General features: G+C 34.4%; 12 protein-coding genes and 1 long non-coding RNA gene across 23 annotated transcripts; 4 read left to right on the plus strand and 9 right to left on the minus strand.

Annotated features, from left to right (window-relative positions):
* Window positions 1-19731: 19731 nt before the first annotated feature.
* Window positions 19732-23243, minus strand: LOC108202105 (nudix hydrolase 25). Its single transcript, XM_017370484.2, has 6 exons — window positions 23090-23243; window positions 21603-21653; window positions 21051-21143; window positions 20393-20490; window positions 20106-20217; window positions 19732-20022 (listed from the first exon to the last, which is right to left on the minus strand). Exons 1-6 carry the CDS (start codon window positions 23153-23155, stop codon window positions 19918-19920), a joined length of 525 nt encoding a protein of 174 aa, XP_017225973.1. The 5' UTR covers window positions 23156-23243; the 3' UTR covers window positions 19732-19917.
* Window positions 23244-27393: 4150 nt separating this feature from the next.
* LOC108200196 (uncharacterized) lies at window positions 27394-32852 on the plus strand. Of its 9 annotated transcripts, XM_064084772.1 has the most exons (14): window positions 27394-27629; window positions 27773-27860; window positions 28834-29029; window positions 29468-29539; window positions 30208-30278; window positions 30379-30405; window positions 30489-30581; window positions 30792-30875; window positions 31369-31417; window positions 31839-31855; window positions 31984-32124; window positions 32212-32307; window positions 32371-32427; window positions 32554-32852. In XM_064084772.1, the coding sequence occupies exons 8-14, from the start codon at window positions 30824-30826 to the stop codon at window positions 32721-32723; spliced, it is 582 nt and encodes a 193-aa protein (XP_063940842.1). In that variant the 5' UTR covers window positions 27394-27629; window positions 27773-27860; window positions 28834-29029; window positions 29468-29539; window positions 30208-30278; window positions 30379-30405; window positions 30489-30581; window positions 30792-30823; the 3' UTR covers window positions 32724-32852. The 9 variants fall into 9 exon arrangements, with proteins under 9 accessions (XP_063940842.1, XP_063940841.1, XP_063940839.1 ...); XM_064084771.1 differs by having other exon boundaries at window positions 27394-27901; XM_064084769.1 differs by having other exon boundaries at window positions 27394-27860; window positions 29427-29539.
* Window positions 32853-34564: 1712 nt separating this feature from the next.
* On the plus strand, window positions 34565-48693 carry LOC108202775 (uncharacterized). 3 transcript variants are annotated; one of them, XM_017371311.2, is made up of 26 exons: window positions 34565-34954; window positions 36903-37015; window positions 37113-37239; window positions 37346-37444; window positions 37875-37943; window positions 38081-38215; window positions 38288-38356; window positions 39123-39178; window positions 39302-39461; window positions 39877-40041; window positions 41095-41179; window positions 41452-41685; window positions 41806-41897; window positions 42049-42091; window positions 43289-43446; window positions 43703-43813; window positions 43907-43975; window positions 44094-44237; window positions 44497-44571; window positions 44652-44828; window positions 44949-45034; window positions 45233-45287; window positions 47010-47135; window positions 47247-47360; window positions 48131-48247; window positions 48388-48693. In XM_017371311.2, the coding sequence occupies exons 1-26, from the start codon at window positions 34841-34843 to the stop codon at window positions 48451-48453; spliced, it is 2859 nt and encodes a 952-aa protein (XP_017226800.1). In that variant the 5' UTR covers window positions 34565-34840; the 3' UTR covers window positions 48454-48693. The 3 variants fall into 3 exon arrangements, with proteins under 3 accessions (XP_017226800.1, XP_017226799.1, XP_017226801.1); XM_017371310.2 differs by having other exon boundaries at window positions 34692-34954; window positions 39120-39178; XM_017371312.2 differs by lacking the exons at window positions 47247-47360; window positions 48131-48247; window positions 48388-48693 and having other exon boundaries at window positions 34692-34954; window positions 39120-39178; window positions 45233-45313; window positions 47010-47134.
* A 584-nt stretch (window positions 48694-49277) lies between these two features.
* Window positions 49278-54843, minus strand: LOC108201920 (SEC12-like protein 2). Its single transcript, XM_017370262.2, has 10 exons — window positions 54364-54843; window positions 53114-53208; window positions 52765-52915; window positions 52453-52544; window positions 52252-52351; window positions 51805-51883; window positions 50932-51067; window positions 50172-50288; window positions 49974-50068; window positions 49278-49511 (listed from the first exon to the last, which is right to left on the minus strand). Exons 1-10 carry the CDS (start codon window positions 54790-54792, stop codon window positions 49408-49410), a joined length of 1398 nt encoding a protein of 465 aa, XP_017225751.1. The 5' UTR covers window positions 54793-54843; the 3' UTR covers window positions 49278-49407.
* Window positions 54844-55660: 817 nt separating this feature from the next.
* LOC108201875 (10 kDa chaperonin, mitochondrial) lies at window positions 55661-57444 on the plus strand. The gene is made up of 3 exons (XM_017370210.2): window positions 55661-55883; window positions 56213-56352; window positions 57170-57444. The coding sequence occupies exons 1-3, from the start codon at window positions 55779-55781 to the stop codon at window positions 57216-57218; spliced, it is 294 nt and encodes a 97-aa protein (XP_017225699.1). The 5' UTR covers window positions 55661-55778; the 3' UTR covers window positions 57219-57444.
* Window positions 57445-60421: 2977 nt separating this feature from the next.
* LOC108202117 (uncharacterized) lies at window positions 60422-62620 on the minus strand. Its single transcript, XM_017370499.2, has 7 exons — window positions 62464-62620; window positions 61855-62111; window positions 61668-61726; window positions 61458-61536; window positions 61221-61359; window positions 60923-61036; window positions 60422-60772 (listed from the first exon to the last, which is right to left on the minus strand). The coding sequence occupies exons 2-7, from the start codon at window positions 62022-62024 to the stop codon at window positions 60581-60583; spliced, it is 753 nt and encodes a 250-aa protein (XP_017225988.1). The 5' UTR covers window positions 62025-62111; window positions 62464-62620; the 3' UTR covers window positions 60422-60580.
* A 4703-nt stretch (window positions 62621-67323) lies between these two features.
* On the minus strand, window positions 67324-76322 carry LOC108200866 (heat shock cognate 70 kDa protein). Its single transcript, XM_017369132.2, has 3 exons — window positions 76097-76322; window positions 74864-75530; window positions 67324-68343 (listed from the first exon to the last, which is right to left on the minus strand). Exons 1-3 carry the CDS (start codon window positions 76302-76304, stop codon window positions 67338-67340), a joined length of 1881 nt encoding a protein of 626 aa, XP_017224621.2. The 5' UTR covers window positions 76305-76322; the 3' UTR covers window positions 67324-67337.
* On the minus strand, window positions 72962-73602 carry LOC135149363 (uncharacterized). The gene is made up of 3 exons (XR_010287802.1): window positions 73464-73602; window positions 73120-73347; window positions 72962-73021 (listed from the first exon to the last, which is right to left on the minus strand). It is a non-coding gene; the product is annotated as an uncharacterized LOC135149363 (long non-coding RNA).
* A 668-nt stretch (window positions 76323-76990) lies between the features above and the next one.
* Window positions 76991-79404, minus strand: LOC108201472 (heat shock cognate 70 kDa protein-like). The gene is made up of 2 exons (XM_064084962.1): window positions 79180-79404; window positions 76991-78773 (listed from the first exon to the last, which is right to left on the minus strand). The coding sequence occupies exons 1-2, from the start codon at window positions 79397-79399 to the stop codon at window positions 77116-77118; spliced, it is 1878 nt and encodes a 625-aa protein (XP_063941032.1). The 5' UTR covers window positions 79400-79404; the 3' UTR covers window positions 76991-77115.
* Window positions 79405-83682: 4278 nt separating this feature from the next.
* On the minus strand, window positions 83683-86033 carry LOC108202013 (heat shock cognate 70 kDa protein). The gene is made up of 2 exons (XM_017370372.2): window positions 85660-86033; window positions 83683-85237 (listed from the first exon to the last, which is right to left on the minus strand). Exons 1-2 carry the CDS (start codon window positions 85877-85879, stop codon window positions 83697-83699), a joined length of 1761 nt encoding a protein of 586 aa, XP_017225861.2. The 5' UTR covers window positions 85880-86033; the 3' UTR covers window positions 83683-83696.
* A 2664-nt stretch (window positions 86034-88697) lies between these two features.
* On the minus strand, window positions 88698-91404 carry LOC108200880 (heat shock cognate 70 kDa protein). The gene is made up of 2 exons (XM_017369145.2): window positions 91031-91404; window positions 88698-90480 (listed from the first exon to the last, which is right to left on the minus strand). Exons 1-2 carry the CDS (start codon window positions 91236-91238, stop codon window positions 88823-88825), a joined length of 1866 nt encoding a protein of 621 aa, XP_017224634.2. The 5' UTR covers window positions 91239-91404; the 3' UTR covers window positions 88698-88822.
* A 4699-nt stretch (window positions 91405-96103) lies between these two features.
* Window positions 96104-97899, plus strand: LOC108201879 (uncharacterized protein At4g22758). Its single transcript, XM_017370214.2, has 2 exons — window positions 96104-96830; window positions 97491-97899. Exons 1-2 carry the CDS (start codon window positions 96602-96604, stop codon window positions 97667-97669), a joined length of 408 nt encoding a protein of 135 aa, XP_017225703.1. The 5' UTR covers window positions 96104-96601; the 3' UTR covers window positions 97670-97899.
* Window positions 97900-112607: 14708 nt separating this feature from the next.
* On the minus strand, window positions 112608-114816 carry LOC108202727 (DELLA protein GAI1). The gene has a single exon (XM_017371253.2). The coding sequence runs from the start codon at window positions 114582-114584 to the stop codon at window positions 112872-112874; it is 1713 nt and encodes a 570-aa protein (XP_017226742.1). The 5' UTR covers window positions 114585-114816; the 3' UTR covers window positions 112608-112871.
* Window positions 114817-130222: the final 15406 nt, after the last annotated feature.

Here is a 130222-nt window from a genome sequence, read left to right on the forward strand (position 1 = left end):
ATATATATATAGGCTTATGATCAAATAGAAACCACTCTTAAAATAAAAACTAGAAACCAGTTTCCCTACCACTATTTATAACTACGGGTATCACTAATTTATACTGCACTAATCACTGTTTTTATACATTATGTAAAAAGCGATTTTTATTATCAAAATTGAGAAAATCTACTTATCTTAATTATTGATAATCGATTATAAATGATTAATTTCATCTGTCGGAAGGTTCTTGGTGGTAGGAAGCCGCAAGAGAAGTAGGATGATGATAGTAAGTAGTCGTTAGTTTTGTAAGTTATGATGGAAAGTGTATGTGACTATTGGTGATGATAGACAATGGTGGCAAGTCATGGAAACGTTTGGTAATTGTGCTAAGAGGTCCATTATTACGATTTGGGTGAAGATGATGGTCATATACGTTGCATATATGTATGTATATATATTTATATTCGTGAGATATGCTATATATAAATTAGTGATATGTTATGTACAAATTAGTGATTTCTGTAGTTAAAAATAGTGATAAAAAACTGTCCAGAAACAGGTTTTTAGTTTTTAGGCTAATTTGGTTTCTATTGGAGTAGGACTCTATATATATATATATATATATATACATAAAGAAGAATATATATACCACAAACCCAGCAGCTTCGAAAACCCAGCAGCTCCAAAATCCAGCAGCTTCGAAGAACCCTAATCTCCAAGCTCCACTCCACCCACCCTAATTAAGCTTCAAAGAACCCTAATCTCCAAGCTCCACTCGACCCAAAGCTTGAAGATCGAACCTTAAGAGCTTGAACACAGCAGCTTCGAATCGTGCACAAATCGCACCTAGGGTTTGACCTAAATCAGTTAATCGAACATTTGAAAGAAAGAAAATAAGTAATTAAATCAAGTACGAGGATGGAACAAGGATTGAAGGATTGAAGAAAATCGCACCTAGGGTTTAGCTGTCGAGAGAAAGGGGGCAAACAGCGCTGTCTGAAAATAATGTCCCGATTGTTTTTGTTTTGAATGCTTTTGTTTTAATTTTGTTTTAATTTTGATTTATTTTTAATGGTTTTTTATTGTTTTATCCTGAGGCGGGAGTCAGTGTATATGTAGTGTATATGTTAAAGGGGGGGAAAACAGAGGGGGGAACTTAAAAAATTGACTAAGGGCGGGGAGCGGCTGGGGCGCGGGCTTTAATATTTTTAAAATTGAGATTAGACATCGCTTCATAAACAATGTGATGTGAAAAAATTTTAAAATGAGAGCCTAGACATCACTTATGTTAAGGACTGATGTAAAGATACCCGAAAGACATCACATATTAAACGAGCGATGTAAAAAAGGCATTTTACATCGGGGACATTTCTGACTGATGTCTAATGTGCGATGTCTATTGACGAATTTCTAGTAGTGGATGATCATGTGCATATTGCATGCGAGCATAGAGTTGGAGACCATTCCTAGAACCATTAGATCTAAACTAAAATGTACGGCAGAGATGGGTGACAGGTGGATTTTTTATTTAAATTAAGAACTAGCATATTGATTTGTAAAACATACGATACCATATACGAGAGTATGTCCCGCACTAATAGGCGTTCAAGTGCAGTTACCTCTATCTTATTCCCCTAAGATCGCTCCTCTGAATCAAAACCGAAGATTTCAGAAGATAAGCATTGACGAGAAGCACGATTCTAGACAACAAAGGAACCCTCTTCATAAGCAGCTACAACTCGAAGATTTTTGAAAATCCTAGGAATGAGTTCAGGTCAGTGACAAGCAACTTGAGTTGGGAAACAAGTAAATTTGCTTTTTTTTTCCTTTATATTACTGTTATCGTGCTCTGTCGTTGCTAAAATTGTAATGCATGCCAGTTTATATTGAGAAATCGGTGTTTAATAGAGTTTCTGAGACACATGGTTCTTGTAGTATAAATCATCATTGTCTCTTTGTTTGTGGATAATGTATAATCAGTCTAATTTGACAGACATTTTTCCTTAATAGTATAATTGGAATGTGCTTCTTGTGTAGGTATGCCCTTAGCCTTTGTATACTCCTGCTGGGTCGATTTTAGGAGACTGAGGAATTGGGGGACCGAGTAATTGAATTAGCTAATTGATTTTCGGGTGTTAAATCAAGTACTAGATGTGTTCCTGTGAGTCATTAGACTAATTTAGCTTAGTAATTTGGGGGACAACTTGGATCAGCCCGGGTTGAGTTTCAGGTACAGTTTTTGATTTTACCCAGCTCAATTTGGTGTATACTTTTTTTCTTGATTTTGTGTGTGTGTGATGATTTATTAAGTGTTTGTGTTAGTATAATTTGTGGATTGTGTTGTGGCCGTGTGGGTTTTTTGGTTTGTGTGGTTTTGTTGATTGCAATTTGGGGAACAACCACAAGGTTCGAAATTACAATTATTTACAAATTGTACCATAACTATTGTGCGTTGTTTGGGTAGTCATCATGAAAGATGCCTTGTAGTAATAGAGTACTCACTTGGTATGCCTTGTAGAAATTTGGATTCCTCCACTGTATTACCACAATAGGATAATGTATATCCTGATATGTTACTTACCAACAAGTCTCTACAGTTGAATCATTAGGACTAAGTTAAATCTCAGCATTAGTCAAGCAAATAATTAGGACTAAGCATTACAAGTTTACTTGTCCAAGTCATGAGAAACTTACAAATCATTAGGACTAAGTTGAATCTCAACATTAGTCAAGCAAATAATTGTAACTTTAGATTCTGAAACATCACTAGTGTGATAATTAGTGGTGTAATTCAAGGGACAAACCTCTAGAAACCCAATGTGACAGATTGGAAAAAGCCTCTTTAAATGTGTCTGCCCTATCCTATACACAAACCAGAAACTTAACACTAATTAACTATACACCAACCAACGTAATTGTGTAACAATTTAGCTAACAGCCTGAGAACTCACAAGTTCAGTAACAACTAAAATAATCAATGATAAATGGACCAACTTGGCAGTTAGCAGCTTCAAGCTAGCAGTACATATACTTTGGCAAACTTTAATGGATCAGTTATATTAGTAATTAGGAACGAAATCATAACAAATAAAATGGAAAACCTTGTAGCAAAACTTCTCGATATAAATGGTTGGAATCATCCACTGTATTACCCCTTAATATGATGATTGCGGTTTACTATGTAAATTTAGTTTGAAATTCATGCAAAGTTCAACAACTATATTTAGTTTAATTATTTGCGCTCTCTCTGTTTTGTGATTTTCAGCACTGTGCCTTCGTGAAGTGCTCCTCTATGAAAATGTGCTCTGCTTTTCCATGTGTTATAAAGGGATTTTTATATTATTTGATATGTGAGGGAAACAATTGAACATAAGAGAAAATAATGCATCACTTTATGTGTTGTTTGGCACTTGCTTGTAAAAATCTATTTGTGCCCAAATTTGGTATTGGTGAAGTGTGATGTGCTTTTTTATCTAAAGTGTACTGTGTAGTTTGGTATATGTCATCTTAGTCCATCTTTGTTGCTATCTAAATGTGTAGAGCGAAGAAGGAGTGCTAGACTCATTGAGAGTCCCTGGGTGTACAACTGGCCCAAGAGACCACCGGTTTATATTGCCCTAGACGACGATAGCGCAGGACCAGTACATAAAAGGCGAAACTTTGAGAACAAAACCGGAGTTGAACAAGGGAAAAAAATGCATTCTGGAGTAGTTGTAACTGGGGTTAATGGTAGTTTAAAGCGTGCAAGTGTATATACCAGGTCAGAACGGAGCATTGGGAAAGTGAGCCTTGGCACAAAACTAACTAATGATGATGATGTTTGAAACGCCAGCCGAGCATTTCGGGAAGACGAAGAGTATCAGAATGCAGAAGAAATCCAAGAATGATGAAAGGGGATAAGATCAGCAAAAAAAGGAAAAGAGCAACCGAGGTAATTGTTAGGAATCAATAATTTTTGATGATAACATAAACATTTTTGTAACATGTCTTACTTAGAATCTTTATCAAATTTCAGTTGTAATTGTTACATTTCTTGTCTTTGGGAATTATCAACGGATGGGTAGAATAGGATGGCTAATTGTAAATATCCAATGCCATGTAATTTTATCTAAGTGAAGGATATTCAACTGATGAGATGTAACTGTTCAACTGATAAAGACTGGATGATGTTTCAACTGATGAAAATCAAGCATTCAACTGAAGACAAAGTATTCAACGGATAATGCTGAGGAATTCAACTGATGAGACTGGAACAGCATTTAACTGATGGAGTTTGTAATTCATTCAACTGATGAGCCAGGCATTCAACTGATAAAGTCAATAGCAGTTGAAAGCAACCAGAACCTTCAACTGATGAAGCAAAGAGCAGTTGAAAGTGACTAGAGCTTAAGTCTGACAAATCACATGGATCGAATTACACTAAAATAGACATGGAAGCCTAATTAGGAAAATAAAGAAGAAGCAGAAACATACTTATCTCATGCAGTGCAATCTGGATCAAATCAAGATGATGGTCAAAGATGAAGACATCTCAGAAAGCATGCATAAGACAAAGTTGTGCAGCATTGTTTTTAGATTAGAGTGCATTTTGTAATCTAGCTAAAAGCATTGTAAAACTTGGAGTATATAACCAAGTTAGTAGCATCAGTTGAACTTGTTCAAATTACTTGAGAGAAAAATCTGAGAGTTAGAACTTGTTTTGAGTGATGAACCAGCAGCTGTGCGAATTGTAAAACAATCCACAGATTCTTCTATATAAAATCTCACGGGTGGATCATTCAATCCACCCGTATTTTTAATACTTGGTGTTTTTCTGTTTATTGTGTTCTTAGTGTATTGTTCTTGAATCATTTAAATTTGTAAAAGATTGTATTCAACCCCCCCCTTCTACAATCTTTCTCATAGTTGGTGTAAAATAACAATTGGTATCAGAGCCAGGTTCCCAACAAACAGGGAAAAAGATCAACACTGCTAGAGAAAGATGGGAAAGAAGGATGCTGGAGTGAAGATTCCTGTTCTTGACAAAGACAACTATTTTCACTGGAAAGTGAGAATGCATCTGCATCTGTTGTCCATTGATGAAAGCTATGTGAACTGCATTGAAAAAGGACCTCATGTCCCCATGAAGGTCTGCACAAGTATGGGAGCTGATGGTGAAGACATGGTAGGTAAGATGATTCCAAAACCTATCCATGAATATTCTCAAGAAGATACTGAAGAAGTGCACAAGGACAAGAAAACCATGAACCTTCTGTTCAATGGTTTGGATCAAGAAATGATTGATAGTGTTATTAGCTGCACAAGTGCCAAAGAAGTTTGGGACACCATCAGGACCATCTGTGAAGGGAATGAGCAAGTGAGAGAGAACAAAATGCAGCTTCTGATTCAACAATATGAGTCATTCCATTTCAAGGCTGGTGAAAGTTTGAGTGATACATTTAACAGATTTCAAAAACTGTTAAATGGCCTAAAGCTCTTTGGAAGAGTATATCAAGTTAAAGATTCAAACTTGAAATTCTTGAGAGCTCTTCCTAAAGAATGGAAGCCCATGACAGTCTCTCTCAGAAATACACAAGAGTTTAAAGACTATACTCTAGAGAGACTGTATGGAACCTTAAAAACTTATGAGCTTGAAATGGAGCAAGATGAAGAAATTGAGAAAAGCCAAAGGAAAGGACATTCATCTGTGGCTCTAGTTGCATCTCTGGAGGATACTGTCAAGGACAAGGGAAAGTCTCAAGTTGAAGAAACTGAGAAGTTGGTCAAAGAGGAGAACTCAGAGTCAAGCAAAGGAAGAAGAAAGGAGAAAGAAGTAGCTGATTCTGGTGAAGAAAGTGATGGAATTGATGAACATCTAGCCTTCCTGTCAAGAAGATTCTCCAAACTGAAATTCAAAAAGAATTTTAATTCTGCAAAATCTTTTAAAGGCAATCCCAAGTCTGATAGAAGCATGGTAGACAGATCAAAATTCAAGTGCTTCAACTGTGGGAATGCAGGTCACTTTGCAAATGAGTGCAGAAAGCCTAAAGTTGAGAAGAAGTCAAGTGAAAACATTGACTACAAAAAGAAATATTATGAACTTCTCAAACAAAAGGAAAGAGCTTTCATCACAAAGGATGATTGGGCAGCTGGAGATGATTCTGATGAAGAGGAGGAGTTTGTCAATCTAGCTCTAATGGCCAACTCCACAGATCAAGAAGAAAACACTGGAAGCAGTAGTCAGGTATTCACTACAAACCTAGTTGAGTTAACTAAAGATGAATGCAATGCTACCATTAATGAAATGTCTACAGAATTGTATCATTTGCATGTTTCTTTAAAATCTCTCACTAAGGAAAATAGTAGAATTAAGGAAGCTAACACTTTTCTTAGTGATAGAAACAGTGTTTTAGAAGCTCAATTTATTGAGTTTGAGAAGCTGAAAATTGAGTGTCAGACAGCCAAGGATGATCTCTTGGTTGTTCTGAAAAGAGAAGAGATCATAAGAAAGCAGCTTGATAAGGAACAAGAGATTATTGCCAAATGGAAATCTGGTAGGGATGTTTCCACCAACATCATCAAAATGCAAGGTAGAGAGACCTTTGTAGAGAATGAGTGGAAGAGGAGTAAGAAAGTGCTTGAGATATCTGAGAACAGTTCAGGTGATGAGAATACTGATGATGATCATCAGTTGAAAGGCAAAGTCTCAACTGATGAGAGTCATCAGTTGAACAAAAACTCATCAGTTGACAAGAGTGTTCTCAAGAAGCTTAACAAGAAATATGGACCTGTTAAAAAGAATTTTGTTAAAGGTGAGAATAGTTCTTCTGAGACCAATGATAGTATTAATAACACTCTTAATTCCAGTAACAAGAACAAGAAGAAGTTGGATACTAGTGAGCATAAATCTGAGGAGACTAAAAAGAAGAAAGGAAATAGAAATGGCAAAATAGGAGTTAACAAGCACACCAATTACACTCCCAATGCTAGTGCTCTTAGGAAAACCTGCAGCAAGTGTGGTAGTGTAAATCATTTATCTGCCAATTGTAAAACTGCGATTGCTCCTAATTTGTCTTTGCCTATTCCTATGACATCTGTTCCTCACATGAATTTATCTGCTATGAATATGTTGCCTGGTTTATTGCCTCACAATCCTTATTCTCAGCCTAACATGCCATATATGATCAATCCTTATTTCAATGCCTTTAACATGCCTCAATTTCATTCAAACTTGCATGGAATGAACAATTTATGCATGTCTCAAAGGTCTGTGTTTGAAAACAGAGTTGATATTCCAGTTTCTCAACCAAAACCAAAGATTGAACCTATTCAATCCAAGGAAAAGGTTGAGAAAGTGGAAAAGGCTGCTAAAACTAACAAATCTGGACCCAAAGCAATTTGGGTACCAAAATCAACTTGATCTGTTTGTGAAATGTGTGCAGGGAAACCACAAGAAGAATTTGTGGTACCTGGATAGTGGATGCTCCAGGCACATGACTGGTGATTCCTCCCTGCTCACAAAGTTTGTGGAGAAAGCTGGCCCTAGCATTACCTTTGGAGATGACAGCAAAGGATATACTATGGGATATGGCTTGATTGCAAAAGAGAATGTCATCATTGATGAAGTTGCATTGGTGTCTGGTCTCAAGCACAACTTGCTTAGCATCAGTCAGCTCTGTGACAAAGGTTACAAAGTCAGTTTCACTCCTGCAGCCTGTGTTGTCACCAAAGGAGATGACAACAATGTGGTTTTGATTGGACAAAGAAAAGGAAATGTGTATGTAGCTGACTTCAATTCTGTCAAGTCTGAATCTATCACTTGCCTTCTCAGCAAAGCAAGCTCAGATGACAGTTGGCTATGGCATAAGAGATTATCTCATCTAAATTTCAAAACCTTGAATGAGTTAGTAAAGAAGGACTTGGTAAGAGGTCTACCAAAGCTGGAATTCTCAAAAGATGGACTTTGTGGAGCCTGTCAGCTAGGAAAGCAAAAGAGAAGCTCTTTCAAAAGCAAGATTCTTTCATCAATTGTGAAACCCCTTCAGCTCTTGCATATGGATTTGTTTGGACCAGTCAACATCATGACTATTTCAAAGAAGAAATATTGCCTAGTGATTGTTGATGATTTTTCAAAATTCACTTGGACCTTCTTCTTGCATTCTAAGGATGAAGCTGGGAAAATCATCATCAATCATATCAAGGCATTAAACAACAATCCAGATGTCAAAATTGGAAGGATAAGAAGTGATAATGGGACAGAATTCAAGAACTCTGTGATGAAAGAATTTTGTGAAGAAGAGGGAATTATTCATGAGTTCTCTGCACCAAGAACTCCACAACAAAATGGTGTTGTTGAAAGGAAGAATAGAACTCTTATTGAGGCTGCAAGAACCATGATTAATGAAGCTCAACTTCCAACCTATTTTTGGGCTGAAGCTGTGAACACTGCTTGCTTCACTCAAAACATTTCACTAATTACCAAACCTCATAATCTAACTCCCTTTCAACTCTTCAAAGGAAAGAAGCCAACAATTAGCTTTCTTCATGTGTTTGGATGCAAGTGTTATGTTCTAAGAAATCAAGGTGAAAATCTTGGAAAATTTGAAGCCAAGGCAGATGAAGCTATCTTTGTTGGATACTCTGATGGAAAATCATTTAGAGTATATAATCTGAGAACCAACATTGTTATGGAATCAATCCATGTGGTTTTTGATGATAAGAAAATTCAAGGATTCTCAGATGAAGGATTTCATGATAATCTCAGATTTGAAAATGAAGGTGAAGGTGATCTGTATGACAGTGATGATGATGATGACATTATTCAAAATGTTGGAATTAATCCTGGAATTAATATTCCAACTGATGACTCTCTGGTGCAAGAAACAACGGCAATTGGAAATTCAACTGAAGCATCAGTTGAAACTACATTGGAGGGATCAGTTGAAACACCTCAAGGATCATCAGTTGAAAGAATGTCTCAAAGTTTCAATCAGTCTAGAAATAATGAGATGTCAAATTTAGGGGGAGCTTTCCAACATGGAAACCTGAACTTCAATAATGAAGCCACATCATCAAGACAATCACTTCCACCACAAAGAAAGTGGACAAGGGATCACCCTTTTGAGCTAATTATTGGAGATGCAAATGCATCTGTACAAACAAGAAGAGCAACTCAAGATGAGTGTTTGTACAGTGCATTTCTTTCACAGGATGAACCTAAAGTCATAGAAGATGCTCTCAAAGATGCTGATTGGGTTCTTGCTATGCAAGAAGAATTAAATCAATTTGAGAGAAACAATGTATGGAAGCTGGTACCCAAACCTAAAAACAGAACCATTGTAGGAACAAGGTGGGTATTCAGAAACAAGGTGGATGAGAATGGAGTTGTCACCAGAAACAAGGCAAGGCTTGTTGCTAAGGGATATTCTCAATCTGAAGGAATTGATTTTGATGAGACCTTTGCACCAGTTGCAAGACTAGAAGCAATAAGAATCTTCCTGGCCTATGCTGCTCATGCAAATTTTAAAGTTTATCAAATGGATGTCAAGAGTGCTTTTCTAAATGGTGAACTGGAAGAGGAGGTATATGTCAGTCAGCCTCCTGGTTTTGAAGATCCAGAATTTCCAGAGTATGTTTACCTTTTATTAAAAGCACTCTATGGACTAAAGCAAGCACCAAGGGCATGGTATGACACTCTGTCTCAATTCTTGTTAGACAATCATTTTTCCAGAGGAACTGTGGATAAAACACTATTTTACAGAAATGTAAATGGTGCCTTTATTCTGGTTCAAATTTATGTAGATGATATAATCTTTGGTTCTACAGATGAGAAACTTTGCAAGAAGTTTGCTAATCTAATGAAAAGTCAGTATGAAATGAGCATGATGGGAGAGCTCACCTACTTTCTTGGTTTACAAGTTAAACAAGTAAAGGAAGGTATATTCATAAATCAAACTAAGTACATTTATGATCTACTTAAAAAGTTTGATTTATTGGACTGCAAAGAAGCTAAGACTCCCATGCCAACAGCCACTAAATTAGAATTAAGCCCTAATGAGAAATCTGTGGACATCTCTAATTATAGAGGCATGGTTGGTTCTCTTTTATATTTGACAGCTAGTAGACCAGATATTATGTTTTCTACATGTCTCTGTGCTAGATTTCAATCTGATCCTAAAGAATCACATCTTATTGCTATAAAAAGAATATTCAGATATCTTAAGGGAACACCAAATCTTGGTATTTGGTACCCTAAAGACTCTGGATTTGATCTAATTGGATATTCAGATGCTGATTTTGCAGGATGCAAAATTGATAGAAAAAGTACAACAGGCACCTGTCAATTTCTTGGTGACAGATTGATTTCTTGGTTTAGCAAAAAGCAAAATTCTGTATCAACCTCTACAGCTGAGGCTGAGTACATTGCAGCTGGAAGCTGTTGTGCACAATTATTGTGGATGAGAAATCAATTACTTGATTATGGATTAAATCTCTCAAAAATCCCAATATTTTGTGACAACACCAGTGCTATTGCTATAACTGAAAATCCAGTACAACACTCAAGAACCAAGCACATTGACATCAAATACCACTTCATAAGAGAACATGTGATGGCTGGTACTGTTGAAATGCATTTTGTTCCAAGTGAAGAACAGATTGCAGATATTTTCACAAAGCCTCTTGATGAATCCACATTCACAAGGTTGGTAAGTAAATTAGGTATGTTAAATTTCTCCTAATTTAGAGTGAATTTTTCTGTAATTTGGCAGCCAGAATTTGATTAATTTTGATTTATCAAAATTGAATTAATTATAATTCTGGATAAAGTCTATAATATTTCAACTGATGAACTAGTGAAATTGTTTCAACTGATGCTTGAAACAATATCCTCTTGCATTGTTTTTCATTCAACTGATGACACCAGTTGAGGACGCCTTCAACTGATCTTCATCAGTTGAATAAGAAGTTTAAAGGGGCGCTTATTTCATCCGTTGAAAGTATTATCAGATCTGAGCCGTTGAAACCTCTTTTGTCTCTCACCTACTTTATACACACGATCGTGTGTGTAATTTTTGTAGAGATAAATAAGAGTAATTTCTTCTCAACGGTAATTTCTCAGCCAATCACAGCAATTTTCTGAGAAAGTATTTAAGTGTTTTAATTCATTTTCATTTCTTTTCATCTCACTCTTTCGAATTCTCAAAGCTCTCTTCTCTCTCTGTGCAAAAACAAGTTCTAATTTCTCTTCAAGCTTTCTCTGTAACTGCAATGGCACCAATGAAGAAGTATACTGCACCAAGTGGGTTTATCTATGAGAAGAACAACTTTGCGTCATTTGTGGATACCAAGGCCGTGGAGGAGAAGGAGTATCACAGGATGATGGAGTTCATCAAGTCAAGCCAGCTCTCTTATGCTATGACTGAAGCTCCCATCATTTACCATGAAATAGTGGAGGAGATGTGGACCTCTGCAGAGTTTAATAGTGAGAATGAAACTCTAACTTTCTCTATTAAAAATGAAACTCATTCTGTTAATGCTGATATTATGAAAGCATGCTTTAAGATTCCTGAAGATACTGTTTTATCTTTGCCTAGTGATGTTCAGTTGGTTAATTTACTTTATGCTATGAATTATGTTTTACCAACTGATGCCTTAGGTAAAATAGAAAGGAGGGGTCTTAGGAGAGAATGGAGTTATTTATGTGATGCTTTTATTAAGGCATTTTCTGGTAAAATCAGTAATTTTAATGCTCTTACTTCTCAGATTTTACAAATGCTTTACATGTACCTGACTAATGAATATTTCAGCTTTGGTGGTTTGATGATCCAAGAAATTGGGGAGAAACTAGGTGATAAAACTGATAGACCTAGGAATATTTATTATGTCAGATTTCTTATGATGCTAGCTAATCATCTCAATGATAAGCTAGTTATTACTAACAAGGAAGCCAAGCTTCCCAGTTTTGTGCAGGAAAAGAGAGTCTTTAAAGACCTCTTTAGGATGAATTTATATCCTTCCTTGGAGGTGGTGTACCTGCCAACAATGGAGGCTGGAAAGCACAAAGAGGTACATGGCTTTCCTACTACTCTTTCTCAACCCTCACCTTCTTTGCTTTCTGCCATCAGGGCTGTTGAAGAGGCCCATCAACAGTCCACACAAGTGGCAAAACCTTCTAAGAACAAGTCTTCTAAACCAACCTCAGATGCCTCCCAAAAGACATCTGTTGTAAAATCCAAGAAACACAAACCTGAGGGGAGTGTGATTGGAGGTTGTGAGGGGGAGGGAAAGGGTGAACATAAAAGAAGCCCTAAGAATAAGGATGGAGAGATGTGTGTTAACCAGCCAAGCCACTCTGCAGTCTCCCAAAAGACTGTAGATGTTAATATGGAATTAAACTCATCCCTAGCAACATCCTCCCAAAAGGATGTTGCTATTGAAAATAGTCCTCAACCAGGGACACAGTCAAAAAGGGGGAGGGACACCACTTCTTCACCAATAAAAGCTTATGGGAGAAAGAAGCTGAGAAGTGAAAAACTGAAGCACTCTGCACACACACAGGCATCCATTCTGGATTTTATGCCTTTAACTTCTCAAAGTCAGATTGATGTGACTCCAATAAATGTGGAGTCACAGCCCCTCTCTTCATCTCAACCAATCACCCATATTTGTGATCTTACCATTTCTACTCCTCAAACACAATCCCCAACCTCTTCTGTGGATGTGGAATTAATTCACACCACACTTGTAAATTCTCCATCTTTGGATTTCATGGAGAAGCCCCCATCTGAGATTGATCATCATCATTTTGATGATTTGTTGGATCTTTCTCTTCCATTTCCTTCTTCTGTGACAGTGTGTTCTGTGGATTTTCCCTTAAAATCAATCACCACAGACTCAACTATCACAGCCTCTAAACCTATTTATTCATTTTCTTCAACTGATCTCCCTCATCAGTTGACAAGTGTTTGTCCTTCAACTGATCTGCTTAACAGCTCTCATCAGTTGAATGCCTCTTCTACTCATGTTTCAACTGATGTCTCTCATCAGTTGACAACTGCTGATACTTCGATTAATTTACCTCTTTCTACAGCAGTTGATCACATGGTAGCACAAACACTTTTAGGATTGAGTGGAGTGAGCTATAGAGTGGAGAGGCAGCCTAGTGAGCTGGCAAAAGGAGAGGGTGTGGAGAGTCTGGCATTTTCTTCTAGCCAGGAAAAAGGAGAGGATAAGAGTGACCCTTTAGTAAGGGTAAGTGAGGGAGAGGTGAGTTGTGTGGTGAGCCAAGGGGAGCCCTTGATGCAAGAAAAGAGAGAAATTGAGAGAAATGCAGGTGTCAATGAAGGGTTTAGTGAACAAGAGTTTCAAGCTGAATACAGATCCATATTGGATGGTGTTTCACTAGATCCTGAGACTTTTACTCATGGGATGTCCTCCATTCAAGACTTTGCCAGATTGGACAATCAAGCAGCTGAGAGGCACCTCAATCTGATTCACACTACATCTTCAATGCTTAGAGCAAAGGAGGCACTCACAGCTCTGCCTGCCAATGCTGGAGATGATTTTAATTATGATGATAGTGATGAAGACCTCACTGATGCTCTTGAGGAATCTCTTGGTGAACAACCTACAACTTCTCTACCTTCATGGCTCTCCATGCAATCTGCAAATGCAATTGTTGTTAGCATGGAGCTGGAAAGGCAAGCCTCCACTCTTCTTCAATCACAACCTGGAAGCTCATCTTCCTCTCAAGCCATCTCTGCCACCATTGCCAGTCAAGCTCTAGAAAACCTCAAGCTTCACAAATATCAATCTCTCCACTTTCAGAAAGAGATAGAGCATCTCAATTCTCTCATTGCCTCTGTTAAGACTGATCTGACCAGACAAATTGATGAAAAGCTTCCAGCTCAGGTCAAATCAGCTCTTTCTGGTTCTGAGCAAAAACAACTGCAATTGGAAAAGCAAGTAGAAGCTCTGGAAGGCAATGTCTATATCTTAAACTCTAGAATGGATGAGATGTTGCAGCATCAAAGAATTCAGACTGGACTCCTTCAACATCTTCTTCTTGCCTCTGGTGCTTCTCTTCCCAGTCAATCCCTTACACTTGCTGCTAACAAAAAGGGGGAGAAAGAATTACCAACTCCTGCAGAATTAATCAGTCAAATTCCTCCTCCTTTCCACACTGAAAGGGAAAAGCAAAAGATTGAAAGGATGAAAGAATTGGACTCCATTGCAAAGAGAGTGGCTCAACTGGGCAAGAAATCATCTACATCTTCTACAGCAACCACAGCTCAAATCTCTTTTCCAACCACAACCACAATTCTCAGGGTAATTACACCTGAGATTGTTATTCCCTCCAAGACAGAAAAGGGTGAGACATCATTTTTGAATGAGTTCAAGCCAATTCTGTTTCCAAACAATTGTGGTTACTCCAGGCCTGGAAAAGACTCAAGCTCAATCTACTTTCCACTAGCCAGGCCTGACAAAAATGAATACAAGCTTTTGGGCCAAGAAATCAAAAGTTATAAAGATTGTGCAGATGTGGCCTTAAAGGCTCATTTTGCCATCATCCACAGAGAAGGCCAGAAGCTGTTTATTGGAACTGGCCATCCTCACTACTCATTTGCAAAAGCTGAAGAGGTGGCCAGAGAATGTGAAAAAGAGGAGTTTGAATCCCAACTCTCTTTGAACCAAATAGAGGTGGATGAAAGGTATGCTATTGAGCTGGAAGAGGAGTTGGCAGCTGAGTTTTTAAATGAGAAAGGATTGCCTCTTGAATCTTCTCCAAAGAAAAAGAGAGTCAAATCTAAGACTAAGATGCCTGAGGCAGCCAAGAGAAGAGAAGAAGTGCCAGAAAAGCCTATCTCAAAGCCTTCTTCTCCAATCAAGGATACCACAGTAGTACATCCAGATGTCAACTTCCATGATGAGCCAATAATGCCAAAGGAGGAGCCAATTGACTTGGAAGATATCCCAATTCCAGCTTTTCTTGTTCAAGAATCTTCCAAGCCAAAGAAGAAAGTCAAGTCTGTGGCTAAGAGGATGGCCAACCCTCCTAAACCTCCAAAAGAACCTGAAAATCCTGATGACTATCTGATCATTGCTAACATTGAAGAAATTTCTGAGTTAGAGCTGGAGCTGGATGATCTTCAAGAAGTGAGAGGAATAGAAGCAACTTCAAAGTTACCTGAAAGATTGGTATTCTCTTACAAAAACAAGGGTGATGTCATCTGGCCTCTTCACAGAGTTCTGAATTCTGAGGGATTCAGTTCTCTAACAAAAATATATGGATCTATGAAGAGGACTGGAGGATTTACACCACCTGCCAAGCAAATGGTACTAAAGAGAATCCTTGAGATCAGGAAGGAATGGAACTCAGATGCTAGTCTACAAAGAAGGCTGAAAATTCCCTACACTGGAAAGAAAATTCATCATGAACCTACTCCAGTCATGGAATTCAGGGACAATCAAGGTGTTAGGAGATTTTTCAGACCTAAAGATCAACTCAAGGTTGCTAGCTTGAATACTCTGAAGACTCTTCAATCCAAGCTCAACAGACAAGATAGTGATGAAGAATGGTTCTACAGGATCTTTCAGAAACAGATCAATATTCTTGAAGAAAAACTTAAGTCCAGAAGAAGAAGATCTTCTAGGAACAAGTAACTGCTCAGTCTAGAGGAGCATAATCATCTGTAATCTTTTCTAACTCCAGTATTTAAATTCTGCATTTTATTTTATTAATGTTTTGTTATCATCAAGTGTAGAATTTATGTCTGCATCTTCTCCAGTCATAAATTGGGGGAGATTGTTAGGAATTAATAATTTTTGATGATAACATAAACATTTTTGTAACATGTCTTACTTAGAATCTTTATCAAATTTCAGTTGTAATTGTTACATTTCTTGTCTTTGGGAATTATCAACGGATGGGTAGAATAGGATGGCTAATTGTAAATATCCAATGCCATGTAATTTTATCTAAGTGAAGGATATTCAACTGATGAGATGTAACTGTTCAACTGATAAAGACTGGATGATGTTTCAACTGATGAAAATCAAGCATTCAACTGAAGACAAAGTATTCAACGGATAATGCTGAGGAATTCAACTGATGAGACTGGAACAGCATTCAACTGATGGAGTTTGTAATTCATTCAACTGATGAGCCAGGCATTCAACTGATAAAGTCAATAGCAGTTGAAAGCAACCAGAACCTTCAACTGATGAAGCAAAGAGCAGTTGAAAGTGACTAGAGCTTAAGTCTGACAAATCACATGGATCGAATTACACTAAAATAGACATGGAAGCCTAATTAGGAAAATAAAGAAGAAGCAGAAACATACTTATCTCATGCAGTGCAATCTGGATCAAATCAAGATGATGGTCAAAGATGAAGACATCTCAGAAAGCATGCATAAGACAAAGTTGTGCAGCATTGTTTTTAGATTAGAGTGCATTTTGTAATCTAGCTAAAAGCATTGTAAAACTTGGAGTATATAACCAAGTTAGTAGCATCAGTTGAACTTGTTCAAATTACTTGAGAGAAAAATCTGAGAGTTAGAACTTGTTTTGAGTGATGAACCAGCAGCTGTGCGAATTGTAAAACAATCCACAGATTCTTCTATATAAAATCTCACGGGTGGATCATTCAATCCACCCGTATTTTTAATACTTGGTGTTTTTCTGTTTATTGTGTTCTTAGTGTATTGTTCTTGAATCATTTAAATTTGTAAAAGATTGTATTCAACCCCCCCCTTCTACAATCTTTCTCATAGTTGGTGTAAAATAACAGTAATATAAGTACTGGATCATGATTTCTAGTTTTGTTGTAATAAAGCATTTGATCTATTTCCCATATAGTATCATGATGAATTTGTTGTTGCTGATAAAATCCTCTAAAAGTAGTTCTTAAACTCAGACTATGAATGTAGAGAAAAACAGGAACTTGTACTTAGTTTGTAATGAATGTCCACCAATGTACTTTTTCTGAGAAACTATATTAAATTTGTTTCTCTCAGGTGACAATAATTTCTGCGGTTGATACACTTGCTGAGGGAAGCCGGAGAAGATGTGTGGACAAGGGCATAGGTCAAAAAGGGAAACATGTTGCCGTTGTGGACGGTCGGAAGATTGTAACTTCTAAATATCCCTACAAAGATAGGGATGATGGGAATGAGGCTCCACCTATTATAGAAACATAAGAACAAGAAATCACGGATTTATGTCCTAATTTCAGTATTCAATCATGCAGTGAAAATGTTCCTCAAACATCTTCTTCTAATTGGGATGATGAAAACTGAAAATAAACTGCTAATTACATCTTAACAGTAATCAATTCTTAATCGAAACCAAACCAACCAAATAGGGTCATCACAATAATATTCTGAAAGCATAAATTTAGTATAAAACAACGGAACAACTAGCCAGCGCATTCACATACATAAAAAAACAGAACATTATAACCATACCTGATTGCTTGTCTCCTCGAACCATTTGAAGATGAAGCACAATATGAAATATAGGATTGAAAAATTTTAGGGAACAATCTAACACTGGACAGCATAACAACGACCTGGGTAAGAGGGGAATGAAGTGTTGATGTAGTTTTTACAGGGGAGATTGTTAAGGGAGACAAGACCATCCGAAAATGGCGCCCCTCCATTAACGGGTGGCAGTTACTAGAGATATACATAAACTAAAATCAACATACGGTTGCTGTACATATACGGTCTATTAAACATGTATTTAAAAATTATAAAAAACCAGATTATGATAAGCGTTGGATTAACAAGAGATTAACGGTCAGGATGGAGTACTCCAGTACTCCAAGAATTTACAGTACTCCACTGAACCTAAACCTGCAAGCATAATAGTAATATTGAACCACAAGTTCTATTCTGTAATTTTCAATAATTTTATAAAATAATAATAATAATAATAAAAGAAATTAAAATTGGATTGATATTAAGATTTATAAGTGAATTTGTATGATGGGTTTGTAGAATTGGAGTTTTAAATTGTTATATATTGATTATATTTTTTTGGTAAAATTAGAGCTTATTTATTGATACGTCGAAAGAGACTTAATCGGTACAATAATCAACTCAAGCAACTAGGTTGAAAAACAAATAAAATAGCTAAGCAATTAACCGCTTTATTTTTGAATTGTTTTAACTATCTGAATACAAATATTCTGAAAATTAAAAATAAAAATAATGACTTCATAATTCAATCCGGATATGTCCTAAAAACTATAACTTCACACTTGACTCTTCCGGTAATTTCAATGAATATTGCAATATTCATACACATACACACACACACACACACACACACACACACACATATATATATATATTTGTGTGTGTGCGCATATTGATTATGTTAATTATTTATAAAATATATTAATTTAAAATTTTAACCTCGAAACAGAGCTTTTATGACTTAAGTTTGTGGGGAGAAGTCGATAGAATGAAACATTTGACCGGATCAAACGGGATTTTCCGATTTGGATTTTTGTGGTTATGCACAAGTCCAACTCCGAAACTTAAAATGGCTTGAGGTCCTTCATCGTTTCTCTCGCTTGATCTCAGACATTAATGTTGTATTTTTTGGAGTAACATTAATGTTGTGTTTAGTTAGGAAGAATTAAACAAAATAAAATGATCCAAAATAAATGATAGATGATAGAGGTCGGAGGAAAGTTAAAAAAAAATATGAATGCAGAATTTGAGAAGAAAATGAATATGAGAAGAAATGAAGCTTATTTTTTTTAATTGTGAGATATCATTAATTTGAACAAACATCACACATAAGACTCTCCAACACAAAATGTGGAGGAGAAAGAAAATCGAGCAATCAATAAGTCTCACAAGGTACCCCGTACCCTAGCTAGAAGCTCGAAAACCCAGTACAGTATGATAATTGATAACTAAGCAAGCTTCGACACTCCTGAATCACATGCCCCACCTCCAAATAATTTGTCCTATCATCTCCAATTTCATAAATTGTGAGCCAAGAATCACTTCCTATAGTCACCTGTGGAATGCCTATATATCTGCACGGTCTAGTTTAAAGCTTCCGGTACATCCTTTGTTTCTGATTCAAAAACTCCCACCTCACCTGCATGACAAATAACCAGAGCTCTGCAAAAATTTCTTATGTGATCTCGAAGAACCATTCCCAGCCCATACTCTGAAGTACCCTCCTGAATCGCTACGTCCACATTAATTTGAGTTGTCCTTCGACTGGAGATTTCCAACGCGCGAGATAGTTTGAAATGGAGCATTTTTTCATTTCATTTCATCCAAATACATAACCTTAATTCATTGACTATACATAACCTTAATTCATTGACTATCTGATTGCCTCTAATGAATCTACATTATTCCACGCAAATGGTGCAGATTCAATATTATGCTAAATCATTACTTGTGAATTGAAACCAGCCTAAATTGCATAGGCCACCAGCAAACAAATACACACAAAAAAACCCGCAATCCTAGAAAAAGCTCTCTGTTTTCCTATTACTCCTACCCAGATATAAACAGAAAAATTTTCTCACAAGCCCGCATTCCACAACTGCATATATCTACCACATATGGACATCATGACTTCTTTCACGAAGGGGGAGCAATACGATGTTGTACAACGAAACACCCACATTATACTACTTAGATGTGAGTACTGTGATCTTTAAGCTGCAACAAATGTGAAGAGTACCCTGATAGGATATAAAATATTCGACAATATCTAAATTAGTTCAATAACTGTAAAAATCTAAAGGACTGAACCATTTAGCAACGGAGAATCTACTGGTAGCATGATTAAAATTGCACATCCGGAGGCAAATATCTAAATAAGTTCAATAACTGTAAAAATCTAAAGGACGGAACCATTAAGCAGCAGAGAATCTACTGGTAACATGATTAAAATTGCACTTCCGGAGGCAACTATTCACCATTTTGTTGATTGGCATTTAGCAGGTCCTTTGTTCACATCTAAATAAGACTGGAATGCGCTCATGACTTCCTCATATGTTGGCCTCTTGTATTCCACTGCCTGTTCATATATACCCATGTTAAGCAAGCCTTCTATATTAAAGAAATCATAATTGTTGCAGATTTATTTAGCTTGGAACATACCTGCTCAATTACATCTTCCGGATTTGCCCATTTCCACTCCGAAAATTCTGGATCTACTTCACCATTTGCCAAGTTAATCTCGCTTTCATCTTTTGTTAGCCTCATAAGGAACCTATCAATTTAAAATCTTTTAGTTTTACAAATATAAATCATGGGAAGGCCAGTTTAGACTGCACAATTAGGTCTTGCATACTTTGGATATACTTGTCAAACTTGGTGATACATAATGCCCTTTCTTAGCATTCAAAAAGTTTCTAAAAGAACAGTAAGTACATGAAGGATCTTACCATTTCTGTGCCAGTCCATGCCATTCACCTCCTTCCCAGAGACGATTCACCTTAGCTTTCACAGGGGCCGGGAAGTCATAAGTTAGCCAATCTGGCACCTGTCAATCCACACTCTCATTAGGTATGCAGGGTAGATTGAAAGAACAATTATAGCATTTTCATTCTTTGGGTCTTAGTTGCCATGTTGTGGATTACGAATTAGAAAGAGTTCAGCATCAACTTGATATTTGTAAATCTAGTACATAAAATGGGCATTGTTGACTTCTTGTGAACAAATATTGAATCCTGATAATAATACTTTTTCCCCTTTAATTTCCAAGTACACTGCAGAGCACATTCTTGTAGCTACAAGGCCAACTTCATATTTGTAGCCAGTCGGTCAACTTAGAGTCATGGACTCGTGGGAATTTAATTGAAGCATCATTTATCTTTCTGATATAGTAACAGAATAGAAGCAGAAATCATTCAGCTATAAATTTCAAGGTTGACAGTCATGGACCTTAAAAGAGATTACAGAGATGTTAACGAGTGATTAAGAGGGTCAACATCTACAAGTCGCACATATGAGCAGGGTAGGTAGCATAACGCCTTTGTAGCACGAACTAATGTGTACGTGTGTCTCGTTTAAGAGTAATACAACAGAGCATGAGATACATACCTCATCAATAAGTTCAACTGACACTATCCCAGTTTCTTCACGCAGTTTCCTGATTGCAGCAGCAATTGGCATCTCTCCATCTTCAATTCCACCCTGCATGAGAAGTTGAAAGATGAGAAGCTCCAAAAAATTACAGATTTTTTGTATGCATGACATAAGCTTCAATCAATAATTTATATATATTTATTTTGATTTGTCGCGAGTCCTAAATTTCTTTTAGTCGCATGGGGTTTTCTGTGTAAAGGGAAATTACAACAAAGGTCATAGTCTGACGAATGATAGATGATTTTAGAATGTTACTTAACATGCTCGGTTAAAACTTCCAACTAATAGACTTCAATAGTTCAATCAGTACTTGCTTAAACGCAACATAAAACTGTAAAAGGTATAACAAAAAAATTACTCAAGTGCAGTGTGATGAAAGCTTTTACAGATCCTACTTATTCTGAACATTCGATGTTTTCCTATATATTTTTTCACATATTGCGACAATCAACTATACGCCAAGAACAGAGAAATAGCATTAACATATATTTAACTTGTGCATCATACCTGAGGCATCTGCCATGCTCCCGGAACATTCAATCTAGAAGCGACAAATACCTGCAATGGTGTTGAAGAACGGACATGATATATTAATTCCTTGCCAATAAAAAAATATAAAAAATAACTAAAAACCAAACACTGTCATCTTGTAATTCTTATTATTTGACATCTACATTGCTAAAATAAACCATGATTCTCAACCTCGCCTAAACATGAACGAAAAATCAGATTTACGACATTTATTAGATGGAGAGACCATGTGTTTCTCTGACTGAAGATGTCAAGAGCCGGTCCACAGTTCATTACAAGAGTCAGGGCATAATCAGGATAATTAGCTGGGACATATAATTCAGAACATTTTTATAAATTAATTAGAATTTAATAATTTAAGCGAAGTTGTTATAAGTGAATATTTGACGTTTAAATCATAATTCAGATATAGATAATATCTATATAAACTTAAATATATTCGGTGGGGTAAATTTTCGGCACACGCTTTAATACAGCTACACCGCTAAACCAACTATAGTCTATAGTTAATATTTTTTTTTTGTTGTCAGAACTATAGTTAATATTAGTTAGTAATTAGTTAAGTTTCCAAGCCTCTTTTTACCGCATTCAATTACGAGAGTTCGGCCAATTATCGTCACGTGATTTAATCGATTTAATGCAGCTACATCGCTAAACCACAGATAGTAATTAGTTAAGTTTCCGATGATCTTTTCATCATATACAACTATAATATCAGTTGGATTAATTGTCGCTGCATGATTTAATCGATTTAATGTAACTACACTGCTAAACCATAATTAATCATAGTTAGTAATCAGTTAAGCGTTCAATACTTTTTTCGTCGTATGCAATCATGATATTAGTTGTACAATTATAATATTAGCTGGCCAATTGTCGTCACATGATTTAATCGATTTAATGCAGATATATCGCTAAATCATAATCAATATTAGTTGAGCTTCCAACCTTCTATCAACATTAATAATACGTATGAAACTAATTTCCGGTCTCATTTCACCGGAGTAGTGTAATTGCAGTAACACACAAAACTGCTGAAAATGAAAATAATTCTGTTCTTCTTTCCTATGCAAGGATAAAACTTCAAGGCATTTTGCAATCAGAATTTTTGCATCAGTCCTCCGAATCAAAAACTATTACCGAAGATACCAGAACCTTTAATTATATACCAACACAACCAGATAACACAGAAAATGTAATCAAAAAAATACAAAATCCTCCCCTGTTTTAATTTTACATGTAAATACTTATTAAAATAAACTCTCGAGGTAAGGTTCACGTATATGTTATCCAGACCGCTTGCATAGCGGATATGTTTGGTTTGGTTTACGGTTTACGCAAATATTTCCGATGCATAAAAACATTCACCACCTTGAAAGCTTAACATGTCGCAAGACAATTAATCATCAAACAAAACAACTGTGCATATAAAACAGATACAGAGTGATAAAAAAGAATGTTACCTGATAATCGGAGTTGACGAGACAGACACCGACGCTGGGGCGGTAACCAGCAGGCAAATTCTCCATTGAAACTCGAGCACTTGTTTTATGAAAGTCAAATATAAGTGATGGATAGTGAGGGCTTGAGTTTTTTAAGAATGTTATTAAAAGTCAATCTCAGTAGTGTCAAGTACTCAAGTGTCTGTGTGTCTATATTTATAGAGAGACATGAGATGTATCACAGTATCAGAGCAGTGAGCAGTTGGTAATTGGTTGCTAAAATATTAATTATTGAGTCCGTCCTTTTTTTTCTTTTTTCTTTTTTCATCTTACAAAATTGTTCATATTAAATTAATATAATTAATATATGTTAAATTTGTTAATTTCTTAAAAATTAATACAATTTTTTGTTAGCATATAATTTGCTCTTTCTGTTGTAAGATATAGATCGCTTTTTGATACACATTAACAAGTCTTTTAATTGTTTCTCAAAAAAAAAACAAGTCCTTTAGTTGGATTATATTTCCAACTCTTTTCTTTTTTTGTGAATTATAATATTAACTAAATATTTTTAATTAAAAATAAAAAATTTAGAATAATGATTGTAACCCCGTGATGGAGTATAAAAGGTGAGTTTTAACCAGAGACGAGAAAAGAAAAACAGGACAGAGGTAATATATAAAATTTGTTAAACATACTTGAATGTGCTCTAACTCTACGACATATAATGATGGAACAATATCTTATTAATATTTTAAATTATTTTAAATAAAATATATAATTTTATTATAAATAACGATGATGTGTAATGAGACTTCCAAAAATTAATGTGAGAGCCGAAATTATAATTTTAAAAATTTGTACTCATTTTACATATCCTTCTAATTAAAAAAAATAAATTAATTGTCCACTGTTACTTTTAATATAGTGTAGTTTATTATTAGTATTGAGAAGAACAATTTTATTCGAGCCATTCATGATTTGGGATTTTCATATATACCCATACATAAAAAAATTTATGCAAAAATATATTTTTCAAAACAAATTATGAAAATATTATCTTTCAAAAATATTATATAATCATAAATCCGTTCTGATTTAATCTGTTTTTTAATATTTTGATTTTAATGATATAATATAATTTGTCATATTAAAAGTGGGATGACTTAAATTATTAAATATATTTTGTATATGAATGTAATTTGTCACCGTCACTATTGGTTGGAGTATTTTAAGAGGTCCATGTCATAATCACCTGTCAAGTTCTACTTTACATAAATCGAAAAGAATTGTGGAGAATCTAACGAAGAGAACCAGCTCATACTATATTTGTTTTCTTTAGGAAGCCTTTTAATAGTCGGATGAATGAATAAATAAATAAAATAATATTTAAATTATTTTTTAAATAATAATTTATAAATTTTAGTTTGATTCTTTTACCATGCTAGACTGTAAAATTTCGTATTTAATTATATTATTATTATTATCTCATTTTAGTTTTTTAAATTTGAATTTACACAGATTATATAATATCTTTTAATGATAAAGTTAGTTATTTTAATAATATACTAGATAATAATTTTAAATTATATTTAATTTTGAAATCTATTACAGAGAAAGAAATACAATATCTTTCTTTTTAAAAAAAGAAATTTTTATAAATAAGTTACAAACTACTTCCTTTATTATTTTATTAGTTGGCTATAATGTTTTCTGAATATTTTTGATTTTATAAGTTTTCTTAAATTATTAAAATTTATAATATTTATTAAATATTTTTATTTAAAAAGTTAAAAATAATGACAGTGAAGCGTCAGCTAGTCAAAGAGTGCACGGGTGGGGAACAGAGAGACTATAAAGACAGAAGAAGCAGTGAGTTGTGAGTACCTAATGGAGAGGAAAGTTGACTTTGCTGAAAAATTTAAAGATAAAAGAGTGGAAGCGTCAAGCATCCGAATGATTAACTTCAATCATCACACTTCATCCCCACCATTTTCTATTGTCAATTGCCAAAGCCATTATCAAAAAATTATTACATTAATGTTCAAAAATTTTATGTTTCTTATATGAATAAAATAGGAAAAAAGGTGTAAGAAATTGCTCACTTGAATGACTAAAATTTTAACCAATCTTATCGTATTAAGGGGATGTTTGGCTCGACTTAAAAGAAGTTAAAGTTGAGAAGTGGATTATAAATGATAAGTGGTGATGATTTATAAGTTTTTAAAGTGTTTGAATAATTTGACTTATAAGTTAGTAGAGTGTTTAATAATTTAAATTATAAAATGACATTTTTAAATAAAATTTAATTTATATAAGTATAAACTTAATATATAAAATTTAAATCACACTAATTTATTTAAATATAAATTTAATACATCAGATAAAAGTTGAATTACAAGACAGTATAGACTTTAAAGAAAAAAGTTGGCTGAGAAGTTAGACTTGCTAGCTTCCAAATTCTCAACTTTAATTGCTAGAAAAGTATTGTGAGTTTCTGCATCCAAACATACAACAAAAAGCAGGAGCAAGCTTATATGAAAAAGAAGCGCTTAACTTTTTTAACCAAACACCCACTAATTAACTTTGTCGACAGATATAATGAAATTCTAAATCATTTATTAATATATTTAATTATATATAATCAACTTACATTATAAATTGGTATTTAAGATTTGAAAAAAATGAAAATATTAAATTTATTGATATTTATAAATTAGGTCAGATATCATTCAAGTGACCTTATTATTTATGTGTGATTATAAACTATATTAGAACTCCTCTCAGAAACGGATAAATTTATCATTTTTAACAAGTTATTATCATATAAGATATAAGAGAGATGTATATGTTTTTAATAAAAAATTATAATTATCTTTACATACGAAAACTTATCATATGCGTTATTTTCAACTTACATTTACGTGTATTAATATTTTTGGGGTCAAAATAACAAATATAAATACTATAATGTGTCCAAATTGATAAAATTTTGCCACGAATCTAGTATAAAAGATATTACGAAGATGAATTATAAAATACACGATAATACATGATCAAAGCTAGTTGACGAAAAAAACTGCACAAATCGACATTAAAAATAGTTTTCATCTTCATAAAATGTAATGTATACAAAAAATGTATATACTCGAAATTATCATCTTTGAAATTATCATCTCTTATGAAAATCAGGACGTGGGGGAAGGGGGAGATTGAAATATACATGGGCTAATCAACTAATTAACTCAATCATGATCATGAATAGCACCACTCGTCAATGGCATATTAAAATGATTGAGTCTAATTCTTAAAAATATACCATGGATTAACTTATATGAATATACACTTTTAGTATATCTCTTTAGTCTTTATAAGCGTGGTGTCCGCAAAAAGCAAGGATAACGGCCAATTGTTTCGAGAAAATAAAAATTGCTTTGCCTTCTGCTTTTTTTATCCATTTGTACAAATAAGTAAAAATATTTTGAACAGTTTGAATAAGTTGAGAATGCTGCTTTTTTTTTTTATTTTTTATTTATCTCTCACAACTTCTACTTCTTATCCAAAAACTTTATTAACTTATTTATTTTTTACTTTTAATCCACTTCTTTAATTTGAATAAGAAACCACCTTTTTTAAGTTTGCACAAACGACCTCTGTTCATTTAGACTCGTTCTACACCGGATATATATAACCGGATATATATATCTATGTCTTGATTTAATTTATTTTTCTTCCATTTATTCTCTTGTTTCTCGACGGTCTTCTCAGCATTTCAACCCGTCAATTTCCCTAGATTATAAATGAAAAATATAATACGAATCATATGCACGGAAAAGAATTTGGAGCTTCCGAAAGTCTAATATTGGTAAAGAGGAAGTTTTAAAGAACATATTAGTAAATAAATCTTTGGAAAGTAAATCACTAAATTCATATTGATTTTATTTACTAATAAAATCCTTTATATAATAATAATAATAATAATAATAATAATAATAATAATAATAATAAATATTAGTAAGCATATCAAAAAATACATTAAGCATCATCATATTTCCTACAAACATTTTAAAAATTCAAATAAAATATATGTCCAAACTTTTAAATTCAAATAAAATTTTAAATTTTTATGTAAAATATCTATCTATATCTATCTATGTATATAATCCTAATTTGTGAATACAAACAGGATGCCAAATTACACTTTCTACCCCTACTTCCTTTTTTTCCCAGTACTACCCAGGGGTTTAAAAGTAATCTGCCAGGCTCCTTGGATCATCCAAGTTCTAACGGGTACTGACCCGTTGCAGAATAGAACTAAGACCTGCTTCAATTCGCGTTGGATCCGACAGAGAAGCGGGCGCTCCACATTATTTTTTGAAATCCCCGGTCGGTTATTTTTTCCCGTCATTTCAGGAGCTGTTAACTCCACCACTTTCCATCCATGATTTCAGCAGCCAGATACCCCTGCAATTTGAAAACTCAACGTGCCTATGACGACTCTTTCTACCGACGCAGAGTTTCAGATTCCGGTACACACTCATCTCTCAGACAATGGAATCAGGTAAGTGTCGATCTTCGCTAGGTGTACTCGAGATTAAGGTAATTGATCTTTGATGCATAGTTCAGTCGTTTTCTTTGTCCTTCAAGCAACTTCTATAGTCGGTGTTAATTTTCTCAATTGAATTATCTCTCGGGATTTTGCAGATTTCCGTGCTTCTAATTGTGACTCAGGTTTTTTTTTTCGTTTTGCGAGTGATGCCTAATTCAATCATGGGTGATTGCATATATTATTGTCAGTTGACTTCATTGAATATACCTTCATTTCTTATATAGGTTTGCAATTTGAGTTCATATTTGGCAATTGTTTTGCAACTTTTAAATTTAAGAAGTAATAGTGGACTATTCTTCTTAAGCCATGTACATTGAGTATCTTCAGTATAGAGCGTACCATTCAGTAATGACCATCAAAGCTGATTTATTCAAGTTGAAAGTTTGTACTTTAATGGGTATTGCAGGTTCTTACTCGGTTAATATTCAACATTGAACTTTATGGTGGTTTAAACTCCTTTGTTTACTTAAAATTGTGGAGTTACGTCCCTGTGCATTGTGATTTTTGTACAGCTTTTTTACACACACACACACACCATATATTGAGGTCTAGAAGAGATATTTGATGTGATAATGCATCATATATAGTCCTGCTGAATTTGTTAAAGTTGGTAACGCCTCTCGACAAAAAAGGGCCAAGCTGATGAAAGAATTCAGTTAGTATGATAATCATGACCTCCTTACAGTGGATTCGATCAAGATGATGCATAAAGTCTTAAATTTATTTTCAAATTTTTTCTTATAAATATATCTAATCTAGAACGGAAGTTAACCAACAATGTCTGTGTTTTTGCCATTGAAAAGAAATTAAATCTTAAATAGATATTATAAGATTTTCTGATTATTTCTTTACATTATCAGATATGTGATTAGTTTTTATTTTATCAGTTTCTTCTTTTGTCAGTACAGTGGTTTTTGGTTATTTCTTTACATTTCATTTATGTGATGGGCTTTCAATTTTACAATCTTCACTTCCAATACTATAAGTCTTTGCTCACTTTAAAGATCCGCCGATAGTTCTTTGTGTAACCCTTGAACAGTTAAATATATGCTTTTACTTCAAAATGTAACCGTTGTTTTCTCATGTTACTGCACAATGTTATTTCAAGGGTGATAAGTGTTTGATAACATTCTATGCATTTCTGGAAATTTCGCAGGGAAAAGGTAATAATCCCGGCATCGAAGCCGTATATCTCCTTGATTGGAAATCAGAATGCAGCAAATCAAACAGTGATAACTTGGGGTGACAAAGCTTTTGATATAGCCAAGGATGACACTGTTCTTGGCACCTACAGATCAGCTTCTGTCACTGTCCTATCCGATTACCTTTGCGCGGCTGGGATCACTTTCGAGGTACTTATCAGGCCCCTTAGTAACTGAATTATACTTTAGTTTGCTAAGGCCCTTTGACCATTAGCAGCTGCTTGCTTATCTTTCTTGGTGAAACAACCTCCCATTTAGTGCAGTTCAAAAATACCCTGATCAAGATTAATGTTTACACATAATCCAAATTCAAGAATTGACTAAACCCAGTAAACTAAAGTATCTGAAATCAAGAAAAGGGTAAGAAGATTGAATAATTAACACAAAACCCCAAGAAGCATATAAATTTTTGATTCATAGTGAATTTGAGTAAACTTGGTCTTAAATAATGAATCAATCAGCTTTATATTACTTATCTGTACCATTTTAATTTAGATATTTAGGCTCTTGATATATTTTTACTTCTTTTTTTTTTTCAAATTCCAAGTGCGGAGTTATGACATGTATACTATCTACCTCTTTGGAAAGGATTCTGCACTTCCTGTTGGTGAAGTTTCGGGCAATACACCATAGAAGATTTATCAAATTAGTAATTTTCAGGTGCTGTTTTTACTTTATTATGGATCAATCAGCCTTGGATTATTTTCTTTAACATTTTAATTTAGAATTATGTACATTAATTGGCTATTTGAAATTCTTCAATTTTCTTGAGTTGGTTGCAGACAGAATATTCTGTATATAATACATTGCGTCTCTATGCATAGTTTGGTCTAACATAGTGCATTAATTCAGACCGCGTCCCAATTCATGGGCTGGAATGGTATGAATCTGAGGCACTAAATGTCTGTATTCTTCATCAAGGATCTAATGTGCTCAATTTTGTTATTGTCCATTTTTGTTAGTGTCAGTTGTTCTAAGAATTCAAGTGTCGGACTACAACCGAATAGGTAGAGTAATGTAGACGGGAACTGTATATCTGCAACACAGAACTAGAGTAACGTAGTTGGTCATTGATACAATATGCAATACTTTAATTTATTTATATAATAGAAATATTAGAACTGTTAATTCTCTGATTGCACTTGCTCTCGAGTTATTAAGACTGCAGGTTCTGTCCGGAGCAATGTAATCAGTGTAGATTATTACTTTCCATGCCTTATACTCTCATTGAAGATTATCCTACGTGTACAATGTCTATCCAAGTTTATACGGTTTGTGTGTTTGCGAAGCAATGGTTCGCAATATTTTACCTCATGTTTTTTGTCCAGGTACACGGATTTGTGCTTCATCTCTGGCTGGTAAAACAACAAAAAGGCTTACTACCCTACCCAAAGTTCAGGTTCAAATATCATACTCATCCAAACTAACTTTACATGTACCAAGAGTAGTTCCTTAATTTGACATTCTCATCCTTATTTTGATAAATCCATTTTGTTCAGGACAACAATAAATATTAGACAAAGATGGTACAATACATGGTTTGATTGGTACATCATAGTCTTTTCTTCGTCAAGTATGGTTCAGAAACAATGAATTTTGTTACTTGCAGCATCTAACAGGACAGTGCCAGTTTCGTGTTTTGAAACTCCAACTCGTGCTGATAAGATTTGCCAACAACTCTCTCACTCCACACAAGGTTCAGGTACATATATTAACAGCTCTGTACATTTCCTCGCTTTTACATTCTTTGCATATTACTGTGATGTCGGGTTCTGCAATTAGACATGGTACACCAAGAATACCCTTTCATCAGAGTGATGGATTGGTACATAGTCATGTGATAATGTCGTCATGTATCGCTCTCAAATATACAAAATTAACAAGTTCCTACTATTTATGAATTGTAATCCAGGTTCTCATTCATCTGCTAATGAGGCTTCTTTGATGTGCGAAAATGCTTATCTGAATACAGCAGCCAGGATACAGCAACATATTGGTACATAATCACACGATATTGTACTCACGTGTCGCTCTCAAATATAGAAATTTAACATATACCTACTGTTAATTCTTTGTACTCCAGGTTCACGTTTAGAACCACCAACTATTGCTGCCAAGACTTATCCTGTTATTAATTAACTACATATTTTTCAGGGTACACCACATATGTGAATTACTATATGCAGAGTGTAAATTACTATTTATACCTATTGTGAATTAAATTAAAATGCATGTGTTAATATATGCAGGGTCTTAAATTTAATGTTATTTCATTCACACTCTGAATTACTAATAAATTTAAGACCCTGTAATGCATATGTTTATTTAACATACCTTCGTTTCCCTGAATTATACTCTTTCTCCTGTGAGGAGCTATGCATATGTTTATTGACATACCTTGTACCCTACCAACACTCTGAAGCTGCAGGTTAAAAAAATGTACTGACCACAATATGATTTTGTGAGCTATGCATTATTTTATAATCCAGGTTCACGTGTAGCAACTCCAACTACTGCTGGCAAGGATTACCCTGCAACCTGCCGCATAGAGCTGTAATTCGAGTCGGGCGGCTCGCGAGCTCGCCCGGCTCGAACTCGTTTAAGTGGGCTCGGCTCGGCTCGACTCGTTAAACGAGCCGAGTTCGGGTAAAGGTTTCGGCTCGTTTAATTAAACGAGCCGGCTCGACTCGACTCGTGAAATTAAACGAGCCGAGTTCGGGTAGAGGTTTGGGCTCGATTAAGTGTAAAATTATACGAGCTGGCTCGCTCGGCTCGTTAAAACCGGCTCGTTTAGCTAAACGAGCCGGCTCGACTCGACTCGTGAAATTAACCGAGTCGAGTTCGGGCAAAGATTTAGGCTCGATTAGTTAATCGAGCCGGCTCGGCTCGGCTCGATTAAAGTTGGCTCGAATTAGGCTCGGCTCGAAACTCGCCCGGCTCGGCTCGAATTACAGCCCTACTGCCGCACCTCCCAAGGTAAAAAACAACAGTACTGCCAACGCTCACATTCATGTTGTAATAAGGTGTTACAAGCCTTCTTTCTGTTACACTATGTTGCGTCATCCTGCATTCACATGCTTAATTTACTCGGTTAAAATTTGTAGCAGGTCAACAAATTAATAATACCAGGCGCGTCAATCTATTGAACCATTATACCCCGGCAAATACTACAACTCAGACTAGCCCTGATACGGAGATCACTGTCCCGGTTCCTGAGTTGGACAAAATTGGTGTTCGTCGTACAGGTAACATATCCTTTCCACGTGATTATTCACCCTTATTGTCATAAAAGCGAAGTTTTCACCTGACAACCACAAGTCTTCCCACTGTAGTTTGGTATTCTGATGAGGCAAGTCATGGTCCAAGGAATTTGTTGAATTCCTTCAACAAAGTTGGGGAAAACAGTGGTTCAGGAAGGACAGATATAGGTAAAAAAAACATTGATACATGCGATATGAAATGCCATGCACCTGACACAATTGTGCGTGCAGGTCTTTCGGAGGATTGTCATGGCCCTGAATTTGAATCGACCTCGACTAACAACAACGGTACGTGAAAAACCAGAAGACTGATGCTCAGAACGAGTCTCAGACATCTGATATTCAGTTTAATTGGTATCAAAAATTAAACTTGCAAAGTATTTAGACATTTAAATTTTTTGAATAAACATAAAGTTGGTGGGCATGAAAGGTTGCAAAATGCATGTGGGAGTTCTTCTGAAGTGTCCAAAGCAGGCCGATCAAGGATAACAATAGTAAAACAGGTCTTTAGTGAAAGTTGTGAGAATTATCTTTGTATCTTTGCTCTGGTAGTATGCACTAAGAAGTCTTTTTATGTAGATTGAATTGTACTTTCATATTGGGGTTAATTTAATGTAAGGTGATTATAAAGAAAAAAATTATCCGTGGCTGTTAAGTGAGGGAATGAAAATATGTATGTTTTTTCTAACTAAATAGAGTGAATACTTTTTGCATTACACTGTATACAATATGCGGCGACTGAATAGGAATTTATGTGACTTGATTTATCTTTGATATTTTTTATCATTTTTTATCATATTATTTTTTATAGATAGGCATGTTATTTTCAATAAATTCAAGAGAAAAGCAAGTAATAAAAAATTATATATTCTTAAACCAACCAAGACCAAAGTGTCTCACTTATATTCTTCTAATACCTTCCTCTGGAAAAAAAATTACAAATTTCAGAGACAAGTCACTAGATTATATTATGATAAATATTAAATATTTGACTTCTATTTTTATCATCTTAAGCATACACAAATATTTGAAGCATGTGATTGTTGAGGTGTGCCCTTCATTTTCCGCAATTTTTATGAATTTTTAATGTCTAATAAGTCGATTATGCTTCAACATTGTTAATCTTGATTAAGATTATTTTTCATTTTTTTTTGACGAAATCTTGATTAAGATTATTAGTTTTATCGCGCACATGTTTGATGGTCGATATATTTATATTAATTTAACAATGACTGTTATACAATTTTTTTGAAATTTGCAGCAGGTCTTTTAGAAAAAAATGTTATTGAAATATAAAAAAATATTTGATATTGATAAAAATCAAATCTAAATTTATGAATATTAATATTTAAATATAAATAGATATAATGTGTTCAATACACCGTACTAGATTTTGACATAATTTTAGAACTTACTCGGAAAACACCAATTATTAAAAAAGATGGAGAATTATATATAATGATTTATACAAATAAAATTACATGACACAATTTTTAATATTATTCATGGTTTGTAATTAATAATTAAAATTTGATAGTAGATAACATTTTTCCCACATAGTTATATATTCAGATTAAATATAGTTGTTAATATAAATGTTAACTGGCGATAAACATAAAATAAAATAGTAAAAAATATAAAATATTGCGTTATCACAATAAAATGATGTTAAAATTAATTAGAAAAACATAATAAAAGTACCGTGTGCTAAGCACAGGCACTATTATTTAAGCTTATAAACTTATAGATCCATGAACTACTTCTGTCATCAGAAGTATTAATTCTTTCATTTTGTCTTAGAGCATATTCTCCAATGTTCAGGCAGTGGTTTCTTTCATTTTGTCTCGAAGCTTATTCACCAATGTTCAGGCAATAGTTTCGTGTAGTTCATTAAACTCAAGTTCTGTTCAAAATTCAAACCTTTTTTAGCATACATGTGGAAGTAATCTTGCCCTCTATCTGCAGGCACTTTACTATATTTATTGCCCTAAAGTTTTAAGAATAATGCTCCTACCGTGTAAAGCAAACTTTACTATATTTATTGCTCTAAAGTTTCAAGAATAATGCTCCTACCATGTAAAGTATCTGATATTCAATTCCGTCTAATGAATTAAACTTAACTTCGTTAAATTTCAAATCACTCAAAGATTAATATTATATTGTGTTTCAGAGAATAACAATTATAATTCGTAATACTATGAGAGCCTATTATATTTTTATTAGTCAATGTTATAATTAAAAACACATTACAATTAATTATTTAAAATTAAAAATTCAAGCGTTACCCGCGAAGCACGGGCCAAATTGCTAGTTTTAATATACACACGAATCTGAATCAGTCCGGTTTCGGGTCGCGGATTTGGTTGGGTTCGATTTCGGACTGGAATTCACCGCATAGAGAAGACCACAGCTAAGCTCGCACGCCACAACCAGGCCCAAGCAAAAGCCCCACACTGATTCATCCCGCAACTCAAACCTTCCCACGCCACGTCCCAAACTCGCTCAATCACCCCCATCTCATTTCTCGAGACCCTCAAACCAAATAACTAACTAGCGGGAATCCGTTACTGTATTCCCCACCCACCTATACACACACCCCCAAGCAATCTTATTATTCTCGATTCTCTCAACACTTTTGGACACACACAGTTTCGTTCTCTACAAGAAACGCAGCTTCGAGCTGCGATCATCAATCTCATCAATGGATGATGATGTGTTGAAGCGAGTTTTACAGGAAGGCGGGAGAGATTACTACGAGCAACAGCCGTCCACGTCGTCGTCCTCGTCGATTCTTCAATCGCTGCCTCTTCATGTGGTTTGTGCTTTTTCGTCGCTGTTTAGTCGTTGTCGTTGCGCCTAATTTGGTCGCGTGTTTGATAGTTTGATGAATTGCTCGATTGCGTGCCTAATCGCTCACTTTTATTGATAATTCTATTAATTATCCGATTACTTTAAATTTTATGAATAATGAAATACTTGATTGCGTTTGGTTCTTGTTCACTTTTACAGTTCCTGATTAGCTTAGGGTGGATGATAATTAGATGGATTACTTGATTACGTTAAGCTGCATATGTGTTTTTGTCTGCGTATGCAAGAAATGCACATTGAGTTCACTGTTTACGCTTTTGTTTGTGGATTGTTGTGCATCTAATTTCGCCTGTACTGTGCCTGGTTTGAGTGCATGTCTTGATAATTTGATGAATAACTTGATTATGTTTATTTTTAACTTACTTTTGCTGTGTCTGATTCGCGTACTTGTACTAATGATTTGATGAATTACTCGATTGCATTTGAAAAGTTTATATGTAAACTTGTTCTCGTTGGTGTTAAAGACACATTGAGCTCTAAATTTAATTTGATTATTTGAGGAATAGTTGCATAGTATATATGTATATCTGTGACGATATTTTCTCGTATCTTGTAAGTAACACACATCGAGTCACCTGTCTACTCTTTATATGTTTATTGACTGTTATTTTGCAAATCATTTTTTATAAGGTTTATAAGTGATGCCCAGTTCTCTTAGTTTAGCTTTTGATGCTTTTTGTGAACATGTGTAATCCTGTTACATGTATAGATAATTTGATGAATTACTAGTAGATGGCATACATGGTGTTTGTTAAGTCATGTATGAATATATCTTTGCATCTAAGTAACACACATCCAGTTATCTCATCATGTCTTTACTTGTTGATTGACTGTGAATATGCAAATTGCTGCTTCATTGTAGTTTTGCCGTTCTCATAGTTTGTATTGTATGTGTACTTTTGTGGTCTTGTTTAATTCACTTAGATGTATAAGTTTTTGATTATATGTTTAATTGTGTTGATAAGACGGGCAACTTGTGTGTGCATAACTATCTGTTTGCCTTGGGAAGTAGCACATGATGAGTTGTCTATATATGATATAAATTATTAATATGTAAATTACATTTGTTGTGGTTTAGAGTTTAGACCACTCTTACGTAGGCCTTCTCCGAGGACGTGAACCTTAAAGATGCAGGATTAAAGCTTTCTTTTAAAAATTTAGTGCCACCACGAATAAGATGCTATGGGTGTAATAAGGGTATAGGATTGAAAGGGGAAGAGTCAGGAAGCTGTCATAGATAATGTGCTATCAGGATAAACAGCGGGGAGGGGGTAAAAAGAGAGCTAGTATATTTCTTGTCATACTTGCATTTTACTGCATTGTTTATTATGTTCTTTTATGCTATTTCAAGGTATACCTTTACTGCTTAACTTCTTCTCTTTTTTTCGTTCGCACTCCCTTCTGCCTTTCTTACAATTTCTAATTCAAAAAAAGATAAATTTCAACATCTTACCAAACATTTTACATGTTTTCTTGAAAGCTGCAAGTCTTTTACTTCTCTAGAACATGGGTTAAATAAGCCTACATTTAACACCCTTGGACTAAAAGAAAATGGCCGTCTTGGTATGGTTAGGCATGCTTCTTGTGAAGTTGTATGATGCTCATACTTGTACTGTAATTTGATGATTCATCGATACACAGTACATTGTATATCTGTTTGCCTCTGTAAGCTAAGTACTGCACACAAAAATCTCTATGTATGATGTTATATAGAAGTGATCTTCAAAATGTTCCTTAGTCGTGGTTTAGCATTAAGGTTTATAATGTTGTACGGCTATGCTAGTTCAGATCGGGTTTGCTTCTAGTAAACTTGTATTGTTAATGCTTATAAGATTCTGGTGAATTGTGTTCGATAAGAAATATCATCTCACTTTGTTGTGGCTTGAATTCTGCAGCCGTTTGACCGTGGAAACTATTTGTTAGTAAAATCAATACAAGAATTAAGATCAAAGAAAGATGGTCTTGTGACTGTTGGCATAGGCGGCCCTAGTGGGTCAGGTAAAACAAGGTATTGTTCTCATTGTTGTTTAGTGCACCCTACCGTCAATTATTGTTTCCTTGTATTGCTGTACACATAAAGATAATCAATTTCTTGGTAATTGAAGCTTAGCGGAGAAAGTGGCATCAGTTATTCGTTGTACAGTTATATCAATGGAGCACTATCGCATTGTAGTTGATGATGGAAACGACTTGAATCCAATAGACTTTGACCTTCTTGTGCAGAATCTTGAGGTGGGCAGCGCAAATGCATATATCTTTCCACTTGTGTTGTATATGTTTAGATGATTGGTTGATCCTGATAGAGATATGGCATAGCTAAACTATCATGTTGATTTAGGATCTGATAAGAGGCAAAGATGCCCTGACTCCAGTGTTTGATTTCCAAGAAAAAAGGAGAATTGGATCTAAAGTCATAAAGAATGCTTCTGCTGGAGTGGTGAGTTGTATACCCATCTCATCCACTCTTAGGGCAAGTCCAACATTGTCCTAGTCCAAATTTATGGCATTTGGAACAAATGAGTGCTCCAACAATGTCCTAGCCGTGCCTTAAAACACTAGGACATCTAACAAGTGCCTTATTTTTAAGGAACCACTATGCATGTATCAATAAGAAATTAGCTTCCCTCTATTTCAAAATATATATCTTCTTTCATCTTTTCCCTTCCCTCCAATAGTATTTCAATTTTATTATTATTATAATAATAAGGCACAATTATAAGGCATATTGTTGGAGTTCATGTACCAAAATAGTGTCCTGAATCAGTAAGACACAATTTTTTTAATATATATGTAAGGCACTTGTCAGGACATTGTTGGACTTGCTCAAATTTATTCAATATTTTAAGCTCTGAATTAAATTGTTTTAGGTGATAGTTGATGGTACATATGCTTTGCATGCGAGATTGCGTTCTCTGCTTGATATACGAGTTGCAGTGGTAAAGCTTTCTTCTCCTTTTGTGTTATGATCCATTAATTCTTCATTGTGTAGTGTAGTCATTCAGGTTTACATTTTCTAGTTATGACAACATTTGTAAACCTATGAAAGTGCATCTTGTTTATTTGCGGAAATTAGGTTGGCGGTGTACACTTTAGTCTGCTTTCGAAGGTAAAATATGATATCGGGGAATCTTGTTCATTAGACTACCTGATTGATAGCATCTTCCCATTGTTTAGAAAACACATCGAGCCAGATCTTCATCATGCACAGGTAGGCCATTAATTTCCTATTGTCCTGATCCATTATATAATTTGTTGGAGCTTACAATATTTCACTTTGCAGATCAGGATTAATAACAGTTTTGTTTCTTCGTTTAGAGAGCCAATCTACAAGCTGAAGTGTAAAAGCGAGGTCTGTAAGCGTTTATTTTATTTTATTGTTATGATTGCAAGACAAGATAAATATGTCGTTTCATGCTTATGGGTTGCATGAAACTGCTTTCTACTTGGTTTCTTAATAAGGTGTAACAGGGAAGTTCTGGACTTATGGTGACACATTCAACTGTTTGCTTCACTGCATATTTTTTTCGAAGTGACTGAGATTAATACGAAGGAAATGCATGTGTGTTTGCTTTGCACTTCTGTTGTAAAGAACGCACAATATAGTTTTCCATCCATGCATCATATAAGTTTTGCCCTTTCTGCGCCCTGGAAAAATAATCTTAAACCTGCTTCATATCTCTTTTTTGGATATCAAAAGGAGGCATATCATATAGTTAGGCCATAAATTTAAGCGTGTAGTATCTTAGAATGAAGCGTGTAGTATCTTAGAATGAAGCATCAGAGAGAGAACTTGGAGGCTACATAGTTACAACGAACCCACCTTGGGTTGTGTTTCGATGTGAAACACCTAGTTGCACAATGATGTTGACAAAATTAACTCAAAGCACAAGAAAGAAATAGATAGGAATGGCCTATTCGTAAATGTATGAACGAGGTTGATGACTAAATGCTTTTATAAGAAACAATACTGTGATAAATGACCCCTGTGTAAGAGTTTCAACAAGCAAGTCTATCATGTCTTCTTTGTGTCCTTCATTTCATCCACTGGCTTGTTGTAAGATAGATTTTGTTAATTATGTGCCTCTCTAAGCTAAAATGTTGTCTGTTTCTAGCAGTCAAAAAGTGGACTTTCAGCTTATGCATTTCATGGAAAGGAACCAATACCTGAGAAGTGAGTTTCTAAATGGGGTTGTGTTCTTATTTATCATTCTTGCATTGTGGGTCATGTGATTTTTCTTTATTTCTCTATAAATATATATGGTTATGATATATTATGGTGCAAAATTTGCTTCAGTTTTATCGAGATGTACCTAAGGCCTCCATCTGCAAGTGAGGAAGCACATATAAATGATTGGATTAAAGTCCGACAATCTGGTATTAAGTACTATCTTTCACTGGGTGATCAAAGGATAGTTGACAAAAATTATATCATCCGGCCCAAAGCTGAATTCGAGGTTAGGCATTTTCTTTGCAGCCAACTCTTCAAAATCATCTTACACACACACACACATATGCAGTGATTCAGGAGAGAATATTTTGTTTGTGAGAACAGCGAGAACAGTTGTTCTGCACTTCTTAGAAAGTGCAGAACAATTGTTTTGGAAAATTTTCACTTTTGAATGTTGTATTGCTCTGTCGCAGAACAATAGTGTTCTCATGCTAAAAACTGTTCTCCACTAAGTGCGACCCTATATATATAATATATGATATAAACATTGCCAACATAGTGAACTATAAATCTTCAGACCCTTTTCGCTCATCTTTAACAGAGTTATAATTTTATGCAATTGTTATTGGTGCAAAATTTGGTGTTAAATTAAACGTCCTGAATAGTTTGTTTCTTTTTATTCTTTTTTGCTGTTGTACCAGGTTGGACGGATGACTCTTGGTGGATTATTGGCTTTGGGCTACACTGTTGTAGTTAGTTATAAGCGGTCATCCACATCAGTTAGTGATGGAAACCTTTCAATGTCACTTGAAAGTATTGATACTCTTGGTGAGACATATATGGTGCTTCGTGGTACAAATAGGAAAGTATGAATTTTCTTCCCTTAATAATTCTACCAAACTTGAATTTCATTACACACTTTTGCCCTCTATTTTAGGATTTTGGTGTCAAAATTGCACACTTCGAATTTGTGTTAGGATTACAGGAAGATGATTTAGTTCTCGGTAGAAGCAGGACAGATATGTTATTATAGTTCTTTGAATATCCCTCTAGAGACAGTTCCTTATGTTGACTCTAATTGCACTATATGTCATACTTAGATAATGTATTTTCTTGCTACACTGTGTGATACACAAGGAGGTAGTTTGTCTAGGCACTAATCAAAGAGAGAAATGAAGCAACTTAGATTATTTGTTATCCTGTTATTGTTACAAATACTTAAAGCTCCTGTGCATTTTAATTTGACAAGAAGTTGTTAAAAAGGACGTGTCGGAACTTGCTAAATAAACTAGTACAATAATTGAATTGCACGAATTAATAAGGTGGGAAAACGCTGCCTTGTTTTAAAATAAGCTGAAACTTGAAAGTATCTTGTTTTAAGAAGTTATGCAATAGTTGGGTCACTTCTGGCTTATTGAAACAGTTTTCTTGGTGAACTAATTACAAGAGAATTGGAAGTGAGTTTTGACTAGTACAGTTAAGTTGGGTCACCTCTGGCTTATTGGTTTATTGAAACAGTTAACTTGGTGAACTAATTACAAGAGAATTGGAATTGAGTTTTGACTAGTACAAGTTTGGAGTGGAAATCATAGTGTGCACACTGTACTAGCAAAGAAGCAGTTTACACGCATTTAGGCTTGTGCTACTGGTGTCCTTCTGTAGCAGAAGCATCCTAATATTAATATGTTTCTTTTTTATGGGCTGACCAAGGCTATCGCTCTGGGAGAATAATCCTAGAGATGCACCCTTTTGGGTTTGGATGTGATTCTATTTTAAATTTATTAATATTGTTTTCTTTCATTCTGTCAAGTTGTTGAAAATTAAATTATATAATTTCCGCATGTAAATATTTTTATCGTAATTGACAATGGACTTGTTTTTAACAATTGTAAACTTTTCTTTATGTTGTCTTCGTGTAGACGGTTGGAGCTGAGGCATCAAGGATGGGTATCAATGGACCATGGATCACAAAATCTTATCTTGAAATGATCCTTGAAAGAAAAGGTTATGAGATGGAAATTCTTGATGGTTCTTCTAAATTAACGCATGTTAATATGTATGAGTAGGCATGAACTGGAGAATTATGAAATCAGTAAAAAATTGAATGACTCGATGACTACAATAAAATCCAAGTAAAAAGACCGTAAAAGAAAATTTTGTGAAGAATGAAGTCTTTATTGAGATTTATCAAGTCTTGTTATAAATGATATTTTCCACCAAAGAGATTAATGTTTCTTAATATAATACTTCTATTAGTTAACCTATTCGGCCTGCAGGTGTACCACGTGTTAATACACCACCACCATTATCTAGTAGATCTGTGACCACGACTGAAGGAGGCTTGATTGCTGCACCAAAGCCTCTCCGCATTCCACCAAACATTGTCAATCCTCTTGATGAAATGTCGCAGCCATGGACTCGTTCTCCTACCAAGTCAAAAATGGAACCTGTACTAGCCACTTGGCAGTTTATTTCATCGGATCATCCAGTTTCTGGTGGACCTGCAATTGGTATATATTTTTACTAATTGGAGGCGAAACAAGTTTCCTTTTTGGTATTCTGTTATGTAATTGTTCTTTTCTTATGTTTACGACTTGTATGCACATATTCCTGTCTTGAAAAAATCACAGATCCTTCTTCCAGGGATACCCTGCAGCTCGCACCAATGCCTGATTCATATGATCTGGATAGGGGATTGCTTCTTGCTGTTCAAGCGATACAAGTATATGATATATGTTATGAAATTTGTTGGAATAGATATTAGTATATTAAGAATTTTACATTATGATAATATATTCAATTTTGAGGGACTTGTAACTCTAAAATTGTCAAGCAGTTCTCACAGGTGTCTAACAGTATTTGTGTACTTTTAGGCTTTGTTGGAGACCAAAGGTCACCCTGTCATAGTTGGTATTGGTAATTCTACTTACCTTTCTGTTGTGTACTCTCTTTATTGTCTTTCATATGTGTTTGTTGTCATTAATATGGATATCTTAAAAAAATTTCTGATTGCCTTCTAGTCCCTAGCAAGTCAAATAGCATGATTAAGTAAAGACCAGACGCTGGAGAAAAAAGAAAAACCTGAGTTTTGTTACCTTGTTATCTACCAAATGAGCAAGTTAACAAATAGGGATATGTTATTTTATTTAGGGGGTGGCTAGATCGTTTGTAAGTTCCCACAAGTAACAAGTAATGTCTTTTGGTCCTCTAGGTGGCCGATGTTGAACTGTTCATATTTTGACTTGCCAACCTATACTACAAAAGTTAAAGATTTGATCAAGTGTTGTTTGCAAACTTTGTTTCTACTGTTCTACTAACTATATGTTATGCTGATGCAGTTGAATATTTTTATTTTCTATATTGGTTTTCTCAAAAATTATGCTACCTACTCCTTGATTAAATTTAAGAAGTGAGCTTTCTTGGATATGACACTGAACTGAAAATGATGTATGACTTTAAAATCTCAGATTGTTATGCCTTATCTTAAGGAAATTGTCATCATAATACTTTCTTAAATGAATAAAATGTCTGAAATCATCTTCAAATTTGGATCTTCATCATCTTATTTTTCTTGATGATGATTTTTGTGAGTCAGTTGGCTGGGAGGAAAGGTACGAAGTAGCAACTTGGTTGATTTTTAACCATGATTTAGTTTCTTTATTGACAGTATTTGACAAAATCATAGATTTTGCAATAAGTTGTTCCATCCTTCTTACACTTGTTTTGGGATTCTCTATTCCATATCGTTTGCAAATGCAATATTCTACTTCCTACATTCCATTTACAGCCTGATCTCATGTCTCTTTTCTTTCAGTACACCTATGTTTTCCTTTACAACCTCCCATACTTTTTCATCTCATTTCCATTTATGCCAACCAGACACACCATAATCTGGAGGTGATATATGTTTCTTGATTTGTGGCAACATGTTCTTACGGTTTAATCTTCTCATCTAATCTGGCGGTAGTGCAAACTATCGTAACGATACATATATAGTGGATCAGATCCATCTTTGGATGTTTGTTGATATGGCATGTAAGTTGTTTCATGTTTGGTGTTTACCTATGAGGCCTTAATGTCCTAAAGTTTTTTCTGCTGTTGTGTTTCCGATAGGAGGTCCAAGTGGGTCTGGGAAAACTAGTCTGGCTCGTAAGATGGCGAATATTGTTGGTTGTGAAGTTGTTTCTCTGGAAAGCTATCATAGATCTGAACAAGTGAAGGACTTTAAAAATGATGATTTTAGCTCACTTGATCTTGCTTTGCTGTCTAAGGTATTGTAGTGTTTTCGGTTGGTGTGTAGATTGTGATAAACACCTTATCTTTATAAGTCATAAGCTTAGTCCAGGATTATTAAACCTTGTCTTTTGAAAATCAGCTGGTTGCTGCAATATTGTTATCTGGTTTAAGAAAGCTCTTATATGTTTGAGATGTTCAATGCAACACTTGCCCAAATAGATGAAGATGCAGTCATATTCCTTTCCCAAAGTCCTTTGTATTAATGTTTTTTCACTTTTATCCCTTCTGCAGAATATTGACGACATGAGAAATTTTCGGAAAACAAAAGTACCTGTCTTTGATTTGGAGACTGGTGCTCGCAGTGGCTTAAAAGAGCTTGAAGTTTCAGAAGATTGTGGAGTGGTACAATAACGATGCTTTGTTTGCTTATTTCCATAAATAAAATCATTCAAATTTTTTGACTCTTTATACGCATTTTTCTACAATGATGACCAGGTGATATTTGAAGGTGTTTATGCATTGCACCCAGATATCCGAGAATCGCTAGACTTATGGATTGCTGTTGTAAGGATGACCTCTAACATACTAGAAAGGCTTAGTGATGCTTAATGTTCATTTGGTCCATCTCTTCAAGTTTATTGTTGTGCGAGATGTGTATAAATTAATTGCTTTTCTTACACAGGTTGGAGGTGTTCATTCACATCTTATCTCTCGAGTTCAAAGAGACAAAAGTAGGGCCGGAAGCTTTATGTCACAGACTGAAATCATGACAACAGTGTTTCCCATGTTCCAGCAGCACATTGAACCACATCTGGTTCATGCACATGTTAGTTTATTTACAGTTGTTAAGAGTTCCGCTTGCTAATATAAACTGCTAAAGAATCTATATGATACTGCAGGACACTTAAACGTATTTAGTGTTTAACCTTAACTGTTGCAATTTCTTGAATGTCAAGCGTGAAAAGAAGAATACTTGATTTTTGTTTAAACCAAATCTGTAAATATGTTCAGCAAGAATGTTGTACTGGAATTATTGTACACTCTTTTGTGTCTTGGAGTTGATAAGTCTTTTGATCTCATTGCAGCTCAAAATAAGGAATGACTTTGATCCTGTGCTATCTCCTGAGAGCTCATTATTTGTATTGAAAAGTAACAAGGAAGTAAGGCAGCTAACTACATTAGTACATATTTCTTCGTTGCATAAGCTGGTATTTCCTTGATAGTCTGCTGACATTTATAGGTGGCTTATCAAGATATATTAAAGATCCTTGATCCTACAAAGATTTGCAGTTCCGTTCAAAATTTCATTGATATATATTTGAGGCTTTCCGGAATACCTTCTAATAGCCAATTAGCCGAGAGTGATTGCATTCGGGTTAGAATTTGCGAGGGAAGATTTGCATTGCTGATACGCGAGGTATCGATATATGTATCTAAATTTCTTTGTCTGAGGTCCTTAAGATATTTTTGTAGACGATGCCATCATGGTATACATTATTATAAATTTGGGTTCCTTACTATGTGTTTTTATTGTTAGCCTATTAGAGAAGGGAATTTCATTATTCAGCCAAAAGTGGATTTTGATATTAGCACCAGTACAGTTGCTGGCCTTCTTAATCTTGGGTATGCTGCACTTTTATGGGATAAGCTATATGATTGATCCTTCGAGCACTAAAGTTTATTTTTTGGTTTTGCTCTGCAACTTATTCTTTCAAAAGCACCAGAGATTCTTAAACCCCTCGAAGAGAAAATTTGTATGTTCAATTATTTCTTCATCTATTTCATCCTCTTCCCGCTGTCATGTTTATCTATTTGTTTCAGGTATCAAGCTGTAGCATATATTGAAGCATCAGCATACATCTATCAAGATGGAAAGGTTGTAAATTAAATTGTCAAGGACAAGTATGAACCAGTGGAATTCTCATAATTGAATTAGATGACTTATACTACTGCTTCTTTCTTTTAAGATCGTTTTGATATTATCCCTTGTTAATAATCATCTAGGATCGTATTTGTACCATCTGGTATTGTGTATTTTCTAAGCCTCCGACCCATTGTTCATAAATGCTGTATTGTTAGCAGGAAAGTGTTGTTACTGAAATCAGATAATTGTTTGGTAATATTTTTGATATTTACATTAGTTTAGATATAATATAAAAATATAATTTTACATTAGTTTAGATTTAATATAAAAAAAATAATGTTTTCGGTGAGGTTTGATAATGAGACCTATAATTGCTTTTCGCAAAGCTGAAAAACAACTTTTTCTAAAAGCATGGGGTACCTCCTTATTCTGCTTTTGGCTCAGAAAGACTGCTTTTTAAGTTTACGTGCTTTTCACTGAAAAGCTGATTTTGCAAGCTCCAGACAGGGCCCAAGTCTATTTAGGTAATGTTTGGCATTGCTGTTGGAGACAACGGCAGCAACAGTTTTTTGCTGAAAAGAGGTGAAAAAACTGTTTGCTAAATCTAAAAAAAACTTTTTTGAACAGCAGCTCAAAGCTGCTTTTAGGAAAAGTAGGTCCTCCCATGCTTTTACAAATATTTGCTTTTCAGCTTTTGTCGGAAGCAGTCATAGATTTCACTATCAAATCTCATCAAAAACATTTTTTTTAATATTATAACTAAAAATATACAAATATAAAAAAAAATACCAAACAACTATTTGATTTCTACAACAGTACTTTTTTTTACCAGCACTAGGGTCCTATTCTAATACAAACCACTAAAATACAAACTAAATACAAACTAATGCAATTAAGTAGAATGGGAAGGATTTTGGGGTCGGGGATGGGCCCCGAGGGCCTAAATAGGATCGGGGTGGGGCCTAATAGGACCCGCGGTGGATCGAGTGGGGGTGGGCCCTAGGTGGTTTATATCTATGTTACCCGGACTCGGCTAAAAGTGTCCAATATGGATACGGGTCCGAGTGTCGGACTTGGCAATAATTTGAAAATTTTACATGTTGTTGAGTGTCCATACCCATGTCCGAGTGTCCGACACGGGTACTCGAGGCAAAATGAAGAGTCGGGGTAACATAGATTTATATAGGGAGAAGGTGATGTCAATTAGGGGTGGTTTCTCTTGGTATGTATTATAGTGATTCTATTTGAGCAATTGCCTATATAATATATACATATGCAAGGTGCTCAATTATTTCATCTATATATTTGTTTATCGACATGGATATAGTGGGATCAGAGTTTGGGCAAGAAATGTAGGCTGTCACTTTTTAATATAGTCTCCACATACTACAGATACAGATTCTACTACGAATCTATGAAAGATGATATTAGTCTTCACAGAAGGGCATGTTTTAATACTTAATCTTGGAGCTTACATTTGAAATGTTTGTACATTTTTGACAACTGAAGAATTCTTTATCATTTATGGTGGGCGGAGTTTGGGGGGTAGATTGTATGGTGTTCTTTGGGCAAACTATGATTCTTCTATTTATTACTTAGCAGTTGCTCCATTTTTGGTCATTTTGATTCTCTTTCTTCCCTGAACTAATGTATGACCACTATTTGTGAACACTAAATTATTTGTGAGCCTTGTGCGCGTGAAATGTTCTTACTGAAAAACTATTTTATTTGTAGATTCTTATTGAGGTCGATCACCTGCAAGATGTCCCGAGTCCCTACCTGCAGATCAAAGGGGTTAATAGAGAGATTGTGGTAGCTGCTGGTTTAAAACTAAAGCTGGAGGGTTCATATACCACAAAGGTTGTGCTTAGTGTCATACTCATGTTGCCAGTATTGTCTTTTAACGTTGTTTGGATGCTGTATGCTAGTGCAGCCTACATTTTGTTAAGCAACAATTAACCCTTTGCACAGAGTTATCTGCAAATTATTATGGAGAGATTACCGGTACTTGAAAGAAGTGCAAGTGGCATCCGTAGCCAGCAGGCCGGAAGGTTGCAAGAATTAGTTGATTTTATACAAACTCAGGTATTACTTTATTGTCATGTACAAGTAATTATTCAGTTAAAACATGCAAACAAGCAAAAACTACACAGTAACGTGAACCTCCGATATTGTTTTATGTTTAGAATAGAATGGAGCTTTGCAGAATTGTTTCTTTGTTAAGTTCTAGGTAAAATAGTGCATGTCTAAGAGGTTTTCCCTATCTTTTTGTGTTGGGGAAAATGGGCTAAATTGCGGGTGCTATATTACATTTGTGTCTACCATTATACGAAAGCTTTTTGAGGAGCCCTGCTTGATGCAACGTGAATCTTATTAGATTGTTTATATGAGGCTAGATACCAATTTTGACCTGGGTTATACTGACATCCGACTCGCTTAAGGTTCAAAAGGTAAATATCAAAACCAAAGTTGATGAAATAGACAAATTGAACACTGACTGGAACTCTGCAGAATTCTTATGTATACATTTTTAAACTTTTCTGGTTTAAGGATAAACATTAAATTTTTGTAATCTAGCTTAAGTCTAATAGAGAACAACCTAGGAGGTGACAGTAAACTTGTGAAGAGGTATGAGGTCGGTTTTTCTAGGCGCCTCTTGTCTAACAGTAGCTGAATTTATAGAAACTCACATCAAAACTGATGCTATCTTATTATAATCTTCCCTATGGCATTTGACCTATGGCACCATGTTTGAATAGCTACTGTAGTCTATTTCTTATGTAGAAGATTTAGCATGATTTATTGTTTGCCATCATTTCCTGATATTCCACTGTGATATTGTGATGGACCAACAGGGAAGCAGTACAGCTTCAGAATCTTCACCGAGTCGGGAAGCTTCCCCATTGGAAGGCATTATTGATGACATGCAGACAAGAATCAAAAGATTGGAGCGGTGGCAAGCAATTAATACGGCAAATACCATAACTTCTATCTTAAATTTGTTTCGTGTTATATAATTAGCCATCTGCATGTATATAGTTAAACCTCTCCTCTTTCTAGCCAAACAGAAAATATTCATCTTATTTTAATCAATTAACTATCCATTCTGCAGGTGCTTTGGACTTTTCTAATGTCAGCATTCGTTGGCTATTCTCTCTATCAGCGAAGGCATCAGTGATTTCTGTTTACAGTTAGCTAAAGAAATTTTTTAACACGATGACGACGACTTTTTCTTTTACATTGACAACGTTTGCCACAGGAAGCCTCGGCGGAATCTGACAACCCTATACAGTTAGTTGACACTAAAGTTGCAGAAATTAAAAATTAGTGCTTCTCTGTAATTTTTTGCCACATGTTCACGTGTTCCGCACAGATATTTGGACATGAAATTATATTAGAATTTCCATATTCACATTCATTTCCCTTTATTTGTTATAGTTGATAATAACTGAGAAATGTTCGAGTTATCGAGTGTACTATATAGAGACCTATTGTAGTAACGTATTTCCCGGTAATACAAACACTTACTCGCTTACTATTCCAACTAGTAGTTAATCTTTAAATGAACTAAACTCAGAAAGGACCATGGCCACTACTATTATTTCCTGTGTTCAAATGATGAGCAAAATGGTTTGCCTATATGAATGACTGATTATCAGTTACCCTTCCATTTATACGTGAATATATGTATACGGCAGCAGGGAATCATTTTGGACGTGAAAAATCATGGAATAAAAATCCCGGGATAGGCAATTTAACACTGAATGACATTATAACACCTTCTGTATATAAATAAAAATTTTAGGGTTAAGCTGTTTGACATTTTCTTTTCGCTGAACCTATGCTATTAACATTATGCTAAAACTCCGCTTAACTTGCAAGCAAGCAATAACAATACAGGTCCAAGATTACAGAGCCTACAATTTCATTTTCATCATTTTGCTTAAAGGCTTGTAACAAAATGGGATATAGGCATGTCCATTAACTAACAGTACAAACTGATCAGTCGCAACTTTATACATATAAGCAATTCTACGCTACAAAAGTCAGATATTTCGTAATTAGAAATTTAAAAGATTGCTTTTACAAACAAGAGAAGTGTCTTGAACTCTTGATCCACTTGGGAAACATTCTACATATCTTCAAGCAGTACTAGGAATTCTAATAGTCTTACATAATACACAGCAATTGCGAGAAATAGTATGAACAGAATGATCCAGAAGTTCCATCCTGCATCTGAATTAAATTAGGTGGATTAAGAATCTTTCAAAAGAATCCAGTGGAATATATACATGTAAAAATAAATCCTAGACAAATATTACTCAACACACAAAAGCAAATTGACAGGTTTCCCTTGGAGCTTGGCTCTTTGGTAACTAATTTTTCAGGAAAGAAAAGTGAGAAGATAATGGCTTTTGCATAGAAGCAGGTTCAAGATGTAAGGACCAGTCGATGCTTTGGAGGGCTTGAAATCTCGAACCTACCATGTAATCAGTGACATTGATCGTGACCTACAAGGCTAAATTTCCTGAACTCTGATTCAATGATGGCCAAGTTCCAAGGAAAGTGACACTTAGGTGTGCATACAATATGTTTCTTCGACAGATACTTGTAAATGCTTGCATTGCTATGGCAATTACAGTTTCATATACTTGCAACTGTTATGCTACAGCTATTACGTAGTTAAGGAGTACATACCTTTTATCTTCTGATCATTAATTATTGTGACCATCTTCTCATCATCAATTAATGTGACTCTTGCACTTGAATCGAAAGATGTGGATAAAAGAGCCCTGTAAATTGACCCATTCATTTTTGGCAATCAAGTTCTTAAGGTGTAGTGAATAATACTTTAAAATGTTCTTTCTGTAGAGGGCAATAAAATCATATAAGAACCTCGAATCTTCTGAAAACATCAGGGACGTAAGTATGCCTAGATGAGCTTTCTTAATTACACTGTGTACCAGCATACTGCTGGAATTTAAAACTAAAATGTCGCCTTCCATTGTGCCCCTGAAGTTGAACAATCAGAACACAGTAAATTATAAAATGAAATGAACTACTAACCATGTCTCATCAAGTGGTATAAAAATTCAAAAAGGATGTATATCTGAGTTTTATTGTTTGATCAGGCCAGTTTCTTTACCATTATATCTAATAGATAATCTTAAAATATAACCCCCACGTCTGTCCTGAAAAGAAGAACTTTATAGTCTGTATTTGTCCTTCAATCCAATTTCTTTGAATAATGATTACTAGAGAAGGAAATAAACAAGAAAGAGGAGGGAAATTAATCTTTGTTCTTTGGTTCTAGAGTTTAAGACCTATCCAATAGTAACATATGGCGATTCTATATACTGTAATAGAACCAATCTAAAGCCATGGTCTGTAAATCAGGTAGTTTGAAGTATAGGTTATATCCTCAGAGGCTCAGACAGACATCAAATTGATAGGAATATATAGCCTTGTCAGCGTTTCAGACTATCTTATTTTTTATTTTTTTAAATAATAATGATATCAGCTGTATTCACCAGATTCTTTATATATCAGATCTAACATAAAGACAGCCAAAACAGGCCCTTTATCTGACAGCCACATTAAGAGATCGTCATCAAGTTATCAACATGTAATTCAAGGGAGAACAAAGAACTCTTACACAGCAAGATATTTTCCATCAGCTGAAACACTAAAGGCAGTTATGGAGTCACGAGTGACAAGCTTAGAGCTGATCCGCTTCCATGATTTAGGCTTCCACGATTTAGCCTTCCACTTCACAATACTTCCACCTTTACCTAAGCAAGAGAAGAAAAAACCAGTGAACTACGTAATGTTATATGTATTTCCACAGATGTTTTTTGTTTCCCTTTCAAGAGTAAACAAGTAGAGAAAGGACAAACGTGTACACTTTACCCACCCTTTGAAATTAAAAATAAATAGAATAAAGGTTACACATTCCCACGAAACTGTAGGGTTAATATCAGGAAGAAACTTTTTTTTTTAGTACAAAAAGCCACAGGAAAACAGAGTAGAAACAGTGATGTGTTCAAATACAGATTACCTAAGTCAATTTAGGAAATCCATAAGAGGCTACACAAAATCTACCTAAGTTAATTTGTAACTTGTCTGTTATGATAAGTGTTGTTCACAATTAACGACTGAAAATTACTTCAGAGCATATAGCAATCGTGTACATATGAATTATAATCTAGAGTTGTATAAATCAGAGGCTAGTGGCCAAAACATATTTTATTTCTAAGTTAAATCACAATGCAGATGACGAGTCTAGGGTGCTAACTTATCAGTAAAAACATGTAGGGCAATCATCTATTATAAAGATAGCCTTTAGATATTTGTTTGTAGTATCTAAGAAGGAATTTTACTGTGTAGTCATGTGTGTGTACAAAAAACCCAACAGACTGGCAATAATGAATTTAAAAAAAAAAAATGACTCGCAATAATATAATCTCAATGACAAGAAAAAGCCTGATCTACTGGACAAAAGGAAGAAGTCTGCCAAAGTGATATTTACCTTGCATTGCTGTAACATACAGAATTTGATGGTTATTATCAAGACTCTGTGAGAATTTGCAGAGAACAAACTGCTCATCCTGGTGCAACAAATAAGATATATCACGTATTTGAAACTGAGCTAAAGAGAAAAGGTTGAAGGGAAAGGTAAGATTACAAAAAGAAATCGTAACTATAATATACTCAGTGTAAAGTCTTAATACACATATGTTATGTAATTGTATGAATCCAGCGATTCTTAATTCATCCTGAGGTGCTACCAGTCAATTCATTGACCAGAATAATGTTGCCAATATATTTCAATAAAAGCACACATAAGTTTTAATAGATCTGATAAATTCTTTATGTAAATTGTAAGCCATCAGACACGTAAGACAGCAATCCTGGTTCTAAGAGTCGTATACTTTATCTTTTCCCATTTGAAAAGACTATGTAAATATTGCCAAACCTTTTTTGTCTTCAAAGATGCTATAGGAGCTGATGATGCAATATCCCAAACCCTACCAGGGCCACTACTTCCAACAGAAGCGAGAAATCTTCCATCGGGGCTGCAAGATGACAAAATGATATCAATTTTTTTTCAACTGAATTATATTTCCAAGATTCAAGATATCAGAATCAAACAATTTAAGTTGAAATAACTGTTAACCTGAAAGCCAAATCCTTCACTGAGGCATGAGCACCAGACTCGTCTAGAATGCTATCCATAGTAGGCCACTTGAAAACCCTCAATTTTCCATCCTGTACTGTAACAAGATTAAATCATGAACACATATAGTTTTCCTAAATAAAGAGGTTAGCTTGCTTCCGCTGTTCAATTTTATTGTCTTAAAATAACATCATAATGCAGTAAATTACACTTTGCCTTTTCCAACATTTCACAGTCCCCCATATGTATTTTTCAATGTTAGCAACTAACGCAGCAGGTGAGTGCAAACATAACAGGAACAACGAATCCTACCTCACCACCAGTTGCAAGTACAGATCCTTCCTCATTAAAGGTAAGTGCCAACTGTCGTCCAACATCTTCTAGTTGTTTAAAAATTTTCTCAGATGATTTCGGACTCCACCCGTGAACACCGTCTCGCTCTATGGCTTCCCATTCATACCATCTATACAAGTAAATAGTAATAATCAATGTTACTCTGAAATATATGTGCACTTTAAGAAATTTGGGTAGATTAAACCACAGAAAATTAATTTTAAGGTTTAAAATGACATGATTATTTTTGTACATAAAATTACTACACAGAAAAGACATAAATTGTAAATGATCAAGGGGATGTTGCAAAATTAATACAGATACTTACCTACAGCTTTTCGGCATTGAGCACATAACGCCTTCTCCCTTAGGGTGTACAGCCATTCTAGAAGGCAAATCAGCCCCAGTACCAAGCTCTGCCACCTTAGAAGCAAACAGTTCATACTTAGTCCCGTAAAACCAGAGTCTGATGTACTCTTATTATCAACGATGACTAGTCAGTGTCAAAAATCAATATATTTAAGTATATAAATATAGTTATCAAACAAAGGGAGACTCATGCTAAAAGTAAAGAAGCAGCTTGTGGCCTTAATTTGCTTATTTTGCAGAAAACAGCATTTTATAGATTGTAATACTCCATGTTTCATAAGGGAACATGAAGAAAATTTCAGAAACAGAAGCTAAGGTTTACAAATACATGCACGGACATCTTATATGGGTAATCCCCTGGTGATCTAGCAGCATCTTATGACAACAATGATTGTCTTTGCTCTTTTTATAATGGTCATAACATAGTTTTCTTCCAATAAGATCATGCCTTATTTGCACATTACAAGGTTGAATCTAAAAATTCAAACTCAGGATTTGTAAAGCCCTTTAGTGTATTGAGCATCTCCAACCCTGCAAAACCCTTACTTAATAATTTACTTGGTATGCCAAAAACAAAATTTATAGATAATATGTAAAAATTTCAACACTCCAATGTACAAAACCCTTGTCTATAATTATAGTCAACCCCTTACTGTTAGACTATATTTGTCGAACGTATATAGACCTATAGTGAAATGTCACGTCATCTGTATTATATTAAAATAATATATTATATTAATAACAACTTGAAAAATAAACAACATACCATTTTTTTTTGTCATAATAACATACTATATTTAAAACATAACAAATCATTATAACTTATTCCATTGAAGCGCAATGTCTTACAAATTCAGCAAATTTTACAAAATTATTATTATATATTATTTTAGCCAACTAATTTAGCTAAAACAGTGGGAGATGCTCATAACTTGCACAATCCCATGTTCAAAACTAATTAACATTATTAATTAGTTAGCTTTATCGCAAATTCTAAAGATAAATTTATATACAATCCACCCTTTTGAATTAAACAGTATCCTACAAAAACATTGTAACAAGAAAGTTCATTCAATTTACCTACTCTTGTTTAAGAACTTTTCCTCAATTTACATGCATATTACGAAACAGATCAATCTGCATGCAACAATTATTCTCAATGTACTCGCAATATATGAATATAGACAATAATGTCATAGGAACACATACAGGGTGATCAGAGAGGGATTTAGTGTTGGGATCAAACTGTGATATTAAAAGGGCATTGGGGATGCCGATTCTGCCCTCGCCACCACCGCCGGAGAGAACCACGTGCCTGGTGGGTTTTATGGACGGCGGAGATTCCTCGACGGCAACATCATCATGATCACGATCATCTCGAGAGTTGGTATGATCATGGTGAGACTTGGTTTGAGGATCATCATTATTATCATGCTGAGACTTGATTAGAGGATCATCATCATGATCATGTTGAGGCTTGGTTAGAGGATCATTATCATTAATATCATCATCATGTTGAGATTTGGATGGAGAACCATGATCATGATCATGATCGTGATCATCTGCAGAATTGATTAGATTGAGGGGGAGCCAAGAAGATCCGTACAAAGGGACGCCATAAACCTTGTTGTAGACCATTATCTTGTTCTACGGATTCGGACACACAGATTCATGCGTGATTGTTTGAAATGTATGTATGTACTTGTGTTTCAGGGTGAACACATCCATTAAAAAAAAATTATTTCATCAAATCATATCTGTACCGGAAATCCTTTTTTAAACACCAGACACTATTATTTTATTCAAATATAAATCAATTTCTGATATAGAATTATAGATATAGTCGTCTTTTTCAAATCTAGTTGACAATATATAATTAATTCCATTCATATTAATAATAATAAATTATTTATTAAAATTAATCATATGTTTGTCATGTTATTTGAGAAAAAAATTGACACGAAATTTAGAATACACGTAAAATTAATTACTAAAATACGAAAAAAACGACATGTGACAAGTGACAATCTACACGCGATTAAATATCACAGAAAATAATAATCTTAGATGTCTAAACCGTGGACGGATCTGATACATCATACAAAATATAGTACAATTTTTTCCGTTATAAAATAACACAATAGTTCCCGGAATAAAATGTTATTGTTTTACGTGGACTATATGTGTAAATTTAGCGTAATACTAAAAATAAGATAATCATATTAAAAAAATTAAATATCTGATGTATAAATAAGAAAAATTAATCATATTTTATATACAATGTATCTTTCAAGGTTTAAACTTTTTCTATCAAAAAAAAAGTTTAAACTTATGTTGCACAGGATTAAAATGAAAATTTTGTGGTAGCATATTATTTATCTACCAAAAAAACAATTGGACATCAGCCCAGAGATAACTCCAAACCAGCCCATCTTCTCCCCCATGCAACCACATAAAAGACTCATCCCAGCCCATAAACCCACATAAACCCTGCAAAAACCCTCAAGTCTAGAACCTTCTCCCCTCTCCACAACCCCAGAGTTAAAACATTTGGCTTGAAAAGAAAAAAGACATTTGGCTCATTTTTAGCACACAATTGAGGGCTATTCTCTACAACAGCAGCAATGGCTAAGCGTTTGATCCCAACTCTCAACAGAGTCCTCATCGAAAAAATCGTCCCCCCCTCCAAAACCACCGCTGGGATTCTCCTCCCTGAGAAATCTTCCAAGGTAAATTATATGCTCGGTGAATTAATTCAGGATTATATGAGATTTTTCTTATATATTGGAGATTTTTAATTAAAATTATTAAAATATTTTTAATTATTAATGGGAGATTTTTATAACACTAATCTCTACTCGGTTCCGATATAAGAGTGACTGTGTGTTTTATTTCTTGATTAATCAATATTTTTCAACAGTATTGTATTGATAGTGTATTTCTAATCTGGATAAGCTGAGCTGGAGTAGAGTGTGGAGTAGAGTGTCTTGTATTGTATTGTTAAGTTTGTGGGTAGGTATGTGTTTGATGATGAGATGTGGTGTGTGTGATTGTGAAGCTGAATTCGGGGAAAGTGGTGGCGGTTGGACCAGGGGCTCTTGATAAATCAGGCAATAAGATACCAGTGGCTGTGAAGGAAGGGGACACTGTTCTTTTGCCGGAGTATGGTGGTACCCAAGTCAAGCTCGGCGAGAAAGAGTATGCCATTTTACCCACATTTTGTATTACTCGTCCCCATTAATTTGTCTTGTTTGACGGTTTGTGGTTAAATTGAACAAAGTTTGATGGATAATTAGTAATTATTCTTAGTTATCATGAAAAATTGAAAAATATTAAAGTTGAACATGTGTAGATTCAACAATAATATTTTTGAGTTAATAATATATGAAAAAATTCCAACCAAAATTTGGTCAATTTGACCACAAAAAGTCAAACAAGACAAATAAATTGGGACAGAATGCATATATGTTATGACAAGAATGAATATAGTGATAATTTGATTCTTCCTCGCCGTAGTAAATAGGAGAGAAAATAGAATTTATTTCTTCTTTTTTACAAAAAAAATAAAAAAATAGGAGTAAGCTGTGACACGTTCACTAAAAAAAAACCCTTTTGTAGCAAATCGTTTATTAAGAAAAATTGATAATTGTTTAGCAAGTGAAATTTATGTTTTTATTTGAAGAGTGAGACTGTCGGGATATTTTATGTTTTTATTTACTTAAGCTGTGAGTAAGTATTAGGGATAACAATGTCTGGCACGATCCAGAACACTGGTATAATTACAATGTCAAAATATGAAAAATTGACAAATTTGGAAAGATGATATGAAAATAATGCCAATTTAATTGAAAAGGAGTCAATAATCAGAATTTTACTCCTTTAAGCTAATATTTCATTTTTATCAAATTTAGCCATGTAAATTCTCAAATTGCCACACCTAGTAATAATTTAAAGTTTAAAATGCAATTTTGTGTTGTTGAGTGCTTATTATGGTGAGGTGTTTATGTTGTTGCAGGTATCACTTGTTCAGGGATGACGATATCTTGGGCACTCTCCATGACTGATATATGACCACTTAAGGTTTTTCGACTTGAATATGTGATAAAAATTGATTATCGGAGGTTTTTAAACTATTACCAAAGCTTTAAATTTTAGTGTTTTTCGGAGATTTAGTTTTGGTTTTGGAGTTTGAATTCTCCGAGTGTATCAGTGATACAGTATTGATATGACTTTTCATATTATGCCGGAACAAAGTAATGAAAGTTAAAAGACAATCTCTTCTTGTTTTTACCTCTTCATATGGTTCAGTTCTTTACTTATGGATCTCTGACTAAAGATTTAGATTCGCCTGATACTTGCAGAATTAATGACTTAGTGTATGCAAATGTTTTGTTTATAATAGTGTTAGTTTTTGAGCAACTCGTGTGCTATTTTTGTTCTATTATGGTGCTAGGAAAAAACAAATTAAATGTTTTTGCTGATTTTGTTGAGCACTTCAGATCATTCCGCAACTCAAAGGGTAATTATTATGTCAATGTCTTCCTTGCCGTATCCCTCTATTAATTTTCATCTTCCTGATTAAACTCTTTGCTGTCTCATATCAAATTATCAATGGTCCTTAGATGCACTTTGTGGTTTTTGTTATTGCTGATGAGTCAATATGTTATTGAATTGATGTGGTATTAAATGTATCTAATTTAGGCATTTGGCGAGAAATGTAAGTCGGTTTGTGAAGTTGCATTGCTTGTGTGTACTGTATTCATTAAGACGCATGCATTAAGAAAAGGTAGTTGCTGCTGGCTCTAGTTTATTGTCGGTTTGTCTTACTGCAGGAATAATTGGTCTTTGTTGCCTTGGTAGATAATAGAACTGCCTGATAACCTTACTCCTACCTTAACTTGGACTTGTCAATTAGATTTAAAATCAGGGTTCATGTCAACCGCCCTCTCCATCCTATAACCAAAAATATTTCTTTTCCATTGATGTGAGAAGAAACCTTGTCACTTGAAGAAATTAGTTGGAATTATATTGCTGAATTTTTTTGCCAAGTAATTGCTAAATGTTTCTCAGTCTATATCTTTCTTGATTCTTAGTCTGATATCTGGTCATATAGATGTGAAGTCTACAAGTGGTGGATATAGATGGATGCGAGTGGGCGAAAAAAATTGGTCATGTACCACATTTTCGCTCTTTCGCGCCTTTATATCTTCTATCGAAACACTAATAGTTACTCTTACATGTTTGAAAGTATGCATCCGTTTGCGTCGAGGCGTCTGGAGATAAGCACGCCCTATAGGTCATAAGAAACAAAGCAAGTATTGCACGTAAGTTTCGGTAAATGGAAATGAGTTGTGTCGAAACAAAGTTGTCATTGTTTGCAATATAATATGAACTTTGAATAAGGTTAGTTTATAATCAAGATAGATTTTTATGATTATTAAGTTCTATTAGTGATAAATCTTCGCAAGCGGGAAAAAAGACTTGTCGAGGAAATTATCTTTTCAGGACTTCTATTTTTGGTCAACTGCTCTCTATGACGAGTTTTCCTGTTTTCTGGGCTCTACTCGCCCGTCTACGCTCCGACCCAAGCAAAAAATTGGAAAAACAATGTTTTCTTTGATATTCGTCTGATATGCGTCGACAAACGTTTCCACCAACAATGACATTTTTCATTGATTTAAAAATGTAATCAATCAAACCAGCATCTCTAATTCCACAATTATATCCCCCATTTGCTGCTTTGCCGCTGTAATCTCTCTTGATTGCACCCAATATTGGTGAAGACTGCAGCGTGTGTTATGTATTGAAGTACTTCCGTGGTGCTAAATCCCATTTCTTGGTCTTTTTATCTTAACTGTTCACTAACAGAAACTGTCCAAACTTTTCCGGTGTCTCATGGTCATTTAACACATCTTAGAGCATCTCTGACGATCTCTCTATTCAAACTCTTAAGTGAAAAAATAAAGAGTCATATATAAATTAGAGCTCCAAGAGACTCTTAGAGGCTTTTCAAATATTTAAGAGTTCATTCTCTCTGCTCTCTTTTAGAAATCACAACTTGGCTCTGAACTTATTTTTATCAATAAAAAATTCTTTCCCTCCAATTCATTCTCCCATTTGATTTGAATCTTTGTTATAGTAGAGCCCAACATGTATAAAATATGATATAGAGAATAAATATAGAGAGCATTTTCATACTCTTAACTTTTGTATCAGATTGCTAAGAGTCATATTTTTTATATTAAAATTTAGGAGCCAATTAGGAGGCTCTCCAAGATGCTCTTAGAGCATCTCCAAGGGGCCGTCTAAATAAGTTTTTAACTTCAAATTTAAAGAGCAAGGTAAGAATTAGATCCAATGGACTCCTAGAAACTCTTTAAAAATTTAAGAACTCATCATCTCTTCTCTCTTTTAAAGAGCATGTAAGAGCTCTTAACATTTTTTTCATGAATATAATATTACTTTCTCTCCACCTTTACCACCAACATTTCTATCTTTTTACTTTTCCCTTATATTAATATGAATAAAATATGAATATGGAGCAAGTGTAAAGAGGAGCATTGAAGTTGTCAACTTTTTCAATGTCTTAGAGCATCTCCAATAGCCTCTTTATAGTGGCTCTTAAATTGAAATTTGAAGAACATTGTAATTTTGCTTGCTCCAATAGACTCCTAGTCACTTTTAAATTCCCTAAATTTCTCTTCTCTCTCCTCAATTGTAGGAGCTACTAGTCACTCTTAATTAATATTTTATAATAAATTTGTAAGCACTCATTCTCTCTCCATCCACTTTCTTTTGTACTTTTATGCACATGACTTGCTTTTAATAATATAAAATAAAATAAGGAGTGAATATAAGAAGTGTTGTTCGAGTTGAACCTACAATAAATCACTAAGAGTCAATATTTTATATTATACTTAAGAGTGATTTAAGAGACTATTGGAGATGCTCTTAGCTCACTGGGAGCCAAATATTATATAATATTTTAAAGAGTGATCTAAGAGTCCCATTGGAGATGATATTGTAGTACTCATTTTATAAGCAGCATTTGAAATGAGGACACATGATGCCCCTAGCCACTTTATACTCTTCCCATACAATACAGAAAAGTAAGCTGTTCACTGTAAATGAAGTCTCTCCGGTGCAAATGTGCAAATAGGAAGAAAAAGCATGGCCACTGGCCAGGCCATTCCAGTTTACGTGGCCCGAGTAGCAAAAATGCCACGCATTGCAGATGCTCTCAGAAAATTTGATCGCTACAATAAACTTGACTTAAATAGAATGACTATGCAAATTTGTTTAAACGAACCAGATGTTAGTTCTCCTGGGAACTTTTGTTCCCTACAAATTCATTTATTGTTCTTCTAAAGAATGCACTAGGGTACCATAGCGACTTCGGCAAATTAGATAGTAATAACTTCAACTACTACTCTAGAAGCTTGTTGCAGGTGCTAACACCAATAGCTGCGGCAAGATGCCAGGCAGCGTGAAGGAATGGAGTCTGAGGGAAGGCATCATCTGCTATGAACAGCGCGCCGCCTAGTAGTGATGACATCTTATGTACATTGTGTGCCATCTTCAGTTTTGGATCTTTAAGGGCTCTTTTCGCAAATGCAACCTGAAATAAATAAATAAAACCAACAGTCTATAAACTGGCCTAATGGATATCAAATGATGACCCTCTTTTGTAGATCATCTGCTAGAAGTCGAAAATATAAGAAAAACTGATGCAGGAGAACAAATTGATAGGAGTATGATAGTTGTATACCTCCATCATTCCCGTGTGAACAGCTGATACCATTAGAGGCTGGATAGGTAGAACCAAAGCCGATGCTGCCATCAAAAGCTTTGGATTTTCATCCCGGAGCGCCCTTGAAAGACACTGTATCAGAAAATAACTTGTTTATGCATCTTTTAATGTTCTATATAATCCAGACAATTTAACAGTAATGCCTAGTTTTATGATGTTTTAGTAAGTGCAACGAAATATTTTGATCGATGAAAATCTACTGAGACAATGCACTCAATGGTAAGAATAGAATTCCAATGTAAACAGAAATATGTACCACAGTAGCAGTAGCAATTGTTGCATAGTCAGCCCATCTCAAATATTTTCTTAATCTGCCTCGGGAAGCATGGTACAAACTCGAAGCAACTCCTACTCCAATTAATGAATGAGCATAAAGCTTACAGTTCAGATTTTTTCTGTGCCATATCAAATAATGGAGTGAGCAAAATCGCGTCCAACCAATATACAGAGTGTGTACAATGTGACAATAATGCCAGAATATAGTAAACCATACCTAGGGGCTTTGTATCCGAGAACCACAAAAGGAATTGATGTGAGCACATTAGCAATTCTTTCTACAGAGTTCCTGTCACCTGCAGCAATGGTGAAGAACCTGTTAGCCAGCACGTAGAGCTTTTATAGGAGCTCGTAGAATCTTCAAGAGATTGCAACATCAGTAGCTTTCGGTTTAAATTTTTATGGTCTTCAGTAATGTTAATATTACCATTCAGACAGCACCCATGAATAGGCCTAAGACATGAAGGTCTTTGCTGCCATATTCTCCTGCAGAAAAGATGCAGAAATAAGGTTACTGAGACGCATCTAGCACGAGGTTGTATAAAATGGGCACACACTAGAAAAACCGTAAAAATAATATGGTACTTATAATTGGCAGGAACATGTGTACTTACTGTACTGTCATTATCTGATTAGCTCCAATAATTGCACTCTCACATCTCGACTGATGAAACTCACCCTGCGGATTCATCTCTTGCGAATCAAATGGCGAATGAGGCACGAGATGGACTCCATTCACCCCCTCCAGAGCATTGCTTGTTTTCAAAGTACTCCCGGAATTCATAAGATAAAAATGACAATCAGTTGAAACTGATTGCCCACAAGACCCTGCGTATTGGCAGTAGCAGAATGTGTGGTTGCCACACGAAACCTGCTTTAAAAATAACACAGAAATGATTACTTAATTTAACTCAATAAAAACTTATTGCAACAATGTGATTCAAACCAATGTTCAAAAAACCAGAACCAAGCACAAAACTAGCACCTCTTAAATTCAAAAGATTAACATACGTTAAGTGACCAGTTTTCCTAAAAGTACTGTCATCGTAAGCTTTGATACCATTTTAAGTGACTATTTCTCCTAAAATCTTGATGTGTTTGCCCGGAGGCCTTACCACGATAATATAATATTCTAAGATATAGAAGAGGAACAAGATCGAAACCAACACATCATGCTACTAATCCTATCTTAAATTTACAAGCTAAAGAAGTTTCAGACAAACCTGACAAAGTAGTATCGAGTAGCTTAAGTAAATCTGAGTTGAAACTGCGAGGAAGAGTTGGAGCTGCCGTACAAAAGGAGTTTAGAGCATGCAATCATGTCTGAACAAGACAAATATATAAGAGTTAGGAGAAAAGTAGGGACATAAGCGAATAAATGTTCGCATATTCTTATGATTCTGCATTTCTATTCCATGCAGACGCGAATGTTCTCAAATGGATCCTTTTATTCGATCTGCTAAGGCTTGGGCTCCATTGGGTTGGGCCCTTTAGCTAAAAGACTATGTTGCTGACCCAATTATAAGGAGGCTTTTTCTGTCTTTTTATCTTTTACATGTGGATTGTTGTTTCCTTTCTTTTTCTTTGAAAATTTAATTATTTAAATTATTGATTATGTTTGTTTGTTCTGGCTGATGCTAGTCTTATATAGACATGATATTTTTAAGCAAATCCAGGGATTTACTATCAAGTAGGGTGATTTAATCGATTTTTTTTTCTCAAATTTAATTGGTAATGTTAGGATTGATGTGATTTAGTTGAAATTTTTCTCAAAATCTAATTGACAATGTAGGATCCCTTTTACTCACACTAATAATAATGAGACTATACATAAAGCACCAACAAAAATTATTCATACCTCTGTCCTGTTATTTAAGACAAAATTGGAGATACGTAACATTATTTTTAAATATAAATCAATGTAGAAACTATTTCGGAGTACCTGACATTTCTCAATATTTTATATCCCAACAAATCTCATGCCTCAACTATAGTCCCAGAAACACAGAGTAGATACACCAGATAACAGCTAAGAAGCTGGAGCTCAATATAAAAGTTGATACCAAAATGGATCTATTAGGCCCCCTCCTAAACACATTAGTCTAGCTAGTTGACAGAGCTCAAGTCAAGCTCTGTTCTAACAACAGTAATTTTTTACCACTGGCCTAAAATTTATAATTTGTACGGACTCCGCAGACAATGGCTATTAATACTCAACAATTCTCACACTTTCCCACCTTCCTCCAAGCACACAAATACACTACTACCATAAAACACTTGCACAAAACTGTTGCAAACCTACTCCATTTGTATATAAATTTCTCAGAAATTTTGCTTGCTTAGCTAAAGTTAAAAAAGGCCCAGTCTTCAAAGATTCATAATATATATTTTAGAAGGTTCCATGTTACAAGGGGTCAAGATCATGTGATTAGACCCTTAAGATAAGGAGCAAATAATTCCCTCTCTCTTTGCTGCTTATTTGTTGGCTTTATTTGCATGGTCTTGTTTTAGATTTCTTGGCTGTTATAAATTTATCACACTCAACAAAATCAAGAAATGACAGTCTTTAGTGAAGAAGAAGGAGTTAGAAGAAGTGGAAGAAGTGGAAGAAGCTCTGCTGCACTTTCAAGAACTGCAATTTTTTACTTCTGTATCATCTTTATTTGTGTTCAAGTGTGTTTATGTTCAGCCAACCATGAGAGCATTGCTCCCTTTAGTTGGCCTTTAGCGCGGAAGCTCGGGTCTTCCAGCACTGTGCCATTTGCTGCAGCTTCACCATCTCCGTTGGCATCGGATAATTCAGATGACAAGAGGATCATTCACACAGGTCCAAACCCTCTGCATAATTAGGTAATTAGAGATATTAAGTTGTGATATGCTTGTGTTTAGTTTTGATGATATATATAATTCTAGTGAATAGTTTTAGACTTTTAGTTGTAGAAATCTTTATGTAAAGGACTATGATTATCTTCTCTTCCGTCTGAAATAGAAGTAATGTTAGTAAAGCTTTTAGCTTTTTTTGTACTGTTTTAATGAGGGCTGTGTCATTGCAAGAGCATATCAGATCCAGCTATTAGTATTTATGGTGTTCCTAGCTACTTCTCAGACTATAGCTTCTCCACTTACTGTAGAAAAAACTTCTAACATCTTTTCATCAATGAATCTATATAGTTAGTCCATCTAACCAAATTGGTCGCGAGGGTAAGATGTACGTGAATCTTACTCTTACTCCGCAGAGTAGAGAAACTGTTTCCTGTTTTCATAAAAGCTTCAGCTTATAATTTAAAAAGTATAATAATTAACAAGCTACGATTTTATTTTATTTTCTATTCCAGATAGTTCAATCTTGTATTTTGCAAGTTCTTGTTTTCTGTTAATGACAACAGTTTCAACAGGTTGCAAGACCCTAATAGGGAAAGTTAAATGAAGTAAATATATAGTAAAATTAATTGATAGAGGCTGTAGAATCATGTAGGCTAGGCTTCCAAGTTGGTCTATTTGGCTCACAGAGTGAACTATTACCCAGAATGCATATTGAGTCATTATCAAGTTTGATCTGCTTTGAGCCAGTGGATATTGTGTTACACAATTAGCAGCCATTTTCTCAGTTACACATGGTTTGCTGTACCAGAGCAATATAATATTATCACCCATCCAGAACAATATCCTTTGCCAGATCAATGTTCATTGCATTGATGTGGCAGTTGGTTTCAAAATGAATGCAAATTCAAAACAAGGTGATGAAAACATGCACCGCAAAAACACACAAGAATGAAGATTACGAAACTGTCAGGACTAAAATAATCGATTATTGAATTTTAAAGATTGGCGAGACTTGGAAATTAATTACAGTGCACACAGGTGTTCAGTGTCAATTAATTCATACAAAGCTAAAAGTGCTTTGTGTTGTTCACACTCCTATTTCATGGTGCACTCCAATTCTACATACTTTTAGCATTTGTAAACATTCTATATTTTAAATGATGAAATTGAGATAAAAGTTTTAAATATTGTACATGTTGCAAATAATATTAAACTAAGCTGACTGGGTCATATGTTTTCAATCTGTATATTTATAAAAAGTGGAACATTAATGATGAGTGGTATACAATATGTAGTGCGCTTAAAGAAAAATGTAGTGTCTTTCTCTAAATATAATAAACAAACCTTCAGTTCCCTCTTCATTCTGCAGACTGCAACACTTGCATAAGCATCAGAGAGATGGAACATTTTATACACCCACATTTTCATTTATACTTATGAATGAGATATACTATATTTAAATTAGTATGTTTATATAATGCAACATACATGGTCTTTGATTTTCTCATTACTCAACAGGGTTCTAAGAGGAACCTGGTTCTTGACAGCTTATGCAGAGTTCATGATCCATATTTTTGTAACTGCTAGCCTTTTCTCTTAAACCACGCTGCCCCATATAATAATCAATCACCCCTATGATTAAACAAAATCATGTTCTTAATGTGATATCTAGAAAAAGACTAACTAAAAGAACCTTCGTCGGAATGAGCAAATTATAAATTAAGCCCTTTAACAATTCCTAGAAATGGTTGCAGCATAGTATTGAGAGCTACTATTCTTGAAAACAGAATTCGTGTTATAAGACAAAATGTAAAGTCTAATTTAATCGTGTGGGGATATCATAATATTATTATTTCGATGGCAAATGCTGTACCATATAGGAGCAATAAACATATTTACATTTGTGGGAGCATGTATGTTAGAGCATCTAATGAATTTTTAATGCACCCAACCACCCAAGTTATTATCATATTTATTTGATGGTATCAGAATTGCCATATATGTTGATGGATACCTCGAAAATCTTCTGCATTGTCTCTGTAATGCCATTAAAACACCACCAGTCAGGAAGTTTATTTTATGATGGAATGACATATAAAGAAAGGGCCCGAGGTGATTCATAGCTTGGTTGGAAACTAAAGGACGTATTTAACAACATTAAGTTATCAACCACCAGAAAGTATATTACAAATCAATTTTTATCATCCAACTTTTGATGCAGTCTTAAATGACGAGTAGTTGGCTTAGTAATGGATGAACTGAAAGGAGGGCGTCTTTTAACTGTGTTGCATTCAACAGATATCAGTAGTTCTGGGGAATGTTTTGTTCAGATTTGAAGGGTTTTCGGTTAATTAAAGTGTTTAATAGAAGGAGAGTGATTAAGTATTAAAAAAACTCAGCAAGAATATATTTAACCAAGTTGTAATTGCTGCTATTAGTTTATAGGCATGACTGCATGGGATACATTTTAAATACCTCAAGGCCATTTTGTTCCCGGAGAAGTAGTGATCACTTAACTCAGAGAGTCGAGGGCCTCATTTTTAAGATTTGCTTAGGGCCCCAAATTTGGTTGAGACGGCCCTGCTTCTGACCAAGTGTTTTCAATTTAAGATCCTGGCAACAAGGTTTTGGAAGATTTCGTAACTTAAAACCTATATTCCCACTTATTTACTTTGTTATTACTATGTTTTATCAGCAATGATTGTTTATAGAGATCTCAACTCCTGAGCCTGTTTTGGTGAAAAGGCTCCAGAGTGTAGTTGGAATTAACTCTGTCATTTAAAATCTATATTGTTAATTATGTTTTCTGTTGAGGTCAAAAATAAAGTTCATTAATGTAAAAAAATCAGATAAACATTAACAAAATTTTCAAAATTCCTAATTTTTAGTGGGGTGCACTGGTGCAGATAAACCTTGAGCATTTTTCTTTTCTCAGGAAGTGGTGAAAATATTTAAGCCAGTAGTTAAGTTGTTCTTCATAAGGATACCTGCAGTGGGGTCAATTATCATCTGCTAGACAGAAGCTTCTAGTCTGTAATTTCTTTCGGGTTCGTCCCTCATTTTATATACATAATTTCTGTGAACAAATTTTTTTACCATGAACTAGCTATGTTTGGTAAGTTGATTGACAATTCAGCAAATACAAAAGTGAAATCAAACACACTGGAAGGAATTAGATTTTATCATCAATCGCTTGAAGATTAACAAAAATAAGATAAAATTCTGAGAATCCAAACACAATAAATAGTTCAAATCTTGCTATCAAACAATCAGGTCATTCAACTTCTTCAATCCTGATACCTCCCATGCCAGGAATGAGGTGGTTGCACATTGCTTCAAATTGCTGTTTCTTGTACTGATACTCATATTCTTCAGCATCCCGGTTTGCATCTAGCCACTCGATAGCCTCCTTGATAGAATAACTTATCATCTTCTTAACAGAAGCTTTAAGACTGTAATTTCCATCGGTATTGTCCCTCGTGTTATATACATAATCCTCAAATGCCTGCATTGCTCTAATCTTTCTCCTAAACTCCTCATCTTCAACCTTGAACCGCTCAGCATCTCTCACCATTCTTTCAATCTCTGCCGCAGTGAGTGTTCCACTTTTCTTTATTTTAATGCTCTTTCTCAGTCCAGTATCCTCATTCTCAGCAGATACACTTAGTACCCCATTAGCATCAATTGTAAATGTTACCAAAATCTTAACTTTACCCCTCGGGCCTGGAGGCAGGCCATATAGTTCAAACTCTCCAAGTAAATTGTTGTCTTCAGTTCTAGTTCTCTCACCCTCGTAAACACTGATCTTAACAGATTTTTGATCATCAAAAGCAGTACAAAATTCTTCTTGCATTGAAGTGGGAATTGTTGTGTTCCTCCGAATAATTACAGACATTAGTATGCCTTTCACTGCAATCCCAAGAGACAAAGGAGTAACATCAAGCAGAACCAAATTCTTGATCTTCTCATGACCCTCCCCGCTTAATGTAGCAGCTTGAACAGCAGCACCATAGGCAACAGCCTCATCAGGATTTATGTTCTTACAAAGTTCTTTCCCATCAAAAAACTGCTGCAACAGTTGTTGCACTTTTGGAATTCTAGTAGATCCACCAACAAGTACAACATCATCGACACTGCTTTGATCCATCTCCGCGTCTTCCAGGCACTTCTCCACAGTATCCAAACAACTCCTAAAAAGGTCCAAGTTCAAATCCTCAAATCTGGCTCGGGTGATTTTGGTGCTATAATCAATTCCTTCATACAACGAATCTATATCAATACTAGTATTTGTGCCCGCGTTGCTTGGGTTTTGGAGTTAATAAGATTTGCCATAGACAAAATGAATTTAAGACGATTAGATATTGTGATGCATACTCAGTCGACTACATGAGTTACAGAGAAACAGTTCGAATATTGTCATAGTTTATGCATTACATATTCCGAGAATGAAAATTTATTAAGCTTGAAGCCTAATTGGTTACTGCTGATGAATTGCAGTTCAGGTCAGACATTCCTGACAGATGTGCTGTTGATGTAGTGGCTTGTGTGTTGATGCTTTGGCTTTCTGGTTGTTGTTCCATTTCTGTGTCCATCTCCTCCAACTTGAATCCATGGCATATATTTGTAGCCCAGTAGAGATTTGATTGTTTCAAAACATTTGCTGCATGGATCTCCATTTTGATTGTAAATGTTTGTGTTGCAAGCATTTTGAAACTTTCTGGGAAGTACTCTTCAGTTGCTTCCTGTGGTAATATTAGAATTGTAACAAATTTTGATTTTAATTATTTTCGTCGCTACCAATTAATTTGTTACCTGTAGAATTAACTGCCTTGCTCTTTTCCCAAGCAGACTTCTAACCTCTCTGTCTTCCAATAAGATTTGAAGAGAACCGGTAGCATCCAAAGCAATGACAACCAATCTAAATCTATTTAACGGAAACCGTTTAGAGATATGACATAAAATACAATCTTTACATATGATTTTGTTTACCTTATTTCTGGATATGGTACAATTCTTTGGCATCTTGCGCAACTGTAGAATTCATTGACAAAATCGACTTCAAAATCGCATGATGTGCAAATTTTGAAAAACCATTTCTGTTGGTCGTCGACGTGCATGATGGTTACATGTGCCAGAACTTCTGCCTGCCATTTACACATATAAGTATCTTAAAATTGATGAATTTTATATAAGATAGTAATTTTTTTTACCTCAACAGAATCTTTGTCCAATGATTTTATGGCTTCAACAGTAAGTAGCTCAGCTTTCTTCTTCTTCTCCATTGCCATTACTTTCTTTGAGAAATCAGGTATAGCTAACCTACATATGGAATTGGATAATTATTTTACAATTTTTTTACTGATAATGTCTGCATCAGCTGTGACTCAAACTGTTTCTTACATCCTCCTCAGCTGGTTGACACTGTGATGGTTAAGATTTAAGTAGAATGTTGTTGGTGCAACATGTGTGACATTTGGAGCATCTGCAGGTTGGACACAGAAATAATGAGTTAGTCCATAGACTGAATGTTGGAAAGCAGATATATTAATATAGAATGATTAGTCCGAAAGAGGATTCTAAATGTTTCATACTGCTCCACATTTGCACTCTGCATCCTGCAAGAATAATAATGACTGGAGTCTCCATTTTTTTCCAAATAGCTTCCACAAAAACTTGTGCATATTTATCCCAAAATGTTACATTCACATTTGTTCTGTTTAACATTACAAAGAAATGTCAATCATTATAAATAGCATAACCACTTTTTTTAGCTTCAGGATTTACACTAACCTTCCATCAGATATAACAAACTTAGCTTGTTCCTGTTGAATTCCATGCCTATTTGTAATCTGTTCAAGAAGAATCTTATGATCCTTAATAACACCGATAACATCTGTAATTTCAGATTTATATAATCAGTGTTCCCAGTTTAATAAGTAGGTCTGTAATATTTTAAATCTAAAGCTTTCTTACCAATGACATAAGTTGTTTCAGTCATGTAGTTCTTAAGTTCACTGAGATCATAAAAGTCAAAGATCTCAGTTGCAATTTGTGCTGCAGTTTCTTCAATTTGCTGGATCTTTGTGTCTGTTGTGAAAATAAGCTGATTATCCCTCCGCACAACCCTAAACTTGTCTGTTTTTTTGTAGTCCTGTACAATAAAACCTGTAATAATATTGATGCTTCCAACTCTGATCTGCCTTTCCAAGTCATAGGCACAGGTTGTTGGTACGAAAGCATGTATTGTATTATTCAGCAAAATATGCAATTTAGTAGTAATCTGTTCTGGTACTTAGAGCACAACTTCATTTGTTAAATCATACAATTTTAATTGCAGTTTGATTGTACTAACCTTGTTGTCTAGCAGCAGGATGTTGAAGTTTTTGAATTCTTCTCCAGTTTTCGTCGCTCCTCTCCATTTGCGTATGACTCGAACTTTTATCTTGTAGTTATCAACTCCTGTTTTGAGGTTTGCAAGAGCTGCATAGCGTGAAGACATTTTGCCTTTGGATGCAGTTGATATGTTTTGGTAGATTTCTCACAGTTTATTGCATGTGGTATATATAGAGATAACCTAATCTGTGAAATTTCAGCTGATGCAATTAAAGTGCATATTAAATACCTCAACTTACTACTCCTGTGCAAGATTAAATACTGATTTGGTAGGAAGCAGCTATATAGGTATGCAATTATATAAAACAATAGTCCGAGTAGATTAAATAGTTAAGTTCCTGGACGCCAAAAAATAGTACAAACATATTCAGCACAGTTTAGAATATTTAAACAGACAGAGTCATAGATTCAGAGAAATTATAACAAAAGTCTTGGAAACTCTGAATTGTATCAGAGACCGAAGTTTCAAATTCTTCTTCATTGGCAAAAGTAGTTGTTGACGTCCAGTACAAAGCAGTTACTCCTGAAATTGGATGACAGAAGTAAGGAATTGGATGACAGAAGTTACTACTGAAGTAGACTGCACTAAAAATATTGGGCATAAAGACCTTTTTCTTCTTATCCTTTTTGTTGAGCTTGGCTGGTGTATCTTCTTTTGGATCAAATGCCACCGGCTCAATATCAACCCTTGGCCTTGTTTTTGTAGAAGAAATTCCAGTTGTTGGTGTGCTGAGGTCGTCATCTTTCAGCTTTGACAGCAGCGTATCCATCAGGATCAACTTCAGGATCTGGAATCTCTGCTGAAACAAACTTGTCTACATTTTCTTTTAAGAATTTCTTAGAAGGACCATCAAGCCAAATTAACATATGAACGTGGGGTAGGCCGCGCTTTTGAAACTCCACCACATACATAACTGCAACAAAATGAATAAATTGGTGATTAATGTTCATTTCATTACTGGTATATAATTACTATATCAAACATAAAAAATGCAAATTGGATTACCTCCAACGCATCTCCCAAAATGTGACTTTTTTTAATATCATTTGTTAGCTGTTCCAGCTTCAACCGGAACACTCTGGATATTATATCGGGGCTGTTTGCAGAAAGACAGCCAGGTAGATAAGCCATCATCCTCTGAATCTCATCCCACATGGAATTGCAAGTCATGGTCAAAAAAATATCAGGATGTCCTATGTGACGACAGACAGCCAGTGCATCCTGAAAATTCTGTTGCATGTAACGCTTGGAACCTACATATCCAGCTGGCAAAATGACTCCTTTACCTACATTGGATGAGTTCCCATCTCCATTCCTAACAGAATCACAGATATGGGTGTACAATTCATTTCGGAGGATGGTTTGGTGTGTACGAAACCACCACAATCGAGTCTGCTCCATAGTAGAGAATGCATCGACCATATACTGTTGAAAAAGCCGCCCTCCTAATCTAGGAGTTATTCCTGTCCAAAAAAACATAAATGAATATATTAATAAGTAAATCCAAATATGTACTATATTTGTAGTGTGCATAAATTATTATAGATAATGTGATGATCACCTTCATTCTGTCTCACTTGGAATTTGTAGGAGTAATAATCCTTCATTGATATCATGTCACGTTCTTTGTCTGAATCTTTATCTGCGCTCTGAAACCGTATCCTATTGTGATAACCATCCTCACCGTCGGGAAAAAGTAGGGGGTATTGGAGAGCCATGAGTTTAGGGTGAATATATGATATTCTTTTCAAGCCACCAAATTTCTGCTCAACTATTATATCGCGGTCAGCAATAGTACAGTCACTGCGCTACCAACCATTATACCCGCTACCTCGTCAGAAGAGGAAATATGATTCTCTCTACCACTTTGTGCTCTGCATACTTTGAGCTCTACCTTCAAATCAACCAAGTCTGAATTTTCAAATCGATCACGTGCCATCCGAAACTTGGCCACCAATTCATTGGTCTGATCCAACATTTGTATCAATCCATGAACCACATCTGTATCAACTGCTTGCTGGTCAGCAACACTAACCCAACGGAGGCGATTATTCACTTCATTAGCTGTATCGTAAATGTATAGCTGACAGTACTTGGGAGCTTGTCCATCATCGGGTATTAACTGTCCAAATACATGGTGGTTCTGGCCATTGAGTCTGTAAACATATGGTCCACGGCCATTGTTGATAGAGTGATCAACATTGCCACCACTCGAAGTAAATGCAAACATGGCATTGTAGAGCCTTATGGCATTGTAGAGCCTTATGTTCTGCATCTGGAAAATTGTACACATTATATACATAGTCAATGCATATAGATTGTACTGACTACATTTGTCTGGAAAATTTGAAAATGCACTCACCACTTTCAGATTGTGGTTCCATTCCAAAAGGATAGTCATCCTCACTACTGGATTCTCCTGGATAATCAATGTATGGTCAGAAAGTGTACCAAGCCTGAAAAAATTGAAAGTATATTTTGTATGACAGTAATTGAATATTTACCACATGAGAAATCACTGTCCGAATCATCCGATAAAACAGGGTGCTGAACTGTTGAACACTCTGAGGGTAGGCAACAAAAAATAACATCAGCAAACAATGGAAACACAAAGCTGAACAAAATTCCTGTAATATTATTTTTGGTTTAGTAAAAAATGTACCAATATCATCATCTGCAAAGTATTTGGTGCTTGGTTCTTGATTAGCAAAGCTATCATCAAACAAATTCCTTGTTGTACTTTCAAGATTACTTTTAGAAGCTCTTGAGAGCCATTTTCTGCCTTGACCGAAAGGGCTCTCCTTTTCATTAGTTATGTTAGACAGTGGAATTCTTGTAAGAGAGACATCTTCCGGTGGTTGGCTATTTAAACTACTCGTCTCTGCATGAGCTTATGTTGAACAATTTGGTATTGTTAGATAACACAAACACATACATATCTATGTATAAATTTGAAAGCGAAGAATAGTATAGGAAACTATTGTAAACATTATAAAGAAATCATACCAAGATTAGTATGATTAGATCGTGAATCTAGTTTTCTGCGTTGAACAAAATGTCTCTCCTTTTCATTAGTTATGTTAGACAATGGATTTCTTGTAAGAGAGACATCTTCCAGTGGTTTGCTATTTAAACTACTCCTCTCTGCATGAGCATAGAAGCACAATTTGGTATTGTTAAATAACACAAACACAGCCATCTATAGAAATTATTTTCTTACCAAGTTTATAAAGAAATCATACCAACATTATAAAGAAATCATACCAAGATTAGTAGGTGACAAAGCAGATAGAGGATATGTAAATCTTCTTGCGGAGTTTCCAGATATGTTTTCTTTCTCTGCTGAATTTTTTCGCTTTCGTGCACTTTTAGGTTTGTATCCTAAGAAACATATGTTGCATCATGAACAATACAAAAAACCACAAACAGAACTAAAGTGCAGGTTTAGGGTCATCAAGAACAAACCTTGGATCATGTCTTCGGAGCTAAAAAGGCGCCATGATTTAGGAGTGTTCTCATCCTAATAAGAAAATTAAACACAAACGTTAAGTCTACATCTCCGAACAACAAAATTAACTCATAAATTGTTTGAAGCATACATTTGACATCGTCGATCAAGCAAGCAAGCAATCGCCAGTGGAAATTTTTTTGGCCTCAAAAGTGTAAGAAATTTAGGATAATATCATCTGTGGTTTAAAGCTTCTTTCGTACTCATCTTAAAGCTTAATTTCAAAATTCAATTGTAAAGTGTAGGTGTATTAAAAAATTTGCAGACGTGCAGCAGCTAATTGTACTTGCTGGGTTTTGAAATGGAGCTTCTTGAGGAAGCCTCAAGCCTGGTCTTGCAGTTTCTCTGTATAATAGAACTGAATATTTTGTTTAAATGAATTAACTAAAGAAAGTTTTATCTATGAGTATATAGTATGTACGACGTATCTATCTTTTTACTCCCTCCGTCCCCCTGAGTAGTATATATTGGGGAACGGGGACGCGGCACGGACTTTAATGCTCCTGAAAAGTGTAGTTGTGCAATTTATTTTTAAAATTTTTCTTTTCTGAATTAAAGTCCTGATGCTATATTTTTATACAGAAAAAAAAATCTCAAAAATAAGTTACGGAACTATATTTTATAAGAGCATTTAAATGCGTGTCGAGCAGTTAAAAAGAAACGTATAGAATTAAATGGGACAGAGGGAGTATTGTTTTATTTTTATTGTTTTACGTGCACATGGTTCCAGCTTTTGCAACATTAAGCCGCCAAACATCATGCAGCTGTGGTTTGGCATAGGGCAGCCACATGTCACACTGCTGTCCAAGTAAATCAATGGCATGCTTGTAATAAAGTCCATGATGAATGGCAATTCTATAAGGGGCAGAAACTACTGTTGGAATAACGCAACAGAAACTATAATATACATTGACTTGTTGTAGCATTATGTGAGAGTATTCTCTTCGCCTTTTCACATGCATTTCTCAATCTTCTCAAAGATTTAGCATTTCGACTGATGTCCTTTCCATACTTCCTTTTAAATTCCTTCACAAAATGGTCAAGCAAACGATTGTCAAAATCCTCGCCTCCAAGGTGAGTGTCTCCACCAGTAGCTAGCACTTCAATATTATCCTTCTTAATTTTGAGAACAGAAACATCGAATGTACCACCACCTAGATCAAAAATCAGAACAGTTTTCTCGCCTTCCATTCCACTTGTAAGATTTTTATCAAGACCATAAGCAACCGCAGCAGCGGTTGGCTCAACAAGAAGCCGCAACACATTAAGGCCAGCTATTGTTGCTGCATCTTTGGTAGCCTGGCGCTGCGAGTCATTGAAGTGCGCAGGGACTGTGACAACAGCATTCTTCACTTTCTTTCCAATGTATTCTTCAGCAATCTCCTTCATCTTCAGAAGAACCATTGAAGACAACTCCTCAGGGGAGAATCGCCTCTCCTCACCTTTGTAATTCACAACAATTTTCGGTTTGTCACCATTGTCACCAACAACCTTAAATGGCCACAGCTTCATGTCACTTTGAACTGTCGAATCACAAAACCTCCTTCCAATCAACCTTTTAGCATCTGCATGTACAAGCACAATATTGGAAAACGGAAAACGGATTTTCTAATGTGTGCCCATGGACCGGGACGGATCTAGAAATTGATAATTGTGGAGGCAAAAATGTTTAAACTTACATCTGGTGAGATTTTGTATCAGTTAACACGTAATATAGGAAATAATTGAGGTACAAAAGCAAGCAAATTATAATTATTTTGAGGAAAAAACACGGGCAGGAACCAAACCACACTTTTGGGTGTCAATTTTAGGTCATTTATCGTGAATAATAACTAACATTGAAAATATATCTCATATACTATAGAATTGCTGAGAATCCATAGACATACACTAACAACCAATATACAACTATTAAGGATTAAACAATTAAACAATTAAACGCCTGTCAACTTTAAGTCATTTATCACGAGGGTCATAACTAACATTGAAGATGTATCATACGCATATACAAAATTCATCAGATACTACCACTGCCTCACTGTCAATTTGCCCATCATCACACACTAACAATCATTATACAATTATTAACAGAGTAAATAAACAAAGTGTAAACTAAAATTATATTTTGTACCGAATACAGTATTGACAAGATTCAAAGCAGACTGATTCCGAGCAGCATCGCCAATGAAACGCTCCGTATCAGTGAAAGCAACATAGGACGGTGTAGTGCGGTTCCCCTGATCATTTGCAATGATTTCAACTCGATCATTTTGCCAAACACCAACACACGAGTATGTTGTGCCTAGGTCTATTCCAACCGCTACTTCATTTTTCGCCATCTTTACATGCAAAACATTACTAGTGTATGCTTTATATAACTGATCGTTTCCCGTTATAGAGAAGTGCAACAGTTTTATGGTGATTCAAGTGCACATTAACTCCAAACAAGTCTTTGTATCCTACTCTCTTCCCATCAACTGATTACATTCATCGAATCATCTATCAGTCCGTTTGGCTGAGCTCGGATAATTTTGAATTTGATTTATAGATTATTATAAATGTGATTTATGTATAATGATTTATAGATAATTTTTATCAAAAAATACTGAAAAAATTAAGTTACTAAAAAAAAGTAAAATTGTAATTCTGAACTAAAAATAGAAATTGTATTATATAATAAAATTATAAATAAAATATTGTTCCTAAATACAACCATAGAGAATTTTTTTTATTCAAAAAGGTTTGCAATCAGAAAAGAATATATGCTTAACTATTTATCTATGAAAAGAAATTAAATATGACCTTAGAGAAAAGGTTTTTATTCAAGTTTTATTTTTACAAATATCTGTGCATCCGTTTAAAGTACTCAACCAAAAGATTTAACAAATTCTTTTAACCAAAAGTATCTTAGGCTCTTAGCAACCAGAAATGTCAAAAAGGATATGCTTAATTTCTTTGAACAAATTCTTTTACCATGAACTAGCTATGTTTGGTAACTTGATTGACAATTCTGTGAATAGAAAAGTGAAATCAAACACACTGGAAGTAATTATATTTTGTCAGCAATGACTGCTTGTAGATAAACAAAAATGAGATAAATTTCTGAGAATCCAAACATAATAAATAGTTCAAAGCTATCAAACAATCAGGTTATTCAATTTCGTCAATGCTGAGACCTCCCATGCCAGGAATGAGCTGGTTGCACATTGCTTCAAATTGTAGTTTCTTGTACTCATACACATATTCTTCAGCATCTCGGTTTGCATCTAGCCACTCCATAGCCTCCTTGATAGAATAACTTATCATCTTCTTAACTGAAGCTTTAAGACTGTAATTTCCTTCGGTATTGTCCCTCATGTTATATACATAATTCTCAAATGCCTGCATTGCCTTGATCTTTCTCTTAAACTCCTCATCTTCAACCTTGAACTGCTCAGCATCTCTTACCATTCTTTCAATCTCTGCCGCAGTGAGTGTTCCACTTTTCTTTATTTTAATGCTATTTCTCACTCCAGTATCCTCATTCTCGGCAGATACACTTAATACCCCATTGGCATCAATTGTAAATGTTACCAAAATCTTAACTTTACCCCTTGGGCCGGGAGGCAGGCCATATAGTTCAAACTCTCCAAGTAAATTGTTGTCTTCAGTTCTGGTTCTCTCACCCTCGTAAACACGGATCTTAACAGATTTTTGATCATCACGAGAAGTACAACATAATTTTTCCATTGAAGTGGGAATTGTTTTGTTCCTCGGAATAATTACAGCCATTAGTATGCCTTGGGCTGCAATCCCAAGAGACAAAGGAGTAACATCAAGCAGAACCAAATTCTTGATCTTCTCATGACCCTCCCCGCTTAATGTAGCAGCTTGAACAGCAGCACCATAGGCAACAGCCTCATCAGGATTTATGTTCTTACAGAGTTCTTTCCCATCAAAGAACTGCTGCAAAAGTTGTTGCACTTTTGGAATTCTAGTAGATCCACCAACAAGTACAACATCATGGACCCTGCTTTGGTCCATCTCCGCGTCTTCCAGACACTTTCCCACTGTATCCAAACAACTTTTGAACAGGTCCAAGTTTAACTCCTCAAATCTAGCTCGGGTGATTTTGGTGCTATAGTCAATTCCTTCATACAAAGAATCTATATCAATACTCGTCGTAGCATTATGTGAGAGTATTCTCTTCGCCTTTTCACATTCATTTCTCAATCTTCTGAAAGATTTAGCATTTTGACTGATGTCCTTTCCATACTTCCTTTTAAATTCCTTCACAAAATGGTCAAGCAAACGATTGTCAAAATCCTCACCTCCTAGGTGAGTGTGACCAGCAGTAGCTATCACTTCAATATTATCCTTCTTAATTTTGAGAAGAGAAACATCGAATGTACCACCACCTAGATCAAAAATCAGAACAGTCTTCTCGCCTTCCATTCCACTTGTCAGATTTTTATCAAGACCATAAGCGACTGCAGCAGCTGTTGGCTCAACGAGGAGCCGCAACACATTAAGGCCAGCTATTGTTGCTGCATCTTTGGTAGCCTGGCGCTGCGAGTCATTGAAGTGCGCAGGGACTGTGACAACAGCATTCTTCACTTTCTTTCCAAGGTATTCTTCAGCAATCTCCTTCATCTTCAGAAGAACCATTGAAGACAACTCCTCAGGGGAGAATCGCCTGTCCTCACCTTTGTAATTCACAACTATTTTCGGCTTGTCACCTCTGTCACCAACAACCTTAAACGGCCACAGCTTCATGTCACTTTGAACTGTCGAATCATAAAACCTCCTTCCAATCAACCTTTTAGCATCTGCATGTACAAGTACAATATTACAGTACGAATTTTCTAATGTGTGCCCATCGACCCGGATGGATCTAGAAATTGGTAATTGTGTGGGCAAAAAAGTTTAAAACATATAACTGATTCAATATCAGTTTAAACATAATATAGGAAAAAAATGAGGTACTAGAGCAAGCAATTTGATATTTTATTATGATAAAAAAACACACGCAAGAATCAAATCAAAACCAATATTAGGTCTTTTATGATGTGACGATAACTCAACATTAAAAAAATATCATACATATATAGACAATAAGGACAAGTATCCCCACTATAAATCCGGCCCTGCACATCATCACACACTAACAATCACTACACAACTAGTATTAACACAGTAAATAAACAAAGTGTAAACTAAAATTATATTATGTACCAAAAACAGTATTCACAGGATTCAAAGCAGACTGATTCCGAGCAGCATCGCCAATGAAACGCTCAATATCAGTGAAAGCAACGACCGACGGTGTCGTGCGGTTCCCCTGATCATTGGCAATGATCTCAACTCGATCATTTTGCCAAATACCAACACAGGAGTACGTGGTGCCTAGGTCTATTCCGACCGCTACTTCATTTTTCGCCATTTTTACAGGCATGTGTATTATAGTGTATGCTTTATACAATTCATCGTCATAGTTGCTAAATACAGTTCAAAATTACTTTGTGCAGTTCATAGAGATTACTAATATATCCTTCTTAGTCTGTAACAGTGTACAAGATTAAATCAGCTCTAGTATTTTGTGCACATAAACAACATTAATATACACGATCAATACATTCATAGGCTGACTAACTTGAAACATAAGTTTGTAGCTAATCAGTTTTTTTTTAAAAAAAAGCTGTGATCATTATCTGCTAATTTTTTTTTTCTTATTAGTTTTTCAACATTACTTATCCTTTCTCAACTTTAATCTAAACAATATAAAATTTTGATGCTTATTTGCATTTTTGTATAATGTAATTTTTAATATGTATTAAGAATTTAAAAATAAATTTTTTAAATTTTTTTTTGACTTTACATATAATTTTATAATTAAGATACTTGAATTTATATATAATTTTATAGACGCTTTTATTTTCTTATAAATGTGTTTAATTTTCTTACTTTATTCATTCTCGTTTAATGAAAAAACTTATAATTTCGAGATTATATTATTTGGACCATAACCGTTAGGGTTGGGATGGACTACAATCCCAATAACATAAAATATCCAAAAATTGACACTAGTGAGTGATATAATATTTTAGCCAAAACAAAAAATACTTGATTTTTTTATAATATAACCTTCAGCTGGCGTAGAATCTTTAATATGTATTAACAATTTAGAAGATAATTTGTATATATAACTTTTTTTTCATATAATTTAATTTGATTTTATGTATAATTTTATCATTAAAATATTTTACTTTATATATAATTTTATCCTCCTTTGTAATTTTTGATCGATATCTTTAAATTATTTTATAATTTAACCTTTAGCCGGCCTAGAACATTTAATAAAAATTTAGCATTTTAATATGTTATATGTTTCTCCCATTCTTTAATTTTTCAATTCTTTAATTTAGATAAGAACTTGAATATATCTATATATATATAAATAAATAAAATAATTAATCTAAAAATAAAAGATTAAAAATATTATGAAAGTAATTTTTAATGTGATTTTAATTTTTTTGTGATTGAAAATTACTTTTTGCACAAAATTTTAAAATGTATTAAAATTTATAAAAACGAATGATTCTTTAATAGTCAATAATTATAGTAATTCACAATATTAAATATACAAAACTATTAGACTATTTAAAATGTGATCATATTTTATCATATATTTTTGAAAAGAATACATATTTTATAATAAAAAACTAATTAATTTAAAATTTAAAATTTAAAAAGTAAGAATTATTTGAAGTTTCCAATTAGTGCCATAACATAGTGTTGTTCTGCGTGCAAATATACACATACCCCAGACCCGCAGCCTGTATGTTACTCTGGTGTACGTTGAAATCGACGTATTTATTAGGGTTTCGCTCATTTAATAAATCAAAGGTTAAATTTGTAATTCCTGCGAACTGCACCAAGGAAAAATGGAGTGTATTTAGCAACACCCTTGATCGTTCCACGTTATAGAGAAGTGCAACAGTTTTACGGTGATTCAAGTGCACATTAACTCCATACAACTCTTCCCATCAACTGATTACATTCATCGAATCACATCATCTATCAGTCCGTTTGGCTGAGCGGCTCATTTGTCCTTATCCTGAGTTAACGTGATAAGCTGGAATTATGTTCCGATAATTTTGAATTTGAATTATAAATTATTATAAATGTGATTTATGTATAATGATTTATAGAAAATTTCTGAAAAAATTAAGTTACTAGGAAAAATATTTTAAACTAATTTTAAGTTGGTGTCTGATTTATATCTGATTTTAATTCACTTTTTTACTTTATTACACAAAAAACAGTTTAACATCGGAAACAACTCTAAGCCTATCGGTTAAAGCCGAGACAAATCTCTATATTAAAGAGAAATTCAAATTCAATTATAAATTCTAAGAAATTAAAATAGTAATTTTATATTAAAAATAGTAATTTTAAAATATAATATAAATATTGTTCCTAAATACAATCAAAAATAAATTTTATTCAAAAAGGTTTTAATCAAAAAAATTATATTCTTAAGTATTTATCTATGAAGAGAAATTAAATATAGCCTTAAGGAAAAGGTTTTATTCAAATTTTACTTGTATCAACTATCATTATTCTTTGCTAAAACAATCTTATAATATTTATCTTCCTTTTCTTCCGATATACAAATTTTACACAAATTTTGATGTTAACTTTATTAATTTAAATAATTTTCGTGAAGTACAAAGTAAATAATGCTTGATTTTGATAAAGTTTCGTTGTAATAGTCTCGATGTTAACTTTATTAATTCACATAATTATCACTAATTACAATGTAAATATTTGATTTCAATGAAAAATTCAAATTTGGTGAAATTTAAATTCTAGTATAAATTTGAATTTTAAAATAGCAATTTTGTTATATAATTGAAAATATTGTTTTAAAATATGAAAAATTTCTTTTATTCAAAAAAGTTTGTAATTAGATAGAATATATTCTTGAGTGATAAGTTTTTGAAGTATTACCAATGAAAAGAAATTAAATATGAGAAAAGGTTTAGTCAAGTTTTATTTGTGCCCAACTTATAAACTATCACTAATATTTGTATTCTTTTTCTTCATATACAAATTTATACAAATTTCATTGTTAATTTTATTAATCCACATAATTTTCACGAATTACAATGTGATGATGTTGATTTTGGTGAAACTTAGTTATATTTTTATATGGATATTTCTTGTGTGTGTTATACTGGGTATCTTTCTACTCGGATCATATTATTTTTAGGTTTAAATTTGGGTCGGGATCATTTTATTTGAATATAAATTGATTCTAGAAATTTAGGATCCGGATCTGAACTGAATATGAGTCAATATCGTATTTTCTATTTTTTTAACCAGGTAGTTTATGATCCACCGAGTATGAGCCGGATATGATCCACTAACATTAAATATCATTATTATTTAAATAATTATCATTTATCTGTAATCCTATAAAAATATAATAATTATAAATTAAAACTTACAATTATATGTATGTATATATAATTTATTAAATATATATATATGACGATAATATGCATTATCACGGAGAATAAATTATATTTTGTGAAGATTTAAACTTAAATGAGATATTAAAAGTTTATAAAACGATGACTATTTACTTACGAATGTAATGAGTTAAAAATATAATTTGTATGTGAGTTCGAATTGAATATGAACCATAGATGATACTCGGGTAGGATCATATTATGAAAAATAATATGATACCTAATGTGAGCGGGTATATGAGTACTTATATCCGGGATCGTATATTATTCGGGTTTAATTTTTTATTGGATTGCTTTCAAAACGAATATGAGATATGAAACGAATATGAGCCGTATATAAGCCGTGACACTGGATAGTGACATATTTATAATGTTAAATATTTTTGTGACTTACAAAAGATCCTCGTCATTAATGAGATTGGAGCCAATAAAAACTCAATACCAAAATGAAAAGTGAACACACACTAGAAAAATCATTTTTATATAATCAATAAAACTAGAATAAAAATGTTACTCCCTCCTTCCTATTTAATCCTCTTCTTTGCAAATTTCACACATTAATAAATATTAAATGTGATGTCTTATTATTGTTGTCATCACTAAAATTGTATTAATTATACATGAATATAACTAATTTTTTACCCATTCTATTAGAATTACATAATTATTTGCTTAAAAAATTTTGAAGCTGTGTAAATCTATCTATATAATAATATATGTTAAAGTATAATGAGGAATTTATCCATTGGGTCAAGATTTACCCGGTGGATCGGAATTAACACTAGCTTCCCTTTAATTTTGACAAATCCGTGAAGTAGATGATCCATTTAGCATGTTTCAGATAATCTTAATATCCTTATTTCATGCAATGTTGAATTTAACTATATTTCGACTCGTGGGCACTTTCGCTGCAACAATGTACTCAACTTGACCCTGGCATATCGGTAGAGCCATTGAGCTTCAAGTACTCCACTTCTGTGAAGGAAAAGGTTAAGTAAATGCCTAGACTAAATTTTTCCACAAGTAAAAATAAGTACTGATGAAATAATGAATTGATAATTCTCCAGTACTTCTAAAAACAATTAACCAAAATATAATAAAATAGTTCAAATCTTGCTATCAAACAATCAGGTTACAATGCTGATACCTCCATGCCAGGAATGAGGTGGTTGCACATTGCTTCAAATTGCTGTTTCTTGTAATCTCGGTTTGCATCTAGCCACACAATAGCCTCCTTGATAGAATTCTTAACATCTTCTTAACAGAAGCATTAAGACTGTAATTTCCTACGGTATTGTTCCTCGTGTTATATACATAATCCTCAGATGCCTGCATTGCTCTAATCTTTCTCCTAAACTTCTCATCTTCAACCTTGAACTGCTCAGCATCTCTTATCATTCTTTCAATCTCCGTCGCGGTGAGTGTTCCACTTTTCTTTATTTCAATGCTACTTCTCAGTCCCTTTACCCTGTTCTCCGCATAAACATGTAATACCCCATTGGAATCAATTTTAAAAGTTACAGAAATCTTAACTTGACGCCTTGGGCCTGGAGGCAGGCCATAAAGTGCAAACTCTCCAAGTAAATTGTTGTCTTCAGTTCTGGTTCTCTCACCCTCGTAAACACTGATCTTAACAGATTTTTGATCATCACGACTAGTACAGAATAATTTTTGCATTGAAGTGGGAATTGTTGAGTTCCTCGGAATAATTACAGCCATCAGTTGGCCTTCGACTGCAATCCCAAGAGACAAAGGAGTTACATCAAGCAGAACCAAATTCTTGATCTTCTGATGACCCTCCCCGCTTAATGTAGCAGCTTGAACAGCAGCACCATAGGCAACAGCCTCATCAGGATTTATGTTCTTACAGAGTTCTTTCCCTTCAAAAAACTGCTGCAACAGTTGTTGCACTTTTGGAATTCTAGTTGATCCACCAACAAGTACAACATCATGGACCCTGCTTTGGTCCATCTCCGCGTCTTCCAGACACTTTCCCACTGTATCCAAACAACTTTTGAACAGGTCCAAGTTTAACTCCTCAAATCTGGCTCGGGTGATTTTGGTGCTATAGTCAATTCCTTCATACAAAGAATCTATGTCAATAGTCGTCGTAGCATTATGTGAGAGTATCCTCTTCACCTTTTCACATTCATTTCTCAATCTTCTCAAAGATTTAGCATTTCGACTGATGTCCTTTCCGTACTTCCTTGTAAATTCCTTCACAAAATGGTCAAGCAAACGATTGTCAAAATCCTCGCCTCCAAGGTGAGTGTCGCCAGCAGTTGCTAGTACTTCAATATTATCCCTCTTAATTTTGAGAAGAGAAACATCGAATGTACCACCACCTAGATCAAAAATAAGAACAGTCTTCTCGCCTTTCATTCCACTTGTAAGATTTTTATCAAGACCATAAGCGACTGCAGCAGCTGTTGGCTCAACAAGGAGCCGCAACACATTAAGGCCAGCTATTGTTGCTGCATCTTTGGTAGCCTGGCGCTGCGAGTCATTGAAGTGCGCAGGGACTGTGACAACAGCATCCTTCACTTTCTTTCCAAGGTATTCTTCGGCAATTTCCTTCATCTTAAGAAGAACCATTGAAGACAACTCCTCAGGGGAGAATCGCCTCTCTACACCTTTGTAATTCACAACTATTTTCGGCTTGTTACCATTGTCACCAACAACCTTAAACGGCCACAACATCATGTCATTTTGAACTGTCGAATCGGAAAACCTCCTTCCAATCAACCTTTTAGCATCTGCATGTATAAGAAGAATATTAAAAAAAACGGATTTTCTGATGTGTCCATCCACGGGGACGGATCTCGAAATTGGTAATTGTGTGGGCAAAAAAGTTAAAACATATAACTAGTGAGATTTAAAATCACTAAACATAATATAGGAAAAAAATTGAGATACAAGAGCAAGCAAATTGATATTTGTTTTTTTGAGAAAAAAATACTAACAACAATCAAATCAAAACCACGCTCTTGGGTATCCATTTTAAGTCATTTATCATGGGAAAATAAATAACCATTAAAGATATATCATACATATACAGACAGCGAGGACAAGTATCCTCATTATAAATCCGTCTTTGCCATCGGCACACACTGACAATTACTACAAAATTATTAACACAGTAAATACACAAAGTGTAAACTAAAATTATATTTTGTACCAAAAACAGTATTCACAGGATTCAAAGCAGACTGATTTCGAGCAGCATTGCCAATGAAACGCTCTGTATCAGTGAAAGCAACATAGGACGGTGTCGTGCGGTTCCCCTGATCATTTGCAATGATCTCAACTCGATCGTTTTGCCAAACACCAACACAGGAGTACGTGGTGCCTAGGTCTATTCCGACCGCTACTTCATTTTTCACCATTTTTACAGGCATGTGTATTGTGGAGAAGTGCCCAGTTTTATGGTGATTCAAGTGCACATAAACTCCAAACAAGTCTTTGTATCCTACTCTCTTCCCATCAACTGATTACATTCATCGAATCATCTATCACCCATTTGGTTGAGCAGCTCATTTGTCCTTATCTTAAGTTACTGTGATAAGTTGGAAGTCTATTTAGATAATTTTGAATTTGACTTATAAATTATTATGATTATAATAAAAATAAATGTGATTTATGAATAATGATTTATAGATAACTTTTATTAAAAAGAAATTGAAAAAACTAAGTAACTTAAAAAAATATTTCAAACTAATTTCAAGTCAATTTATGATTTATTTATGATTTTAATTTAATTTCTACTTTATTACACAAGACATTTTTCGGTTTAAAATTAAAAACAAATATAAGCCTCTCGATGAAAGCCGAGACAAAGCTCTACATCAAAGATAAATTCAAATTCTTATGTAAATTTAAAAAATTAAAATAGTAATTCTAAACTAAAAATAGAAATTGTATTATATAATAAAATTATAAAATATTGTTCCTAAATACAACCATAGAGAATTTTTTTTATTCAAAAAGGTTTGCAATCAGAAAAGAATATATGCTTAACTATTTATCTATAAAAAGAAATTAAATATGACCTCAGAGAAAAGGTTTTTATTCAAATTTTATTTTTACAAGTATTAATATGCCATTCAACATATATCAGTAGTTCTGCCGAATGTTTATCATCCAACTTTTGATGCAGTCTTAAACGACGAGTAGTTGGCTTAATAATGGATGAACTAAAAGGAGTAGTAGTTCTGTGGGAATGTTTTGTTCAGATTTAAAGGTTTTCGATTCATTAAAGTGTTTAATAGAAGGAGAGTGATTAGATATTAATAAAACTCAGCAAGAATATATTTAACCAAGTTGTAATTGCTGCTATTAGTTTATAGGCATGACTGCATGGGATACATTTTAAATACCTCAAGGCCATTTTGTTCCCGGAGAAGTAGTGATCACTTGACTCAGAGAGTCAAGGGCCTCATTTTTAAGATTTGCTTAGGGCCCCAAATTTGGTTGAGACGGCCCTGCTTCTGACCAAGTGTTTTCAATTTAAGATCCTGGCAACAAGGTTTTGGAAGATTTCGTAACTTAAAACCTAGCTGCTTGGCATATCTTCAATTGACACAGGTATATGGACATGTGTACAGGAAATTTAACTATGCTTCGACTCGTGGCTAATAATGTTGGGGCCTTTCACTTTCGCTGCAACAATTTAAGTCTGTAACCAGCTCAAATCATGAAGCCAAATAATATTGCCTTTGCATCTCCAAATGCAAAGTCATCCTTTTGATGAAAATAACTGATTAAATTTGTCTCCTAGAAGAGTTGGTTTTATCCTCCAATGGGATTCCCACTTATTTAATTTGTTATTACTATGTTTTATCAGCAATGATTGTTTATAGAGATCTCAACTCCTGAGCCTGTTTTGGTGAAAAGGCTTCAGCGTGTAGTTCGAATAAACTCTGTCATTTAAAATCTTATATTGTTAATTAATTTTTCTATTGAGGTCAAGATTAAAGTTCATTAATGTAAAAAAATCAGAAAAACATTAACAAAATTTTCAAATTCCTAATTTTTAGTGGGGTGCACTGGTGCAGATAAACCTTGAGCATTTTTCTGTTCTCAGAAAGTTGGTGAAAATATGTAAGCCAATAGTTAAGTTGTTCTTCATGAGGATACCTGCAATGGGGTTGATTATCATCTACTAGACAGAAGCTTCTAGTTTGTAATTTCTTTCGGGTTCGTCCCTCATTTTATATACATAATTCTCAAATGCCTGCATTGCGTTGAGCCTTCTGTTAAAGCCCTTATCTTCAGCCTAGAACTGGTCAGCATCTTTCACCATTCTTTCACATTCTCCCTTCATGAGCGCTCCTATTTTGTTGATTTAATGCAATTCTTTAGTCCAGTATCCTTATTCTCCGCGGAAACGTTTGATACCCCTTTGGCCACAAGGCAGGCTATATAGTTTAAACTTTCTGAGTAAATTGTTCTGTCCTGTTCTTGCTCTCACCCTCGTAAACACTCATCTTAACGAAATTCTTCCTAGTGGTATGAAATTCTTCCTGGATTGGTCAATTTCGTGTCAAAAAATCAACATCAATAGTTGTCCCAAGTATTATGTGAGAGGATTCTCTTCATCTATTTCAAAAGCGTTTCTCAATTTTCTTAAAGATTTAAAATTTCAACTAATGTCCTTTCTCTTCCTCCGTTTAAAGTAGTCAACACATTAATTTAGCAAACGATTATTGAATCTTCACCTCCAAGGTGAGTGCCACCAGCAGTAGCTAGTATTTCAAAATTATCCTTTTAATTTTGGGAAATTGTCAAAAGTACCATCACCGAGATCAAAGATAAGGACAATTTTCTATACTTCGCATTACCTGATTCAAGGATTGCTCCAGATTGCACACTAATGGAGTCCTTACAAATACTAGAAAACACAGTTTCTATGTTTTATACAGAAGTTTAAAAATATTCCATGAGCAAACATAAAAGGATTATGGTTATGACTGAGGAGTAGACTAGCACTGAGTTCGGTCCTGAAAAACTGAACTATGTTTCAACTTATGGGGACCAGTGCCTGCAAGCGAGAAGATTATATATTTACATAAGGTCCTGATTTAAGAACCTAAACATCTTAGGCTCTTAGCAATCAGAAATGTCGAAAAGGATATGCTTAATTTCTGTGAACAAATTTTTTTTACCATGAACTAGCTATGTTTGGTAAGTTAATTGACAATTCTGCAAATAGAAAAGTGAAATCAAACACACAGGAAGTAATTATATTTTGTCAGCAATGATTGCTTGTAGATTAACCAAAATAAGATAAAATTCTGAGAATCCAAACATAATAAATAGTTCAAAGCTATCAAACAATCAGGTTATTCAATTTCTTCAATGCTGATACCTCCCATGCCAGGAATGAGGTGGTTGCACATTGCTTCAAATTGCTGTTTCTTGAACTCGTACTCATATTCTTCAGCATCCCGGTTTGCATCTAGCCACTCGATAGCCTCCTTGATAGAATAACTTATCATCTTCTTGACGGAAGCTTTAAGCCTGTAGTTTCCTTCAGTATTGTCCCTCGTGTTATATACATAATCCTCAAATTCCTGCATTGCTCTAATCTTTCTCCTAAACTTCTCATCTTCAACCTTGAACTGCTCAGCATCTCTCACCATTCTTTCAATCTCTGCCGCCGTGAGTGTTCCACTTTTCTTTATTTTAATGCTATTTCTCACTCCATTATCCTCATTCTTGGCAGATACACTTAATACCCCATTGGCATCAATTGTAAATGTTGCCAAAAACTTAACTTTACCCCTTGGGCCTGGAGGCAGGCCAGATAGTTTAAACTCTCCAAGTAAATTGTTGTCTTCAGTCCTTGCCCTCTCACCCTCGTAAACACTTACTTTAACGATTTTCTGATCATCACTACAGGTATAATACACTTTTTGCATAGTATTTGGAATAGTTGTGTTTCTTGGAATAATTACAGACATCAGTCCGCCTTCAATTGCAACCCCCAGAGACAGAGGAGTAACATCTAGGAGAACCAAATTCTTGATCTTCTGATGACCCTCCCCGCTTAATGTAGCAGCTTGAACAGCAGCACCATACGCGACAGCCTCATCAGGGTTTATATTCTTGCAAAGTTCCTTCCCTTCAAAAAACTGCTGCAACAGTTGTTGCACTTTTGGAATTCTAGTAGATCCACCAACAAGTACAACATCATGGACACTGCTTTGGTCCATCTCCGCGTCTTCCAGACACTTCTCCACAGTATCCAAACAACTTCTGAAAAGGTCCAAGTTTAAATCCTCAAATCTGGCTCGGGTGATTTTGGTGCTATAGTCAATTCCTTCATACAAAGAATCTATATCAATAGTCGTCGTAGCATTATGTGAGAGTATTCTCTTCGCCTTTTCACATGCATTTCTCAATCTTCTCAAAGATTTAGCATTTCGACTGATATCCTTTCCATACTTCCTTCTAAATTCCTTCACAAAATGGTTAAGCAAACGATTGTCAAAATCCTCGCCTCCTAGATGAGTGTCACCAGCAGTAGCGAGCACTTCAATATTATCCCTCTTAATTTTGAGAAGAGAGACATCAAATGTACCACCACCTAGATCAAAAATAAGAACAGTTTTCTCGCCTTCCATTCCACTTGTCAGATTTTTATCAAGACCATAAGCAACAGCAGCAGCTGTTGGCTCAACGAGAAGCCGCAACACATTAAGGCCAGCTATTGTTGCTGCATCTTTGGTAGCCTGGCGCTGCGAGTCATTGAAGTGCGCAGGGACTGTGACAACAGCATTCTTCACTTTCTTTCCAAGGTATTCTTCGGCAATCTCCTTCATCTTCAGAAGAACCATTGAAGACAACTCCTCAGGGGAGAATCTCCTCTCCTCACCTTTGTAATTCACAACAATTTTTGGTTTGTCACCATTGTCACCAACAACCTTAAATGGCCACAGCTTCATGTCACTTTGAACTGTCGAATCATAAAACCTCCTTCCAATCAACCTTTTAGCATCTGCATGTACAAGCACAATATTGGAAAACAGATTTTCTAATGTGTGCCCATGGACCGGGACGGATCTAGAAATTGGTAATTGTGGAGGCAAAAATGTTTAAACTTACATCTGGTGAGATTTTGTATCAGTTAACACGTAATAGAGGAAATAATTGAGGTACAAAAGCAAGCAAATTATAATTATTTTGAGGAAAAAACATGGGCAAGAACCAAACCACACTTTTGGGTGTCAATTTTAGGTCATTTATCGTGAATAATAACTAACATTGAAAATATATCTCATATACTATAGAATTGCTGAGAATCCATAAACATACACTAACAACCAATATACAACTATTAAGGATTAAACAATTGAACGACCGTCAACTTTAAGTCATTTATCAGAAGGTAATAACTAACATTAAAGATGTATCATACGCATATACAAAATTCATCAGAAACTACCACTGCCTCACTGTCAATCCGCCCATCATCACACACTAACAATCACTATACAATTATTAACAGAGTAAACAAACAAAGTGTAAACTAAAATTATATTTTGTACCGAAAACAGTATTCACAGGATTCAAAGCAGACTGATTCCGAGCAGCATCGCCCGTGAAACGCTCCGTATCAGTGAAAGCAACGTACGACGGTGTCGTGCGGTTCCCCTGATCATTTGCAATGATTTCAACTCGATCATTTTGCCAAACACCAACACACGAGTATGTGGTGCCTAGGTCTATTCCAACCGCTACTTCATTTTTCGCCATTTTTACGTGCAAAATATTACCAGTACGTGTATGCTTTATATAACTGATCGTTTCCCGTTATAGAGAAGTGCAACAGTTTAATGGTGATTCAAGTGCACATTAACTCCAAACAACTCTTTGTATCCTACTCCTCTCTTCCCATCAACTGATTACACATTCATCGAATCATATACTCCGTCTAAAGTGAAACTCAAATTCAGGTATAAATTTAAAATTTTGAAATAGTAATTGTATTAACATAATTTTCCTTTAAATAAATTGTAGTAACATAATTAAAAAATTGTTACAATCATAAAGAACTTTCTTTATTCAAAATGGTTTGCGATCAGACAAGGATATATTCTTTTTTGACAGCAGACAAGGATATATTCTTAAGTGATATGTTTTTCAACTATTTATCTGTGAAAATAAATTAAAATATGGCAACTAACAGAAAAGGTTTTATTCAAGTTTTATTTGTGTATAAACTATCACTATCCCATTTTATAGGCTTATTGTTAAAACGATCTCGTGATATTTGTCTTTGTTTTCTTCCTATACAAATTTTTTACAAGTTTCGATGTCAACTTCATGAATTCACATAATTTTCATGGATTATAATGTAAATAATTTTTGATTTTGATGAAAATTTATTCTAATGTTCGCCGATAATAATAACAATTATTTTCTCAGGTTTTTTAATTTGACTTTTGGCACAAATTTTTACGTGTTTTTAATTAAACTTTTTGTGGATTAAAATTTTGATTATATACTTTTATTCAGAAAAAATTAGAAAAATACTATTTTTAACCATCCGGTCAAATCACTTAAAATGTGTGTCAAAAGTAGGGGTCTGCAACATCGGATTTTCGGTCTGGTTATTAATAGTCAAACCGATTATTCGGTTTTTTCGAATCATCAAAAATAAATTACGGTTTCGGTTTAATCAAATATCAGGAATCCAAATAACCTTTTTAATTGAATCGAAAAGCCGTATTATCCGGATTTGAATTTGTACATATAACTAATTTAATTTTCAAATTATTCCTCAATTTAATTATGTTTTTAACCTGTTACAACTAAGTTTAAAAGTTATAAATGATTATTAGCAACTTAAAATTCTAAAATTTAAATTTTAATATCTATAAACTCATTTTTCTTGTAATTTTTAAGATTTAGTAGAATATGTAGTTCAATTCTTATAATAGTTCTTATAATTAATATTTGTAATCATCATATTGACTATATTTAATCAAACATAATGAATCCTTTTATATATATACTAGTATTATCATCATAAAAATTTATATCACTAATTATTTTTGAGTAACTTACACTTTAAACCCATAAATTTAAGTGCTTTTTTGACTTGGTCTCAAATAAAATTTCTTGTCAATACGCACCCTAATATTTAAAAAGCGCTTGGATATGCACTTTTTTGACTGAATATGGTCAAAGGGGTGTATATCAAAGCGTTTTTTAAACATTAGGGTGCGTATTGACAAGAAATTTTGTTTGAGACCAAATCGAAATAGCGCTTAAACTTATGGGGTACAAAGTGTAAATTACTCATTATTTTTTTATTTATTATATTATATATTGCCCTATTTATTTTTAATAAGTATATTAATCATGAATATTTTTAAAAAAAAATAGAAATCAAAAATCTGATCGGATCTGGATATTCGGTTTTATATAAAGTAATGATCCGAATCTGAATTTATAAAAGAAAATCCGGACTGGCTATCCAGTCTGGTTTTTCGAGTAAAATATCCATATATTCGGATGTTTTTGAACCAGATATATACTGGACAGGAAAGTCGGATAATCAGATTTTTGGATTTTTATGCTGACCCCTATCAAAAGTCAAAACGTCAAATAAAAATAAAATACACAGAAGCACAGGAGGTATTTTTTTATTTATATGACATCATTTTATTATTGGATATTTTTGTGCATATAAAAAATTATTATTATTATTAAATTTATTTGTTGGTATAAAAAATATAATTTCTAATTCACTTGTCAGTTGTTCAAGTATTTTTTTGTTAAAGACAAAATTTCAAATGCGACATCCAAATAAAGATTCTATTCTAGTTTTACATGTTCCTTAAATTTGGTCCTCCACTTTCTTATCCTACTTTGAAAAATATACTCCCACTTTAGGAATTCTTTTTATCTTCATCTTTTCATTCGACTTGTGATCCATCAAATTAATTTTCTACAACATCGGTGTCTTTCCAAAGATAACAATATTTTTTCTGTGCATTAGTTAATACTCCGTCCATCTCCGTTTCAATTTATATGTCTATTCTTTAAAAAAAGAAAAAAAAGTTGTATCAAATTAATTGTCCATTTCCACTACAAGTCTACAATACAACATCATATTTTCAAAGTCAAGTTTACATAAACGTATTTCCTAATTATATTTCCTAAATGAATCTCATTCCACATATTATGATCATTTAATACAATTAATTTGTGAACATTTATTTTTCTTAAACTGTGTAATTTTTTGAAAGTGGACATCTAATCTGAAATTGAGGGACTAGTTTAATTTAAGGAAAATGCTAAGTACCCCAAATTTTGTTCCCAAAATTTTTTCCCAAATCTATGTGGCAAGTTGTGATTGGTTATACTCATACTAATAAATAATGGGACCCCCTGTATGCACATAAACCACCCAACCAAATTCCGCCATGTGTTTGACACGTCATTTGGAAAAATAATTTGGGGACAAATTTTGGGCTCCCTAGCATTGCTATTAATTTAATGGCATATGATATTCTTAACATACACTGAAAATTTCAAAAAAAAATTAGTTTAGGGATGGGCGGGGCACGTACTTTGGGGTCGGTGAGTGCTATCCCCGTCCTCGATACCCGAATTCGATATACATCTCCGATCCCGCCCGAACCCCGAACGAGAATTCTTTTCCACCTCGATTCACGTCCCGAAAGGGGAACGAGGATTCCCGGGAGAATTCGGAAAATTAATTTTTTAATAAAAAATAATGATTTTATAATATATAATGTACTTTTAAAAAAACAAACTACTAACTCGTAATACACAATAAAATGATATTATCTCATATTTTAACATCAAATCATACTAAAATTATGTATAATATAAATAAACGACAATTTTAAAATTATAAAATATATTATATTTCAATATAATAATGATCGATCAATAAAAATAAATATTATTTTTAAATTTTAATAATACTATAAAAAGTATCTATTTTTTATAATTTATCTGGTATAGTGTGTGTGTGTGTGTGTGTATATATATATATATATATATATTACTCCCTATGTTTTCAAATACTTGACGTTTGACTTTTTAGCACACAATTCTAAGTGTTTTGACTGCATATTTAAAATTATTATTTTTAAGGTTTTCTTTTTTTTTGAATAAAAATATTAAATTTATACTTTAATTTACAAAAAGAATATTTTAAAAATATTAACTCTAGCTATGCAGTCAATGCACATAAAAAAAATGTGTGCACAAAAGTCAAACGTCAAGTATTTAAAGACAGAGGGAGTATTATATATATATATGGTTAATTATCAAACTCATGACTCAAGTCAACAAAATATATCAACTCGATCACTGATCTCCACGGGGTGTCACTTTAATCACTAAACTGAATTGATGGTATCAAAAACATCACTGTTAACTTAGCCAACGGAATCGTAGACGAAGTGACAGCTACGCACTACATATGACAAAAAAATGGCTGACAGAGCGATAGCTAGCAGAATTGATGACAAACGATCGGTTAATTAATTTTTTATGGGATGTTTGTACCGAACAAAGACATGGATAAACATTTTTATTTTTTTCCAAAACTAATATCTTTATCTTAACTATGTATTTGGGAAAAAAATGAGAGGAATGCTACAAAATGAGAGGAATGCTCGTGAGCTCCTGGGTTTACCCAGTGCGCACTCAAAGGGTAGCGGCTGCGGGTTCCTACGTTAAAAAAATAATAATAATAATATCTATCATAATCATTTTAAAATACCCAAGTTGCAAAAGAAAATACGAGACAAGTATATGCAACTTCAATTGTAACATGAAAATCACTGTTTTCGACTAGCGTTGCAATCTTATATATTCAATTGAGATTTTAAAGAATTTTTTCATTTATGAGATACGGGTGCATTCAGTTTGGATTTTGAAAAATGTATTAAAATCTTGGAATATTTAATTAGGATGTTAAATTATACTATAAAATATTGTGGTATTCAATCTTGATTTTAAAATGCTTAAAGTCAAATGATATTTACTTAAAATTGTTTAAAATTCATTAAAATTTAATGATATTCAAATGCTGATTAATTTTTTTTTGACTTAATAACATGATGGATATTGTGAGATTATTTAGTATATTTTTAATTTTTTTCGAAATCTCACCAAAATTTATGGGATTTGAAGCATTGTGATTATATTCTAAAACTGCATGTTGATTCTGCGATATTTATTTAAAATCTGTCTAAAACAAAAAATCATATATAATTTATTATATTTTATAAGTTATATGTAATCATTAAAGTCCTATTTCAATAGCCGAGATCGAAAACATGATTACTTTTGTAAATTTCCCAAAGATTGAAGCGAGTATTTTAAGATCAAGGGAGGAGTACTCTTTTCTAGAAAACATTGAACCACAAATATCTTTGCGGAAAAGTAACAAAAAGTTTCCCATTTATTCAGATTCTTATCCCATAATTACACCCATTAATAGAAAAACCACATAAATATCGTACTATCCATTATTCCTATTCATTATTCATTCAACCAACCAATCTTCCCACAATTACACTTTTACCCCTTCACGTCCGATATAAGTACAAAAAAATAAGCCGGGTCGGTGCAATGTACTAACCTCGTGTGCGTATCCCAGTTATCTATATATACAACACTTCTCCCCAGATTGGTCCGAACCTCAACTCTATCGAACTCTCTCAAACCCTAGCACATTCCAGAAACACCAACACACACAAACACATAATTCTCCTTCTTTTTCTTTATCTCTTTTATTTATTTTTATTTCTCGTCTTCTGTTGAGTTTTTTTCTGTGGAATTGGATTGTGAATGGTGGAAATTTTTGTTGAGTTGTTGATGATCTCCCCTTACACATCAAGGGGGGTGTCTGGTTCTGTTTCTGCTATCTTCTCCTTTGGTTCTTGTAAAGAAGGCTGGTACTTTCGCTGCATTGGCCTTGACCCCTGAAGATTTTTCAGCCCAGTTCTTGTTTTTCTGTTTTTAAAGACGTGAACTAACAACCCTTGATTGATTTTTAGTGAATTGTTTGGTATTTGATTGATTTTGTGGCCCCTTGATTGGATTATTTATTTATTTGTTGTGAGAAGATGTTGTCTAAGCAGAAGAAGAATCAGGGTGATAAGAGGAACAGGCTGTTGGTGAGTGTGACTGTGATGGGGAGTGCTGGACCGATTCGATTTGTGGTTCATGAGGAGGAGCTTGTGGCCAATGTTATTGATCAGGTGCTTAAGTGTTATGCTCGTGAAGGGAGGCTCCCGGTGCTTGGATCGAAACCGGATAATTTCGTGCTCTACTCTCCCATTGCTGGAACTGAAGGTATAACCATCACTTCTTTCTTGTTATTGTGTTTTGATTTTATGTTAGAGTATGCTATGTTTGGCTGAATCTAGACAGAGATTGTTTGTTTTCCTCCGAATTTTCGATGAACCCTGCCTATTTGTTGTGTCTGCATTGCTTGCTTAGTTTGATAGAATTGTTTTGTTTTGTATTGTATACTTGGTGGAAAATGTTTATACTGGTTGGTTTTAGGTTGTGCGCAAAGATTGGTACTCTGCCTATTCGTTATGTATTTGTTGCTCATTTGTGTAGTATGATTAAATTGTATTGTTTTGCATTGTATACTTGGGGAAAATGTTTATACTGGTGTGGTTTTAGGCTCAAAGATTAGTACTCTGCCTATTCGTTATGTATGTGTTGTTCATTTGTGTAGTATGATTGAATTGTTTGTATTGCACAACATGTTTATACAGAATGTGAATTTAGGTTGTGCTGAAAGATTAGTAAGAGCTCAATACTTGATAGAAATTGGAATGATTTTTGAGTTTTGAACCTCGATTAACAATATGGGTAGTATGGTAGGGGGGATATTCACTTGGTTCATCATTCAGTATGTGATTGACAATCAGATAGCTACACATTTGATGCACTCTTATGTTTTACATTTGCTTATATGTGTTTTGATTCATATGTTTTCAGCATTGAGCCCTGCGGATACAATTGGGTCATTTGGTGTGCGGAACTTCATGCTGTGCAAAAAGCCAGGGTTGGACAAGGCTATTGAGCAAGATGCAGCCCCGAAAATGACTCGAAAGAGTTCTGGCAGCTGGAAGACATGGTTTAACAAATCTCTTAATCTGAAGATTTCTTCCCATTGAATTGGAGCAAGTGATTGGATCACTTGGATAGGATTTTGAAATGAATTTCGTTTCATGTTCAAGATTATTTATGTTCTTTTGTTATCCTTTTTTTTCAAAGTTTCTTCTGTTTTGCGAGACCAACAAATGAACCTTTCGCAAAGGTTTGTTTTAAATTGTTTTGATGTTACCAAATAAAGCTGACAGACTTTTGGTTTGGCTATCTGTTTTAAATTTGTGGCTTACTTTTCTCCAGTTCTTAATGTTTGTTTTAATCCTGTGATTCCTGTCATTGTTGGCTTTTGGTGGCAACTGATTCTGTAGTTCACTACATACAGTCCATGTTCATGCTGATCAGGGGGATGATGGGATCGAATTAGGAGCCGTTTGGTTCATAGTTAACGAGCCCGGTTGATGGGAATTGAAATCTCAAATTCATGTGTTGGTGTTTGGATTTTTGTGACATAGAATGAAAACTCCAACCTCACATGTAGGGTAAATCATTCTTTACGTTTTTTTTAGATACTCGTTCTCATATTACTCATTCACGTGCTCTTCATTTTCGATTCTTATTCACACTCATGATCCAAATGTCCTCTCAGTTTTTCAAGTTGGAGGATTTGATATGAAATCCTTGAGTTCTGTTAAGTGAAAAGATAAGGTATGAATTATGATATGATAGATTTGTGAACGGCGGGGAATATTGGTAGAGAGATATCTATGATTGACTCTGATTGATTCATGTATTAAGTATATGAAGCAAGGTGTATATGACACAAAGTATTGATCAAGATAGGCTGAGACTGGCTTATTTTAAGCTGGTATGTTGAATCACAGAGCATCAATGTGCATACAATGTTTACAAAACAATCTGTTTGGCCTTTGCAGTGGAGTAAACGCTATTGAAACATGAAAAATGAGGGTTGGCAACTTGCCATGTGCAAGATTTGGCAGTACAGAGTGAGAACATGTATTCTTAAGTTGGTCAGTTAACTACTGGGTAGGGTCTTCTTGGTCAGAAACACACATGTTACTGAAGAAAAGATTAACGCAAGTTTCATATTTATATTTTGGGTCTTTTGTTTCCTGACAACGGTGCATAGATTTATTTAAATGTACGGGGTTGTTGGATCTATATTTTAAGGGCTCATATTCAATCTTATTTTTTAATGGATCCGTTATTAATATCCGCGGACCGGAAAAGTTTCTTTCCGCGAATATTATCCGCGTAAAGACGAACTCCCGTTCCACAGATATTTATAGCTGATTCATTAAAAAATAAGATTGAATCCGAACCTTTAAAATATAGATCTAGCGGTCCTGATACAGTGTTACATAAGCTCTCCTTACACACACGGATGTTGTCAAAGTAACGTTATTTAAGTTCAATTCTGAGTTTAGGGTGCCCTTCAGATGGTGCAGCCCAAACACTATATACTCAACTAAATTATGCACACTGATGGGCCGCTCAAATTGAACAAAACAACTACTGCCTTTGTGATATTGGACATATTTTAAATTTCTTACAAAATATAATTTAAAAATTACTTTTACAAAAATTTTAAATACAAATTTAAATTTAAAATTTTATATAAAATAAAATTTAAAACATAAATTATTAAATTATAATTTTTAAAAATTTTAAAATAAATATCAAATAATATAAAAAATATATAAAAATGATTGGACTCTGAGTATGTATATTTCTACGAAAAAAAATGGGATGTCAACTGATTAGAGTGCCACGAAGAGAAATAATTGTCACAGCCACGCAGCTTACTCACACGATCTTATATTAAAAAAAAGCCTATTTTACCTAACATATTTTTCTTGTATATATGTTGGCAATACTTTTTATTTCGCCTAGCCTTTTCTTTTCTTTTCTCAGATTACTTTGCCTCGTGCGTATAACAGGAAAATTTTTGTTAAAGAAATGAAAATTTATTAGACAAATACTAAAAACATCCTTTATGAAAGTAATTTTTATCTAAAAGATGCTACTGGGTAAAACTGAGTAATCGTACTTTTGAAAAGAAGCATTTTTAATTTTTACAAAAAATTAAAACTTACATTTTTGTTTATAACTAGACCGGACAATTTTTTACATAAAAACACGCCAAGCAAATTTACATAAAACACACGAAATATACGACTGAGATGTAGTGTTGATTTAGAGCAAGTCGAACACATACCCTATATCATGTCCCAAGTTATTATTTAGGCATTTGATGGAAAAAGTTGCTCCAACAATATCCTAGTGATGCCTTATATCACTAGGAAAACATCCTCAACCCCTATTTTTGAGGCACGTCTCTCCTTGCCCTATCCCATATTTTATTATAAATTTTCATCAACACTCACTTTCTCTCTCTATTTTTATATTATGCTTTAATGATGAAAAAGAGTGTTTAATGATAAAATATTAAACATCTTGTAAGAATAAGGCACATTGTTGGAGTTCAAGCTACTAAAGTATGTCCTAAGAGCACTCCAGTGGGCTCCTCAAACAAGCTCTTAACTCTAAAATTTAGGAGGATATGAAAAATTAGAGCTCCAATGGGCTCCTAATAGCTCTTTAAAAATTTAAGAGCTTCCTCTCTCTCCTTTCTTTTAGAGCATCTCCAATGGGCTCTCTAAACAAGCTCTTAAATCAAAATTTAAAGAGCAAATCAAAATTTAGTGCTCCAATGAGCTCCTAGATGCTCTTTAAAAATTTAGGAGCTCATCATCTCTCCTCTCTTTTAAAGAGCATGTAAGAGCTCTTAACTTCTTTTTCATGAATATAATATTGATTTCCCTCCAACTTTATCTCCAACAATCTTCTCTTTTTACTTTTCTCTCTCATTTATATGAATAAAATATGAATAAGGAGCAAGTATAAAGAGGAGCATTGGAGTTGAAATCTTTTTCAATGTCTTAACTCATTAGGAGCCAAATATTATATTATATTTTAAAGAGTGAGTTAAGAGCACCATTGGAGATGCTCTTAAAGAGCATCTAGATGCTCCTAACTTATTTTCTTTGAATAAAATAATGACTTCCTTCTATTTCTATTCACTTCTCTCTCCAACTTTTCTCCCAAATAATAATAAAATATGAGTTAAGAGCAACTATAGAGAGTAGCATTGGAGCTCACACATTATTCAATGTACTAACTCACTAAGAGCCACATTTTATATTATTGTTTAGGGAATGATTTAGGAGCACCATTGGAGATGCTCAAAATACTAGAACATGATATTTTATAATATATTTAGGGTATCAACTAAGACACTCTTGGACTTGCTCTTATTATTTATCTCTCGGATACACGACATGACACGACACGACACGACACGACACGACACGACACGTTACGCGTGAAATAGATAGATAAATAAATTTTTTACAATATAATTCAAAGTTTAGTTTTTCAATATTTATAATATTTATTTTATAAATAAATACAATTTATCTATCTTTGGCTTATGCTTAAGCCAAAATTTGAACAACTTTTGTAAAATTTAAAATTTCTGTGTACTAATTTGTTATCAGTTTCATGTTATTCTGTGTATATTTTGTTTTATCGATTTCCATTTCGTACGGTTTAAGTTTAGAGTATACGGAGTACATAAAAATATTTCGTTTATTATAATTTGTATCGTGTCTTTTTTAATCGTGTCGGGTCATGTTCCTATTAAAAATTTGTATACATAACTTAAATTTGTGTCGTGTTCATATCTATTCACCAAATACACAAAACATAAATATACACGAATATTGCTAGTCTATATATAACACACCAATTTTTAAAAAGTCCACTAATTTTCTTTACAATATATTAACTTTGAATTCAAATGTTACCAAATGAGCTTAGATAAAACTTGTTTGGCTTCAGCTTTTTTTCCTTAAAACATAAACCTATCTTTAAAAAATGCTATGTTTATATGTTTTCTAAATATAATAGTATTTATCTTTCAACGACAAGCACTTATTTGCGGGAAAAAGATTTATAAATTATTTACATATTTTTAAAAAAAACAAAGAAAAAGAAATCAAGCGGGATCAATGCATATCACCATGCAAAGACTTAACTTACATGCATAATAAAGTCAATTAAAGTGAAATGCATAAAATAATATGACCATGCAAAAACTTCCGCAGGATAAATTCACCCACCATTCTCCAATCTTTAAATCTCCATCTCGTATATTCCCCGCACGCACGCACTTAAAATCTCCCTATCAACACCGCCGCTTTGACCAAAACATGCATATACATGCACAAGTGTGCATTTTCTCGTTTATCTACCCACACCATTTTCTTAAAATTTTCCACCTGCACTATTCTTAAACAGTTTGTCCACAATTCACTTTGACTTGGCTTCCTCCAAGTCCATGACTTGTAAATTCCGTCAAATCATCATGGCATGTTTCTAAGAACTTCACGTCTTCCCCCTCGCTCTCTTTCCTATTTTTTTCGCTAGCTATCTTTGGGGAAACTCGAAAGGAAAGTCTACTTAGGATAGAAAATATGCTTTGGATAAGATCATATACTCCCTCCGTCCCATCAGGTTCTTTACGTTACTTTTCGACACGCATTTTGAGACTCTTATAAAATATAGTTCTATAATATGTTTTTTTTTTTTAAAAATCCTGAAAAAAAGTTTGACGTTTAAACTTTTATTCAAAAAAAAAATAATTTAAAAAAATGTCATTGAACTATACTTTATAAGAGCCTCAAAATGCGTGCAAACAGTGAACGTAAGCTTCCTGCTGGGACGGAGGGAGTATCAGTTAACTCCTGTATTATTATATATATTCTTTGACATTGCACGTGTTTTAAATCATTTAATAGCTAGTATTAATTTTACTTTGAAAGATTTCTATTAATTGTAGGACAAATTCTCTCACATAGATGAATCATTTTTATTATATGATCAAAGCAATCTTAAATGTAATAAAGTCAATCCGAGAGGTAAAAGAAAGTGCCGGACGTTATTGGAACGTTTGGATTAACTCGAAAGAGGAACTTATAATTTATATATGACAATTGAGAAAATAATTGGATTAACTCGAAAGAGGAACTTATTATTTATATATGACAATTGAGAAAATAATTGTAAGGGAAAATTAACTTTTAGTTTATGTGTATTAATATTTTTTTGGTATTTATAACTTATCGTTATCGGATATACTTCTTTTGTCTCATTTTAGTTGGCACATTTCTATTTTTATTGGTCAAATTGACTAAGTTTTGATCAAAGATTATAAGTCATTCTTTTATTATTTTAAAAAAAATGAAAATCACATCTTAAAGTAGATTAAAAGTTGCTTCCGGTGACATATTTTTTTTATTTTTTCAATTGATAAAATATTAAGAAATTTTAGTCAAAATTTGATCAATTTAACCGGCACAATACCAAACGTGACAACCAAAATGTGACGGAGGGAGTAATATTTATTAATATTATAATAAAATATTATGAATTATTTTTTAAAGTAGTCTCATACATTTTTGTAAATCCAAATTTTAAAAATAAAAAATAAATCACCAAAAAAACTTGTATTAAATTTCTCAGATTCTAACTTATAAATTATTTCCTATCAAAATTAAGGAAGCCCACTCATACAAAGCTCATGACAGATGGCAACGGGTCGGGTCGGGTTTATGAGATCCAGACCCGATCCATTATATTTCGTGTCGGTTCGGGTCCGGGTATCTAAAATGAAGATCCAAATTTGATCCATCGGGTTTCGGTTCGGGTCAAATTCGGGTTTAATTCGAATACTTAAAGAAAATATAAATAAAAACTAAAAATTATATACCTATCATTTGAAATGAAATACATGTTTTCAAATGGCTCCTAATATCTTTTATTTTCAATAAGTTGTAAACAACAAAAAAAATTATCCAAACACTTAAAATAAAAATTATTTTTCATTTATAATTAAATTCTCGGTTATAAGTAATAAGCACTTTTTTAAGTTATGTCAAATATCCCCGTGTCTAATACCAATATTTAAAATAGTTAAAATTTAACGGAAATGAAATCCATTATTTCATAAATTGAAATTTTGAAAAATAGATTTTAAATTAAATCATAGATACTTTTTAATAAAATGATTTTTTTTATATAGTATTGATTTTATATTATTTATAATAAATGACCAAATTTTGATTAATTTAACTTAATCAATTGAAGACAAACAAAACCAAAACAAACATACCCAGTATATCCCGCTTAAAACAGGGTCGGAGTTGGGTAAGATGTACGCAACCATGCCCTTATTTGTAAGGAGGTTGTTTCCGTGAAAACCACCCGACTTAGTGCACAATATACAAGATAGTGTGTGAGTTCGGTACAGTACCTTAGCCCGTGGTATTATTCACACAAGACTTAATTGTAGAAGGAGCGATCATTAGCGGGAAGAAAACGGTTATCAAAAGACGCAATCATTGGTGTGGGAAACGGTAATCACGCAGTTGTGTTTTTCATATTTTCGGATGTCTTTAATTGATGCCCCATACAAATACTCGCAACTCATTAACGCTCTTTCTCAGAACCTTTATCTGTATCTTCACCAAGGAATTAATTGAGTCCCATAAATCTTGTGTAAATTAAGAAACTGAACCTTGACCAATGCAATACGCTATCTGTCTTATTTATACAAGGACGCCTCTCAAAAATCCGAATCTATACCAATTGAAAACGAAGAAACATGGTGAAAGAAATTCATGGATTTTGAGTTTCTGCATAATTATGTCTGAAGACAAACATAATTATTTAATTTGTCATAATTATAGTTTCTACATTTCTATTTTCTTGTTTAAAGTTCAAGGAGTTCTGATTTTCGCTTCGAAAGTAAATTGTTTCTGTTAAATACGGTGTTCTAAAAATTTCACGCAATTTTCTCTCTTTGTTTGAAGTCTATAACCTAATTTACAATTTACGGCTCTTTCTATCATGATTTTATTCAATTTTGGACCGATCTTGTTGAAATTATTTGACAAATTTCTTAAAGATTCGTATTCTTGTTTTCGTCTCACTGGTTGTCTAGTTTATTATTGAATGTGAAAATCAAAAAAATAAACAAAAATGAAATAATAAAATAATTGTGAAAAGACAGGCACTTGCACTCTTGGCCTACAAAGTGATTGTGAAAGATTGGAAAGCTGAGGCAGCTGAAAAAGCTTAAACCCCTTTTCTTGCATTATCAAACCAAGCTCAAATCAAACTACTAGAAAGTGATGTGGGAAATAATAATAATCACTAAGTAGACACTAATCATGCATTAAGAGAGTGCTTAAACCAAACTAACAGCTATAAACTACAATGATTAGTTATGTGTGCATTTGCCATTAAGTGTAGGGTGAAGTTTAAAGTATATTTGTTCAGAATTTTGGTTAAAAGAAGGCCCAGTCCCTATTTTTAGAGTGTTTCAATTGGATGGAAGTATAATTATTAACTAAAATTAGCCTTCCCTTTAATTACTTTAATTAGTGACCAGTCCTCTTAATTTGACAGAAACGTAAAGTTGATGGGACATGAGGATTATTATTATGTATGGTCCTATGGATATGGCATGATATTTTTATTTTGATATAATTTTTCATTTTTTTGTTCAAAATTACTCACTCCGATTCTCTGATTTTCTTTACTGTTCTTTTTAATAATTGGCACAAAGTGTATATGAAACATAATTTAATAACTTATTTTTTAATTATCCTTTACTATAACTATTTAACAATTATACTAAATAAAAAAACTAATAAAACTTTTAAAACTAGAATTTATAAGAATTTTAAATATGTGACCACTCACTTCCCGGATAGACGATATAGGCATATAGCGGGACACGGAGCATAAAATAACTAGTTTTTAGCATAGGTTTATATATTGATTTCAAAATAAATATAAGTTTATATTATGACAGATTTATTATATTTGAAAAAATAATATATAATCACATTTCAATATGCATGTTTGTATGTGAAATTCATGAGTTTAATGATTTTATTAAAGATTTTTGAGAAGGCTTCCATCGATTTTCACCGGTGGAAAGTCCCGATTTCTTTTTTTTTTTTTGTGTTTCTTGTTTCAAATCTTGTTTTCCTTTCAATAGTTCTCAATTTATTTGGATTTTGTTAGTCTCTCCTTTTTGTGAGAATTGGTTTTTATTTTGGTGTGTTATGATGTTCTTCATGACCGAGGTTATAGATCGGCATGATTTTCATGGATTTGATTCAGGTTTAAAGGTTATTATGGAATCGCATCTACGATCGATTGTTCAGAACATTCAGGTGAAAGCTAATCAGGTGAAGACCAATCGGGTGAAAACTAATCAGGTGAAAACGAGTATATACATTCAAATCATCTTCAAATCGCTTAGTTGCCTCTTCAAGAAGGAAGGATTCAACAGCGATATAATTCTGCGTCTGTCCAATTTCGATTATATTTGTAGATGCCGTATGGCTTTTGATTAATGAATTGATTCTCTTTTATAAAAAAAAAATAAATAAAATATGCATGTTTGTTTCAAGTGAAATAGACTTAGGCGGTTAAAATTGCTATGATGTTACGAAAAATGCTGATAAAAAAATGTTGTGAAAATCAGATAAATATTTGGTAATTCTTTTAGTATTTGCCGATTTTGAGTTATAATATAAAAAAAAATGGTATGAGATTTGATAGTGAAATCTATTACAGCTTTATGTAAAAATTGAAAAGCGATTTTTTTAAAAAAATGGGAGGATATTATGCAATTTATATATGTAAGAGCAATGTCAAACTATTTTTAAAAATTTAGTTACGACAGAGGTTGCATCGCATTCTATTTCCACTTCCATCTTCAGTAATGCAGAAAATAGGCATAAAATATTACTTTCTACAATCAGACGCCAATAAAATGGCAAACTAATTATGTGATTGGAAGTTGGTTGTTACGTACTGACGTGACAATTAAAATAATTTTATTGACGCACTAAAATCAACCTGCCGGCCGGCCTGCTTATACATTACCTTGAAATAGGGACCGGTCACAATATATATTTGCGGGGATACGCAATATGATAATGAAATGTCTTTTTCAAATATACCTTCTGTTTCAAAAGAAATTCATGTTATTTATATTATTTCATATAAATCTGGGAGATATCTTCATATGCATTTGTGATTATAACAGCGTGGTTCAAGAAATTCGGGAGCATTAGGCGAATTTTAAAATGATGCATGATTAAAAAAAATCAAATATTAAATCTATAATATAAATAAAAAATTATAATATTTAAATAATACAAAATAAAATCATTTTAAAAATACTTGGCATTGATTTTATGCATTTGAAGTGGAAGAATTGTCCAACGGCATTGCATGATAAATAAATATCATAAGCCAATTTCATGTGATTTATGATTGTGGCATGCTTATTTTGAGTTACCCGTCACTAAATTATATCACCGTTTTGGATCGATCTATTAACTGAATGGGCAGAAGGTCGAGCACCCGAAATTAAATACACTATTGATGGCCACACATACAATAGGGATACCACTTCGCTGATGAAATATATCCTCAGAAGGTCGAGCACCCGAAATTAAATACACTATTGATGGCCACACATACAATAGAGATACCACTTCGCTGATGAAATATATCCTCTTTATGCAACTTTTGTGAAGACTATTTGTGATCGTCAAGGGAATAAAAGAAAACATTTTGCTCAAATGCAAGAGTTGGCTAGAAAAGATGTTGAACGAGCTTTCAAAGTTCTTCAAGCATGATTTGCTATGTGCTTGGACTTGCTCGATTTTGGGATATTGAGACATTTAAGCACATCATGTTCGCTTGTATAATAGTACATAGTATGATTATCGAAGATGGAATAGATATGCAAGATATAGATTATGATTATGAAACGTATGATGAAACACCATTAATTCAAATTTCGAGTGAACACGCAAATACAATGAAGGAGTTCATGGAATTTCATCATCGGATTAGAGATGAAAGTGCACATATTAAGCTTTAAAATGATCTTGTGGAGCATTTGTGGTAAAATTGAATTTTTTAAGTGATGATATAATACCATTTTATTTTTGTTGAATACCTATGCACTAGTAGCATAAGCTTGATCAGACTTCTATAGCAAATCATATTTCTGGTCTATAGATTTTCTGCAGCAAATCACAGGTCACGTAAGTGCATGTTTGGACAATCGTATTTATGTGTTTTTTTTAATAAGAAGTCGGTTTGTACTTTTCTTGACGTGTTTGTGTAAAAAATCAGAATCATTTATAAGAAACCGGGAACCCTAGTTTTGTTTCAAAACTTTTACTTCTTTGCGAAACAGTTTAATTACTTATAAATCTTAATTTATTTTCTCACTTTTAGTTCACTTTTTTATTATAAATAAAAATACTTCCTTTTAAGTATACCCCTCTAAGTATGATTAGTCTGGCCTGAGGTTCAAATCACATGGCAGCTGGATTTCATGTGCCATTTTATGTTATTAATTTGCTGCTATGACTTATGATCGATTTGAATCTACTTATCTACTTATATATATAATAGCACAACAGCTTCGTGCTAAGCCTCCCTCCTGAGCAAATAAATTACCTGACTCCGAACTCGAGCCTAACTCCGAACCTACCTTCTCCTCATTTATATAAAAAAATTGTTTTTGGCAAGAATTAAACCCAAGACCTCTCTAATTCTTGTGCACAACTTAAACCACTTGAGCTACACAAGCAATCAAGATGTTATCCTAAAGCATTAACCACATACATTAAAACTGTGGTATTTATATTCTTTTCAATATCTTATTTTATTTAAGATAAATTATTATTTCAGCTAAGTCTCGTATATTGTTTAAATGATAGATTAATATCAAAAAACTAATTATTTACATAAATAAATTTAAAATTGAAAAAGAATTTGAATAATAGGATTCGAATCATGATTCCACTTTCTAAAAATAGATATAATTCATATCCGAATAAAAATGAACATATTCAAATATAGCTTATTTTAAAAAAAAATTTCAAATCTAACTTAATAGTTTAAACGAGTACCAATACAATATTATAGAAATTTTAAGTAATGAATGTGAGAAATAAGCTCAAAAACTAAGATTTCAGTGAGCATCTCTGAAACAAAAAGTTCATGGGTTTTCAACATGTACTATGTCATATTAAAAAAAATTTATTATAAAAGGTGATTTATAAAGAGATTACAATATTTTGGAGAACACTAAATAAGGTAACTAAAAGAATATTATTATTTAGAATATTTTTTATTTTAAACTTATGAATTCAGAATTGGACGTGTAACTAAATCTATTTTAAAAGATTGTAGATATAAGAATAATGTCAAAAACATCAAATTTGGTGTTAGAATATATATCTAAATGATGTAATTTTAATGATATATGAATTTAAAATATTATAACTTGTGATATAAAGTTGATTTTATGGAAATTCTATATTATTAATCAAAATTCAATCAAATAATAATAAAAAGCATTTACGAGACTTACTAAAAAGAATTGAGTTATAAATTTTACTTGATTTGTTTTCAAAAAAAAATTACCTGGTTAAAATAAAATAACAAAGAGAAATAAGCTATACATATTAAAGTCTTAAAACTATAATTTTTAATATGCCGTCGATCAATATATAACATACCAGTTAAATAAAATGATTCAAACTAAAATTAAATTAATTAATCATTTAGAAATTAATCTAAAAAAATATAATTAATTTTGAACCTGATAATCTGACGCGATACGGTGAAAACTGATATCTGATTAAACGGAACTAGATCAAGAATTTTTTTTTCGTAATCCAGAATATTGGATATCGAATATTTGAATTAGTCTTTAACAATTGAGTATGATGTGCTACACTGCTCACCCCTAAGAAATACGAGTATCAAAATATTTAAAAATTTAAGTTTGCACAAAGCTAAAAAAATAAACACACAACTACTTGAGCTAAATATATTATGTTTTTGTGAACTTCATGAGGTGTGACTTAATTCTCCTCTGTTTTTGCTATTTCAAATTTGAGGAAATCGTTGTTTGAGATCTGGTTTATCACAATTACATGAAAAATCATTAAAAGTCTTAATCATCAAGCTTAGAAAACTAATTATAAAAAATTAAAATTTAACAAGCCGATATTACAACAGATTGTATCAAAGTAATAATCTTCTAATATTTCTAATTAACAATAAAAATATAAGACATTAAAGTAATTTATGTTGATATGAAAATTAAAAGGTTAAACCACATTAAAGATGTCAGAATTTTTTTGGGCACAGTTATAGGGTTATTAGTTGAAATTATACTTTTATAATAAAATAAGGTATTGGTCTTTTTATTTGTTAAAATTTCTATTTATGCAGAATGTGTGCAACATATACTAAAAAAGACTCTGTTGATGATCTGCCCATCATGTGTCACTTAACTATGACACCAAATCTACGCTCAAAAAAAAGAAATAAATGTAAAACAATGCACGCCACACATCTTCTTCTAACGACGATTTAGGATATCGTAGTTAGCATATCAAAAACAAGTTTTCACCAAAATCATGTTATATTAGGTTAAATAATTTAATAATTTTCAATAATAAATTACAAATACTTTTAATTGAGGAATAATATATTTAAAATCTAAAAATTTCAGTATTCATGTCGAATGTAAATTTGAACCTGTAGATAATATGATGATGACCTCTATATCCTCACGAGTTTAAATATAAGAAATGAATTCAGTAGTAGTTTTTGAAACATAATTTTTAAAAAAATATAGTACTTATTATTATTATAATTATTATTATTAATGCTATTAGGTTGCAAATATAACATTTTCATATTTGCTTATTTTGTCAAAAAAAAAATCATCAATATCAATATACTTATATAAAGGAGAAGCGAGGGGCGTGTAGGTGGCGCCTCTCACATCGCTCCGTTCGATTTTTCTAATTTTCTGGAATTTTTGGATGAAAAATATCAATTTTTCTAATTTTCTGGAATTTTTGGATGAAAAATATCAAAAATTAGAACTACCTTTTTTAGTTTCGGATATATTAGAAGCAAGTTTCGGAATCTGATTTTGTTTCAGATTATTTATGGAATATAGTAACTAAGCGAGGGGCGTGTAGGTGGCGCCTCTCACATCGCTCCGTTCGATTTTTCTAATTTTCTGGAATTTTTGGATGAAAAATATCAAAAATTAGAACTACCTTTTTTAGTTTCGGATATATTAGAAGCAAGTTTCGGAATCTGATTTTGTTTCAGATTATTTATGGAATATAGTAACTTGAAAGTTTTAATCTGATTTTGTTTCAGATTATTTATGGAATATAGTAATTTGAAAGTTTTAATCTGATTTTGTTTCAAATTATTTAATTATGGGAAAGAGTAGCACACAAGTCTCTCTGCACCTATAAATACCCCTATAGGTTGTAGGGTTTTCGATTATCTAAACACAACCTGGGGTATAGGTTGTAGGGTTTTGGATTATCTAAACACAATCTCCTCTCTTTCTCAATACCACAGTCCTACCTCTCTAGCAATAGTTCTCTTGCTCGATTTCTAATTCGGTGGTGTCGTTTTTCTACAACGATAAGTGAAGGCTGTTTATTCGGTATTAAAAAAATAAAAATTGTTGCAAGCAAAGTTAGTTATAGACCAGTATACAACATGGGAGAAGAATATAGTCTTGACATGATATTGATGGATGATATCAATATATATATTTATTTTTTTACGTAGAAACCCGCAGCTGATGGATGATATCAATAAATTAAACATGTGTTTGCTGGTTATTCTTTTATAATATTTGTTTTGTTAATCGGACATGTTTGTTGTTAATTTTTATATAATTTACTTTGTATAGAGGAGAATATTATTCATGCATTATCTGTTTGCTCCGTTCAAGCAACTTTTAAGTGCAACTTTTAAGTGAAGATTGTTTATACAGTATTATAAAACAATGGTTGTTACAAGCAAGGGTAATTATAGACACTGTCTCACGAATTTAAGTTAGATGTTTTTGTGCACAATCAATCCAAAAGAATTGGAGGAAGGTGACCATGTAAGAACATGATTAAAAAAACACAAATAAAATTAAGATTCGTCATGCTTTAAATTGTTAATTACGTGTAGAAATTTATTTTCATTTTTTCACCATGAATTATAGTCCAATTTTGCAATTTTATATATTAGTATTGGTATTACATCAAGATTTTTATAATGTAAAATTTATTTTATCCTACAAATATTAATTTTGAATCATTAATATATTTTTTATGAACAACCATAAAATTATTGCATTCTACAAATATTAATATTAAATTATTTAATATAATTTTTATAGCCCGCCGCAACGCGCGGCTTTTCAACTAGTTATTTAAAACACGATATAAACTAGAGATCCGTGCCTCGCACGGACTTTTATGCTAAGTTAAGCTAAAGACTCGAACAATTTTTTGTGGCGTTGCACTCAATCCCTGCAGACTGCAGTAGGCGTAACATGCCAGGTCAAGATGTTGCACAATTATACAAGTCCTTCATTGTTACTTTCAAATGTCCTTTTTCATCGTCATCCATCGTATTTGTTTATCGACTAAATAAAGCCGTACACACTACTATTATATACTCCAATAATCCAGGCCAACAACCAAATTAACCCCATCAACAAACTGTTTTTATTCATTGTCCATCGACTAACGAAGAAAATTATGTCAAAAATGAATAAATATTAAATACAAATAAATTCATAAATTATCATACACATGATTTCAATAAGTTTATGAAGAATCTCCTATAGACAAAAATTTCAATTTTCAATACACAAATCCCTCATTATCAATTTGCTTTAGAAGAAACAGTCTTACTTTTTGTATATGCACTTCCACATAATATCAAATTATTTATATCGTACTTGCAATTAATTAAACAACTAATGGGAACTTGAAGAAAGTTGATGCTATTATTAAGAAAAGTTACACGTAGATACAAGCATAGCAAAATAAGTTTGGTAAAAACAAAAGGTACAAAAGCAGAACCACACAAACATAACAGTGTTCTGTCTCACATCATAACATATCTCTTTCTCACTGGGTCACCCAGTTGCTTATCATCACACAGTGCACTCTGTCTAGGTAGGGCGTGTTTGGCTGGCCCTGAGTTGGCACCAACTCACTCGGAATCAATCTCGACTCGCTACTCACTGAGTCAACCACTGAGTTTCCAGGCCGAGGTGGTGATTAGAGGCCTTGTATGCCACCCCAACATCAAACAACCTTCATGCTCCTCCACCCTGTACCCATCCCCACCAGCAAACAGGGCTAACAACATACTAGCTTGTTTGAACGCATTTGACCCGAGATGAACCGGCTCGAACCCGGCTGAGTTGAACCGATCCGTCCACTGAGTTAGCGGCTCGTGTCTCTCGACTCGGTCAACTCCTTCGCAAGCCACAATATTACAGATCTGCCTTCCTAGGAACACCTCGGACATGACCTTGTCTTGATTACTAACGATCTCAGCACCATCAACACCGCTAACATTGTTACCACAGCTCTCCAACGAATCAAACAGTGTCGAGTAATAATGCAACGATTCAGTAAACCGGTCCAGGAAAACCGGCCCGTTGTGATTAGCTTCTTGCTCCACAACCGTGACAATCTCGGGCTTCATATCCGCCACAGCAGACATCACCTTCTCAATTCCACCCGGCCGAGCCAGAAGTTGATGCAGCTCAAAAACCGAATTCACAGCCACCGTCTCGCCCTCCCTAAGATCAAGCATAGAAGCATCAAGATCCGACAGAGTATTCGCCACAAACCCTCTATACTCAAACTTAACATGAATAGTTTCCGCAAACTGAGCCAATTTCCACCCCACTTCCTGTAAATGATCGGTTCCATCATGACTCGGCGGTCCAATCCCGGTTAACCGAAAACTCGGAGGACCGCTAGGCCTTAAGGCCAACGCTTGCATCAAAGCCGGCCATTGCATCCCTTGCTTCATACTGAAATCAATCACATGAACCATCTTCTTATCAGCGAAAGCCTCGAGAATCGCCTGATTAGCAGTGAAGTGAGCGAACTTCAAATACGGACACGTCTCGTAAAAATGCATCTGTAACATATCAGTGAAAGCCGAATCCTGTGAGTTCTGTGGGTACAATCTATAAATTCGCCTCGCCAAGGCCTCAGCGAAATAAGTAGCCACTTTTCTCATGGCCCCAATTTGAGACACGGCTAGAAACCCAATCTGTTTAACCAAAGCCTCAGCCAATTTCAAATTATTTCCCTGTACAGCCTCGGCACAGGCCATGAGGGTATGCACTAGCCTCACACCATTCTCTTGCGAGTCCACCAGGACCTGTACAGGCTGGGTTTCGACACTCGAGACCGGCCAGGGGCTCGAAACAGCCGGTAATGCAACAGTCTTTTGTTTCTTGCAAACCGGCTGATTCTGATTCTGGTTTGTAAACACGGCTTTCCCGGGAATGGCCTTGAGGTCGTAATCAGAGACGGAGTCATCGAAAATGATGCTACTCTGAGTTCCGATTTCCGGTGGATTGAGTTCACCGATCATTGACTCGAGCCAGGACGACAGATCTGAGGGATTGTAATGAACCGTGTCGGACCCGAGCTGAGTGATCCCTTCCTGATGAGCTTGCCCCATGGCTTCTTCAAGATGCTGGAGCTTCTCAGCAACATCAATCATGTCAGAGGACTTGACTTTGTAGCCGAGAACAGCTAGAAGCTCATCGACTCCGGCATCTTGCTCGCAATCGTTCCAGGGCATTTTGGACTTTCCGGGGGAGTAGATGTTGTCTGTGATGGTGGAGCTGCTGCCGCCGGGGCAATCGGAGAAGCTGGGCTGGTTGGGCTGGGGATGAGGGAGGGGATGGGGATGGGGATGGTCTCGTTTCATGACTGGTTTTTTTTTTGGGAGAGATTGGGGAGAGAGGAGAGATTAGAAGAGGAGAAGTGAGTGGGGGAAGAATCTGAGCATTGGAGATTGGATGAGATTGGGCTTGGTTTTTCACAAAACTGGCGCAGAATCAGAGAGGAGAGAGAAGATTATATATGCATATTTATATGTCTAGATGTGATCTGTGTATGTATGTATAGATATGATCTTTGTATGTATACTTGCATCAAATTGGTTTGCAAAGAATGAAGAATAAAGGAAATTATTTCGTAGTATGAGTGGCTTAAAAATATTCTATTTATTAAAAATATTGTTTTTTAAGATGTGGGAAATTAATTTATCAATCACAATTTGATTTGACTAAAAATCCCTGATAAATTCTGAACATTAGATTAGTTTCGATCCAATTTATATAACCACGAGTATATTATATGTCTCGATAGGCGATAATTCAGGCGAGAACAATTATTTTGCACGAGTGCATAACATTCGGAAAGTTTCACTTTTTGAATGATACTCCCTCCGTCTCAATTTATAGATCCATTTTGGAAAAAAAAAATTGTCCCAAAATATTTGTCCTTATCTTCTTTCAATACAAATTTATCTACATATTAATTGTGACTTTTTTGAAACTCAACATTATTCTCATTTCTCAATGCACTAACTCTCTATGTTTATTGTGATTTTTTTGAAACTCAACTATATTCTCACTTTTCAGTGCACTAATTAATGATACATGAGATAAAATTCTATCTAACCAACTTTTTTCTTAATATGCGTGTTTTATCCAAAATGGACCTATAAATTGAGACGGAGGGAGTATTGTTCTACGACAGAACAATAGTATTATCAGTATTCTCACCCTAAAATCTACTCTTCTCCAGCGTGACCCATTCTTGATATTATATATTATATAGTATATATTTATTATTATGTTAAGTAGAACTTAAATCTTAAGTTGTTTATATATTTTGATTTGATGATTTTTGTGAGCCTAATCCAATGTCACCATTAATTTCTACGAGAATTTCAAAATTTTTAAAATTATTTTATATTGTTTGATTTGAGAGTTTCCCCCGTTGTATTAGCCTCATCATGTATCATGTATTGTAGATATATTAGATAATATAATATTTTATAACATAGAAACAATGATTTAGTTGAAATTATGTTTATTTTAAATTTATAATCATCATCTTTTAATCTAAATATAGAATTTTTAACCGTGAAAGGAAGCAAGGGAACTGAGCATAAAATAGTGGAATAGGACTTTGTGCTCTGGTTAGTGATCAGAGTGAAAGAAAGGCTCGTGACAAGACGCGAGACCCAAACAAGATAAAATTTCTGAATAAAAAGTAGATTCTCTCTTCAATGTGGTAATTATGACTGGTCAGAAAATTACATTGACAATTAATAAATGATGGGATGGATAAATATTAGTATAAATATATTTATTCAAATATTATCAATTATTTTTATAATATTTAAAAAAAATATTTAAAAGGAATGATGAACATTCCTGTTTGAAGCCAAGAAGTTAAAATATTTGTTACAGAATTCTCTTGAAATATATTTAGAAATATATGGGACCGTCTGAAGAGTTTAAAATAAGTGCTTTTTGCCTAAATTAAAAAAAAAAAGTCGAAGTGTAAATTAGAAGCAAATTAAGTGGGTGTTTAGGTAGGGGCCGTTTAGGTGAGCTTAAAATAAGTGTTTCTTGCTTAAAATAAAAAAGTGAAGTAGAAATTAGAAGCAAGTTAAGACTTATAAGTGATTAAAGTGTTTGGGAAATAAGTAGAAGCTCTGAAACAAAAGTTAGCATTCCTAGTTTTTTATAAGTACTTCTTGATTTTTTACACAAACGGTAAAAAATAAGTGCTTCTAACTTATAAACTCAGAAGCCGGCTTTTAAGCCGTTGCCAAACAGCCCCGTAGAGTTTTTAAACTCCGCTTCCGGAGTTGTAAGTTAGAAGCCTTTATTCGTACTGTTTGTGTAAAAAGTCAAGAAACACTTATAAAAAACTAAGAATCCTACCTTTTGTTTCATGAGTTTTACTTTTTCCCAAAGCACTTTAATCACTTACATATCTTAACCAACTTCTACTTCATTTTTTTCATTTTAAGTAAGAAGCACTTTATTTTAAACTCACCCTAACGACTCCTAAAACTTATAAGTAATTAAATTGTTTAGAAAATAAGTAGAAATCATGAAATAAAAACTAGTATTCTTAGTTTTTTATAAGTATTTCTTGACTTTTTTACACGATACAAATAAGTGATTCTAACTTATAACATTAAAAGCCGGACTTAAAAGCCCGAGCCAAAAACCACATATTATTTTTTGTAGTGTCGAAAAATGGTAAAAATATTAGATACTTGTGATAAAGAGATAGGCAGAGGAACAGTAGGCTCTAAAAAATTATTTTAATTTAAAACGGTATTCCTTCTACAGAAAAGTAATTTATATAATATATACGTATCATGTATTAAATAAACGGTTTTTCCCATGTGTGCCCATGAGCACATACTAAGCATTAAAATCTATGAGTTTGGAGAGTTTTGATTGGTTTACCCTTTCTAATAATGGTGGACCCCCCTTCCATTTACAACAACCATACCAATCAAAACCCTCCAAATTTATGGATTTTAGTGCTTAGCATGTGCTCATGAGCATACACTAGGCAAACCCTTAAATAAATGGTATTGAAACACCCGTTTTTGGAGCAATCATCTTGAACAAGAATTGTCCAAAGAAAGCCAAGTGACTTCCTTTTGGTAAGCAATCTAGGTTGTCCAAAACTAACAAATATTCGCGCGGAGTCACTCCAAAGGCTTGTACTTCCTCCGTCCCTTTGGGATCTATACGTTTCTTTTGGACACGGAGATTAAGAAAAGTGTATAAAGTAATGTAAAGTAATGAGAAAGAGAAAGGAAAGTAGGTAAAGTGGTGGGACCCATTAATATTTAAATGATAGATTTGAAAAAGTAGATGAAAGTAGTGGGTGGGTGGGATTTTTATATTATAAAATTTTACCATTTTGGGAAAGTTTTGAAATGTATAGAATTGAATGGGACATCCCGAAAAGGAAAGTGTATAGAAATCAGAGGGACGGAGGGAGTACAACATTGGTTTTGAGCTTAAGATGTTAGTAAAAAACTTAAGTTGGATCATGGTTACAAGTCGTTTTGTTCGTGAAGAGATATCAAGTTAGAATTAAGAATCGGGTTGAGGTGGTATAAAATTAAGGTATAATTTTTGATATCTTGATTCTTAGAATTAATCTATTTAATTTAAAATATTATCATATTATTGATCGAATTAATTTATTTTATTTAATAAAAAAAATATATTTTTTTATTATCGAAAATTATACACACACATATCGCGTATCTTAAATTTAATATGTCATCATTAATATTAGTTACAACAATCATATATCATTATTTATTAATCAAATTAACTCTATTAATGTTTTTGCTAGAATATTATGTATCATATCCGTCTAAAATTAGAAACAATAATTTTTCTAGAAATTTAAAATATTAGGATGAGGTAAGGGAGTATTTGCTTTGGAGTTAATGAGTTGAGAATCGGGACTCAATCAATGGTCCTATTTGGGAATCAGTGGTTAGTGATTTGCTGTTAACGGATCGTATTAGCTGTTTTGACTAGCTGATTGAATTAGATGTTTTGACTAGCGGATTGAATTAGCTGTTTTTCGTAAAATTGTTTGATAAACAGCTGATTGATTAACTTTTTCTAACACAAATCAAAATAGCTAATCCGAAAAACTCCTCAAAGTAGGTTTTTCAAAATTATCTCTTTGTATCCAAATCTCTATTTCAATCCGCTACTACCAAACACTAATATTAACTTATTTTAGTAGTCAAACTTCCAAGACACCTCAAAATTCTAATTTTGCCTCAAATTTCTAACTTCCAAACAACACCAATGTATAAGTGTTCAGTATTCTGGTTTGATTATTTAGTTATATGGAATGAAAATCTCAATAATTTAGACGATAAAATCATACTTTAGTGATGTTTGGATATTCATCCATTCTCATTCTAGCTCCCGCTCCCGCTCCCACTCCCACTCTCATTCCACATTCTCATTCTCAATGCCCAACTTTAATCCAACATTCCTTATTCTACAAACTAATTTATATTTATATATGATAAATGGTTAATCATTATATATTTATTAATTTGATTTTCACTATTCGTAATATCCTCAGGTCTCCTCCAACGAAAGTAGACATAGTGATGCTTGATTCTGTTTTGCTTTAATAAAATCTGTATTTCATTTAAGAAACATAATATCATACCAACTAATTAATCTTGCAATCAATAAAAAAAACAGAAGTATACACTTTAAAGAAAGTTGAAGTAATTGCATATCGCACCTCCTAATTATCGTTCAAAAATGATATTGTACATATATTTTGAAAAACTCAACTCGCACCCCCAATTTTTACATTTCAAGAACGATACGCATTTCCTCCGTTAAATTCCGTTAACTTTCGTTAAAATACTCCCTCATGTCTCAATTTACATATCCCTTTTGTTTTTTGAGGGGTCAAACTGACTAAGTTTTGATCAATTATTAGAAAATATTTATATTATCCAAATAAAATTACTGCTTGCTACTGTCCAGTGACTTGGGGAGTGGGATATGTGTGAGGATTGGTGACTTGGTGTATGAATATAGGCATATAGGCATGTAGATGTTTATACATAGAGGTTGAGTACATGTGAAAGAAAGACGAAAGTGATGTGTGCGGCCCATAAAATAGCGTAAAGACGGCCCAACTGATTGTCAGATTGCCGAAACAGAAATTCGGGCAGGTCAAGCTGAGGTAATTTGGGCCCCACTTTCCCCTTCTTTCTGTTTCTGCTAGCCCACGTGATTCTGACACGTGTTTTTTTATTCCCAAGCCCCTCTCTCTTTTACAGTTGAGGTCCATCCTTCAACATGGGTGTGGCCCCACTTATCTCTCCCGATTTTATCATATATTATCCTCGGCATTTTTTGGGACCAGTACCATATTTTTCAAAGCACTTGATTTTAGCATTTGATGGCATGTCGAACGATTTAATTTCGTTTTAAATTAAGCTCCTTGATTTGTACTCCCTCCGTCCCTCTCAATTGTTTACATTGGAGGGGGACACGGAGACCAAGACAATGTATAAAAAATGAGTAAAGTTAGATGAAAAGTGGATAAAGTGGTGGGATCTATCAATATTTAATAATAGATTTGAGATAGTGGAGTAAAGTAGTGGGTGTAATAGTAGTTTTTATTGTTAAATATGAGATAGTGGGAGAAGATAGTGGGTGTAATGATGGGAAAAACTTACTATTTATAGTAACGTAAAGAAATGAGAGGGACGTCCCAAAATAGTAACTGTAAACAAATGAGAGGGACAGAGGGAGTAATTATTGAGATTGTTTGAGCAAGTTTAAAAGAAGTGACTTCTTACTTAAACGAGAGAAGTAAAGTAGAAGTGAAAAGTAAATAAATTATTAAAGTATTTAGAAAATAGGAAAAGAAACCGAAGCTGTTAGAGAAAAACTAAGATTCTCATATTCTTAAAAGTAAATCTACTCTTTTACACAAATGAGTAAAAACATAAGTCAAACTGCTTCCGACTAACAAACAGGTCCACTGTGGTTAAACATCTTGATACTCCATCGCATATAGTTCCATTTAACCATTTTATCGCTCTTCGCACAATACACATTTGTTCTACAGCGTTAAATTATTGTAATGCTCAGTTTTCTAATTATGTAAGCTTTCAAAATCTGTTGAAATTCATCGTACAGTGAACCCGTCAGGAGCTCACAAGTCTTTTTCTCAAAAGCTGATCTGACAATTAAGCAAAAAACCAGGACCTTCCAAACTTTGCAGGTTATTCAACTCATGTTTAGTTACAAATTTTTACCCTTGCACAAAGCTAGGACCACTTCGAATTAAAACACATTTGATTTGTCAAAGGGTTTCATTTGTATTTATCTTCAAATTTATGCCAAAATTTAGTTGAATTTTTCGGGTTTTGCTGAAAAATAATGCTTGTGAAAGACATGGGCAGCTACAGTTACTGTTGATAAGTTTTGAAAAAATGGCGAGCTTTTCGAAGCAGGAGAAAGGGCGACTACGGAATCGAGGAAATCATCGGAGTCAAGATAATCCAACACGAGTTCGGAGCGGTAATCAACAGGATGGAGCTACAAACAAACCTCTCTCAGGGAATGAAGCATCATCGGAAACGAATGACAAGCTACGAGTTTTACAGCACTGGTTTCTTCTTGAATCGGACTGGGTTGATGCAATCAATAAAGGTAATCACTCACTTATCCCGGCAGCTCTAGCTAGAGTGGACTTACTGTGCACTGTGGTTTGCCCGGATCTGCTAAAGGAGGGTTTAAAAGGGGAAGAAGAAGCACTTTGGAGCATCCATGAGTCTCTCTATAATAATGGATGGTGGGAAAGAGCCAGAAATCTGGACCTGGGACGGAAGAATTGGTCCAAAAAAGATGCACATTCAGATCTATTACTCAACAACTTCATGAGCTCTTACGAGAGGTTCGTTGACCCAAATGTTCAATTAATGGTAAAACAAGGCTCACAGGAAGGTTTTAGGATGGCTCTTAACCATATCCACTATGGGTCTATAAGAGAAAGTAGAGAAAATGGTTTGCGGAACAACCACAGTAGCAGTTCTGTCTCCCAACATCAAGCACCAGCCAAGCATACGTCACAAGGTAACTCTTACTCACATCTCGCGATTCTCAAATCCTTCCTTTTGGGTTACAAACATATTATTGAACCATCAGTGTTAGATGATGCGTTAAGTGGTAATGATAAGGCTTTGTCTCTAGCTCTTGGACAAATTCACCATAAATCTCTCGCCCACCCATCTCTGTCTGAGCCATCTTTTAAAGAAAAGTTGCTCCTTAATATTAATGAGAACAAATCCCCAGCTAGAACAACAACAATCAGATCTCCTAAGTCTGTCACTCCGGAAACTTCCAAAAATACAGTTTTCTTCACTGGATTTAGTAATTCCACTAATTTGAAGGATCTCTGGGTTTTGTTCAAAAGAGTGGGCAAAATAAAAGACATCATACTACCTAGGAGGAGAGATCGTTTTGGTAACCGCATTGGTTTTATCATTGCTACCAATGGCCAGGAGGCCGAAAAAATGATTAGTCACTTCAATGGGATGCATTTTGATACTGGGGTTCTATATCTAACTCTAGCCAAGGGTGCTCAGCCCAATCCCAAGGATAGGAAGGTGAAGACAGTCTTACCCTCCCCGGGCGCAAATAATAAAACTCCTTCAAAAATGTCTCCACATAAGGATAGGAATTCTGAAAATATCCCACCTGCTTCACCAACTATAAATAAGCCCTTGAAAGAGGTTAACATAGGAGTGAGGAATGATACAGCGACTAACATCCAGGACCCTCCACTGCTGGATAAGGTCCCAGATATGCAACAAATTCTTTCAAGCTCGCTATTGCTAAAGACTGTTAAAATGGAAACAGTACAAACTGTGGGGATGATAGTTGAGGGACTGGGTGTTCATGGAGCATTAATCAGAGGTCTCTCATCAACCAGATTTTTAGCTTTCTTTGAACACCTAGAGGATTTCAATGGGGTTGATCGAGATTTCCTGAGCATTGGATTCGAAGAAGTGAGACAGGTGGTGGAGGAGGATTTAATCCCTGTGAGGAAAGCTTGGGTTGAGGTTCGAGGTCTCCCAATCTTTGGGTGGAGTGCTATAAACTTTCAAAAAATTATTGAAGGTAGTGGAAAAATCCTACAATACTGCCGTGTTCTTGATGATGAGGATTTCTACCAAACTCCCAAATTTCAGATTGAAACTTCTTCGATCAGTAATATTGATCTACACAAGCCCTTCAAGCTTCAGAATAGAATCTGGAACGTTAGTTTGGTGGAAACAGGAAAAGATGAAAGCATTCTTAGCTACATAGAAGAGGTAGCGGAGGACGACGACCTTAATTTTCATGAGCCCTCTGTCCGAACTAAACCTGGGGATGAGGGACCGACTCCATCTACAGAAGATTGTTTTGCTGCTAGTCCAAACATTGAACAGGTTAGTAATGAGGGTAGTGAGGTACATGATGTTCTTTCAGGTGAGGAGACGGTTTCTTCTTCGGTCAACCCAGTCACCCCAAGAACCTATGCTTTCATGACCTCCAGTCTCCCTGTTGCCAATCCCTCCCCCGTTCCTTTGGTGGAGGAGGAACAATCCATTCCTTTTCACACATCAAATTGGAAGCCTAGGGATAACAACTCTTCTATCTCTGTTATCCAAAGCGGTAGTGTGGAGGAAGATTCTACTGTGGATGATGCGATTGAAGAGGCTGCAGATTCTTTAGGGGAAATACAACAAAAAATCATCATGGATATGGAGAAACTCAAAGTCAAAAGCAGGAGGGGTCGACCTAGAAACTTTGCATCAAAACAACTCAATAAGCACTTCAAAGTTCCTAAAAGGAAAAGAAAAAAGGGTGAGGGCCTTAAACAAATCTCACATTTCTGTCTCAATCAGGGCTTATCGGAAGCCGAATCGATTTTTGAAACTGGGGTTTTGATGGGACTCTTACCGCTAGATTCGAAGGAGAAGTCTTTAGAGCTGATAGCTCTGAATCTAAAAGCCTGAGCTTTTAGTATGTCAGTTTCTCTCTACTACTGATTTTTTATGGATTTACACCCATATATCAGCTGGAATATCAGGGGAGCTTCGAGTAATACCAAGAGATTCCTCATTAGGAACCTTATCAAGTCGGAGAGGCCTGCTATCTGTTGTTTACAGGAAACTAAATGTGGGAATTGGAGTGCATCCTCCATATACTCTCTTGGCCTTGGTACTAATATAGGATGGACGTTCTCTCCATCGAAAGGCCTATCTGGGGGATTATTAACGTTCTGGAACCCAGATTTAATTGCAGTCACTTTTCAGAAATGTACGCATAATTGGATTTTAATTTGTGGCAGTAACAAAATGGACGACACCACCTTTGCTTGTTTCAATGTGTACGCTCCACAGGCTACTCGGGACAAACAACAATTGTGGGCAGAGATTCTCGAAACCAAGAACAGATTAACCGAGGAATCTATAATCCTAATGGGAGATTTCAACTCAGTTAGGCATCAGTCTGAGAGACAAAATTGCAAGGTAAATCCTCTGGACACTGATCTCCTAAATGATTTTGTTTCTGCCTCACATCTACAGGATATTCCTCTTTTGAACTCTTCCTACACTTGGTACGGTCCTTCTATTAAACGTAGCAGGCTGGATCGTATTTTAATCTCTACAGAATGGTTTAGGAAGGGAGACTGGGTGTTGTTGGCCCTCAATCGTCGGACTTCTGACCATAAACCTATCTGTTTGAAGAATATGATACAAGATTGGGGCCCTAAACCCTTCAAATTCTTCAACTGTTGGTTGCAAAATCAGGGTCTTATCTCTAAATTAACTGCCTCGTGGAAACAGAGCAAAACAAAAAACCTTAATGTTAGATTTAAGAGGTTTCGAGAACAGGCAAGGAAGTGGAATTCCTCTCAACTAGGCAACATTGATTTGAAAATTAAAGAGGCGGAATGCCGTCAACAAGTTATGGATGAGGCTTCCTCTCCCAATTTTATAATATCTGCTGGTATTGGAGAGCTAGATAATCTATATTCTATAAAATCAAGCATGCTCTGCCAAAAGGCTCGTATGAACTGGCTCCTCCAAGGAGAACGTAATACTCGTCTCTTTCACAAGTCTATAGCCAAAAGAAGAGCTCACAATACGATTCGAAGAATCGCAGTTGGGGATGGTTTTACCACGAAACCTTCAGAGATCAAGGACCTTTTTCTGGCATACTTTCAAGGTTATTTAGCTCCCGCTCCCTTGGTTCCGATTTTTGCCTTGCCTCAGCAGTGTGTAAAGCAAATTCTCAGGTGTGAGGCAGATGATCTTGTAAAGGATTTTTCTTTGGCTGAAATTGAGTTAGCTCTGGCAAGTACTGATAAATATAAAGCTCCCGGCCCTGACGGCATTAATGCAGGTGTTCTTACAACATTGTGGCCCTCTATTAAGGAAGATATTCTGCAGTTCTTCAACGATTTTCATGTATCGGGATCAATTCCACAAGGGTACAACTCCTCTTTCATTGCACTTATCCCCAAAGTCATTAACCCCTCTTCGCCTGCTCATTTCCGTCCCATTAGCCTTATGAATGCTTTAATAAAACTCTTATCGAAAGTCTTGGCGGCCAGACTAAAGAAACTTATGGCTAAGCTAATTGCTCCAAATCAGTCTGCTTTTGTCAAAGGCAGGCAAATAACTGATAGCATTCTTCTTGCTAATGAGGTGGTATCTGCATTACAGACGCAGAAAGCTGTAGGTGTGATTCTAAAGATCGATTTCGAGAAGGCTTTCGATAGAATTCAATGGGACTTTGTGTATGAGGTGTTCACTCTAATGAAGTTCGATCCTAAGTGGGTCCATTGGATACGTAGCATTTTTGAATCATCAAGAATCTCAGTCCTTATTAATGGCACCCCAACTCAGGAGTTTACCCCTAATCGTGGTCTCCGTCAGGGAGATCCCTTGTCGCCTCTGATTTTCAATCTTGTTGTAGAGATTCTCTCATCACTTATTAACATCGCTACAAATCTCAATCTTTTCTCCGGTATCTTGATCCCTAACTGCAGTGTCCGATTAACGCACCTTCAGTTTGCTGACGATACTCTCATGTTTCTGGACGGTGGTACCAGCTGTTTTATGGGGGCCAAACGTGTTCTTCAGTGCTTCCAATTGTTGTCAGGCATGAAAATAAATTTCTCTAAAAGCACCTTGCATGGCTATAATTTGTCTGACTCTTGTATGAATTATGGGGCAGGCCTCTTGGGTTGCAAGGTGGGTAGTGTTTATTTTAAGTACCTGGGGGCAGTGGTCGGGAAATCTCCCAGATCAATTAATTTTTGGAAGCCATTGGTGGACAAAATTCGGTTGAAGCTTGAGGCTTTTGAAGCAGAACACATATCAATAGCAGGGAGAATTGTTCTGTTAAAAGCAGTTTTGGACAGCATCCCTATATACTGGCTAAACCTCTATAAAATTCCGGTTGCTGTCATCAATTCTATTGAGAGGCTTCGGAGGGACTTTTTCTGGGGGCATTCTAATGGTAAGCCTAAAAAAATTCATCTCTTGCATTGGGATAGAGTTTGTGCATCGAAACAACATGGTGGTCATGGGTTATCCCGTATAAAATGGCGCAACCTCGCTCTTCTATCAAAATGGTGGTGGAGAGCCTACTCAGAAAGGGACAGCTACTGGAATAACATCCTAAAACAGAGATATGGTGGTGCTTGGATTTTCGACCTTAACAAGATCAAGGCTTCGCATTTTTCCCCAATTGTCTCCAGCATTATGTCTATCAAACATGATCCTAAGTGCAAAATGATCACTGAAGTAAAGAATTACAAGTGGCGTGTCCGTAGCGGCACTACAGCTTTATTCTGGGAAGATTCGTGGTTGACAGAGCAACCTCTGCAATATGAGTTCCCTGGGTTATATGAAATCTCTAACTACAAACTAATCTCTGTTAGTGAATTCATGGACCTCCGGAGTAGTGTACTTTCTCGGAATCTGTTATGGAAAGGGGATCCCTCGGTTCAGGCCATGTCTAACTTGGGCAACTTTGATACTCTTTTACAATCGGTCTCCCTCTCTTCTGAAAGTGATGTTCTGATTTGGATCCCGGCCCATAGTCCCTTCTCTGTCTCCAAAGCCTATACTCTCATGTTCTCGGAGCTGCCCCTTCCTTCTGGTAACACTTTCTGGCATACAATTTGGAGTTTAAAAGCTCCTCCCAAAATCAAACTTTTCCTTTGGAAGGTGGCGTGGGGAATTCTTCCCACGAACCTCATATTGAGCCAGAGAACAATTTCTATTTCTTCTTCCTGCACCCGATGTTCAGCTAGCTCAGAGTCAGTTCATCATATCCTTTGGGAATGTATCTGGGCTAACTGGGCCTGGAAGTTTATTGGTGAATGGTGGAGTATCAAGGATCTTGTTCGTAGGAACAAAGTTTTCTCTCTAAAGTTCCTACTTCACAGGAAGTGGCCTAAATTTGTTAGGCAAACCTGGCAGCTTGTGGTATCAGCGACTCTATGGACTGTTTGGTTAGCTAGAAATGAGTGGGTATTTAATAAGAAAAGTATGAAACAAGAGACTCTGAAGCAGCTTATTCTTTATAGGGTGGCTAATTGGGGAGAAGCTGCCAATATTTTGAATTGTGGCCACGATCCGCTCTGGAAAATTAATCCAGTGGGGGCCCTGTCTGTTCGACATTTTCAACTATCGAATGACTTCTGGACCTACAAGAAAAAGGCTTATGATCTGGTTTGTATGGTTGACGGGGCATGGGATCATGATACTAACAGTGGAGGTATAGGAGGACTAATTATGCTCTCCTCGGGCGCTATTTTATTTATTTTCTCTGGTCCAATTTCTGCCAGCGGTGCTAATGAAGCGGAGGTGTTGGCTATTCTGCTCGTCATAAAGGCTTTAAGGGAGAAGAATCTTTTGTCCAAGAGAATTGTTGTCTGTTCTGATTCATCATTTGCGATTAATGCTTGTTATAAAGGCCTTCACATAGATTTCCCACTAATTAGTCTGGGCTACAATCTAACAGATATTCTCAATGGTCCCTTTAGTATTCAATTTGTCTCTAGCATTATTAATGACAGGGCTGACATTCTGGCAAAAGATGGGCTTAACAGAACTCATTTATTCTCTAAGTGGGCTGATCTATGGCCCTTTTAATGCTGTAGTCTTGTTTCTTTTTAGTTTTCTGTTTCTCTTGTTTTGCCCGGGCTCTTGCTATTTTGAAAAATGGCTGCGTACTAGGTTGTTTAGTTTTTCGAGGCTCAGTCAGTTTTTTAGCTGTCTCTGCTCCTTCACAGGTTCTCATTAGTCCCAGGCCTATGCTACAGGAGCTCTCAGTGCCCTAACGGTAGTTTCCAGTAAATCTTCTCTAGTATCTTAGGTTGGCAGATTGCCTGGCTCCTCCTTCCCAATGCTCAACTGTTTGACTTGCTCTCATGTTTTATATATCTCTTTCTTCCTGGTTTTATTCCTCACTCTTGCTTTTCCCTTCTTCCTTTCTTCTCTCTTTGAGCTATGGATCTCACTTGGGAGCTTCCTGATGAAAACTTCATTAAGATTAATGTGTTTTGCATCATTTCTGAGGTTCCTTTGCCTAATGGCAACTCTCTTGGGGTGGGTGTGATTGCTAGAAATGATGGTGCAGAAAATCTCTGGACTGCTATGGGTACTATGGCCAACCTCTCTGAAGAACAGGCGCTGTTGAGTGGCATTCAGTCTGCTTGCATCGAAGCCAAAAAGAAGGGTTGGAAGTTGCTTCATATCGAAACTTCTAATAGGGATGTGTTCGACACAATCATCGCACAACACCACATCATTCTCAGGGAAGACCAGCGTGAGGCTTACGCTCTTTTCAACACGGTCCACGCAAACAACCGCAAGAATGGCAGAACTGATCGTTGCATCTCTTGTGTTCCTGCATCCATGAATGGGACCGCTCGATACCTTGCGGAATATGGGATGCGTAACATGTCTGAATTCGCTGAGTTCAAAGGTATGATTGGAGACCTTAGCTATCATCTTGACCGTGATATGGGTATGGCCCTCATGTCTCCTCTCCTGGAAGTTGGCTCAAATATGGGAGAGGGGGAAGTCATTGATGCTCCTAAGCCACCCTCTCCTGTTAGAGGGCTCAAAAGAAAATTCAGTTCTCTTGATCGCGCTACTCCCACTGCTCATCCCAGTTTCGTGCCTACTACTCTTTCGCTCTCCATTCCTGGTTCCTCGTTGCATGCAAATAGGGACAAGGGAAAATCAAAGCTTTACAAAGACTATGCTTTCAATGATGATGGAGTAGTTTGTCCCAGAGCAATTAAAATGATGGAAGAGGGGAAGCTTGCTGGTTTTAATGATTTCTTTAAGCACGAGGTGGTTGATATGGATGTCCCCTTACTGTCTGGAATTTATGCTCGTGACGTGCTACACCATGCTGTCCAAGGCACTCTCCACTCTCTCTTGGCTGATAGATCCTCTCAGTGGGATTCTTTTAGTCGTATGTTCTCTGGCTTCATGCAGGTGGAGGAGGTTCTTCAGGCGATGGGGTTCTCTACTCCCCCTTCAAAGGGGTCCAAAAAGTTTAAGGGGCCGTCTAACTAGCAGGATGGGGAGTTTCTGGATGGGTTCTGCTCTCTTTATTAGCTATTATTTAGGCTTTTGCTGTATGTTGTAATCTCGGTTTATCTTGCTTCTGGCTAGGTCCATGCGTGGATTTTGCTTAGTCCCTCTGCTATTTCTTCATGTTTAGCATTGGTTTAGTTCTCAGGATAGGTTCCTGCTTTTGTTTGTCAAGTCTTGTAAGACTCCCCGAGATTTTTAATGAATGTTATGCCGTTTATCAAAAAAAGAAAGACATGGGCAGCTTGCCAATTCAAGCCATCTATTCCGGATATCAGAAGCCTGCAGTTTACTTCATGTCAAGTGTCAATCCTAGGATTTAGCAAAAAAAAATGTCAATCCTGGGGCATTGTTAGAGCATCTCCAATAGACTCTTAGAATCACTCTTAAAAATAATATAAATTATTAGCTCTTAGCAATTTAGTGTATATGTACTCCAACAATGTTCTTTATATCCACTCTTTATTTATTTTTATATTATTAAAAGTACATTAAACTCATAAAAAGACAAAAGAAAGTGGAAAGAAAGAGAGTAAGTGGAACAAACTTATAATAAAATATTAGTTAAGAGCTATCTAGGGGCTCCTACAATTGAGGAGAGAGAAGAGACTCTTAAGTTTTTAAAGAGCCTCTAAGAGTCTCTTGGAGCTCAAAATTTGGCATGACTCTTTATTTTTTAATTTAAGAGCTCAAATAAAAAGTTTATTGGAGATGCTCTTACTTTTTACATCACTTTATTTCGATAAAAAAGAAGATCATTCACCGAACAATCATCAAAAACCGGAAACTAATCGATTAACCTACTGATTCACGATATATTAAAAAAATTCCAGAGATTTTTTAATAAAACATGGACTTTTAGTCAAATTGATAAAACAATAAAATGTTTTTTAAATATTAATCTAAATTTTTTAAATAAATCATAAATATTTAGAACAACGTGTATAATACAAAATCGAGTATCTTTGTTTCATCGTATGAACAAATCCAGTCTCCAGGTAATGGCTAAAAATTTGTTAATCAGAAATTAGGCCCGTACAGACTTACTTTTAGGAAATTATCGGGAGAATTTACTTACACTTGTCAATTTAAGTATTACAGATCGATTGTTGGCAATAAATTATTAATTTTTTTTCCATGTAGACAAAAATACTAAAATGAATCCGATTAATTCTCCTGAAATAATCTCCTGAAAACAAGGATTAATTCTCGGTCGGAGCCGATCCTTTATAGTCCAAGGATCTGGTAATCAAATACTATTGGTCTTAGCTTGCTCAAATCTCAATGCTCCCTTCTTCATAAAATCTGAAGGTTGGTAGTTAATTATAGCCCAG

This window comes from Daucus carota, chromosome 9, assembly GCF_001625215.2.
Source record: "Daucus carota subsp. sativus chromosome 9, DH1 v3.0, whole genome shotgun sequence".
Classification (NCBI taxonomy): Eukaryota; Viridiplantae; Streptophyta; class Magnoliopsida; order Apiales; family Apiaceae; genus Daucus; species Daucus carota.

What these genes read in the sequence shown, in the direction of transcription:
- LOC108202105 (XM_017370484.2), bottom strand. Translation starts at nt 23,155, where the DNA reads ATGGAGAATTTGCCTGCTGGTTACCGCCCCAGCGTCGGTGTCTGTCTC. An exon ending in TCGTCAACTCCGATTATCAG is followed by an intron (nt 21,654 to 23,089) that starts GTAACATTCTTT and finishes ACACCATTGCAG; the next exon opens with GTATTTGTCGCTTCTAGATT. An exon ending in CATGGACTGGCACAGAAATG is followed by an intron (nt 20,218 to 20,392) that starts GTAAGATCCTTC and finishes TTAAATTGATAG; the next exon opens with GTTCCTTATGAGGCTAACAA.
- LOC108200196 (XM_064084771.1), top strand. Translation starts at nt 30,824, where the DNA reads ATGTGCGAAAATGCTTATCTGAATACAGCAGCCAGGATACAGCAACAT. An exon ending in AATTGGTGTTCGTCGTACAG is followed by an intron (nt 32,125 to 32,211) that starts GTAACATATCCT and finishes TTCCCACTGTAG; the next exon opens with TTTGGTATTCTGATGAGGCA. An exon ending in GACCTCGACTAACAACAACG is followed by an intron (nt 32,428 to 32,553) that starts GTACGTGAAAAA and finishes ATAAACATAAAG; the next exon opens with TTGGTGGGCATGAAAGGTTG.
- LOC108202775 (XM_017371310.2), top strand. Translation starts at nt 34,841, where the DNA reads ATGGATGATGATGTGTTGAAGCGAGTTTTACAGGAAGGCGGGAGAGAT. An exon ending in AGCTGAAGTGTAAAAGCGAG is followed by an intron (nt 38,357 to 39,119) that starts GTCTGTAAGCGT and finishes GTCTGTTTCTAG; the next exon opens with CAGTCAAAAAGTGGACTTTC. An exon ending in AAGGAACCAATACCTGAGAA is followed by an intron (nt 39,179 to 39,301) that starts GTGAGTTTCTAA and finishes AATTTGCTTCAG; the next exon opens with TTTTATCGAGATGTACCTAA.
- LOC108201920 (XM_017370262.2), bottom strand. Translation starts at nt 54,792, where the DNA reads ATGGTCTACAACAAGGTTTATGGCGTCCCTTTGTACGGATCTTCTTGG. An exon ending in GTGAAGGATTTGGCTTTCAG is followed by an intron (nt 52,352 to 52,452) that starts GTTAACAGTTAT and finishes GTCATCTTGCAG; the next exon opens with CCCCGATGGAAGATTTCTCG. An exon ending in TAATGATCAGAAGATAAAAG is followed by an intron (nt 49,512 to 49,973) that starts GTATGTACTCCT and finishes AATTTAATTCAG; the next exon opens with ATGCAGGATGGAACTTCTGG.
- LOC108201875 (XM_017370210.2), top strand. Translation starts at nt 55,779, where the DNA reads ATGGCTAAGCGTTTGATCCCAACTCTCAACAGAGTCCTCATCGAAAAA. An exon ending in TCCCTGAGAAATCTTCCAAG is followed by an intron (nt 55,884 to 56,212) that starts GTAAATTATATG and finishes GTGATTGTGAAG; the next exon opens with CTGAATTCGGGGAAAGTGGT. An exon ending in GTCAAGCTCGGCGAGAAAGA is followed by an intron (nt 56,353 to 57,169) that starts GTATGCCATTTT and finishes ATGTTGTTGCAG; the next exon opens with GTATCACTTGTTCAGGGATG.
- LOC108202117 (XM_017370499.2), bottom strand. Translation starts at nt 62,024, where the DNA reads ATGAATTCCGGGAGTACTTTGAAAACAAGCAATGCTCTGGAGGGGGTG. An exon ending in TCATGGGTGCTGTCTGAATG is followed by an intron (nt 61,537 to 61,667) that starts GTAATATTAACA and finishes CCATTGCTGCAG; the next exon opens with GTGACAGGAACTCTGTAGAA. An exon ending in CAATTGCTACTGCTACTGTG is followed by an intron (nt 61,037 to 61,220) that starts GTACATATTTCT and finishes TTTCTGATACAG; the next exon opens with TGTCTTTCAAGGGCGCTCCG.
- LOC108200866 (XM_017369132.2), bottom strand. Translation starts at nt 76,304, where the DNA reads ATGGCGAAAAATGAAGTAGCGGTTGGAATAGACCTAGGCACAACATAC. An exon ending in TCTTGTCAATACTGTATTCG is followed by an intron (nt 75,531 to 76,096) that starts GTACAAAATATA and finishes TTGTACATGCAG; the next exon opens with ATGCTAAAAGGTTGATTGGA. An exon ending in ACAAGTCAATGTATATTATA is followed by an intron (nt 68,344 to 74,863) that starts GTTTCTGTTGCG and finishes CACAAATACTAG; the next exon opens with TATTGATATAGATTCGTTGT.
- LOC108201472 (XM_064084962.1), bottom strand. Translation starts at nt 79,399, where the DNA reads ATGCCTGTAAAAATGGCGAAAAATGAAGTAGCGGTCGGAATAGACCTA. An exon ending in TCCTGTGAATACTGTTTTTG is followed by an intron (nt 78,774 to 79,179) that starts GTACATAATATA and finishes TTGTACATGCAG; the next exon opens with ATGCTAAAAGGTTGATTGGA.
- LOC108202013 (XM_017370372.2), bottom strand. Translation starts at nt 85,879, where the DNA reads ATGCCTGTAAAAATGGTGAAAAATGAAGTAGCGGTCGGAATAGACCTA. An exon ending in TCCTGTGAATACTGTTTTTG is followed by an intron (nt 85,238 to 85,659) that starts GTACAAAATATA and finishes TTATACATGCAG; the next exon opens with ATGCTAAAAGGTTGATTGGA.
- LOC108200880 (XM_017369145.2), bottom strand. Translation starts at nt 91,238, where the DNA reads ATGGCGAAAAATGAAGTAGCGGTTGGAATAGACCTAGGCACCACATAC. An exon ending in TCCTGTGAATACTGTTTTCG is followed by an intron (nt 90,481 to 91,030) that starts GTACAAAATATA and finishes TTGTACATGCAG; the next exon opens with ATGCTAAAAGGTTGATTGGA.
- LOC108201879 (XM_017370214.2), top strand. Translation starts at nt 96,602, where the DNA reads ATGTTGTCTAAGCAGAAGAAGAATCAGGGTGATAAGAGGAACAGGCTG. An exon ending in TCCCATTGCTGGAACTGAAG is followed by an intron (nt 96,831 to 97,490) that starts GTATAACCATCA and finishes ATATGTTTTCAG; the next exon opens with CATTGAGCCCTGCGGATACA.
- LOC108202727 (XM_017371253.2), bottom strand. Translation starts at nt 114,584, where the DNA reads ATGAAACGAGACCATCCCCATCCCCATCCCCTCCCTCATCCCCAGCCC.